This window comes from Malus domestica, chromosome 03 (assembly GCF_042453785.1).
Source record: "Malus domestica chromosome 03, GDT2T_hap1".
NCBI lineage: Eukaryota > Viridiplantae > Streptophyta > Magnoliopsida > Rosales > Rosaceae > Malus > Malus domestica.
This window is the reverse complement of record NC_091663.1, coordinates 28,442,529-28,585,459: the sequence shown is the minus strand read 5'-3', so window position 1 is coordinate 28,585,459 and position 142,931 is coordinate 28,442,529. Positions and strand designations below refer to the sequence as shown.

At 39.5% G+C, this 142,931-nt stretch overlaps 9 protein-coding genes, 1 long non-coding RNA gene and 1 other non-coding gene across 17 annotated transcripts; 7 read left to right on the top strand and 4 right to left on the bottom strand.

Annotated features, from left to right (window-relative positions):
- Nucleotides 1–61,933: 61,933 nt before the first annotated feature.
- On the bottom strand, nt 61,934–69,914 carry LOC103429317 (autophagy-related protein 18f-like). Of its 4 annotated transcripts, none has more exons than XM_008367471.4 (8): nt 68,862–69,914; nt 65,614–66,078; nt 65,096–65,527; nt 64,625–64,852; nt 63,699–64,517; nt 63,418–63,584; nt 62,882–63,250; nt 61,934–62,154 (listed from the first exon to the last, which is right to left on the bottom strand). In XM_008367471.4, exons 1-7 carry the CDS (start codon nt 69,138–69,140, stop codon nt 62,884–62,886), a joined length of 2,757 nt encoding a protein of 918 aa, XP_008365693.3. In that variant the 5' UTR covers nt 69,141–69,914; the 3' UTR covers nt 61,934–62,154; nt 62,882–62,883. The 4 variants fall into 4 exon arrangements, with proteins under 4 accessions (XP_008365693.3, XP_070675366.1, XP_070675367.1 ...); XM_070819265.1 differs by having other exon boundaries at nt 61,934–62,146; XM_070819266.1 differs by having other exon boundaries at nt 65,614–65,991; nt 68,862–69,780.
- Nucleotides 69,915–77,847: 7,933 nt separating this feature from the next.
- LOC103429309 (uncharacterized) lies at nt 77,848–90,169 on the top strand. Of its 2 annotated transcripts, XM_008367460.4 has the most exons (20): nt 77,848–78,264; nt 78,336–78,424; nt 78,753–78,859; nt 78,943–78,997; nt 79,666–79,754; nt 82,755–82,821; nt 82,910–82,972; nt 83,114–83,284; nt 83,409–83,502; nt 83,607–83,686; nt 83,804–83,879; nt 84,099–84,142; nt 84,545–84,612; nt 85,542–85,627; nt 85,741–85,898; nt 86,012–87,341; nt 87,491–87,777; nt 88,901–89,107; nt 89,188–89,344; nt 89,646–90,169. In XM_008367460.4, the coding sequence occupies exons 1-20, from the start codon at nt 78,153–78,155 to the stop codon at nt 89,945–89,947; spliced, it is 3,642 nt and encodes a 1,213-aa protein (XP_008365682.3). In that variant the 5' UTR covers nt 77,848–78,152; the 3' UTR covers nt 89,948–90,169. The 2 variants fall into 2 exon arrangements, with proteins under 2 accessions (XP_008365682.3, XP_070675365.1); XM_070819264.1 differs by lacking the exons at nt 82,755–82,821; nt 82,910–82,972; nt 83,114–83,284; ... (3 more) ...; nt 84,099–84,142; nt 84,545–84,612 and adding an exon at nt 84,801–84,821 and having other exon boundaries at nt 77,925–78,264.
- A 797-nt stretch (nt 90,170–90,966) lies between these two features.
- Nucleotides 90,967–95,602, bottom strand: LOC103429290 (polycomb group protein FIE1). The gene is made up of 14 exons (XM_008367443.4): nt 95,319–95,602; nt 94,715–94,780; nt 94,449–94,571; nt 94,144–94,224; nt 93,971–94,063; nt 93,738–93,813; nt 93,248–93,327; nt 92,844–92,915; nt 92,353–92,412; nt 91,855–91,951; nt 91,624–91,687; nt 91,464–91,523; nt 91,260–91,323; nt 90,967–91,194 (listed from the first exon to the last, which is right to left on the bottom strand). Exons 1-13 carry the CDS (start codon nt 95,496–95,498, stop codon nt 91,260–91,262), a joined length of 1,116 nt encoding a protein of 371 aa, XP_008365665.1. The 5' UTR covers nt 95,499–95,602; the 3' UTR covers nt 90,967–91,194.
- Nucleotides 95,603–96,610: 1,008 nt separating this feature from the next.
- Nucleotides 96,611–113,465, top strand: LOC103419018 (pentatricopeptide repeat-containing protein At4g04790, mitochondrial). Of its 2 annotated transcripts, none has more exons than XM_029100189.2 (16): nt 96,611–96,925; nt 97,247–97,291; nt 97,746–98,372; nt 99,068–99,247; nt 99,435–99,499; nt 100,101–100,208; nt 100,398–100,511; nt 101,154–101,249; nt 101,424–101,522; nt 101,716–101,835; nt 102,745–102,849; nt 104,055–104,219; nt 104,292–104,419; nt 104,586–104,664; nt 112,779–112,996; nt 113,124–113,465. In XM_029100189.2, the coding sequence occupies exons 1-16, from the start codon at nt 96,676–96,678 to the stop codon at nt 113,275–113,277; spliced, it is 2,553 nt and encodes an 850-aa protein (XP_028956022.2). In that variant the 5' UTR covers nt 96,611–96,675; the 3' UTR covers nt 113,278–113,465. The 2 variants fall into 2 exon arrangements, with proteins under 2 accessions (XP_028956022.2, XP_028956021.2); XM_029100188.2 differs by having other exon boundaries at nt 97,244–97,291.
- Nucleotides 106,007–106,568, top strand: LOC139194111 (uncharacterized). The gene is made up of 3 exons (XR_011578830.1): nt 106,007–106,146; nt 106,278–106,341; nt 106,438–106,568. It is a non-coding gene; the product is annotated as an uncharacterized lncRNA (long non-coding RNA).
- Nucleotides 113,466–113,940: 475 nt separating the features above from the next.
- LOC103429616 (protein CHLORORESPIRATORY REDUCTION 41, chloroplastic) lies at nt 113,941–114,945 on the bottom strand. Its single transcript, XM_008367755.4, has one exon. It carries the CDS (start codon nt 114,684–114,686, stop codon nt 114,030–114,032), a length of 657 nt encoding a protein of 218 aa, XP_008365977.1. The 5' UTR covers nt 114,687–114,945; the 3' UTR covers nt 113,941–114,029.
- Nucleotides 114,946–116,261: 1,316 nt separating this feature from the next.
- On the top strand, nt 116,262–117,158 carry LOC139194784 (uncharacterized). Its single transcript, XM_070819699.1, has one exon. The coding sequence runs from the start codon at nt 116,262–116,264 to the stop codon at nt 117,156–117,158; it is 897 nt and encodes a 298-aa protein (XP_070675800.1).
- Nucleotides 117,159–122,025: 4,867 nt separating this feature from the next.
- LOC103427304 (polyubiquitin) lies at nt 122,026–124,701 on the top strand. 2 transcript variants are annotated; one of them, XM_029100190.2, is made up of 2 exons: nt 122,026–122,163; nt 123,411–124,701. In XM_029100190.2, the coding sequence occupies exon 2, from the start codon at nt 123,411–123,413 to the stop codon at nt 124,554–124,556; it is 1,146 nt and encodes a 381-aa protein (XP_028956023.1). In that variant the 5' UTR covers nt 122,026–122,163; the 3' UTR covers nt 124,557–124,701. The 2 variants fall into 2 exon arrangements, with proteins under 2 accessions (XP_028956023.1, XP_070675364.1); XM_070819263.1 differs by having other exon boundaries at nt 122,086–122,370; nt 122,664–124,701.
- On the top strand, nt 122,469–122,594 carry LOC114824260 (small nucleolar RNA SNORD14). Its single transcript, XR_003772399.1, has one exon. It is a non-coding gene; the product is annotated as a small nucleolar RNA SNORD14 (small nucleolar RNA).
- A 2,628-nt stretch (nt 124,702–127,329) lies between the features above and the next one.
- LOC103427303 (putative multidrug resistance protein) lies at nt 127,330–132,176 on the top strand. Its single transcript, XM_017330098.3, has 7 exons — nt 127,330–127,690; nt 127,794–127,848; nt 128,009–128,196; nt 128,313–128,770; nt 128,850–129,390; nt 129,594–131,542; nt 131,640–132,176. The coding sequence occupies exons 1-7, from the start codon at nt 127,514–127,516 to the stop codon at nt 132,013–132,015; spliced, it is 3,744 nt and encodes a 1,247-aa protein (XP_017185587.1). The 5' UTR covers nt 127,330–127,513; the 3' UTR covers nt 132,016–132,176.
- A 2,434-nt stretch (nt 132,177–134,610) lies between these two features.
- Nucleotides 134,611–135,255, bottom strand: LOC103419016 (protein NDR1-like). The gene has a single exon (XM_029100641.2). It carries the CDS (start codon nt 135,253–135,255, stop codon nt 134,611–134,613), a length of 645 nt encoding a protein of 214 aa, XP_028956474.2.
- Between the last annotated feature and the right edge of the window lie 7,676 nt (nt 135,256–142,931).

Below are 142,931 nucleotides of genomic sequence, written 5' to 3'. Positions count from 1 at the left end.
AATGGTTGAGTGTGGACTCGACTCGAGTGGTAGTCTAAAGAACTCTGTTGATGCACAAAATCTGGAGGATCTTGGACCAACGTAAATCTGGCCGTAAATCACACAAACACTCAAGAACACAAAGATGTAGCGTGGTTCAGCCCAATGTTTGGGCTACGTCCACACTGATGCTGATTCCATTTACTGTATGAATGTATGGATTACAATAGATCGGCAAGGGAGCTCTCTGTAGATGCAGCCCTTACCATTTTGCTCTCTGTTTGGTTGAGAGGGTATTACCCTCTATTGTTGTGAGGGTTCTGAGATGTGAGACTCTCTGTCTGTGAGGCTTCCCCTTAGTGAATGTGAGGCCCCCCTTTTATAGAATAAGGGTTTCCTCCATTCTTACATAAATCATAGGCTTAGGGATGAGGCCTAAAGACGAGGCCCAATATATGGTACCAACATGAACTCTAATAGACGGGAACTCAAACTTTTTCCCATTCTAATATTCACATCAACTTGTTACAACAATAACCTCAGATATATTCAAACACCAGTGGTAATTATTGACTCGATGAGATGTTAATTGGTGGTTGAATGACTGATGGTTCTGGCCAAAACTTTGTATATGAGTGGTTCTCCTGAATAGTCTGTTTGCTTGGAAACAATACGAAGGAAATGACACGAAGTATCGTAGGGTAAGCACGAACCCAAATTTGACTAGGATGTTTTTTAGGACCAGGAGGTGAAACAGGGGTTTTGGTTGAAATCAATGTCAATCAAGATGTCAGTCAAACAAAGTCTAGGATGAAGAAATTTTGCCAAACGGTCGAAGTGTAGTCCTTTTAGATTGGTAGATGATATGAAAAATGTGTTGATCAACAAATACCGAAACGTCATCACAGTCTCCATGTGTACAAGATGGTTTGTACCGAAAATCTATAGTGACATTCACCCATTTTCGTTCGCATCCCCAGTGGGTCCTCGACAACCCAATAAGGAAAACCATAGGAATTTATTCCCATCTTTGAACAGGAATAGAAAGAAATTGAGATAAGCCTGGTGGCTTCCATTTCACCACTTTCATTTCAAACTCAGCCATTTATGTGTGAAACACACTACAACCTCTTTGGTCAAAAAAGGATGTAAAATTTCTTATTGTAGGGAAAACGTCACCAGATTTTACAACAAGAAAGATAATTACCAACTCTAGGTTAAAGATAGAATGGTTCACATCATGCGGTTCAAATCGTCAAGAGGCACATGCGTGACTGGATCTTGTCCCATCAGCGTGCATCCAGACATTTAATAGTACACCACCGTAGAAATTCGAAAAGTGTAAAATCTGCGATCAAATGTGACAATACCCCATTGTTAGGAACTTCATTCACCATCAGCATAATAACACCATTGATTGGTTTCTTAGCAAAAAAGAAATAAGGCTAAGCACAAGGAATAGTTAAGAACTGCTGATAGGGTTTGACGAGGTCAAAGGCATTTCGCATTTCACAACACCATGTGAGGATTTTCAATTTCCAACGGTCGTAACCTCTTTTGGAAATTGATAAGAATAACATCCATTACCACAGAATCTATTGAGAAGAGGGTTATTGATAGAACAATCGCCAAGAATTGTTCTAAGGATCCGCATGAATTTCCTTAGCGAGAGCGAGTCCGAGGACATGGATCTGATCCTACCAAACTACCACTTACTAAACTTCGTAACAACTAGCATTTACTCTCTTTCTCTAACACAAACTTCAAATGTTTCAAATAATTTTCATAAAGATATGACCATGCCTGCCTTTCTTAGGGAACACATGTCGCAGAGTAACATCACTGTTTTAGATTCCCAAACACGAACCACTTAGATTTTTCCGTTTCCTCACACTCCTGTGTAAATACAACTCTGCCCGCAATTCCTAAGGAACGCACGTTGCAGAATGGCATCACCATCTCAGATTTTCAGCTGGTCTTAACCAGACTTCCTCTAACTAAGATTTCTAATTCACGTCACTTCAATTGTAAAAACTGACTCTGCTCGCAATTCCTAAGGAACACATGTTGCAGAGTAACGATCTGATGTTGAAAGTCGTCCAATAATCCATCACGTCACCGATGAGGCACAATCCCGACACAAAATTTCTTCTTTTTCAATAGGATATGACTATTCACGCAAAATGAGACTTGCACAACTATGCCGAATGACAACAAATCCGAAAGTCGTGACATCCAAATGATGTCATGACTGACACACTACTAAAGTACGATATGATCCTAAGTATGCTCTGAACAAACCACGCTCTGATACCAGGGTAGGCACCTGCTGGCTGACACCAGAAGGTGACGAAGCCATACTAACATACATGAGAACTATGAAGGAATACGAATATAAATAAAACTCATAAAATTTCAATATAATGAATATGCAATTGAGGAACGTGTTCAAAGCATATAACTAATATGAGACACTAAAAATGAAATAAAATATTGAATGAACAAAAGGATGGGTCCTACACCGAGATGACTCGAAGATGCCGATGCGGGAGTGCCTTGACGTCGGGATTGTACGCCTCGAATCTAAGTCCTGAGGGGGTGCAAAACAAAACATGAATGGACAAAGTTGATATATATAAGTAATACAAAAACAATTAATATTTAAAGTACTAACCCCCAGGTTTAGAAAACTCATATATCGTAATAAGTAATAGGTTTTTTCCGAAAACCCTAGCATGCCATAAAACCTTTCATAAAACATATATTGTATATAATGTGTTTAGTAGTAGTAGGACAAGGCATATACACACACACACACACACACACACATATTTCATTCGCCTGTAGGCATGACCATTTGCCTGTAGGCAGATCGTATGAGTAACCACTAAGTAAGTACATAAAAACATTAACTTAATATTTCTAATATATATATATATATATATATATATCTTAATCGGTGTTCAGTAACTAAAACGTCATATCGTAAAACCTATTCGTAGTATATAGTCATCAATCATATATACAACGAAGAACGTAAAATCGATAAAGCATGAATATCATAAAGCGTAAATCCAATTTACTCATAAACGTTTCATAAAACATAACCATTAAATCATGTTTTTCATGTATGCATTTCTAGTAGTAAATATGCATTTTAGAAGGGGTCCACTCACCTTACACCGTTGGCGAAGAGTCATGAAACTAGTGAATACGGGATGCCACAAATATTTGCACCTAAGCACATAATGGATCCAATTAATAAAATTGTACTAAAGCGATTGAATTTGAGAAAACGGAGCACGAATTTGGAATCAGGACGTTGAAATTAGTCTATGAGGGTTCCTGGTCGAAACCTAAAAAAGTTAACCCAAAGTCTACCTTGACCAGCCAACGGCTAAAGTCAACGGTCAGTCAACAAGTCTTGTCAAAGTGATGGGTCTGGGTCCTGGGTTTAGGCTTAGTGGGTTTAGGCTTGGGCAATTGGGCTGGGTAATTATGTCACTATTATAGGCTTGGGCTTAGCAGCCTAGCCCAAAGGGTCTGGGTTGGGCCGGTTGCAAGATTGGATCTTGGATTTAGGTTTCAAGGTAATCGGGTCGGGTCGACCCAGTTTCAGGCCAAGGTTTGGCCAGTTTTTGGGCGCAACTTTAAACGCTAATAACTTCTTCGATACTTAACCAAATCGAGTAATTCAAAAACCAAAGTTGTAGTACTCAATGAGATGAACAGAATGATACTTTTCATGATGTCTAACTCACCGTGAATTGGCCAGAATACACCTCGAAAGTAGCGGTGCTTGTCGAAAACTGGGTAAAGTTTAAACGTTCATAACTTCTTCAATACTCATCGAAATCAAGTGATTCAAAAACAAAAATTATACTTCTCAACAAGACAAAGAGGATGGTATCTTGCATGGCGGCTAGCTTTCCATGGTTTGGTCCAAAAATCCTTGAAAGTGGCAATGCTCGTCGGAAAACTGGGAAAAGCTACTCCGAGCTATTTTCTACGATTAACACATATGTACAACTTAAAAGAAGCTTCGATCTAACCCTAAAACACATCCCAAGAGTTTCTAGAAGCTTACCAACATTGGAAAATCACGAAACGCGTCGAGGAAGACAATGAACAATGACAACGTCACTGTGGGGTTCCTTGGCATTTGTATGGGATCTTTGAAGTTTCTCGGTCTAGGAGATGAGTTTGGGGTTGTGTGAAGTTCTGAGGGTGAGTCTGAGAGAAGAAAGGGAGAGCTTGCAGAGTGAGAGTGAGCTCGGGAAGAGAGGAGAGAAAGTTAGAGAGAATGAGAGAGTGAGATAGAAAGACAGAGAGGTCTTAGTGTTGTACACGGGAAAAATGAGAGGAAGAGAGGGTTTGGGCCGAGGAACAAAACCAAGGGTGGGCCCCCTTGGGCACACCATTTAAGACCCAAAAGCACATTTCAAAATACCTTGTCCAAACCCAAAGTGAAAATACCAAAATGCCCCTCTATTCCGTAAATTCCGGGTTGGGTTGTTACAACCTAGGCGGGTCTAGGAGGACTAGGCGGGTGTCTAGGCGGTATAGGCGCCCTTTCTTAATTTTCAAATGCCTAGACATTAATCGGGGTAATGGCCAGCCACCTAGTGCCTAGGCGACGCTAGGTGGAGATTTTTAGAACAGTGCTCATATGTCTTGTGTAGGTCGTTCAAGCTCAATTATTAAGTTAAATGAGTTGAGCTTAAACAAAACATAGGCTCATTTGAAGAAAAACCGAGCTCAAGCTTTGGTATGTTTGACTCACAACACTACTACAAAATTATCTATAACTGGCGGTTCAAAAACTAACAAAAAACGTATATTACTGTCAGATTTTAAGCAAAATCCGTCAGAAAATGAATGCAGTGGCAGATATAATAACCGACAGATTTGCTAGCGTCAGGAAATGAATTTTCTGACAGAAACTACTCCAAAACAGACAGGAAAGAAAAAGACTGCCAGGACTTCTGTCGGCTATAACCGACAGAACATTTATTATAAGAAAAAAAAAATTGTTGGATAAAAACGACAGAACATATATTAATAATAAAAAAATATATATTTCAGCATTTTCCATATCCCCTGCATTCACCATCCGAAACCTTGCCGGAGCTCAATTTCAAAAAATATTTCTGCATTTTCCATATCCCCGTCGCCCGTTCGCTCTCCAAGTGGTTATACCTTCCAAATTGACAAATCAAGGCCTTTGAGATGTGTCCTACCTTCTGTCCAGGGGATCTCTAGTTTAAGCGTTCTTTCTCTCGGATCTGTCATGGTTCCAAGTGTTCTGCACACATACCATACCATTATAATTACATGTAGCGAGAGATCAATTATGGAGACTAGTAATTTTACCCTTTCTGTCTTGGATCTGAGCCGTTTGAATGTTGTTCTTTATTTTCTTTGGGTTTCGTCGACGAACCCACATCCTCGCAAAGGAAGCAGATCATCATGAGTTAATGTTCCTCTTTTCCGAAAAAAAAATCAACAATTGTGCACCTATTAAACAAGGACAGGGACGAAGATTACCTTTGTGGGAAGATTTGAGCTTCAAATGTGCTACCATTTCCATGGCAGAGGCGTTGGTTTTGGGGTTCTTGCAAAGGAGAGTGTGTGTGGTTGTGTTGCTGGGAGAGAGAAAGTCTCGCACTTGTGTGTGGCTGAGCGGCATAGGGGTAAGGGTCTGAGAGAATAGAGAGAAGGCGAGCTATTTTTCATTTTGGAAAGAAATGGGTCTGAGAGAATAGAGAGAGAGAGAGAGTTGAGCCATATGTGAGAGGGGCCTTAGGGTTTCTAAACGAACACTCTGAAATGGAGCATATTTTAGTTATTATTTTAGAATCCTAAGGAGCTCCATACTCGGATGCATGACAAGTGTGCAAATCTAGAGCTTCCTTTATCTGCCCGAGCAGGGGTTTTGAAATGAAACGGTATGGAACTGTTTGGCTCTGGGCTCAAGGCAGGTGACAGAATCCTATGTCTCTAGGGTTGCGAACTCAAATCCTCCCCATTGCTTTTGTATGTTAGGTTGTCTATTTATTTTTTTATTTAATATATTTTTTTATTTTTTTATTTTTATTTTATTTATAAATATAATATTTTAAAATAATAAAATTTTCATTTATGTCGGTTATAACCGTCACCATTAACTTAAAAACCGCCAGAATATGTCAAAAATATTTAAAAAAAATATTAAAAAATTATGTCGGTTATAACCGACAATATTTTTTTATATCCGCCAGGAATTTATGTTGGATATAACCGACATGATTTTTCTAATATCCGCCACAAATTAAAAGATGTGTCAGATATAATTTATCCGACAGGATTTTTCTATTATCCGCCACCATCATCCGCCAGTTAAAGCTAATATTGTAATAGTGCAAAGCTCGTGACTAGTTCGTAAATGTTGGATATGCAATCATTTTAAAGTGTTTAACTTATTGTTTTGTTCACATACTACAATATTAATATCAACGGTTTTTTATTATGTTTATTCTATTACATGTCAATAAATTAAGTCGAACTAAACATAAGCTCGAGCTTGGAAATATTATCCGAGCTGAGCTTAAGCTTGCGGTTACGAGCCTTTTTCTTGCGCACGAAGAATATCATCTGGGCCGAGCTTGAGTACTTTAATATTCCGTTTCCCTCAACTAATTTACACCCCTAGTAACATTCCTCCTAACAAATGGTTCCATCCCTGATCCAAATATATTAACCGTGTCCGAAGATGCTTTCGTTGAAGCCCCAAGTCGGATCTGTCCATTTGTATTACTTTCGGCTAATCCCACATGCTTATCGCGTGCTGCTTATGAGTGTTTGTTTCCATTTTACTCGAACAAGTTGAAAGAAAGAAACTATAGCTAGCTGCTGCGTGCGGGCTCCTGCAAAACGAAAACATGCTTTTGGGTGTCCTTAGTGGTTACAGTAGTAGGTCAAAGAAAACAGTTCAGGTTTCAACTAAGTAGTAGAAGTAGTTTTGCTGATAAATGTGGACTTTAAGAGTGTATATATTGTTAGAATATAAGCCATTTGAGTTATGTAGAGAATGCCACTTGTCTTTGTATTAGTGGCTGTTGAGTTTTGTCTCTAGGGTGTTATGTTTTGTATGAGTATAAATAGCAGGATTGCATTGTATTGATTAAGTTAACAGTAATAGAAAAATCTGTTGCAAAAGATTGTCTTCTCTCTCTCTCTCTCTCTCTGGTATTCGTTATCTTTCTTCATACCTAAGTTTTCTACATTTCTTAGCAATGTTGTCATGGTATCTTCGCCGATACGGTTAACACCTTCGGTTGTCGATCCTTCTTGCTTCCGCTCTTGATTTATCTTTCTTGGATTGTTGCTGTGATTTGTCGATCGTCGTCGGTGTTCAGGTTGTGGATTTCGTGCATTGTGATAATATCTCAGCAATGGCATTGGCAACCAATCCGGTTCTTCATTCCAAAGCTAAACATATCGAAGTGGACTGTCACTTTGTTAGAGAACGGGTTCAACAGGGAGTTATTTCTCTGCAGTTTGTATCCTCTACTGATCAATATGCTGATATTCTTACCAAAGGCTTGTGTTCACCTTTGTTTCTTCATCATTGTTCCAATCTTATGCTTGGGGCTTCCCACTATAAGATTGAGGGGGAATGTTAGAATATAAGCCATTTGAGTTATGTAGAGAATGCCACTTGTCCTTGTATTAGTGGCTGTTGAGTTTTGTCTCTAGGGTGTTATGTTTTGTATGAGTATAAATAGCAGGATTGCATTGTATTGATTAAGTTAACAGTAATAGAAAAATCTGTTGCAAAAGATTGTCTTCTCTCTCTCTCTCTCTAGTATTCGTTATCTTTCTTCATACCTAAGTTTTCTACATTTCTTAGCAATGTTGTCATATATATATAGAGAGAGTTGAACTTGAATCTGTGGTTATTAAGTAAGCCCTTGAGAATTATTTTCATAGTAAAACTGCTATAAGTGTTCGAGGCGCCAAGCATAGGTGCTTGGCCTATGATAGCCGTAAGCTTCATCTTAGTTATAGATTTCGACAAGTCGGTTTGTTCTCCTAGAACCATATTTTCATGGATTCTTCATTGACATGCCAAATTGCACAACATGCATGTCGAAACGCATCGAAAATCTTCAAACAATGTTATGTGCCATTTTTAATAAAAATTTTACTTAATCTATGATTTTTAGAAGGTCCTCTAAGTTACGGAGTCGAAAAAATCTCGCCCCGGGTTTTTTAAGGATTTTCCAATTTCCCTACTTCAAAAAACATAATATAATACTTAACATGATCGAAAAATTCTATATTTTTTCTACAAATTGACCGTATTTATATCTACTTCCCTACAACAAAATCTCGTCCCAATTCCAAATATATATATTTTTCATGGCCCAATATGCCATGTACCCCATACCGCTCGTTATCGAACAAATACTTCTTGGTTTTTTTTTTTCACATTTTACGGCATTTATACAATTTTATTTGTTTTTACTTCCTCAATAAACAAAGCTTTTAAATTTTTTCTCTTATTCTCCTAATTAATTTATAGTATGACAACCAAAAGTACCTCTCTTCCTGTTCCCATCTGCATTTATCATTCATGCCTCCGCACATTCGTAGGCTTTTACCCCACAAGGAAGGCTGTGACAACATGTTAGTAAAATAAAGATAGAATAAATGGGGAAAAAGCAAAAGTCTAGCACAAAAATCCAGCACGAAAAAACAAAAAGTTAAACAAAAATACTTAACTTTGACTAAACCTTTTTAATAGTTACTAGCATTTGCCTACATACTTTGTGTGTATGAACACATTTTTTTAGAAAATGAGAAGGGGAGAGAGAGAGAGAGAGAGAGAGAATGTGAGGGGAGTTGGAGGTTTTTTTTTTTTTTAATATTGGAGGTTTTTTAATATGTGAGGTTTCAATAAAAAATAGTAAAATTTGAACCTTTGAAATTACATTATTGCTCATCATTTTTTGTGTGATAGAAGACTAATTTGTCTTTTCACCCTCTTTTGGTTGACAAAAAAGGTTTTATTAATTAGTAGAGATGAATATAAAAAACAAAAATCTAACGCATGTTTCACGTAAATTTCTCAAATATTTCTGAAATATATATCATGACTCTATATACTATCACAAGAAATGGTTTTGACGTACTAAAACTTATTAATCAATCTTGTTTTATCTACACCATTTGTTCCTTTTTATTATTCTTAGGTTATATAGAATTGTATAACTTTTAATATCCGGATATATATTTTTAACCTCTAAAAATAAGGAAAACTAATGAAAAGGACTTGAAAACTTTGAGTTTTAATAATAAGGACAAAATAAAGGGTAAAGTGAATAGTACCGGAATTGACTTTTTAGTGTAAAAATGTGGTTTTTCGTTAAAGTGAACAATACCGGATGCTTTTCGTTAAAGTTCCCAAAAAAATACCATCATCCAAATACCCGTAGAGAAAAGGAAGTTAAAAAAAAAACCTCCATAAAACCCAAACACTTTCTTTTTCAAATATCTTGAAAAAAAAATATGATTAGATGGACATGTTTATCCTGCTATTTAAATAAAAAGGTGCAAAGAAAAGTTATAAACAAACACATGTTTCAGCTGTCAACAAGTTTCTCACTTATTTCAACTGTCAGTCAACTTCAGTAAGATATTCTCAGTCAATTTTTATACCGTTTAAGAAAAGATGTATGTCCAACAAAAGAAGACTTGGTGTTTCTTTGTGATTGTAGCTGTGAACACGGAAAATTCCTGAAACGAAAGAGACAAGATCAACGTGCACAAAATAATATTTGTATTTGATGATTTTTGGGTTACAATCTCTCTTAAATTTGATCCTCTGATTCAATCTCCGTAAGGTGTTGATCTGTGGATGTTTTGTTGATCCAAGGGCCGTCGAGGCTTGATCTTGGATGAACTGTTGGAAGTTTCTTCAAGGGGCCGTGGGCTTGATCTTTGAAGGTGGATTTGAGCGGATCTTCAAAGGGGGTTTTGGGCTTGATCTTTGAAGAACAGTGATGAACGGATCTCCAAGGGCTTTTGGGCTTGATCTTGAAGAACGGTTGGACGTGTGGATTTGTTGATGTTGTTGATCCAAGGGGCCGTCGGGGCTTGATCTTGGAAGAATGATGAACGAAGAACGAAGAACACTTTCTTCAAGGGCCGTCGGGGCTTGATCTTGAAGGAGGATTTGATGAAGAACGAAAAGGGCTTTCTTGATCCTTTGGGATTTGCTTGAGAGCTTCGGAGTTTCAGAGCTTCAGAGCTTCAAGGTGTAATATGAAGAAAAAAAAAATTTGAATGAATTAGCCTTCTATTTATAGAATTTTCCAAGGCCTAATTTTGAATATAATATTCCAGATGAAATAAATCGTTTCTGCCAGGTGTTGATACGTGTCATGTTTGATGACTTTTCCAACTTATTTCGATTTTTTGTTTAGACACACGCTACGTGTAAAATTTATGTAATACATGAGCGTTGAAACTTTGATTTATCGATCAACATTTATTTACCGAAATTTCGATGTCTACAAATGCCCCCACTTCAAGGCGCGTCGTATACATGTGCTTGTCACGTGTAGGAGATGCGTTTTGAAGTCCCTTACTGTAGATGTCGATCTAAGGGCCATCGAGGCTTGATCTTGAATTGGGCTGGAGATTTCTTCAAAGGCCGTTGAGGCTTGATCTTGAATTGGTCTTGAGATTTCTTCAAGGGCCGTCGAGGCTTGATCTTGAAGGTTGAAATTGGACCACAAGGAGTTTCATGTGGTAGATGATCCTTGGTTTTGGTAGTGGATGAATCGGCACGTATTTTGTTGCGCTTGTTGACTTTCCACAGCTTTGATCTTGAACTGGGTTGGAGGATTTTCTGGATTCCTCCAATTGTTGATTTTCCACAGCTTATTCTTGAACTGGATTTGATTCAAATATGGTGGACGCTTGATCTGGAATCGGACTTGTGATTTCCTCAAGGGCCATCGAGGCTTGATCTTGAATTTGGCCAGAAACTTCTTCAAAGGCCATTGATTCTTGAAGGTTGACTCGAACACCTGGCAAGCAGGCACGAGGTGAAGGTGACGGCTTGTTGCTTTGTTCAATCTTTTTAATTCACACCTGAGTAGTTTGGTCAACGGTATGATCTTCAAGATTGATGGGTTCTTCTTCCAGTTGGTGACTTGATCTTTAAGGATTTGATCCAATGGTGGTGAAACGGCACATGCAGCCCACAACGCCTAGCAAGTCGACCCAAGAATTTGAGGGTCAAAACGAGTCCTCCACCCAGAGTGATTGCAAACCTGATGATATGAGATACTTTTGATTTTGAAGAAGTAGCGGATGAATTGGCACGTGCTTTGTTGTGCTTGTCTCCACATGCTTCAATGTATCATTTTCCCTTGTCTTATCTATTCTTCTGGCAGAATGTAGCATCTTCTCGAGTTCTTCAGCTCAGACTCCTTCTGCTGAGCTGACTATGCAGGCTGCATTCTTCTCTGCTTGTTTCTTCAGGCAGATGTGGCAGCTTCTTGAGTTCCTCAGCTCGGACTCCTTCTGCTGAGCTGACTGTGAAGACTGCATTCTTCTCTGCTTGTTTCCTCTGCACGTTGTCTCCACATGCTGCAAGGTATCATTTTCACTTGCCTTATCTGTTCTCCAGGCAAATGTGGCATCCGAGTTTGAGTGGAGGTTCCGGCATATTGTTTTCTTTATCCTTGTCTTTGTAGGTAAGAACAAGGACAAAGGAAAGGACAGGGAGAACGCATGATATGAGATACTCTTGCTTTCTACCCTGATGATATGAGATACTTTTGCTTTGGTGTCATTTGTTTGCAGAGGTACCCCAAGGAATAAGAAACACTGAGTGACTCGAGAGGCTTCGTTGGGAAGGCATTCTCGGAGATGAAGAAAGGTTCTGTATGTCTGCCTTGCTATGAAGGGTGAAGGTGGACAGTTATAGGAATTTCTTTAGTACCTGTAGAGGTACTATTCTTTTACTCGTGTCGGCAACCAATGCGTGATTGATCAGTATGGCTTCACGTGCTTTCTTCTTTATCAGAAATCTTCGACAAATTGTCCCTAATTTTCGTCAAGCTGAGTGTGCATGTGATAGGTGTTGACGAGGCTGAAAAGACTGGCGCCTATTCGATATCTGGGATCGGCGCTTCGACAAATTGCCCGTGATTTCCGCAAAGCTGAGTTTGCGCGTGACGGGTGCTGACGAGGCTGAAAAAGACTGGCGCCTCTTCGATATCTGGGATTGACGCTTTAACAAATTGCCCGTGATTTCCGCAAAGCTGAGTTTGCGTGTGACGGGTGCTAACGCGTCTGGAAAAGCAAGATGCTTCTCCGATTTCTGAGCTTGCCTCTTCGATTTTTGAATCGGCATTTTCGAACTCTGAGCTCACCTCTTCGATCTCTGAAATCCCGTCGAGTGCCGATTTTTTTTATAGAGGCACGCAGTTCGTTTCAAAGCACACTTGAATTTTCGCTTGTAGAAACTCCCTTCTTGCATTTCTAAGGTCTTGATTTGTCCGACCTCTTCTTTCTTCAACACCTTTGAAAATGTCTGGACCCTCCGACCGTCGTTTTGATTTAAACCTTGGTGAAGAGGTAGTCCCGTCTTCTCCAGATAACATATGGCGCCCATCCTTCATATCCCCTACTGGTCCTCTTACCGTTGGGGATTCGGTGATGAAGAATGATATGACCGCTGCGGTGGTGGCCCAGAACCTTGTCACTCCCAAAGATAACAGACTACTTTCCAGGCGGTCTGATGAGTTAGCTGTTAAGGAGTCTCTGGCTCTTAGTGTGCAGTGTGCGGGTTCTGTGTCCAACATGGCCCAACGCCTATTCGCTCGAACCCGTCAAGTTGAATCGTTGGCGGCTGAAGTGATGAGTCTCAAACAGGAGATTAGAGGGCTCAAGCATGAGAATAAACAGTTGCACAAGCTCGCACACAACTATGCCACAAACATGAAGAGGAAAATTGACCAGATGCAGGAATCTGATGGTCATATTTTACTTAATCATCGGAGGTTCGTGGGTTTGTTCCAACAACATTTGCCTTCGTCTTCTGGGGCTGTACCGCGTAGTGAAGCTCCGAATGATCAACCTCCGATACCTCCTCCTTCTGTGGCCCCGCCGACCGCTGAGGCTCCGCCTGAGCAACCTTTGTGAAGGCTCTCTCTCTCTCTCTCTCGTTTGTTTATTTTGATTTATGTATATGTACATATTTGTAATTTATTGGAAACATTAATAAATGAGCTTTATTTCACTTAGTGTCTATATGCTCTTTTTTTTTTTTTTTTTTTTTTTTTTCATACGAAAATCTCTTTGAATAAACTTTTCAATGTATCAACATCCTTTTAGAAGTAAACAAAGATGATCGATCACTAACAAAACTTTACGAATTAACCTTCCCTTCCACCATTCCATTTCAACAGGATGCTCTTGGACTTGCAAACATCAACCAAAACAAAAACAAAATTCTTGGGTTTTTTCTTGATTTCTTCTCCTTAATTTTACGTTATCCAATTGGCCACAGTTTCCTATTTACTTTCTTCTCCTTGGGATTTGAATCCTTACATCCTATCCGATCGGACATCATCCTCTCGTCCTCTCATCCTTTCTCCCTAGCTTTACATATTGATCACATCCACCATGATCTTGCCACGTGGAATGATCTGAAAGCTTAATAAGAATCTCCACCAATAACCTCTACAGTTTCAGATCAATCAGGCTACAGCAACAGAACCCGTCCGTACATTTTTGTTGGGGGTGGAGTTCTTGTTGGGCTCCGACTTTCTTCTCCTGGACGTAACCTTCCAGCTCTTCTCCTTGTTCTCATCCAACTTTATCTCTTCTTGCCTACAATCTTTACTGCAAAATGGTGTGTTACCCCAGTCCTCATGTTGGCGATTTATTCAATCTCAAACATACAGCTAAAGCTGTATGTCCTTTTTCTCTCCCCAAATATGCTGCTTGCAGTGTCAGGCAAATATGGGCGTTAAAGCTTTTCCCCGCTTTAACAAAAGATTTTTTTTTCTTTTGCAGCTGCATGTGAGTATCATCATTCACGGGAAACATGGGCGTTAAAGCTTTTCCCAGCTTTAACAAAACACGGCAAACATGGGCGTTAAAGTTTTTCCCAGCTTTAACAAAAGTTTTTTTTCTTTTGTTGCTGCATGTGTGTATAAGTAAGCCTTCCTGTAAGGCTTTTAGGCAGGTATTCGATCCTTGCTGCTTCATATTTGTGCAGGTTTGCTTGCTTCTCTGAACACCACAACTACGCAACCATTTCACGGCCAATTGCGCAGCCACTGCATGCTCACTACCTTTTACTGTTACTGCCAAGCCATTGCACAGCCACCATCCTTGCTGCACTGCCTTTGTCATCCTTGCTGGTTGCCGCACCGCCTTACGTCCTTGTTGCACCGTTTGCTGCACACCATCGCACTGCCTGCCATCCTTGCATTTGTAGCCGCCGAGTACAGCAGGTCGTCAGGCAGCTGGAGGACCGACGATGAAATGATGCCGACGTACGAGGGGTAGCCAGTGGAGCATGGTAAGGACAACTTTTGCTGCGGAAAGTTTCAACCTGGCGAAGAGTGGTGCAGCTTCTTCAACTTATGTAGTTCTTTTTATCTCAGTGACAAACTTTTTTTCTTCTAACTGCAATGCTCTGATTTCCTTTTCCATTCCTCTAGTAGCAGGGGTCATTTCTTGCTTGTTCTCCCAAAGAGCCTCTTTGGCAGTGGGTTTCTTACTAAAGCTGTTCCTGGCGCAAAGGCTGTAGGAATCAGAGCACCCGGACTCGAGCAATATTCATATCAAGCCATGTTAGTAACTCATGGATCTCTTCCGCATTTCTCTTGTTGCTGGTTTGTGATGCAGCAAGAACATCATTCGTGCACCTAGTGACCTCTCGCCTTAAGAAGGATATCTCATCATCCCGTTCTTGCAACTGTGATTGAAGCTTTTCCACCTCAGCAAGGAGGCTTGCAGATAGATGATGTAGCTCATCAAACTTACTGACAGTGACGGAAAGCCTTTTCATAACCTTCCCGCAGGAAGCTTCAAGGTTCTCCAAATCTAGATTCTTTTGTTCCACAACCTTTTCCAGTTCCTTAATCCTGGAAGTGTGACCTTGCATCTGCATGCATATATATATATATATATATATATATATATTTTTTTTTTTTTTTTTTTTTATTTGTTTGTCCCGTGACCTTGCATCTGCATGCATATATGTACTTTCCTAGGCTTGTCCCATCGTATGCATATATATTTTATTTGTTTGTCCCGTGACCTTGCATCTGCATGCATATATATATGGCAGGTAATTGGTACTTTCCATGGCTTGTCCCATCGTCTGCATATATATATATATATAAAATACATTTGTTGGTTTGTCCCACACTCTGCATGCATGCGTGTGTGCATGTTTACGTACATATGTATATATATATATATATATATACATGTGGAGGGTAATTGTCCCACCGCTGTATTTATATATATATATATATATGGAAGTTGATTGTCCCATCGTGCACATATATAAAACATAATATAATGTGCGCATCCTTACTGATGGATTTCTTTGTTGTAATGCTAGGAATCTTTAATTTTGGGGAAGGCAGAGCATGATGCTGGAACTTTCACGAAGCTTTCAGAGACGTGGTATTTGGAGTGAGCAGGATGTGAGCATATCTGTGCTTTCTACCGCCTAGGGTTTGTGCAAGAGACTGCAACGGGGTTTCGCTGTGTAGTGCCTTTTGATCACAGTTTTTTCCTCGGTGGTGCGCTGCCGTGCGGTGCTGTGCGAGAGACTGCAGCGAGTTTATGCTGTGTAATGTCTTTTGGTCATAACTTTCCTTGGTGGTGACGTCGATGTGCCTCTTGCTGCCACTTGGAAGGACCGTCTTGTGGCTACCCCCTTTGCCGTGCTGCTACTGATTTATTTTGTTTTTTCGAGGTCATGGTATTTTTTAAGTGCTTTAAGGGCAGCACCCTTACCATTCTTGCGCAGGCAGGTGACTCGCAAGACCGGGGAACGACGTTGAAGCTTTGCGAGCCACTGACTGGTCTTAAAGCGCTTGCTCTTCCCGCGAAAGATAACTCCATGCATATTAAGTCGTGGTCTTCCGAAGTATCTTGGGATGTGGTAGATTCTATCCAGACAGATACAAAGAAGAAGGCGCGCATCTCGAAGATTCTTATCTTGAATCTGTCGCACCATGCTGGTGACAATCATTCGGCCTCATTTAAGCTTCTTGGTGATCACATCCGCATCGGAGCTATGGCCTGGAATGGTACCCTGTCTACTGCTTGAGAGGCCGTTTTTGATGAGTTTTATTGGGAATGGCTCGAAGATGTCTTAAGCCGATCTAAGGATGTGCTTACTAAGGTGGGCCTTTACCACGCTGTGTACGCATCTTTATTTAGTTATGATTGCCATCCTCCCGTTATTCGTGCGTTCTTAGAGCGTTGGTGTTCAGCGACCAACACACTTCACACAGCGCAAGGGGAAATGTCAATTTCACTTTGGGATCTTCACAGGATAGGAGGCTTGCCGATCCAAGGCAAGTTTTACGACGAGGTCGTTCCCAGTGCGGATGAGATTTCTCTTTGCAATAGCCGAGGATTGCCCGCAAGTTGCCGCTATTTGTTTTGGGCGTATCACAGGCTTTTCCAGGATGCTCAAGGTAGATCAGGAGTGAGGATTTCCTCATGGATCCGATTCTGGTATTTGGAGGCCATGAGGTATAAGAAGCCTTTGAAGAAAGTTGGTCGTAACAAGACCACTAGGCCAAAGGGAGACTCAGACCCGTCTGGTGTTATTGGCTCAACCAGGCGTCGCTCTTCTGATGAGTTGAGAGCATTTGAGGATCTTGGCATAGCATCAGAGCATGTGGATGAGTCTTACCTGGCTGCTTTCTTAGCTTGTTGGCTTTGTAAGTTTGTTTTCCCAGCAGGCGATGTCAACTTAGTTCGTCCTGGAGTTTTCAAAGTTGCTAGCAAGATGGCTGCGGGTGAGTCTTTTAGCCTTGTTATCCCGGTATTAGCCAACATTTACAATGGCTTGAGCATTGTTTCAGACTCGGCAAGCACTGAAGATCGTGCTGCGGTGCTTCCTTACCACTATGTGTATGGTTGGTTGGGTGAATATTTTGGCACTCATTTTTCTTTGTCAACTCTAGATAAGTCAAGGCCTTCTTCATCGACCGGAGCCAAGCTAGGGCCTTTGATGACGAAGTATTCTGGTGTGCTCTCCGCGAAGAGCTTTGATGATTTGCAAGCGCGAGCACTATTTAAAAGTTGTGCAGTTTTGAAGATGGACCCCTTAGCGAGGGTTGGCTCGGTGCGGCGAGGCATCGTAGACAATTCGCATCTCCGCTCCTCAGACTTGTCTTATCTTATAAGTCTTCGCTCGGGGTTTGTTTCTCTGCGGCAAGAAGACCGATGCATTGTTCAATCATATAGTCCCCACCATTTCAGCAGGCAATTTGGTTTTGTCCAAAACGTGCCAGGCAGGTTGAAGGAAAAGAGCCCATCGGCATCCTTGCAAGCCGTGTACATGCATTAGGAGTCTTGTACCCGTTCATGCACAAATGCTGTTATCACGCTGCCGACCAATGATGAGTTCAAGAGTAATCCAGTGACCCGTGTTTACGCACGTTGGTGGTCAAAGACACATTATACGAACTTGGGGATGACAAATGGTACCAATTCTTCTCTCTTAGGCGATGGTATGTCGAGAGAGGGTTGTCCTGTGGTTTCTATGCGACTGGTACCCCTTGATTGCGCGAGTGAAGCTCCCTTACCAGATAGACCTGTAACTTTAGCTCATCAACGCCCACACTCGTCTCCTCGACATCTGGATGCTTCTGAAGAGGCGGGAGATGAAGTTGACTCGCACGAAGACGGATTTATTCTACAGCAACCTCAACAAGTTTCAAACAAGCGACCACTTGAGGATGCTCAGGTCGACAGTGATGTCAATTTTCGCCATAGGAGGAAGGAAGTGTTTAGATCTCCTCAATTTGATGACCGTGCGCCATTTGAGATAGATGTATGTACTTTCCCTTTTTTTTTTTTTTTTTTTTTTTTTTTTTTTTTTTTGATTCCTTCTGCTTTCATTGTTTTGGCTTTCGTTTCTAACGCATTCCTTTGTCTCCTTTAGGTTGGGCCTTCTTGTCATCCTGATTTGGCAACTGTAGATATCTATTCCTACACCGAGATGCTATTTGTAGGTGACCTACCTACAGACAGGGAGATCGGGGATCCGCCTGGTACAGAGCTTGTTCCGAATCTGCCGAACTTCCCGAGTTTGCCATGTGTAGGTGAAGGTATGCCAGAACCTGTCATGCGCCCAACACCTTTGCCAGCTAGCTCTGAGATCTCTTTGAGAGGGCCGAACCTTAGCGGTACTGAGCGACTTATCCATCGCATCAGTCTTGGTGCGGCAATGGAGATCAAGGGTTATATCGAGGAGAGGATTTCTAAGTGTCCGCTGGAAGACCTTATGTTGCTCAATGAGGATTTGTCGAGGTTTGTTTCCGTGATCGACAACCTTAACGTTGATTCCTTATCTTTGAAGATCAAGATTGCCGAACTTATGGCCGCCTCGACTGAGTATTCTTCCTTGCGTGCTATTTCCTTGGAGAAGTTGAGTCCAAATGTTAGAGCTCATCAGCTAGCAGCGATAAACTCGTCACTAGCTCAAGTCCGGTCTTTTCAGCAAGCTATTTCAGGAGATTATCAAGTCACGAAGATTGCTTTAACTTCTGTCCAGGGGCGTCTAGATGCATTGACGCGAGAGCGGGAGTAGTTGGTAATTGAAGCATCGCAACTTGAAAGTGTTCTTGCGGAGCAGGGAACTGCACTTTCTCAGTACCAAGAGGAGATTTCACGCCTAGAACGAGAGGAAGGCATGACTATGGAGTTACCCATCTTGTCCCCCGCCGAGGTAGAGACTCTGAAGACTTTGGAAGGCTCGCTTGAAGATCGCCTTCGTAGTTTTAGGGACATAGTTTTCAAGTAGTATCTTCTTGTAATAAGGCCTTGGAGCCAACTCCTTCTTTCAAAGAAATAAAGCATTTATGTTCTTGAATTTGCTCTTCAATCTTCAAAGTGTTATTTGTTATTATTATTATTTCCTTTAGATGGTGTGACTGTACTTGAAGTTTTGACACTTCGAGTTGCCTACGTACCCTTTGTCGAGGAGGGATAAAGTCATAACATAGTTCAAAATACATTTTTTTTTTTTTGGTGCCGTACGCAGTTTATGCTCTTGCGGGCCAGGAGCTTTAGTTCATGCAGTTTAGGCTCATGCGAATAAAGAGCGGGAATTTGCTGCCTTTCAGGGGTACTAGCGCTTCAAGAATCTGCCATTGATAGGGCCGATCTTCAAGCCGTCTTCCGCCATGATTAAGTAGGCGCCATTGGTGTAGACTTCTTGTACTACGTATGGTCCATCCCATTTTGACGTGAACTTGCTCCTTGTGATGATAGGCCTATGCAATGAAAGGACGAGATCTCCTATTTGAAAAGACCGAGGGAGAACTTTCTTGTTGAAGGCTTTAGAAAGTCGCGCTTGATAACACTCCAAGTGTTGCTGGGCTTCGAGTCTTTTCTCATCCAGCGCTTCCAGTTCTTGAAGACGCAACTTTGCATTCTCTTCGTCAGTCAAGCCTTCTTGTATAGCCATCCTTAGCAAGGGGATTTGACTTTCGAGCGGTAGAACAGCTTCCACGCCATATACAAGAGAATAAGGTGTGGCTTGGGTAGGTGTTCTATATGTTGTCCTGTATGCCCACAGTGTTTCGCCTATTCTTTCATGCCAGTCTTTCTTTGTTCTACCGATTACCTTCTTCAGGAGGTTGCACAATGTCTTGTTGAATGCTTCTGCAAGACCGTTGGCCGGAGCATGATACATGGAGGATTTGTGTTGCTTGAACTTGTATTTCTCGCAGAGCTCGTCCATGAGTCGGTTTGATAACTACTTTCCGTTGTCGGTGACAATGTAGCGAGGCACACAATATCGGTAGATGATATGTCCCTTGATGAAACGGACGACAGTTTCCTTCTTGACTTCCTTCAGGGGTATGGCCTCAGCCCATTTAGAGAAGTAATCTGTTGCAGCCAGGATGTAAGCCTCTCCTGTAGATGACTTTGGCGCAATTGGTCCTACGACATCCAATCCCCATGCATCGAATGGCCATGAAGTAGCTGTGGGGTGTAATGGTTCAGGCGGTTGATGTATGAAGTTGGCGTGAAATTGGCAGGCTTGGCACCTTTTGGCGTATTCTAGGCAGTCATTTACCATGCTTGGCCAATAATAACCCATTCTTTTGAGCTGGAAATGAAGCTTTGGTCCGGACTGGTGCGCTCCACATATTCCTGAGTGTGCTTCTTCCATGGCTTGATTGGCTTCTTCCTCGCCTAGGCATCTCAGAAGTACTCCTTCAAAAGATCGCCAGTAGAGTGTCCCTTTGTAATAGAGGAAGCAATGTGCTCGTCGACGTACTTCAAAGCGGTGTTTTGGATCATCTGGAAGTATTCTATGCTCCAAGTAGTTGATCAGAGGCTATCTCCATTCTTCAACGTTGACCGGAAGTATTGAAATAACGTTTGTATCACTTAGTACTATTTCAGTGACAAGCGGGATTACCCATCTTTGGCAGACTGGCACGTTTGTAGCTTCGTTCTCTCCTAATGTCATGCTCGAGGCTAGGTTGGCGAGAGCGTCTGCCATTTGATTCTCTTTTCTTGGCACGTGTTCTAGTGTTACGGCCTCAAACCTTTGTAGCAATTGCGTTGCCAGCCGGAAGTATGGGACGAGGTCATCTTTCCTCACCTCATATTCAGTCAGGAGTTGATTGATTATGAGCTTGGAGTCGCCGTATATCTCAAGGGCTGCGATTTCCATGTTGATTGCCATTTGGAGCCCGAGGATCAGTGCTTGGTACTCAGCGACGTTGTTGGAGCATAATTCGCTTAGCTGGAATGAATAAGGTAGTATTTGCCTTTGTGGCGACATGAATACTACTCTTGCCCCTCTCCGTTTGCTCGTGCAGATCCGTCGAAGAACATCGTCCATGTCGGGAATATGTCGATGCAGAACACCTCTTCGTCAGGCAAGTCGTCTGAGATTTTCCAATCGGCTGGGATTGGATGGTCGGCAAGGAAGTCTGCTAGCGCTTGTCCTTTGACGGCTTTAGCTGGGACGTAGATGATCTCGTATTGATTGAGAAGTAATGCCCATTTAGCTAGTCGCCCTGTCAAAACTGGCTTAGACATGACGTATTTGACCGGGTCAGCTTTAGCAACCAAGTGGATGGTGTAAGCATGCATGTAATGTCTGAGCTTCTGGATGGCAAACATCAAGGCTAGGCACATTTTTTCTATTAGGGAGTAGTTCAACTCAGCGCCGGTAAGCGTTCGACTGAGGTAGTAGAGCGCTCCTTCTTTCTGGGACTCGTTTTCCTGTGCCAAGAGTGCTCCAACTGAACTTTCATGAGCAGCAATGTACAATATGAGCGGTTTCCCTGGTACAGGTGCCCCCAGGACAGGTAGACTCGATAAATACTTCTTTATGCTTTCGAAAGCATTGTTGCATGCTTTGTCCCATACGAACGGAACATCTTTCTTCATGAGTCGACTGAACGGTTGACAACGCCCTGCAAGGTTGAAGATGAAGCGTCTGATGAAGGCTAGCCGTCTTTGTAGACTTTTCAACTCGTGCAGGTTTCTTGGCTCGGGCATGCTTTGAATGGCCTTGATCTTTGATTGGTCCACTTCAATGCCACGATGCTTGACAATAAAGCCAAGGAACTTTCCAGATGTGACGCCAAATGCACACTTTAACGGGTTCATCTTGAGGTTGTATTTCCGCAACCTTTCGAACACTACTCGTAAATTCTTCAAGTGATTTGATCTTTTCTTTGTCTTGACCACCACATCGTCTACATAGCATTCTACGTTCTTGTGTAGCATGTCATTGAAGATTTTCTGCATTGCGCGTTGATATGTAGCTCCAGCATTCTTCAGACCAAAGGGCATCACCTTGTAGCAGTAGATACCTTTTGAAGTGCGGAAGGCTGTTAGTTCCTCGTCTTCAAGAGCCATACGAATTTGATTGTATCCAGAAGAGCCGTCCATGAATGATAGTGCCTCATGGCCAGTGGTTGCGTCCACCATGATTTCAATGATTGGCAAGGGGAAGTCATCCTTTGGGCAAGCATTATTGAGGTCTCGGAAGTCCATGCAAACACGTATTTGTCCAGATTTCTTAAGGACTATGACGATGTTGGAGATCCACTTGGGGTATTGCACCTCTCGAATGAAGCCTGCTTCGATCAACTTGTCAATCTCGGCCTCGATTTGTGGGATGAGCTCGGATCGATAGCGTCTTTGAGTTTGCTTTATTGGTCGTGTTCCAGGCTTGACTGCAAGATGATGCACAGCAATGATAGGGTCGAGGCCGGGCATTTCCTTGTAGGTCCAAGCAAAGACGTCCTTGTACTCTAATAGCAGCTGGTAATACTTCTCTATCTCGTCTGCACTTAGTAATGCACTCACGAAGATAGGCTTCGGTTCCTCACTTGTGCCTAAGTTGAGTTCTTTAAGGTCGTTAACTGTGGTTTGCCCCCCATCTTTGAGTTGTGACGGTGCTGCAATGACATCTTCCTCGAGGATTTCATCTTCTTCACCTTCTTGGATTGTGATGTGGAAGACGTCTTGGGCTTCTTCTTCGGTGTTAACCTCTCGAGCTAGTTGGCATGAAGATTGTCCAGTGTGAATGATGGTGCGCCTTTTCACTTTCAGTGATCCAACTGTGTTAACCTCCAAAATTGCTTGGCGCTTCATTCTTGAAGGAATGGAACTTCGAACGTCATCCTTTTCTGCCAGGCGATCGATCTCTTCTACTTCTGGTGTCGTCTTTCTCCTTTTAGAAGGCTCTTTGGCTTCTCCAAGTCTTTCCATAACTGACTGTCGTGGAGGAGAGCTAGTCGTATTGCTTTGCTTTTTAGGTTTCGATAACCTTTTGAAAACAGAGCCTCGAGATACTGACGTGTTGAGCCTTTTGAAGATGGAAGTTTTGTTTTGACCGCCAATGAGTTTAGGTGCCGAAACTCTGGGCTTTGAACAATTCATTCTATCGAATACTGATGTCCGAGGGGTAGGTTAAGGCTCCTCTTTATCTTGTATAATGCTTACGCTGATGTGTTGAGCGCTAGCATTTTTTGCCTTGCTGGAGATCTTCACCGGTGCATTTGGTGTGAAGCCAAGTCCAGCTTTGTTGTTGCTAACCCCGTAACCATGCTTCTCCAACTTCTTCTGAGTTTTAGTGAGATCACGTTCGTTGTCTTTGACGGTGTTCAAATCATTCTTTCCCAAATTTGCAGAGGAGGTGAAGTTGTACCCAGCTTTCGACATAAGTTTGTAGGCGTTTGGATCAAAACCTTCTTCGGTCATTTTGGTTGGGAGAAAGCTTGGTTCCACCCCCTTTGGCAGGCCTTTTATGAAGCCTTGTGATGGTTTTGCAACCTTAGTGTCGCCTAGCTGTGTCAGAGGCAAAACTGCATTCGTTTTGAGCAACTTTACATTATCCATGTGCCGCTGTGCATCGGCTTTGCTCGCTGCAGTTTCAAACGGGGATTGACCATTCTTTCTTCTCGACGTCGGGATGTATCGGAAGACGGGTATGCTTAGTCCATTTGAGGTCGTCCTACTTCCTCTGGTTGTTGCAGGTTTAGAAAGCTCATCATCGTTTTTGCTTGAAGATGGCATAGCTTCTTCTTCTTGCTTTTTGGGCATAGCTTGCCACTCCTGTTTTTTAGGTGCTGCTCTGCTCATGGATTTAATCTCTTTTGGAAGAGTTTCGGGCACCATGTCTTCATTCATGTAGAACTTGGCGTCTACGAAATGTGATTCGGCTTCGGTGAATGGCTTGGTGTCGCCATAGATCACCTTCACTCGTTCTTGGTAAAATTTTAAACATTGGTGAAGGGTGGACGGTACTACTCCGTTCGCATGGATCCAAGACCTTCCTAAGAGCAAACCGTAGGAAGTTCTTGCATCAATCACGTGGAACATCACGCTTGACTTGAGTTCACCAATGGTCATCTCCACTCGGATCATGCCCATCGCTCTTTGTCCTCCTTGGTTAAAACCTTGGATTAGTAGACAGCTTAAGGATAGTTCATCCACCTTGATGCCGATTGCAGTCATTGTTGACTTTGGCATGATATTTATGGCTGACCCACCGTCCACAAGCATGCGGCTGACTTTGTGTTCCCTTACGTACCCAGAGACGAAGAGAGGTCGGTTGTGAGGCTTGGATCTTAGCAACAAGTCTTCGTCGGCGAAGTGGATTGTGACCTCGGCGGCATAGCATGTGGCACACTCGTGTGGCCGAGGCCTCAAGCCTTCGTTCTTGCTTTCTTGCACTTCGTGGTCGTCTGGACTCGCTAAACCCGTCGCCAATGCCCTTCGTATCTTCTTTGGCAATTGTAGCGCTTCCTCGATGCTAAAGTGTATTGGCAGACCTTTTTCAGGTGTCAGAGTATTTTCTCCCTCAGCGGCGACAATTTTGCCCTTTGAGGGTTATTCCATTTCTACTTCGACCATGTGACATGCGATGATAGTGCAATGTTGGAAGAAGTCCTCCGGGAAGTACTCGTGCAAGGAGACGGGAATGCGTGGCTTTTGCTCCTCAGGTTCCCCAACATATATTGGTTTAGCAGCTCTTATGTTTCTTTTAGGCTCCCTATTGCCGCGACGGCGGTGTTTTCTCCCTTGTTCCCCTTTTGGCTTTATAGCTTGCGATTTCGGTTTCCTCGTCCTCTTATAGGTCACCAATGTCCATCCTTTGTCATCGTCAGTAGGTGCATCCTGGTTGCTTGCCCCCAGTGATGGTGATGCAGAATGTGCAGTGTGGTTTGAGTATTACCGAGCATGGTCAGGCATTTCTTGAAGAAGCACGGGATCAAAGGATCCGAACACGACCGTAGTGGTGTGCGTCGCAGCTGTGTCTTCTAGGTCGAGCTCAATCCGTCCTTGTTGTGCCAACTTCATGATGAGTTCTTTTAGGATGAAACACTTGCCCACATGATGACCCACGATACGATGGTACTTGCAGTACTTAGGATCATTGATGCGATTCATTTCTTCAGGGCGTTTGCATTCGGGTAACTCAATCACCTTCTTCTCCAGCAGGTCGTCCAACATTGCGTCCATGTCGAAGTCCGGAAAAGGGTATACCTTCTGCTCCAATTCCCTCAAGGTGTTTTTGTACCTATCTTGGGCGTGGGAATGCTCACTTTTTTTTATCTCCCTTGCTTTATTGAAAGAGATTTTGACGGGCGCGGACGAGGTCTTGATAGGGGTGGTATTGGTGGTAAAAGCTTCCTTGGCGGGCTTTTTCCCATGATTGTCTGCTCTTGAAGTAAACACCTTATCCCTTTTGAAATCGGTGATTGGCTCCTTCTTTCCATGGTAGGCGATGCTCAACTCCATGTCGTGGGCACGGGTGGCTAATTCTTCAAAAGTTCGTGGTTTGATACCTTGAAGGATGTATTGTAAACCCCATTGCATGCCCTGGATGCACATCTCGATTGAAGAAATCTCGGAGAGTCTGTCCTTATAGTCGAGGCTTAGATTACGCTATCGGTTGATGTAGTCCATGACTGGTTCTTCTTTCCATTGCTTCGTGCTCGTCAGCTCTAGCATGCTCACAGTGCGGCGGGTACTGTAGAAGCGATTGAGGAATTCCCTTTCCAACTGTTCCCAACTGTTGATGGACTCGGGCTCCAGGTCCGTGTACCACTCAAAGGCGTTTCCTTTTAACGAGCGCACAAACTGCTTAGCGAGGTAATCTCCCTCCGTCCATGCATTGTTGCAGGTTTCGACGAAATGTGCGACATGTTGCTTCGGGTTTCCCTTTCCGTCAAATTGCATAAATTTCGACGGTTGATAGCCCTTCGGCATCCTTAAGGCGTCGATCTTCCTGGAGTAAGGCTTTGAGTACAACGTGGAGGCATGGGAGCTCCCTTCGTACTGTGCCTTGATGGTGTTAGTGATCATCTCCTGCAGCTGCTGGATAGAGAGAGATCCCATGAGCGCCGCTGCTTGGTCTGGTTTCGGCTTCCCATCGATTTTCTTCACCGGGGGTTCTTCGTCTCCGCCAGCTCCTCCCTTTAGTGAATCATCCTCTGGGTCAGGTTTCTCGCTGTCCTGCGCCTCCAGTCAGTTGACTAATGCTGCAATTTGCAAGTCTTTTTCTTCCACAGTTCGAGTTAGTCTTGCGATTGCTTCATTCATTTAAGCAAGCTGTTCCTCGATTGAAGTTGCTCCAGTGGTCATGACTTGCATGGCTGAACTGCCGCTTGAATCGTCATCGGAGAGCATGGATTCGGAGTATTCCCTTGGTCTTTCCCCCCTTGGTGCCCTTAGTGAGGCTAAGGCGATCACAGGCTCGCGCCTTGGGTACTCTTGTTCCTTTGGCAGAGTTGATGCAGAGGTGAAAGAGGTGGCAGAAGTAGCTTTTGCTTTGCTTCGAGTCGTGATGCCCAAAGTGACACCCCTTGCGACGAGGGCACCTTTTTTCTTTACGCCGGTTATGGGAACAGCTTGAGCCTTCCTTGATGTCATTGATTTTGGAAGTGTGCTTATATTTCTTGAACGGAGGAAGAGATGAGAGGTAGAGACTGTCCCACTGGGCGTGCCAATTTGTGAACACGGAAAATTCCTGAAACGAAAGAGACAAGAACAACGTGCACAAAATAATATTTGTATTTGATGATTTTTGGGTTACAATCTCTCTTAAATTTGATCCTCTGATTCAATCTCCGTAAGGTGTTGATCTGTGGATGTTTCGTTGATCCAAGGGCCGTCGAGGCTTGATCTTGGATGAACTGTTGGAAGTTTCTTCAAGGGGCCGTGGGCTTGATCTTTGAAGGTGGATTTGAGCGGATCTTCAAAGGGGGTTTTGGGCTTGATCTTTGAAGAACAGTGATGAACGGATCTCCAAGGGCTTTTGGGCTTGATCTTGAAGAACGGTTGGACGTGTGGATTTGTTGATGTTGTTGATCCAAGGGGCCGTCGGGGCTTGATCTTGGAAGAATGATGAACGAAGAACGAAGAACACTTTCTTCAAGGGCCGTCGGGGCTTGATCTTGAAGGAGGATTTGATGAAGAACGAAAAGGGCTTTCTTGATCCTTTGGGATTTGCTTGAGAGCTTCGGAGTTTCAGAGCTTCAGAGCTTCAAGGTGTAATATGAAAAAAAAAAAAATTTGAATGAATTAGCCTTCTATTTATAGAATTTTCCAAGGCCTAATTCTGAATATAATATTCCAGATGAAATAAGTCGTTTCTGCCAGGTGTTGATACGTGTCCTGTTTGATGACTTTTCCAACTTATTTCGATTTTTTGTTTAGACACACGCTACGTGTAAAATTTATGTAATACATGAGCGTTGAAACTTTGATTTATCGGTCAACATTTATTTACCGAAATTTCGATGTCTACAGTAGCTTCTATAGTTTCAAAATATGATGGCTCAGTCATCTCCAAGAAACCTGGAAAATTTTGGTGTGTAATTACTCAAATTTTCGATTTATATGCAATGCCAATCATTCTGTCACAATCTCGGAACATCATATCACATCTCCCACTCCATATAGTATGGACTGTCATTACATACTTTGCATTGTTCTTGTTTGAATATTAGGGAGCCGGGAAGGCCGACTAAATCGAAGACCTGCTTCACATTGTGATGTAAATAACTAAGGAAAGTTAATGAAGCCAAGTAGGAAATTTCATCACACTTTCCTCACTTTGAACTCTATGTTTGATGTCACTAATAACAAGTTCTTCTTGTTCTTGTTTCCTTCTCTTTCCCTTGCTTCTTATTCATACCTAGACTTTTTTCGTTTCTCTTTATGTTGTTTATTTAGGTTTCTGAGACTACAAGTTATGGCCAAAGTAACGCTGCCTATAAACCATGCTTAACAACGATTAATTTCTAATCTCAAACCAACTATCTGAGGTCCCATAACTCCAATAGGGTATCCACTCCCACCCGCTCTATTGTCCTTTCGTCCCTTTTGAACCCCCCAAAAAAACCTACTAATATTGTGAAACCATGGAAACCTTGGGTGCTATCTTGAAGTTAGTAGGTATGTAGGCAACTCCGTGTCGTCACTGTTTGCCACCCTGAGAAATTTCCAGAAAAAATATCCAAACTTTGAACGAGGAGCTGCAGAAGCTCTCTCGCTGATATAACAGAAGATATCGATGTATCAAGATTAGAAAGGAAGCACCCCCCTCAGCAAGTTATGGAGTGGAACGTGAGGTGGAGGGGATTGTACATGAAGCCTGGATCCCATTTATGTTCCCTTTGGCCCGTGGTATGCCTGACTCTAACATGCGCCGTAAATACCAACTTAGCAAAACTGCAGAAAAGAAGTGTGATGAGGTGATAAAACTTACCAGGGAGTCATGCAATCTTCCAATACCGGAAGATAGGAAGCCAAGTGATATAGTGGTGGAGCACATTTCGGCGCCTTCTCTTATTGGTCAGAAAGCACCAGAGATCCTAAAGCAGCTTATGGAACTTTTGGGTGTTAAAGAGATCACAAGGATTGCTGTTTATGGAAGGGGCGGTTCTGGGAAGATTACGCTAGTGAAAACCTTGAATTATTGGCCTGACTCTTCTCGCAGAGAGTTATTTAATGTCGTCATTTGGGTCCCTGTTCAAATGACCTGGATATGAAAAACGTTCAATCTCGAATTGCTGAGAGGTTGAATATAGCACTGAATGCAGAAGAGAGCACCGAGCGCAGGGCTTGCAAACTGCATCGAATATTGAAGTCAGGAAAAAGGTAAGGTTATCAGACGTCAGTAAAAACAACTTATTTCTTGTTCTTGTTTCCTTCTCTTTCCCTTGCTTCTCATTCGTCCCTCAATGATTTCGTTTTTCTTTATGTTGCTGGTTGTAGGTTTCTGAGACTAAAACATTATGGCCAAAGTAACGCTTCCTATAAAAACATGCTTAACAACGATTAATTTCAAATCTCAAAGCAACTATCTGAGCTCCCATAACTCGAATAGGGTATCCCCTCCCACCCGCTCTATTGTCCTGTCCCTTCTGAACCCACCCTCCCCCCCCCCAAAAAAAAAACCAAGTAATAATATTGTGAAACCATGGAAACCTTGGGCGCTTCCATTGTTGAAGTTAGTAGGTGTGAAGGCAACTCCGTGTTGTCACTGTTTGCCACCCTGAAAATTTTCCACAAAAACATCCTAACTTTGAAGGAAGAGCTGCAGAAGATCTCTCGCCGAAAGTATGATATAACAGAAAATATCGATGTATCAAGATTAGAAGGGAAGCACCCCCTTGCGAGGTTATAGAGTGGCTTGAAAGGGTTGAGAAGATCGAATGTGAGGTGGAGGGGATTGAACATGAAACCCAGCTACTTTTGGAGGCAGATCCCATTGATGATCCCTTTGGCCCGGGGTGTATACTTGACTCTAACATGCGCCGCAAGTACCACCTTACCAAAACTGCAGCAAAGAAGCGTGATGAGATGAAAAAAGTTACCAAGGAGTCATGCAATCTTCCAATACCTATAGAAGATAGGAAGCCGAGTGATATAGTGGTTGAGCATATTTCGGCGCCTTCTCTTGTTGGTCAGAAAGCACCAGAGATCCTAAAGCATCATATGGAACTTTTGGCTGTTAAAGAGATCACAAGGATTGCTGTTTATGGAAGGGGTTCTAGGAAGACTGCGCTGGTGAAAACGTTGAATGATCAGCTTGACACTTCTGGCAGAGTTATTTGATATGGTTATTTCGGTCCCTGTGTCAAATGACCTGGATATAAAAGAGGTTCAATCTCGATTTGCTGAGAAGTTGAAGGAGTACACCATACGGATTGGTCCAAGCAGCTGCGATTCAATCTATCTACCGACTCAGCATGATGAGAAAAGAGTCATCCTTCGAGGAGTTGGCCTATTGCAACGAGGCCTCGAGGGGCTATTGTGCACAGCAAGTTCCCTGGACCTGTTCACGTGCGGAGGTGTAAGTAGTTTATCTGATATAATTACTAACAAGAGTTTGTGTGGCCTGCCAAACTTGAAGTCGCTCACCATATCAAATTGTGACTGCATAACTACTTTGTTAGTCGGCGAAACAACTCTTCGGAGCACATTGCCAAATTTGGAGCACGGAACTCTGAGTCACCTGGATAACTTAGCAACCTTGTTGGACACGATAGTCCCCAGAGGATGCCTTGGAAATTTAAAGAACATCAAGGTGGTGGGATGTCGACTTCTAAAGAACCTCATATCTTTTGCTATACTTCGACTGGTTCCAAACCTCGAAGAAATCAAGGTGAGTGGGTGCAGGAGGATGAAGCAGGTTATCACGAAAGATTTCTTTGAAACGCTTCCAAAGTTGAAAACCATTGAAGTCAAGGATATGGAAAGCTTAAGGACTATCTGTTCAAGGGAAGCAGGACTGTCAGCTCTAGAGAGGATAGTGGTGAGCAACTGCCCCAGGGTGGTGAAGCTTCCCTTCGCAGCCCGTGATGCAGTGACTATTAAAGAGATCAGAGGAGATTTAAAGTGGTGGAGAAGTCTTAAATGGCAAGTTCATGCAGATAAGATTTGTCTTCAGCAACGATTTCAAGCATGCGCAGACACCGCAGTGCTGCCGATGGAGGATTAAATAGGTAAATATAATTGTGTCCTAGCATCATCTCTTGTAGTTTTTTCATTTTCAAGTTTACGTAGTTTCATCTACGAATCCAACAATCCATGCCTTTTTTTTTTTAATTGCAATGGTATTCATAACTCCGCCTATGTCTTACATGGCCGGTCCCAAGCCCGGATAAAGGAGGAGGGGGAGGGCGTCAGGTAGTCGACAGCCGGCACTCCATGATCACGTCGAATCCTTATGAAAATGAATCCAGAACAAAATCGCGCTAAAGCTAGGGCGTCACCCGTAAGTGGCGCGCTGTGTGGCCCGAGCACAGTGATAAGTGAGCAAGGGTCGCTGTATCTCCATCGGCACCCGGATGCAGTGTTAAATGAGCAAGGGGGCCATAGAAACTTCTTTTCGAACGACTCCACTCAAAGTTGTTTGGGAGCATATGCTCCTATCAACTTTACCCGGGACACACAAAAGAAGTACTTTGATCCTATTAGACGGGGGAGGGTGAAGAAGCTAGGACAGAAGGGTAGAGTTCAAGAGAGCAAAATGCGTTTAGGAACGTGGAATATAGGAACCTTAACGGGAAAATCTATGGAAGTAGTGGAAGTTATGGTGAGGAGAAGGATAAATATTATGTGCCTACAAGAAACTAAGTGGGTTGGTAGTAAGGCAAAGGATCTAGAAAACTCAGGGTTTAAACTTTGGTATTCGGGCACAAATAGAACGAGAAACGGTGTTGGCATCATCGTGGACAAGACCTTGGTACAAGATGTTGTAGATATCAAGAGGGTAGGAGATAGAATCATGGCAATCAAGATTGTAATAGGACAAGAACTTATCAATGTGATTAGTGCGTACGCACCTCAAGTAGGGTTGGATACGAGTTCGAAGGAGAAATTTTGGGAAGATCTTGGAGACTTGGTGCAAGGAATTGCTCAGACGGAGAAGTTATTTATAGGAGGAGATTTAAATGGACACGTGGGCAGGGAGACAGGCAACTATGGAGGTTTTCATGGTGGCCATGGTTTTGGGGAGAGAAACGAGGATGGGGAAGCTATCTTGGATTTTGCAATGGCATATGATCTCTTCTTAGCCAACACCTTCTTTAAGAAGAGAGAAGAACATGTGATCACCTACAAGAGTGGGTTGTCAAAAACACAAATAGATTTTCTTCTAATGAGGAAAGGGGATCGTATAACTTGTAAGGATTGCAAAGTTATACCAGGAGAGAGCGTGGCTAATCAACATCGCTTGTTGGTGATGGATGTACATATCAAAAGAGTAAGACAAAAGAACAAGACTTGGAAGTGCCCAAGAACTAGATGGTGGAATCTAAAAGAAGAAAAACAAGCCATTTTCAAAGAGAAGGTAATCACCCAATGTGTGTGGGATAGAGAGGGGGAAGCTAGCCAAATGTGGGATTCCATGGCTAGTTGTATCCGAAAAGTAGCAAAAGAGGTATTAGGAGAGTCCAAGGGCTTTGCCCCACACCAAAAGGAATCTTGGTGGTGGAATGAGGAGGTACAAACAAAGGTGAAGGCTAAGAAGGAATGTTGTAAAGCCTTATACAAGGAGAGGACCGATGAAAATGGTGAAAGGTATAGAAAAGCGAAGCAAGAGGCGAAGAAAGCTGTCAGAGAAGCTAAGTTAGCGGCCTACGACGATATGTATAAACGACTAGATACCAAAGAAGGAGAGTTGGATATCTATAAACTAGCTAGAGCAAGGGAAAAGAAGACAAGGGACCTAAACCAAGTGAGGTGCATCAAGGATGAGGATGGAAAGGTTCTTGCTACAGAGAACGCGGTTAAAGACAGATGGAGAGGTTATTTTCATAATCTTTTCAATGAAGGACATGAAAGGAGTGCTTCTTTAGGGGAGTTGAGTAACTCAGAATAGTGTAGAAACTACTCCTTTTATCGTCGAATCCGGAAGGAAGAAGTGGTTGTAGCTTTGAAGAAGATGAAGCATAGAAAAGCAATAGGCCCAGACGATATACCAATCGAAGTGTGGAAAGTTTTGGGAGAGACAGGTATAACATGGCTCACTGACCTTTTCAATAGGATTTTGAAAACGAAGAAGATGCCAAATGAGTGGCGAACGAGCACTTTGGTGCCTATCTACAAGAATAAGGGCGACGTACAAAATTGCATGAACTATAGGGGTATTAAGCTAATGAGTCATACAATGAAGCTCTGGGAGAGAGTCATTGAGCATAGATTGAGGCAAGAGACACGGGTTTCGGACAACCAATTCGGGTTCATGCCAGGGCGCTCAACCATGGAGGCAATCTATCTCTTACGAAGATTGATGGAAAGATATAGAGATGGGAAAAAGGATTTACACATGGTCTTTATAGATTTGGAAAAAGCGTATGATAGGGTCCCAAGAGACATTCTTTGGAGGATTTTAGAGAAGAAAGGAGTACGAGTAGCATATATCCAAGCTATAAAGGATATGTATGAAGGAGCAAAGACTGCCGTAAGAACTCATGAAGGACAAACCGAAAGCTTTCCCATAACTGTAGGATTACATCAAGGCTCATCCTTAAGTCCTTACCTTTTTGCGTTGGTAATGGATGAGTTAACAGGACATATTCAAGATGATATTCCTTGGTGTATGCTTTTCGCAGACGATATAGTGTTGATAGATGAAACTCAGGAAGGGGTAAATGCAAAGCTTAACCTTTGGAGAGAAGTGTTGGAATCTAAAGGTCTTCGCCTAAGCCGATCAAAGACAGAATATATGGAGTGCAAGTTCAGTGCAAATGGAGGCCAAAACGAGTTAGGGGTGAGGATCGGAGATCAAGAAATACCAAAGAGCGACCGTTTTCGTTACCTAGGATCTATCTTGCAAAAGAACGGAGAATTAGATGGAGATCTCAACCATAGAATACAAGCTGGATGGATGAAGTGGAAGAGTGCATCCGGCGTGTTGTGTGACCGCCGTATGCCACTGAAGCTCAAGGGAAAATTTTATAGGACGGCAATAAGGCCGGCGATGCTGTATGGCACAGAATGTTGGGCGGTGAAACATCAACACGTACACAAAATGGGTGTAGCGGAGATGAGGATGCTTCGTTGGATGTGTGGGCACACGAGAAAGGATAAGATTAGGAATGAGGATATCCGGGGTAAAGTAGGAGTAGCCGAAATTGAAGGAAAGATGAGAGAAAATCGGTTACGGTGGTTTGGACATGTGCAAAGAAGGCCTACTGACGCTCCGATTAGAAGATGCGACTATGGGACAGAGGTTCAGGGCCGAAGGGGTAGAGGAAGACCTAGGAAAACTTTGGAAGAGACTCTAAGAAAAGACTTAGAGTACTTGGATCTAACGAAGGACATGACACAGGATCGAGCACAATGGCGTTCTAAGATTCATATAGCCGATCCCACTCAGTGACTTGGATTTTCCAAGTCTCCAACCGAGAAGTTTTCCTCACTCGGGAAATTAAGGGAACACTACCCCAACCTACATGCTCCACTCAGAAAGCTTCAACATACAAGCTTCAACAAAAGAAAATTCAAAGAACTTAGCGAAGAAGGCTTTGGTGTATTTAACACAATACGTTGAAATAAAGGAAAGCTTATTTATTGATATCCCCGATAAGCTACAAATATGTACATATACATGAGTCAAAATAAACACACAAGAGGGAGCCTTCACAAAGGTTGCTTAGGAGAAGTCTCAGCAGTCGGTAGAGCCCCAGAAAGAGAAGGCACCGGAGGGGGATCATTTGGAGCCTCAGTACTAGACAGAACCCTAGGAGGAGGAGGCATCAGAGGTTGATCATTTGGAGCTTCATTACGCGGTACAGCCCCAGAAGACGAAGGCAATAAATGCCTTTGGAACAAACCCACAAATCTCTGATGATCAAGTAAAACCTGACCATCAGTTTCCTTCATCTGGTCAAGCTTCCTCTTCATGTTTGTAGCATAGTCATGTGCGAGCCGGTGCAACTGTTTATTCTCATGCTTGAGCCCTCTAATCTCCTGTTTGAGACTCATCACTTCAGCCGCCAATGATTCAACTTGGCGGGTTCGAGCAAATAGGCGTTGGGCCATATTAGACACAGAACCTGCACACTGAACACTGAGAGCCAGCGAATCCTTAACAGCTAACTCATCAGACCGTTTGGAAAGTAGTCTGTTATCTTTGGGAGTGAGAAGGTTCCTGGCCACCACCGCAGCGGTCATATCATTCTTCATCACGGAATCCCCAACGGTAAGAGGACCAGTTGGGGAGACGAAGGATGGGCGCCATATGTTGTCTGGAGAAGACGGGGCTGCCTCTTCAACAAGGTTCAAGTCAAAACGACGGTCGGAGGGGCCAGACATTTTCAAAGGTGTTGAAGAGAGAAGAGGTCGGACAAATCAAGATATTAGAAGTGCAAGAATGAAGCTTCTACTGGTGGAGATTCAAGTGTGCTTTGGAACTTAATGCCAGCCTCTATAAAAATCTGCACTCGACGGAGCTTCAGAAATCAAAGAGGCGCCTGCTCAGAAATCGAAGAGGCGTTTGCTTTCTCAAAAGTTGGGCTGCTTAGAGATCACGAGGGTTGATCTCAGAAATCGAAGAGCCGTTTGCTTTCTCAAAAGTTGGGCTGCTCAAAGACCACGAAGGCCGATCTCAGAAATCGAATAGGCGCTCGCTTTCTCAAAAGCTGGGCTCCCTAGAGACCACGAGGGCCGATCTCAGAAATCGAAGAGGCACCTACTTTTCCAGCCTTGTCAGCACCTGTCACACGCACACTCAGCTTTGCGGAAATTATGGGCATTCTGTCAAAGACTTCTGGGGAAGTAGAAAACACATGAATCTTACTGTTCAATCACCCACTTCCCACACGCAACAATAGCTCATGGGTACCACAGATAACTTTGCCAAAGTTCTCTGCCAAAGTTGAGCACGTGAAGCTTGCAGCTCCCACTACATCGCTCTGACCAAGAAGGGTAAAAGAATAGCAAAGAAACAGCACTAACAAAGTTTAGACCCATAAATTTTGAAGGTCTAGCTACCATATTATTACCCACAAGGGTAAAGGAACAGTACCACTGCTGGATAATTGGAAAGTCCATGTATGTCAACCTCTGTGCTTCGTGGCAAGGTAGACTAGCAAACATGCCCAACCTTTACTCACATTCGAGAAAACACTCCCAATAAGATTGCTTGCTCCAAAATCAAAGAGGCACCGTCCTCCGAATCTAAAGAGCCAGACTCCTAACATGACTACTTTCTTAAAAATCGAAGAGCGGGTAAAGGAACAGTACCATTGCTGGATAATTGGAAAGTCCCTGTGTGTCAACCTCTGTGCTTCGTGGCAAGGTAGACTAGCAAACATGCCCAACCTTTACTCACATTCGAGAAAACACTCCCAACAAGATTGCTTGCTCCAAAATCGAAGAGGCACCACCCTCCGAATCTCGAGAGCCACTCTCCCAACATGATTACTTTCTCAAAAATCGAAGAGACACTGCTCCCCGAATCTCGAGAGCCAGACCCCCAGCATGATTGCTTTCTCAAAAATCGGTGAGGCACCGTTCTCCGAATCAATCGAAGAGGCGCTCGCTTTCTCAAAAGCTGGGCTGTTCAGAGACCACGAGGGCCGATCTCAGAAATCGAAGAGGCACCTACTTTTCTAGCCTTGTCAGCACCTGTCACACGCACACTCAGCTTTGCAGAAATTATGGGCATTTTGTCGAAGACTTCTGGTGAAGTAGAAAGCACACGAATCTTACTGTTCAATCACCCACTTCCCACACGCAACAATAACTCATGGGTACCACAGATCACTTTGCCAAAGTTCTCTGCCAAAGTTGAGCACGTGAAGCTTGCAGCTCCCACTACATCGCTCTGACCAAGAAAGGTAAAAGAATAGCAAAGAAACAGCACTAACAAAGTTTAGACACATAAATTTTGAAGGTCTAGCTACCATATTATTACCCACAAGGGTAAAGGAACAGTACCACTGCTGGATAATTGGAAAGTCCCTGTGTGTCAACCTCTGTTCTTCGTGGCAAGGTAGACTAGCAAACATGCCCAACCTTTACTCACATTCGAGAAAACAGTCCCAACAAGATTGCTTGCTCCAAAATCGAAGAGGCACCGTCTTCCGAATCTCGAGAGCCAGACTCCCAACATGACTACTTTCTCAAAATCGAAGAGAGGGTAAAGGAACAGTACCATTGCTGGATAATTGGAAAGTCCCTGTGTGTCAACCTTTGTGCTTCGTGGCAAGGTAGACTAGCAAACATGTCCAACCTTTACTCACATTCGAGACAACATTCCCAACAAGATTGCTTGCTCCAAAATCGAAGAGGCACCACCTTCCGAATCTCGAGAGCCAGACTCCCAACATGATTACTTCCTCAAAAATCGAAGAGACACTGCTCTCCGAATCTCGAGAGTCAGACCCCCATGATTGCTTTCTCAAAAATCGAAGAGGCATCGTTCTCCGAATCTCGAGAGCCAGATACCACAGACCACTTTTTCAAAGTGCTCTGACAGAGTTAAAACATGTGAAACTGGCAGCTCCCACTACCGTGCTATGACCAAGCAGGGTAAAGGAATAGCATTACTACTTGTTGTTAGGGAGACTCCTATATATGTCGACCTCCATCCCCAACGGACAGGCAGACCTGCAAAAATGCTCAACCCTTCATCATATCTGAGAGGGCACTCCCAACAAAGCCTTTCGAAATATTCAGCTTTCTTTCCCCCCGATAATACCTCTGCAAACAAGCTATACTAGAGCAAGAATATCTCATATCATCAGGGTTAAAAGCAAGAGTATCCCATATCATGCTTTTTCCCTGTTTTTTCTTTTGGCCTTGTTTTTACCTGCAAGACAAGGAGAAAGAGAGCAATCAGTCAGTACTTGGAATCAAGCTTCCAGCCAGGAACTGACTGCCTGGAACCCCTTACCTGATTACTTACCTGGCATTGCTCTCGAGTACTCATCTTCATCATCTTATGTTTCCAGGGAAGATTCCGCATCTGCTTGAGGAACAGATAGGGCAAGTGCGAAGGATACAAGGAAGCATGTGGAGACAAGCGTAACAGCACACGTGCCGATACATCCATTACTCTGTCAAAAGCAAAAGTATCCCATATCAGCAGGGTGGAACGTACTCTAGATTTGATGGACTTGTTTTGACCCTCAAATTCTTCAGTCGGCCTTATACTCTGGAGGAAACCAGAAAACCCTCCAGCTCAGTTCAAGAATAAGCCTGTGGAAAGTTACTTCTTCAAAAGCAAAAGTATCTCATATCATCTCTTCTCATTTTTCTTCTCTTTATCCTTCATGCTGCTGCAAGATGGGGAGAAGGTGAACAATCAGTCGGAGCTCTGATTGCTTACCTTGTCTGTCACCTCTTTCAGCAGACCCCCTAGCTCGGCGACTTGGGGGACTCCTACTACATGGTTTGTATCGCGCTTGACCAAGCCTGAAACTACAAGTAAGCTTCAAGTGAAATTGATACATTACCTTGTGCATCTCCACCAGTTAAAGATACCACCCCTGGATGGAGGAAGAGTACTTCCAGAGAAGATGCCACATCTACCTATGAGACAGATAAGGCAAGTCAAGACGACACCACACTCCGATACTTAGAAGTTTCGTGATTACGAGATCATTATCCCACAATATTTCCTAATGTCATTTGTACTAAATCATTCACTCGTACTCACTAAAGGAGAGCTTGAACCTATGTACTTGTGTAAACCCTTCACAATTAATGAGAACTCTTCTATTCCGTGGGCGTAGCCAATCTGGGTGAACCACGTACATCTTGTGTTTTCTTTCCTATCTCTATCCATTTATATACTTATCCACACTAATGACCGGAGCAATCTAGCGAAGATCACAAAAAGCGACCGTTTTCGTTACCTAGGATCTATCTTGCAAGAGAACGGAGAATTAGATAGAGATCTCAACCATAGAATACGAGCTGGATGGAAAGAGTGCATCCGGCGTGTTGTGTGACCGTCGTAGGCCACTGAAGCTCAAGGGAAAATTTTATAGGACGGCAATAAGGCCAGCGATGTTGTATGGCAGAGAATGTTGGGTGGTGAAGCATCAACACGTACACAAAATGGGTGTAGCGGAGATGAGGATGCTTCGTGGGATGTGTGGGCACACGAGAAAGGATAAGATTGGGAATGAGGATATCCGAGGTAAAGTAGGAGTAGCCGAAATTGTAGGAAAGATCAGAGAAAATCGGCTCTGGTGATTTGGACATGTGCAAAGAAGGCCGACTGACGCTCCGGTTCGAAGATGTGACTACGGGACAGAGGTTCAGGGCCGAAGGGGTAGAGGAAGACCTAGGAAAACTTTGGAAGAGACTCTAAGAAAAGACTTAGAGTACTTGGATCTAACGGAGGGCATGACACAAAACCGAGCGCAATGGCGTTCTAGGATTCATATAGCCGACCCCACTTAGTGGGAAAAGGCTTTGTTGTTGTTGTTGTTGTTGCAATGGTATTCATGTGCACAAATTGCTATATAGTAAATGTATTTTCTGTCGGATTCTTAACGTAATTTGGAAATTTGCTTGTTTGTAGGCACGAAGATGTGAGATACATACAAAGGTGGTGAGCAAGTCCAAGAATAAGTTCCAGAAACAGTTCATGGGTTTCATCTCCTTGTTTGTAGCAGTAGTCTGTTAGCTGTTTGTAATGTAATGCATAGATAATAACTCCATTGTTTGTTGGTGCATTTTACTTTTTAAGACACCAACAACTTTGTTCTGGTAGAGTTTTCCTTGTCCATAGTTGTACTTTTTGAGATGATATGTTACATTTTTGTTTTGTTGAAAAGACAACACTTTTAGTTACTCTAATATAAGAAAATCGGAATTTGAACTTGGCTGCAAAAAGAGCAGACACACTATTTTACCAATTAGCCTAACTCACATATGATATCAACTAGTTCTTTTGATTGTACTATAGTTTTGACAATTCAAACTTAATTTGTAGCCTTGTTCTTATCTCGGACAGATAAATTAAGAAATTTTAGGTGGTGTTTGATTGAACAGACTAGACCGAACATGAATTTAATTAAAAGCCAGATTAATTAGCATCACACCTTTACTAGTAGGGCTTATTTTAGGCCATTTAAAGCGTGATACTTAAATAAGGGAAAAGACAAGCCTATTCAAACTAGTCTCCACAATTATTTGAAGACTTTGAAGGTTATTATCAATAAGATAATAGAAGAAGTTGGTTTAGCTAGCTAATTAGTTGGTCTGAAAGACAAATGTGGTACGTTTGATAACTAGTTTTTTATTTTCCCTTTTTGTGCTTAAGATATGAGTATACGAGGAAAATGAGAATGGAGAAGGGTTATGAAAGAAAGGGAGGTAAGAAACAAAGAAGAAATAAGGATAACTTTTACGAAGTAAAAAATTAAAATAGTTTTGGTTGACGGAAAATTTAGAGAGTGAGGGTAGGAGGGGAACGGGAAAAGAGAGAAAAATGGAGCTAGGTGGTTTGTAATTGCTTGCATTTTTTTGTAGCAAGCCTTTATTTATAAGGAAAACTAATAAAAAATCCTCAAAAATTTTAATTTTAATCAAAATGACAAAATAGTGTTGTAAGTGAATAGTATTAAAAATGATTTTTCAGTTTAAAAATAACATTAAAAGTAAACCGTACCATAAGTGTTTCATTAAGACTCCTTACAAGATACAAGTTATGAAGGGATTTGATCCCTGATATTATAGATATTCTACTTCTTGATTTACGCAACCACACTATTAAATAATGGACTTGGATTGTCTGCCCTCCCATTTCAGTATCCTCCCCGTGCCCTTTTGTTTTGTGTGGTCACGGTTAAGCCACGTCAACATTTTATATTGTTTTTTTATAAAAATAATAAAACAAAAAGAAATAGTAATATAAAATGTTGACGTGGCTTAACCGTGACCACACAAACAAGAGGGCATGAGGAGGACACTGAAATGGGAGGGCAGACAATCCAAGTCCTTAAATAATATCAACTACAACAGTTTTTTGGTTTTAGATTTCTTTTCTATCTGTTCTCTTATATATATATTTTTTTTCATATCTTTGACCATTCTTCCTCCACTTTTTATACCGCCCGTTTCTCCTCTGTATTTCCCTTTTTCTTAAATACACACCAAAAAAAAAACAAAAATTTAGGTTGCCTAATAAAGAAAACTAATCCGAAAGTGAATATAACTTAATATATTAAACTCATGAATGTCGTACTAATATATTGAACTCACACTAATATAGTAGTAGTATTATAGATATTAAATTCAGGTTGCCTAATTTCTATATATAGTCATCATACTCACTCAAACTATTATTGAAAATCTTAGTATCTTTCTCATTATATAAAACATCACATAACGAGAGAGATATTGATAGGAGGACGTTTGGTTATGTGACAGCAGCATCATGAACTTCTTTTTCATGCTAAAGATAAGAAATTTCAACTTCAAGGTCCATGTTTGGTCAAAATAAGAAAAGAAAGGTCCATGGTGACTCATAATACTAATCTAGTTTCTGGGTCAAAGTTGCTTATTGAAGGTTGCTGAGGTTTTTGATGATAAAATTTAGTACTTAATAATTAATAATTAAGTTAAGACAATATCGATGATGTTTTAATGGTGGACTATATTGCACCAACAAAATTTATCACATATTACACGAAAAGGTAAGAAATTTGAACTTCAAGTGCATTTTTAGAGATTCCAGTTCACATGTGAATCCTTCTCCAATAATTGAACTTGAGATCCAAGACAAAAAAAATTATCATGTATGCATGAACAAGTGGCGTACAGTAAAGCCCTCTGTCCAAAAACGATAAAACAGATTGCATGAATAGTAAAACTTCAAATGGAACCTTTGTAATAGAGTTTGTTTCCATTTCACTCGAGCAAGTTGAAAGAAAGAAACTGTAGCTAGCTGCTGCCTGCTGGCTCCTGCAAAACGAAATATGCTTTTGGTTGTCCTTAAATAAAAAGACGTAGTGTATCACCCGTATTCCGGTCACAATAAAAAATTTCTCGTAGTAGTAGGTCAAAGAAAAAACGGGTGGGCAACTTCTTTGAAAATAATTCAGGTTTCAACTAAGCGGTTGAATTAGTTTTGCTGATAAGGTATGGACTAGAAACACTTAAAAACTCCATTTTGAAGACGAAACTTAATCTGGGATCAATTGTTCTACAATGCATTTTTGCTCACCACCATGTTAATAGCTGTTAGATGAGTATTATTTAATCTATTTGCTACACGAGTTTTGAAATTTAAACTGATCTAATGACAATTCATCTATTCATGCATTGCGCTATATATGATATTTAAGTTGCTCTTGTTGTCGCGCACGGGGGGAGGGGGGTTGGTGTGTGTGGACATCTATCCAAGAAAAAGATGTATATGTATGTCTTTAGTTTTTTTGGTAGCTCCTTGGTGCAGATGTATGTCCTTAGACTAGTGTTTCTTCGTGCTTTGTAGCTTCTATAGTTTTAACTATTAAGGAATCTCCTACATCAAAGGAGATCAGTTCGTCAACAACACAATCTGCTCCATCAACCGCACAATCAGCTCTTCCGTATGAAAGTCAACTATGATATATGCTATGCTGTCTTTCCTATTCTATTTGATTAGGATTGATTCAATCATTCAAGTATGATTGTATTTACCATATAAGGATTGTATTCAAAGTGTATATAACCACAGACCTGTACCTATAAACAAATCAATGAAATATACCAATTCTATATGGTATCACGAGCCCAAAAACTCCAACGAGCAATTTTTTTTTTATCCCTCTCTTCCCCTGTCTTCATCCATGGCCACTGACTCCTCTACAACCAACCCTCTACCAGAGCTCAACTCCACTACTCCCACCCAGGGCCGGTCTAGAGATTTTTGAGGCCCGGGGCGACGCTAAAAAATATGCCTTAACTTCACATAAGAAAATTATTTATTTTCACATAAAAGACATCGATAAAATTATACTTAGAAAAACATTTTGAACTCAATAATTTTGAAACACATAAAGACTAATTTATTTTGTATCAAAAGAAGGAAACCAAAAAACTCCTGGCTTACAAGTAGATAAATGAGTTTTGTTTTCCATTTGAACTTTTAAAGTGTTTTTGTATAAATCGTGAGATGTTTTTTCTTATTTACTAACCTTGTCAATATGGGACTAAAAAAATAATAATGTTTTCAAGTCTTTAATTGATATGTATAAGTAATGAATGGGCACTAAATTAAACCTTATGATGACACGTCATTGATTTGTAAATTTGCTCAAAAAATTTGGTCTACGCATTACTGTTTGTTGAATATTAGACTTGAATTTGAACGAATATTTAAAAATAGCAACCCATATAGCTACTAGCTAGTAACTAAAAATAAATTAACAACCAAACAAAAATTTGTTAAAATTGAAAAGAATAAACACGCACATAGCATTTCAAACTTAGGACCTCTCGTTAATTTTAAACAACAAAAATCATTGCTTTTAATTAAACTTCTTGAGTATTTAACCAAATTTTATAAATTTATACTCTTATGAAAAAAAAATTGTAAAAATTGGAAAGTAAATAAGCACACGTGGTGTCTTGAACCCAAGACCTTCTCATTAATTTCAAATTACAAAACCACCACTTCTAGTTAAATTCCTTTGTCATTAAACCAACTTTTTTAAATTTATACTCTTATAAAAACATATATAAATATACCACCTGAATAATTTTGGTGCCCCCAATTTTTTTGGGCCCTGGACGGTCGCCCTGCCTACACTGGGCATGGGCCGGCCCTGCTCCCACCTTGATCACAATCAACGCTACAGCCCAACTACCTGTGAAACTCACACCCACCAATTACCTATCCTGGCATGCTCAGTTCAACGCCCTCCTTTACGGCTACGACCTCATGGGTTATGTGGATGGTTTTAATCTCTGCCCATCAACTACTCAAACCGTGCTTCGCACCTTTTGGATTCAGCAAGATCAACTCCTCCTTCATGCGATTCTTGCTTCCGTCTCACCGCAGGTCATCTCCCTTATTGCCTCTGCCAAGACATCCAATGAGGCTTGGGACAAGCTTCTCCATCTCTTTGCTAGCAAAACCCGTGCCCGCGTTCTTGGTCTCAAATAACGCCTTACTCTCCTGCGCCGTGAGAACAAGCCTGTCTCTGAGTATCTACAAGAAGTCCGTGTTATTGCAGATGAGCTCGCCATCATTGATGTCCCCCTCTCTAATGACGATCTCCTCCTCTACATTCTTAATGGTGTTGGCTCTGACTTCAAGGAAATTGCTGCGGTAGTTCGTTCTCGCGACACCTCAATCTCTTTTGAAAACCTGCATGACAAACTGGTTGAACATGAAGCTGCTCTCAAGCGTGATGATACCATTGTTGTAGCCCCAGTGATCACTGCCAATGTCACTCAGACATCTCGCTCCCACACCTCAAACCGTGGCTACCGCTCTCACAACTCCAACTCCAACCGTGGGTCCTTTGCCTCTCGCAATCCTTCTCGTGGTTCCTTCGGGCACCCCCACACATCTTCCATTGACACCAATTCTCGTAGTTCCTACAAGCCTACCCAACAATCTTTCACCAACAATGGTCGCCGCTCTACCAACATGAACAACACAGGTTATCGTGGTTTCTGTCAATAGTGTGGCACTCAAGGTCATAGTGCCAAATGCTGCCCTCAACTCCAATCTGGACCTCACAGTCCACTAGTGGCCAATCCTACCACCCATGGCCGGTCCACCTCGTTTCCAACATGGTTGCTTGATTCCGGTGCCTCTCACCATGTTACCTCCAATGTCAACACTCTCTCTAGTGCCTCTATATATGATGGTCCTGATGAAATAATTATTGGTAATGGTTCAGGTTTGGGTATCACTCATGTCGGTTCAACCACTTTACCCTCTTCATCCTCCTAATCTTTCAGCTTATCAAACGTTATATGTGTTCCTTCTATGAAAAAAGACATTATTTCTATCTCTAAATTTAATAAACAAAATCATACCTCTATTGAACTTTTTCCTGATTTCTTTCATGTCAAGGATCTGAGCACGGGGGCGGTTCTTCTTCGAGGCCCAAATAAGGATGATGTGTACGAGTGGTCTCCCAAATCTTTTTGTCAACCGCAAGCTATGGTGGGTGTGGTGGTCTCTCCCAACCTCTGGCATCGTCGTCTTGGTCACCCCAACCACCAAACTCTCCAACAAGTCCTTCGTATGTCTTCCATTAATGTGTCTTCCAAGTTGTTCGAGTCTGTTTGTCATTCATGTCTTTGTAATAAAAGCCATCGGCTCCCGTTTGGTACTTCGTCTCTCACCAGTCATGGTCCATTAAACCTCCTTTATAGTGATGTTTGGGGCCCTGCTCCGTACTTTTCTATTGATGGTTTTTCCTACTATGTTATCTTTGTTGACCATTTTACAAAATACATATGGCTCTACCCTCTCAAAAAGAAATCTGATGTGTTTTCCACTTTTGTCACCTTCAAAGCACTTGTCGAAAATTACTTCAAAAGAAAAATCACTAGATTATAACTGATGGTGGGGGTGAATTCATCAAACTCCAACATTTTCTCTCATCTAATGGCATCACCCATCTTCTTACACCACCTCACACTCCTCAACACAATGGAGTCGCCGAACGACGACATCGTCATATTGTTGAAACTGGTCTCACCCTTCTTCATCAAGCTTCTTTACCTCTCACCTATTGGTTTTATGCCTTTAAAACAGCTGCCTATCTTATCAACCGCATGCCTACTCCGCTTCTTCATAATCTCTCCCCATTCACTCAACTATTTGATGAACAACCCAATTACTCCCGTCTTCGTACATTTGGGTGCTTGTGTTTTCCTTGGTTACGTCCTTACAATTCCAATAAATTACTCCCTCGTTCCCGCCCATGTCTCTTCCTTGGTTACTCATTTAATCAAAGTGCTTTTCAGTGTCTTGATCTTTCCTCCAACAAACTTTTTATCTCTCGGCATGTTCAATTCGATGAGTCCACTTTTCCTCTTGCCAACCTCTCTTCCTCCATTCCCCATGTCACTATTGATAACTCTCACACTTGGGTCTCCTCTCTTTCTCCAGTTACTCATGTTCCTGTACACTTACCCACCAAGCCTGTTGAGTCGGTTGTTTCTTCTTCGCTGCCACCACATGTCACATCATCATCATCAGAATCTGCCCCTGTCTCAGAACCGTCACCATCCGCTGCCCCGGCCCCTATTGCTGTTGCTACCACTCTTCTCTTACCGTCACCCAACCACCATGCATTGGCCCCTACCTCTACCGCACCTCTTTTCACCCTACCACATTCTCCAGCCCAAACTGTTCACGTCCAGCCACCTCCTCCCCTTAACCTCGTTCGTACATACACTAGAAACCCTCATAGGACTGTTGTCACCTTTCCACCCTCTGACCCACACCCCCCTAACCCCCCCGTACCTCATATGCTCCCCGATCATTCCATGATCACCCGTGCCAAAGCAGGTATCCACAAACCCAATCCTCGGTATGCTATGACTGCTACTAAACATCCCATTCTCTCCTCAGTTGAACCGACATGTGTTTCCCAGACCGTTAAGGATCCCCTTTGGCGGTAAGCAATGTCCAATGAGTTCAATGCGTTAATTCGCAATGGTACATGGGAGCTCGTTCCTTCCCTCCCCTCTCAAAATCTTATTGGTTGTAAGTGGGTGTTTCGTATCAAACGGCATCCTGATGGCACTATTGACATGTACAAGGCACGCTTAGTTGCCAAGGGTTTTCACCAACGCCCTGGTGTTGATTTTTCAGATACTTTCAGTCCGGTGGTCAAACCTACTACCATACGCATTGTTTTGCATCTTGCCGTGACTCATGGGTGGCCAATTCGTCAGTTGGACATTAACAATGCTTTCCTTCATGGCACAATCCGTGAAAATGTCTATATGGTCCAACCGCCTGGTTTTGTTGACTCTAATCATCCATCTCATGTGTGTAAATTGAGGAAAGCCCTCTATGGCCTCAAACAGGCTCCTCGGGCATGGTACAAGGAATTACACTCATTTCTGCTCTCCCATGGCTTTGTCAATGCCATCTCTAATGCCTCACTCTTTCTCTTGAAAAATGGGACTGCTGTAATTTATTTTTTGGTTTAAGTTGATGATCTTCTTATTACAGGCAACGATTCCTCACTTGTAGCAAAGTTCATCCAACTATTGGCAACTCGGTTCTCCGTCAAGGACCTGGGCTCATTACATTACTTTCTTGGTGTTGAGGTCCTTCCCATAGCCACTGGCATATTCCTCTCTCAGCACAAGTACATTCATGATCTTCTCGTCAATGCCAAGATGGATGGTGCAAAGGCTGTCAGTACGCCTCTCTCCACCACTCACTCACTCATGCTCCATGAAGGCTCCTCTCTAACGGATGCCACTCCCTACCGTCGTCTTGTTGGTGGTCTTCAATACCTAAGCCTTACACGCCCTGACATCTCCTTCGCAGTCAATAAGCTCTCTCAATTCATGCATTCTCCTTCCGAGACTCACTGGCAGGCACTCAAGCGTCTTCTTCGCTACTTGAAGGGTACCATTTCCTTTGGCCTTCATCTTTGTCGTCGCCCCTCTCATCGTCTCTATGCCTTTTCCGATGCTGACTGGGCTGGTGATCGTGATGATCGCAAGTCTACGACTAGCTATGTTGTCTATCTCGGTGGAAATCTCATCTCTTGGAGCTCCCGTAAGCAGCGGTCTGTCTCTCGCTCCTCCACCGAAGCCGAATATCGGGCCATTGCTGCCACCACTGCTGAACTCACATGGATTCAGTCCTTACTGCGTGAACTTGGCATTCCTCTCCCCACAACACCCGTTGTTTCTTGTGATAACATTGGAGCCATGTTCTATTGTGCTAATCATGTCCTACATTCCCGTATGAAACATATCGATATTGATTTTCAGTTTGTACAGGATCGTGTCACTCGTGGTCTTCTTCAAGTGTCTCATGTCTCCACTACTGATCAGCTTGCTGACGCTCTCACCAAATCCTTGCCACGTCCTCGTTTCCATCTCCTTCGTTCCAAGATCGGTGTCTCCGATGGTGCCACCGTCTTGAGGGGCGTGTTAAGGAATCTCCTACATCAAAGGAGATCAGTTCGTCAACAACACAATCTGCTCCATCAACCGCACAATCGGCTCCTCCGTATGAAAGTCAACTATGATATATGCTATGCTGTCTTTCCTATTCTATTTGATTAGGATTGATTCAGTCATTCAAGTATGATTGTATTTACCATATTAGGATTGTATTCAAAGTATATATAATCACAGACCTGTACCTATAAACAAATCAATGAAATATACCAATTCTATATTAACATCCAGAAATACGATGGCAGTGTCATTTCCAAGAAACCTGGAAAATTTTGGTGTATAGTTACTCAATTTTTTATTTATATGCACTGCCGATGGTTCTGTCATAATCTCGGATTATCATATCACATCTCCCACTCCGTATATAGTATGGACTGTCATTACATACTTGGCATTGTTCTTGTTTGGATATCAGGGAGCCGGGAAGGCCGAGTAAAACGAAGACCTGCTTGGCTGCTTCACAATGTGATGTAAATAACTAAGGAATTAAAGTTAATGAAGCCAAGTAGAAAATTTAATCACATTTTCCTCATTTAGAACTTTGTATCAGATGTCACTAAAAACAAGTTTTTCTTGTTCTTGTTTCCTTCTCTTTCCCTTGCTTCCTATTGGTCCCTCGATGATTTTCGCTCCTCATCATGTTGCTCCCTATAAAACTATATTGTTAACAACGATTAATTTGTAATCTCAAACCAACTATCTGAGCTCCCATAACTCCAATAGGGTATCCACTCCCTCCCCCTCGAACCCCAAACATAAAAAAAAAGGTACTAGTATTGTGAAACCATGGAAACCTTGGGTGATTCCATCGTTGAAGTTAGTAGGTGTGTAGGCAACTCCGTGTTGTCACTGTTTTCCACCCTGAAAAATTTCCAGAAAAACATCCAAACTTTGAAGGAGGAGCTGCAGAAGCTCTCTCGCAGAAAGTATGATATAACAGAAGAGATCGATGTATCAAGATTAGAAGGGAAACACCCCCCTTGCCAAGTTATAGAGTGGCTTGAAAGGGTTGAGAAGATTGAACGTGAGGTGGAGGGGATTGAACATGAAGCCCGGCTACTTTTGGAGGCAGATCCCATTGATTCTCCCTTTGGCCCGGGTTGTATGCTTGACTCTAATATGCGGCGCAAGTACCAACTTAGCAAAACTGCAGCAAAGAAGCGTCATGAGGTGAAAAAAGTCACCGAGGAGTTATGCAGTCTTCCAATATCTGCGGAATATAGGAAGCCAACTGATATAGTGGTTGAGCATATCCCGGCGCCTTCTCTTATTGGTCCAAGCAGCTGCTATTCAGTCTGTCTACCGACTCAGCATGATGAGAAAAGAATCATCCTTCGAGGGGTTGACCTCTTGCATCGAGAGCTCGAGGGGCTATTGAGCACAGCAAGTGCCCTGGACCTGTTCACATGCGGAGGTATAAGTAGTTTATCTGATATAATTACTAACAAGAGTTTGTGTGGCCTGCCAAACTTGAAGTCGCTCACCATATCAAATTGCGACTGCATAACTACATTGTTAGTCAGCGAAACAACTCTTCAGAGCACATTGCCAAATTTGGAGCACTTAACTCTGAGTCACCTGGATAACTTAGCAACCTTGTTGGACACGATAGTCCCCAGAGGATGCCTAAAAAATTTAAAGACCATCCAGGTGGTGGGATGTCGACTTCTAAAGAACCTCTTATCTTTTGCTATACTTCGACTGGTTCCAAACCTCGAAGAAATCAAGGTGAGTGACTGCAGAACGATGAAGCAGGTTATCACGAAAACTTTCCCTGAAATGCTTCCAAAGTTGAAAACCATAGAAGTCAGGAATATGGAAAACTTAAGGACTATCTGTTCAAGGGAAGCAGAACTGTCAGCTCTAGAGAGGATAGTGGTGAGCAACTGCCCCAGGGTGGTGAAGCTTCCCTTCGCAGCCCGTGATGCAGTGACTATTAAAGAGATTACAGGAGATTTAAACGGTTGGAGAACTCTTAAATGGAAAGATCGTGCAGACAAAATCAGTCTTCAGCAACGATTCCAAGCGTGCGCAGACACCGGGGTGCAGCCGCTGGAGGATTAAATAGGTAGAGATAATTATCTCATAGCATCATCATCTCTTGTAGTTTTTTTCATTTTCGAGTTTACGTAGTTTTCATCTACGAATCCAACAATCCATGCCATTTTTTTAATAGCAATGATATTCACGTGCACAAATTGCTATGTATAGTAAATGTATTTTCTGTCGGATTCTTAGCTTCGTTGGAAATTTATTGCTTGTTTGTAGGCATGAAGATGTGAGGATACATACAAAGGTGGTGAGCAAGTCCAAGAATAAGTTCCAGAAACACTTCATGGGTTTCATCTCTTTGTTTTTAGCAGTTGTCTGTTAGCTGCTTGTAATGTAATGCATAGATAATAAATAAAGTGTGTGTGTGCTTTTTTCAGAGGATAAATTATGTTACGTTTCTGTTTTGTTGACAAGATAATATTTTTAATTAATTACTCTAGTACATGAGAATCGAGAATTTGAATTTGGCTGCAAGAAAGGGACAGACTCATTATTCTACCAACTGGCATAATTCAAGTATTCTATCAAATAATTCTTTTGATTGTACTACAGCTTTAACAATTCAAAATTTGTAGCATTGTTCTTATCTCAAGCAGATAAATTAAGTAATTTTAGGTAGTGTTTGATTGACAGGACTAGAATGAACATAAAGTTAATTAAGAACTAGATAAATTAGCATAACACCTTCACTAGTAGGATTTAAAGCGTGATCCTTAAATAAGGGAAAGGCAAGCCTATTCAAACCAACCTCCAGAATTATTCCAAGTTAAGCATATTCCGTAAACAAACAACCCCTTAAGGACTTTGAAGGTTATATTGGTTTAGCTAATTACATGGAATTTGCTTGCCCTACAAGTAATACAAGTCATAAAGGGATTTGATACCCAAATATTATTAGAATTCTACTTCTAGATTTACGCAACCATTCCTAATAATATTAGCTACAACATTTTTTGGTTTTTAGTTTTCTTTTGGTATCTCTTTTCTTATACATATTTTCTACATATATCTTGGACCATGCTTCCTCTACTTTTAATACCACTCATATCTCTTATCTATTTTCCTTTTATCTTAAACACAAAAAATAAAAGAAAAATTAGTATCCGGTCCTTAGTTACTAATATTCTTTGATTGAAACCTTATTAGTTTTCAGATTTTAATCAAGGTTCTTAGTATTAATACAATAATGAATTTACATGTCAGTTACATAATTTTTAAAATAAAAAATTAATAATTGATTTAGGATTTTAATACTCACACCTTTATTAAACTCCTAAATAATTTTCAATTCAAAACATTTCCAAAAAAAAAATTAGAATAAGTTTGTACCCCTTAATTTTTTTATAAAAAGGTTTCCAATTTTTTAATCTTATATGTACCCATTCATGTAATTTTTAAATTTTTAATCTTAAAATATACCCATTCTTAAATATATCAATTTGTTGTAGTAAAATGTACCCTTTTTTTATATAAAATCTATTCAATTTTTTTTCTAATTCATTTTTAAACTTATATAGGTACATTCTTTTTCTTGATTTGAGAATGTATCCATGTCAAATTTAATCAAAGAAATTTACTAATATTATTAAGCCTAATATCTATTATTTTTTGTGTGGTTTTGAAGAATGTACCCATATTTTGGTACAATAATTTTTTTGTTAATTTTAATGAATGTACCCATGTTTATATACATACATACATTTATATATACACACACACTCAATATATTGGAGAGTATAATTTATATTTTAATAATTTTAATCCACAAATTATGGGTTTTTTATTTAAAATCTCATTAATACAAACAACTATAAATTTCAATTTTTAATTTAAAAAATATAGTAACCTACATAGAAATACATTATCACATTAATTTCAGGGACTTCGATCAAAAATTGAAAACCAACAAGATTTCAGTCAAAGAATATTGATAATTAGAGACCATATCCAAAGTGTCCCAAAAATAAAATAAAAACTAAAACCAGGTTGCCTAATAAAGAAAATTAAATCTTGAAGGTGAATATAACTTATTATTATATTAAATTTTTGAGTGTCATATCAATACATTGAACTCATACTAATATAGTAGTATTGTTTTAGGTATTAAACTCAAGTTGCTTGATTTCTATATATAGCTATCATATTCACTCATTGTTGAAAGCTTTAGTATCTTTCTTATTACATAACAGTTACATAACGAGAGAATGTTTTGGTTATGCGACAGCAGCATCATGAACTTCTTTTAGATTTTTCTTTGCTGGGATGCCAAAAATAAGAAACTTCAACTTCAAGGTCCATTTTTTGTCAAAATCAGCAAAGAAAGGTCCATGATGACTCGTATACTTATATAGGTCAAAGTTCCTTATTGAAGGTCACCGAAGTTTTTAGTGATAAAATTCAACACCTAATAAGTAATAGTTAAATTAGTATAATATTGATGATGCTAACACTCGACTATAATGAGCCTTGTTGATGCACAAAATCAACAAGGCTTTGGAACAATATAAACTGTCAAGTTTTGTGACCTTCGGTTACTTTAGTCACCTGGTGAGAATAATATGTAAAGAGATAGAGATAGGAAGCAAACACAAGATATACGTGGTTCATCCTAAGTTTGGCTACGTCCACTAGATAGAGGAGTTCTCATTAATAGTGAAGAGTTTACACAATACATAAGTTCAAGAATAATCATCATTAGTGGGTTCTAATGATGAATTTAAGTACAATAATGACATTAGGGATTAATTGTAAGAGAATAGTCTTCTTTTATAGTTGAGGAGAGTCTCTGACTTTCGCCCGTGATTGATGTGGGACTTTAGGAGTTTTATTCTAACGTTGACACGTGTCGTGCTGTGATTGGCCTCTTGGTTGGAGAGAAACTCTTTTGCTTCGGCAGGGGTGCCTCAGCATGAACTTTTCAGTGGATCTTTGAAGGTATAAAGTTGACTGGTGCTTAATAATTTTGGGATTAGTCAAGTATAGTACAAAGAAGCCTAAGGCCTAGTTTGGCAGTTCGGACTGTACTGACTATTTCAGTCGAATAAGATAAAAAGTCACTAGATAATACTGACTAAATTATTCAGATGTTTAGTACAAATCAGACTAATAATCGTATTATTTATACTACCACTGTACAGAATAGGAACACTTCAAACTATTATTATTTTCTTCAAACTATTATTATTTTTGAAACTTTGATGATCAATGAAAAAGAAAAGAGAAAAATTGCTTCAAACCAAAATAATTTTAGTAACTTTTCACATAACAACCTATGTTAAATGGAAAGAAGGAAAAACTAAAGAAAAACTGAAGGAAAAAAAAACGAAGTAATCATACACCGACCAAATTTTGGGATAGGCATATCAGATAAGCATCTTTGATCCGGCATAATGAACCTTTCAATCCAACAAAACTCCACCTCTCAAATTCTCATACTACTCTTCCAAGAACCAGATTAAAAGCTCCAAAAATGGCAAAACCAAAGAAAACCCATATCAAATTAGATGAAGATTCACTTTAATTAGAACCCATAAAGGCAGAAAGCTCAAATACCATGAAGAAGCAGTGTTCTAAAAAACGGCCTAGGCGGCCGCCTAGGCGCTAGGCGCCTAGCAACCGAGGCGTTTTTGGGCAAATTGGGAGGAAAAATCGGGTTGGGCCTAGGCGGTGCCTAGGCGGTCTAGGCGGGTTGGGCGGCTAGGCGGGTTAGGCGGGCTAGGCGGTCCTAGGCGGCCCTTTTTGATTTCATGGTGGTATACTTATGGAAATGGTGTATCTAATTTGCAAATGATGGATTTATTACAAGTTCATCCAATACTTATGGAAATAGTGTACCTAATTTGCATTTTATCATTATTTTATTATCCATACAAGTATAGTTTTTTTTTAGGTGTCAATATGCACTTATTTACAAGATATACAAGAAATTTACCTAAATCCGCCTAGGCCGCCTAGGCGCTAGGCGCTAGCCCACCGCCCAACTAGCGCCTAGTGTTTTTTAGAACCTTGTGAAGAAGCAAGCTTTTTATCCAAAAATCAAAGCTTTGAAGGAGTCTGCAATTAAAAAGACTAAGGTCTTGGTGATGACGATGAAGAAAACCCAAAAGGCAGTGATAAGAATTTGTGAAATCAATCGACAAAGAGAGAATTTGAAGAAGGAATACTTTCAGTTGGAGAAAAAGATGGCCGCACAAGCAGATAGTGAGAGAAAGGGAAAGAACAATGAAATTTTGTTTTAGCGTTTTTGAGAACCCGACTAAATAATACAGAGGTTTTTGAGCGACGTATAAAATGGGGAGTGCATTTTTGCCCACCACCATAACCATTGAGTATGGTGTATATTCACCATCCTATTTATCATTGTTAGATAAATTTGAATTTTGAGACTTAGGGGGTGTATTCAATTAGGATCTTTAGAGAGTTTCAGGGAATTTAAATCTATAGAATTTGAGAGAGTTTGAGAGAAAAAAAAAATGAATTCCCAGAGATTTTGAGTGAATTAATTATAACTTTCAGAGAATTCACATGAATTGTGAGAGAATTCTTTACATGGGGTTAGAGAATTGCAGAGAATTTGATCAACAACTTCCTTCTCTTTACGAGCTAAAATTTTCATCCTACTAATACCAAATCGCAATACCAAGTTCACATGCAATGTTTTCAACTAGCTATCAAAGTGAAAGAGGAACCCGATCGATTAATGTCAAAATAAATTAACTATCAAAGTTTTTGAAAAAAGCCCAACAATTTTATATAAACATAACCACTCAAAGCAAAAAGATTTATCCAGCGTTCAACCATGTTGATATCCAAATGCAACAAGTCTATATAGACATACAACCTTGACCCAATTTGGCCCTACTCCACATTAACCGTCACCATGCCATGTAATTTCATACACACATTAAGCAACTCACGTCATGCGTATCTGTCCACATATTTGTAGCTATGCCAGCTCTCCATGCATTAGCAATCTGTCGATGTTGCTCTTAAGTTTGATTACCTAGTTCATCATCATTTTCTTCATCTTCAGATTCATCATCTTCTTGTTCGATTGGAAATTCATCAGAACGACACTTCTTGCGAAGAAAGTTGTGCAACCCTGCACAAGCTAACACTAACTCTGCTTGTGTTTTAATTGGAAATGGAGGTGCAGACTTAAAAATTGTGAATCTAGATTTAAATACACCAAATATCCTCTCCACTATGTTTCTTAAGGAAGCATGTCGAAGATTGAACAACTCATTCGCATTTATGGGGTCACGATCGTTACCAGCAAAATCTTGGAGATGATATTGAACACCTCGAAACGGAGCTAAAAATTGACAACGATTTGCAAATCCACAATCCACTAGAAAAAATTTACCTAAAATTAAAACACAGAGTTATTATTTATGGTACATCCTAGTGTAAATAAATGAATGAATACAAACCTTATGGCACTTTAAGTCTGTTCCTCCTTGATACAGCATCATGTAATAGTTTGGAGTCATGAGCTGAACCCTCCCATCCGCTAAGAATATATATAAATTCCAAATCAAAGTTACAAGCAGCTAATACATTTTTTGATATTTTACGATGACGATCATGATAGCTAGCTACTTCGGGTCCCAATACCATTGCTGGTATATGTGTTCCATCAATAGCTCCAACACAATCCTAAAATAATTATAAGAGTTAATACATAGCTAAAAATATGTTTATGAAACCAGTTTAATCAGGACATGGTTAAGATAAGTACTAATTACTAACCTTAAAATAAGGGTAAAATCTTATACTTTCTCTTATTTTAGTTGGCACCGTGGATCCAGGTTGGACCATCAAAGGTGCAATTATGTTCAAGGCCTTCAAAACGTTGTTGAAATTTTTGCTTGTTGTAAAATGTGACTGCCGAAATGTGTCCCGAGTTTGGCAATATCGAGAATTTTGACCAATAGTGAGTAGAAATGTAGCAACCATTTCTTCAATACAAATAAATCTTGTACCATTCAAATGCGTCTTTTCCGTAAGGACATCACATAGCTTTAAGAAAACATCCGGATACATCCTATATAGAACTCGAAATTCTTGAGGATCCTCATTCAATACCTTGTTAATATAATCGTATCCAGTTCTACTAATAGGTCGTCAAGCCAATGGACATTCAATATGATCATCATGTATAATAACCATTAACGCATTTAGCACTTGAACTATAGCTTGTACTGCCATCAATAGTAACTTAATGGCTTCATGATATTCTTCATCTTCTCTTTCCATTTCCTCTTCAGACATGTTTTCAAACATTATATAAAGAATCACCTAAAAAAGCAAAACTATATCCATTAGAACACAATAGAGAGAAAGGTAAAGAAACAAACTACTTCTCATGCAAATAACTCATTCCTCTGCAAGATATCAAAAGATAATTAGTGGGGAAATATCGAAGTACAATGCATGATTTTGCTTTCACAACACGAATTAAGCAACCAACTGTTCAACATTGTAGCTTTTAATGGTCGAGCATTCATTTAGTATATAGTCTCTCTTCATTTGTTAGCTAAGGAAATACAAAACTAGATAATCAAAGCCAATTCAAACTAGTACCACACCTTGCAATATCAAGTGCAAGTTTTACAGCTATGAAATATACTCTTCGTACTATTTCGAAATACAGAAAAATAAGAACTCAGGAAAGAACCGAAACTTATACAAACCATGGCATTAATATTCCATGTTAAGAAGACCAATGGAATGGGAAAATACCTTAGGCAAATAAACAAACTACTTCTTCTATCATTTAAACTAAAGTCAACGTATTATCAAACCAATTAGATACTCCAAGATCAAATTTGAAATAACCAAACCAAAGTCAACATGTTATCAAACAAAAGTAAATAGTCCAAGATGTAAACAAATCTAAAATAACCGCATTCACTCCATATTGTATTTTATCCATTATGAGCGTTCTTCTGGTGTCATTTTCAAGAACTCTTTTTTCATTCCCAATTTTTGAACCAACGCAACTACTTTGTAACGACTAGGAGCATCCAAATTTGGAGTCTCTTTGATAGCATCCCACACATTGTTGATTTTCTCCTCTTCTTTTTTCTCCATTTCTTTTTTTTTTCTCTATCTTTTTCTCTTTTCGCCATTATGCTATGAATTCCTTGAATTTCAGTGGCAATTGCAACAATCGAATCCATTCCAACAAAAACTTTTTCCATAAGAAAGATATGAGAGGTAGTCCCGTTTAATTTTGGTTCGGACTCAAGTCGAGATCTTTTCCTTGGAAGTAGCTTTTGTACGGGTGTAGCAGCGGGAGCCTCAAAATTTGCATCTAGGAAAGATGATGCATAGGATGGCGTTTGGAATAATGGATCAAGTTGCTCGACGTTCTCATCAAAGGGAGGAAATTTGTCTACTATGACTAGCCTACTTTCTTCAACTCTATATGTTGTGGCATCAGTTTATCACCCAATCCAATCGAGTTATTTCCTTTAGCTGTTCCATCACCAAAAACAATCATCAAATCTTCATAGTTTGTAAATGTCTCTTTGCGAATATCTTGACTCTTTGGGTGAGACTGGCAAAAATAACAACATAATAAAATTGTTAAATACAAAATGTATAAACATGAAAGATCATCATGTGTAAATAATATATTCTCTAAAAAAAAAAAAAAACTCACCCTAAGGAAACCTTCTCATACTTCATCACTAGCTGTGAACTTCTTTGTGACAGGGTCCCAACCAAATCCAGAACTGTGTCTAAAAAGCTGGCACATTGATTGAAATCGACCCTTCAATGTTTTCATACGGTTCTTAACATGATCTTCAGTTTTTTTACACCCAAGTTTTTCATTGAGCACGGGAACAATTTTGGCTTCTATGGTCTGCTTACTTATTATGCCATTAGCATCACGCCATCCATTGTTTACAGCCTCAACAAGTAGTTGTAACAACATGTTGTTCTCTTGCATGGACCGCTGATTATAGTTTCCTTTTGTCTTTTCTTGTTGTGAATCTCCCATTTATAATCTTACTAGATGATGCATTATAATAAAACAATGAGATATGACAATAAAAGCATAACATGATAATAGGGATTACAAGTACAAATGGCTATAAAAAGGATTGGGACAACAGATTGACATATTATTAACGCAACAAATATAATGACTATAAAAAGGCATAACATGACAATAATAGAATTAATAGGGATTACAAGCATAGTATAACAGCAGATTGATAAACAAATCGCTGATTAAAAAAAAACCCCACAGAACAGATAACAATGCCAACCAATTGGAAACAACAGGAGGCTTCGAAACAACCAGAGGCTTACAATATTCGAAACAATGGGAAGAAGTTGCAGAGGAAAAACGATTGTACCTTTGCAAAGAATTCAAAACGACGAGATGGAAACCGGAGAAGATGTTCTCTGGAGGAGAGCAGCACGCTCAAAATCTCTCAAAGTTTCTAGGGTTGAGGTGAGATTTGCCAAGCTCTTTGGTATTTATACATATCACCTTGAAATCCTCCAAAATCCACCAAATCACAAATCCGCTCAAATCCAATTCCTTTTTCAATACACCTAAACTTTTGGAGACTTTCAAAAAGTTATAATTGAATACACCTAAATTTATAGGGAATTGTAATAAGTCTTTAAGAATCTCAATTGAATACACCAAGATTTTTATAAAATCCTTTAAGTTCCTAATTGAATACCCCTGGAATTATTAATTCCCTGAAACTCTTTCAGAATCCTAATTGAGTACACCCCCCCCCCCTTATACTTATTCACTACATGAATCTCGAAATTCAAACTCATCTAACGGTAATTAATAGGGTGGTGAGCATACACCACATTCAATGGTGGTGAGCAAAAATACTTTCTAAAATGGGCGGCCCTGATAAATTAAGCGGTGGCTATTTAATATGTAGTAGCACTAAACACTTGATTCGTATTAAATAGTCATATCTGATGTTTAATATAGCATGCCAAGCGAGGTCCAAAAGTTTATCACATACTACAGAAAGGTAAAAAATTTGGCCTAATCGGATAAACGGTCCCTGTGGTGATAAGGTAATCGGAAAGTAGCCCCCGTGGTAAAAAAATTATGATTAAAACCCTCGTGGTGTAGTCCGTTAGCAATTTTACTCCAAAAATGATTTTTCGTTAAATATTCGTTACATACAAGGGTAAAAACGTATTTTGTTGTGTGCGCCTTCTTCTTCAATGTTCAATGTATGCTCTCTCTAATAGTGTGAAAATTTGGGGAATTTGAGTCACTGAGAAGGTGGCTAAGATGAATTTGAGCCCCGCCCACCCAATTGTTGTTCAAGACTGGAGGTTGCCCACCTTTGGTATATATTTATGTATCCAAGTGGGAACATAGCTCACTGAGACAGTCATCACTCGGACTAGGAGAGGAGCTGGGTAAATACCAAAAGTCCCTTTGGAGTTCTCTTTAAACCACTTCCGCCTTCCCCCAAAACTCCCCATTTTCCACCCACCACATCTCTCTCTCTCTCTCTCTCTCTCTCTCTCTCTCTCTCTCTCTCTCTCTCTATATATATATATATATATATATATATATATATATATATATATAATCCCAATTGTTGTTGTAAAAGATTAATGTGAGGTTTAGTTTAGTTTAATTTTTTTAGCATTATCAAATGAATTATTAGTGTTTCGAGATTGCATTGCGGTTTAATCCATGAATTTTTGGAATTTTGGGGTTGATTTGTTAGTCCCATTCATCTGTTATGTGCATTGGTTGTACTTGTTTTACAGAGAGAGTAGAGAGACGAGGAAGGAGACAAGGAAGAAGAAGGCACACGTCAATGTACATTTTTACCCTTGCATATAACAGACATTTAATAGAAAAATCACTTTTGGACTAAATTTGCTAACAGACTACACCACAAAGGTTTAAATCCTAATTTTTTTACCACGGAAGCTACTTTCCGATTACCTTATCACCACGGGACCGTTTATCCGATTAGGCCAAAAAATTTCATCATCAAGTACATTTCTTGTCAAATCGAAAATAGAGCGTTCCACGATGACTCATAGTCCATAGAGATTCGAGTTCATATGTGAATCCTTAGCCAATAATCGAACTTGAGCGCATCCAAAACCATAAAAAATCTCATGTATGCATGAACAGTCAAACTTCAAATGGAACCTTTGTCCAAAAACAGAATGCTTGAATAGGCTAACTTCAAATAGACAACCGCAAGTCAAATTGAATACTGCGGTATGTTTCTTTCTTCATTCTAGTAAGTTTAGATGAAGATGGCGACTTTGGATACGTTTTTGTACGTATATAAATTTGGCTGAGATTTCTTGAATCCAAAGCATCAGTTTTCTCATGTGTACTGAACCTTATTAAGCTTCTGCCATGGAAATTGTGGTTGAAATTTTGGGTAGTTTAGTGGGAGAAACCGTCCGGCATTTATGCTGCTGTCTATGTTATGCCGCCAAAGACTCTGCAAAATTCCGAAACAACCTCGACGAGTTAGACTAGGAGATGAAACATCTTGTGGATCTTCGGAATGATTTCCGGCAGCGGTTGGTCGTATCAGCAGCTGAGAAAGATGGAAAAGCACCAGTAAAAGTAGAAGAAGAGTGGCTTAGAGAAGTGGAAGAGCTTGAGCGCAAAGTGAGTTTGTTGCAAACAGCAGGAGTGATTGTGATGAACAAGAAGAAGAAGAAGTTCTCAGGGAGATCGAAATCCTGGAGATTAAAGCTACGAGTTTCCCAGAAGCTAAAGATGGACAGAAAAAGTGAAGAATGTGTCAGAAAATATTAGTATTTTATCGTTATTTGATTGTTTGGGTATGCTTATTAGTTTAGAATATGAGCCTAACTCATCTAAATTAGGATTTCTAAGTTTTGTTCTCTATAAATATAGTTTATAGATTAGCATGAATAACAAGTTAGTCACAATGTAACATCTTGAGATTTTTTTAACCGTTTCGGCTTCTTGTTTGTTTAATAATATTCTTATTATTTTGTATTCTTGTTCGTTGGCACCTCTTAAGAGTTTTAGGTTGTATCGTGTGAAACAAAAATTCTTGCTTAATTAAGAAGCATCAACTTTCTAAATTCGCAGCTAAGCAGATTTACACAAACATGTTACTTTGTACAAATCCGATACGTAAACACGTAGGAAGTATTTCGTGGATTCTTTCCATCGCCGGAAAACAAAACAAACTGAGCGGCAAGCATCGAGGTAAAGGAAGGAGTCAAGGACCGAGATTATATACCGTATTACGGTTGCAGAAGAGGACTCGAGAGCGCTTGTTTCGTTGAAAGGTAAGGATACCGTGATTGACCAATTGGTTACAAGGATAGTATGATTGACTGAATTCTTGTTGCTTGGTTGAGGCTAGTAGGGAAGAGGGTTGTTTTGCTTGCGAGTCAAGAGAGGCATGCCACAAAGCCTCCAGACGCACCGATGACTGGCCTAGGGAGGCAACCTTTGCAGTGCAGTCCGTTGCTTGCCTGTAGCACTCGAAAATAATACTGCCTCGGTCACAAGTTCATATCAACACAAGTTGGTTTTATTTCGTTTTCTAAAACACAGTTCCTAATCCTAAATGCCAACAGCAACACAACAACCGCAACCTAACAACCAGAGTACGGCAGAATAACGCGTTGTCACAATTTCTCTTGTTAGGGCGCTGCGTCGGGCACTCGACGCCACAACGATTTTCTAAAAGAAATCTTGGAAGCTAACAAAGGTTGTTCACTTCCTAAGCCTACTTCAAAGCTTTTATTTTTAAGTTACTGGCTTCCTATCAAGGACTCAGACAACTTTGCAAAACCCTAAAGGATTCGGAGTTGGTCCTGGTCTCTTTGACAACCTAACAAGCCCTAGCTGGCTAGACCGATGCGTCCGCGTCAAGGGAGTACCTAAATTACCAAGTTGGACCCTGCAAACCACAAGTAAAACATGCAAGAATAATAGCAGTAGGAATGTGTAAAATCTAGCAGAAACAAAAAAAGGAGATTGAAATGAACGTAGCAACATAATGCTGTTATTTACATATTATGACGGATTATTGGAAATATATATATACGGTCATTTATTTACAACGTCAATATAAGATGAAACCCAACATGGTATCCACAATTCCGCATCGGTAAAAAGCCCCTATTGCTCATGCTTCTCTACAGACCACCCCCCTTGTATAAACAGTGTTAATCTCCCAGTACAAGTAAAGAATATCTGCACAACTAAACACAAAAACGAAAACAAAGAGGGAATTAGAAAACCGCACAGAGAAAGCGTACTGATGGAATAACATGGTCCAAATTTTGACAACACTAGAAAGAGCAAGGGAAAGATTTGGAAATCATTATTTGGGCAGATGCATTACTGGAAGGCACCACCCTAGAATTAAGAAAACTACTCTGCATATAATCTGCTCGTCTCAAACAATTAATTTTAGAAAGTAGGCAAGTGAACTGCTCGCTTTAAGTACCAAGTTGGTACCAAGAGTTCATGGATATGACATATAATGATGGATAACTTTAAGAAAAGACATGGAGTACTTAGAGCTAACAGAAGGCTTGGCGCAAAACCAAGCGCATTGGCATTCTAGGATTCATACAACCAGCCCCACTTAGTGGGATAATGCTTTGTTGTTATTGTTGTTGTTGGTAGGAGAATTTGTAACAGGCATTGAGAATATATATGTAAAGCATTTTTTAAGGAGATTTAAAATTTAAGAAAAAAAAAACAAACTGAATACCAAGTGGGAGGGGATGAATGTCATGCCTAGAGCATCATGCTTGTACCAGGTCGTTAACCTCAAACTACAATGTTTCATTTTGAACTATATAATCATTCTCACTTCATTCCAATTAAGACAATCCAGAAGATATAAATCATAAACCTGAACTTCAATAAACTTACTAATAATATTTAACAGAGAAATCTACAACAGGAAGACGAACATACCTCTAATCAAACTCATCACCTTCGATTCCAAACAGATTCCCCACTCCCAGGCCGTCTATGTCATTATTTACAGATTTAAGTTGGGCCTCCAATTTTAAGCTGCTCTCTCTATTATTTACAGTCTCAAGCTGAGTCTCTGTCTTTGGGCTGTCATTGTTATTTACAAAGCCCATGCTTTCGGTGGGCATCTGAGAACCACCCCGTCCAGTTACTCCAATCCCATTAGTAAGTTCTGCCACTCCAGCACCACTTTCAGTCATGGTGTCAAGAGAGCTTGAACTGTTTCTGCATGAACGCCCACCATTTTCAGATATACCAGACCTCTGACGCGAAAGTTGCCGGCTAAAATTGCTATCTACAGAAGCAACCCTGCATAAGAGAAGATGGTAATTGATATACAAGAACACAAGCACTCCATGCTGTCATGGGCAAACATACATAAAGATATGCAGAGAGCATGTGAATATAAGCAACAGTTGCATGACCAGGAACTGGTAAATAAGTGGGTGCATACAAGGCTTACAAGCTCAGCTCACCTTGTTTGTTGAAATATGGGAGTTTGAAGATATTCAAAAACTGGTACCAAGTCCTTTGATCTTGCTTCAATCATGCGAGTAGGAATCCTCTCGATCTCAATTTCCCCTCCTGAAGTGGTTTCATCATCCATTTTGACACCTTCCATGATCATTGACTGAAAGTATAGCTGGCAAATCATTTTACAAAAGCAAAGAGCATGTTAAACATCACAAACACATAATTTGTGTGAAAAACATGCATAACTGCAGTTTTGGATTTCTCCAATACTCAAAAGAAATACCTCAGGTTTTGCCCATACTGGACTCCGTGCTTCATGCATCTGCAGTTCGGCTTCTGAAATATACAACTGATGTTCTTCCTCAGAACTGATCTTTGCTTTTGGGAGAGTAATGCAAGCTTCTGGGTAAATGGTGTTTCCCTTCTTCTTCCCTTCGGGATATATCTTATTGTTGTCGAAATTTACATTCTCACCATATATGTCAGAAGTATCATCACGTTCCCTTCGGTTTTGCTTTTGACATACATTCCACTTCCGGATAGCTTCAACTACTAATCTTGTATCACCCTCCAGGCCTGACTCATAAGCACTGTTCAATCCAGCCACAGCTGTCAAATCTAGACCATTTGATATTCGCAATGCATATTGTATCATGGAACCAGAAGGGGAAAAAACCAAGAGATGGTACTTAGCCTTCGAAGAGTTGCGATCCACATAATAAGCTTTTCCTTTGCAATTGTGGAATGAAGAAGCAACTGCCCCAGAAAGGGAACTCATCTTGCCTGTTGCAGCGGCTGCAGCACCAGTTACAGTGCCTCTCCAACTATTATTTCCATTTCTTATTCTACCAACAACAGAGAGGGTAACCGGGGGACCAGCTGAGCAAAGGCTTTGCTGATTAGGCGTTTGCAAACCTGGCCAACGAACTGACGATCTAGTTGTAACCCCCAATCCTGTACTTTTGGTAGTAAAACCAGCATTGGCAGTTGGGAGATTTACTGATCCTCCCCAAGGATTTATTGCAAACAGATGGCTTGTCCCCCTAGAGGAACTAACCATGATCCAGTTGCTGTCATCACTAAAACTGATGTCCTGTATGATCTGGAAAACAGAAAAACGAAAAAGGAGGAAATTAATATAAAACATGTGATTGTTGCAACAAATGGTGTACCCAACAAGGAATCCCAAACCAAGAGAATAGCTTTTACTGCATTTGTTAATCCACGTTGCAGCCTGTAAAGATGTACATATGATGCACCACCATCAGTTGAAGGAGAGCTCCCAGGCATTATCTTAAAAACATTGATGTTATGCCCCTGAGTTGATGCAGTCACTAAAAGGGTGCCACTAGGATCAAAGCGTATCGCAGAAATAGGACTCGTGTGCGCCCTGAACTGCACAATAACAGCCTTACTGACAATATCTCTGACAATGACCTGACAAACCAAAGAACATGATAAGCACAGGTGACCCAAATAACGCATGAAACAATCAGAACAGTATCACTTACCCTTATAACAAACTTATTTGGTAAAAAACACAATAAATAAAGCATGTACATGCATTTACTCATGCAAAGCTAGAAAGGTAATTCACTCATTATATGATATTCTAAAAGAGAAAGTGAAAACTAAAACTACAGGTGAAAGCAGAATTGAGGTCAACAATATGTACCATACCATTCCAATATTATCAGTGTCTGTGGACTGGCCATTGACAGTACCGTTGACTTTCCACACAGGATTGGGTGATTGAAGAGAAGTATTACTATCAGGTATAAGCTCAGAGCAGTACCGGGACAGCTTCTTATAACCCATGTCTCCCAGGGTTACAATCCCAGCAGCTAGTTGCTTGCTTGACTCTTTTGCATAGTGAGCAACCAGGCTTCCATTTGAAGGAAAACCAGAAATACTTGCAGAAGGTTCCAGATGCTGTGGACTGACACGCCCAGAATTAGATACAGCAACAGGACTTCCACTATAAGCCAGCCATCTATTGCCTAATGCAAGAGGTCCACAACCAATACCTCCAGAACCAGGAAATCCCATAACTATCGGGTTGGTAAGAATGGTATATTCTCTCTCAAATGTCATGGCATCAAAACAGTGTATCTGCAATACGCAAGACTAGATACTCAAACACTGGTTAAGCAGAAGATAAGAAATAATGGAGAAACTTTACATAAACAGGTATATACCTGAGCTGCTAGAGAAATAGCAACAACTCGAGAACTGCATTTTAAAGAATAAACAACTGATCTGAACTTTAGAACATGAACATAAGATTGAGATTTCAGAGAATAAAACCGAACAACAGTAGGCACAAAACTGCTGTTCATTGTGTCATGGCTGTTTGCAGTAATACCATTGCGAGGAGTGGCAGTACCATCCTGTATGGTATTACCAACAGAAATGGACCCATCAGCACAAACTACCAGCAATGGACGGCTTTCTTCAAAATTGTCTTCTGATCTCTTTGAAGCTATAGGTTTAGGTAGCATTTGCATGAATGAGACAGGACCATCATATCTGGAAACCAGGTCGCGGACATTATCTGCTTCTTCAACATCCCAAACCTGAAATCCAGAACAGTAACCCAGAAGGAGAACTTGACGAGTGAGATTCCCCTCACCTTCTAAATTGTCAAAGCCAGCCCAGTTTACCTTTATTTATTCAAAAGAAAAATGAAAAGTCAAATCCAAGTCTACTACTTTTAAAAATCCAAAAGCAAAGAGAAAAACTTAAATCATTTGTACATCAACATTAGAAGTAAGTAATAGCATAATGTTCAATGAAACAAGCAGCTACAGGAAGAAGGTAAGAAAACCAAGTTTAAAACAAAAGGAGGAAATTTACAGAAAACAACGAGATAAAGAGTCATCAACCTGAATGTGCATAATTAACACCCACTCTTAGGCTTTACATAATTTTCTTTAAAATAACCTTTGGCGGAAAAAAGGTTGGGAGAGAGAGAGACCTTGATGGACTAACATCAAATTCAAGAATGAAAAATATGTATCAGAATATCCCTGCTGAATGGTAAGAATTCTCAACAAATACCATTTTACCACTTCTAACATCTAAACAAAAAGCTAAAATTTCCAATCAATTACAGACCCCCATTTAGGTATGTATTGTTCGTATATTTTAAATTAAACTTTCTAACTTGTTATATATATATATATATATATATATATATATATATATATATATTATAGAACCACGAAACTTCTTAACAATTGCAGCTCAATTGCTCCTTCAAAGTTCTAGTGCACGGGCATGTTTGAAGTGAAATAAGTAATTATTTGGGTGTTGAACCTGCAAAAAGGCACTGCAATTTGCATCAAATATTTTCATTATGCAACTGCTTTCTTGTTCCCAAAGTAGCATTGCACAAAAATAATGAGTAAAATCCTATTAGTATTATGTTTTCTAGACTCAATTCAGTATAAGTATAACGTCCAAAAACTCTTCCATCAGTGAATCATTATTTCACCTTGTAAGAAATATGTATGCCATCTTCATCATAATGTTTCCAAAAAGAAAATCATAAAATGTGTCCTCATCAGAAAGGCTTGATTTTTGTAAAACAAATCGTTTACTTGAACAAAATAAATAGAGGCTCTGTTTGGCTGCAATTATCCCCGTCTTAAAATGAAATTTTCCAATCAATGTTACTGTTAAAGGAATGATCAGTTCGGGATGAATTCCATTTCTACTGAAATAATTAGTCACTACATGAATTAAATTATGAAATCTAGTTTACAATAAAATTAAATTATCTATATAGTTGTCACAAGTTCAACTACACCAATCACTAAACGTCAGTGCTAGTTGCACAATATCTTTTAAAAATGACATGACAATTATAATGTCACACCATTTAAGTCGCAAAAACCCACAGTCCAATTCAACAGATTAGTTATGACTGTATTCTGTAAATGCCAACAGAAAACATGTCATCAAAGCCAGCTTCTTACCATGCCTGAAATACTTTCTAGCACTTTCTAGCAACTCCTTTATATAGTAATATTAAGGTCGAGCTAAAGTTGTTAACCGGAATGTATAGTTCCTGTAGCATCAAGGCATGCATGATACGGAAACGTCCCAATGCTACCAATCTAACAATAAATAAACAAATAAGCGCTTAACCAAATGTTTTCAATTGAATCTGGAAATCAGGGCGTGCACTTGTAACAGACATACTCAAAAAAGTTTCCTTTTTATCAATGAATAAACAAATAAGCGCTTAACCAAATGTTTTCAATTGAATCTGGAAATCAGGGCGTGCACTTGTAACAGACATACTCAAAAAAGTTTCCTTTATATCTGACATGATTCACACACATTTGTCACAACCAAGATGGAAAACATGATTTAATAGAAGTCACACAATCAAAGCTAAAATAGAACACCAAATATTTCCAAATTAAAATTTTTAATTGCAATGAAAAAAGCTTAAAAAAATAGAAAACTAATATCATTTAAAATCAAACACGTGGAATATATAGCACAAATCCGACAAAAGGTACGCTACGCACCACACCGGCCATGAGGCTTATGTATATCAAAATATTGATTCGAAAGATAACACGTGTAGAGCCTCAATTACGCAACTGACCGATCAAAACAACTATGCTATCCGACATTAAATAAGCAAAAAGTCACATTAGCCTGTTGCGAACACCCCATCTGAAGTTCTGAACTACCTATGACCCCAAACTGCCAGTATCCCGACACCAAAACAACAAAATTCTATTAAAAAAACTGCGTCAACAAGAATCAAATCTTGCAATAAATATACAAAATAATCCACTAGATTATCTAGTATCCCGACATGAAACCGACAAAATCCTTCAAAAAATATTGCATCAACAAGAATCAAATCTTACGATGCATGCATAATAACCTCGACCCCTACAATCACTCTTCCAACTAATCGCAACTTCTCCTTTCCACAACTAGTATAAACACTAATACCATCCTAATTCAATCAGCTTCCACATCAAGCTTTCTTAAACAATTTTCATCAACTTCGATTGGTTAGGTAAATAACCACCACTTCCATAAACAATTTTCATCATCTACAGACAGCTTTTGCATTCTCTTTCAGGTTCAAAGTTTCAGATGCAACATATTCAAATTATGTATTCACAGCAAACAATTTTGGAAACTTAAATACTGCACATATTAGTCTACATTCAATCTGCATTTCAAAGCTTGTATTCATAAAAGTAAACGATTTACACTGAATCCAGAATCCATACTTTATTCCAAAATTTTCATAACAGTAAGTTTAATCAATCTATTCGCTAAAGGTAGCAACATCTACACAACAGATAGTTGTACATACACAACAAATGAACTGAATTCTACACTTCAAAACTAATTTTCCAACAAAGTGCTAAAATTTCAAATAAAGAAACCAAGATTCTGCAACTCATACCTGATCATGGTTGGTATCATCATCCCTATCCACAATCGAGGAAGCCACCGAAGCCGCGGACCTCGCAACAGTTGAAGCACCGGACGAAACGATCCTCAAGTAGCTCGAAATGGCCCGAAAAGAGTTAGGAATGAAGCTGTTGGACCGAGCTGGGCGAGGCACACCACCCTGCTGCTGCTTCTGACCGCCATCATTCCTCATCCCCAGAACCAGAGAGATCAAACTAGTCAATACCCAAATCACGAAAACCGATGATTCTTCGAAAACTGCCTTAATCATAACCCCAGAGCTGTTTCCCTTTGATTATAAGGCAAGACCCAAATAAGAAACAGCCCCAAATTCACAAGCTTTAGGTCCCAAGTGTCTCCATCTCCTTCTTACACCAAAAAGCATCCGAATTTTCACAAAAACCCAAAATTTAAAACCCCCAAATCGAAATAAATAGGGAACACAGGGCCTTCGCCTCTGATTCCACGTCTTCTCCTCAATAAAAAACAAAGAAACTCGTAACTGCTTCCAAATACAAAGAAAGAACACCAAAGGGACTTTATCTTTAATGCCCAGAAGCTGAAATTCGAAAAAACACCGTGAACAAATGTACAATTTTGCTGAAGAATGAGGGGTTCTTTATACTCCTACAACGGAAAAAATAAAAAAATTTAGAGATTAAAAAATAATGGGATTTTCTTGAATTTTGAAAAAAAAAAAAGAATGGGTAGGAATTGAATGGAAATAATTTGTACAGAGGATTAAAGGAGGGATTTTTAGGGTTTTTGAAGGGGAAAACCACCGAGAAATCGCCAGAAAACCGGGGGAGATATGAGGAGAGAGAAAGAGATCGGATAATGGCAATGTTTTTTTTTTATGTGTTTTTTTTTTTTTTTTTTTTTTTACATTTTTTGGAATAAACTTAAAAATAAAAAAATAAGAGACTATTTGTTTACGACTCTATCTATATGCTATGAGCCACCTTTAAGGCATTATCAAAATTGGGTTTTTGCTTCGGCTTTGGGTATTTATTGGGTGAGAGTCTCACGTAGTTGAACCAAAAACAACTTTTAAACTGAATAGCTCAAGCATTTTGTATTCAAATATTAATAAAAATATTTTATTTTTAATTTTAGATGATAATAAAAAATTAGTTGAAAGTATTTGAAAATACTAAAATGTGGTATAAGGTGGAATAATGTGTTTATAGATTTTTTTTTTTTTTGTATTGTATTTTTAATTCAATTTTATGATTTTTTATAATTTTTTGTATTTTTCATTACGTTTTTAATTGTAGCACGCCACCTTGCATCACATGGCCTAGCGCTAGGCTAGTCGATTTTAGCCTAGGTGAGCGATGTCACATCCCGACCCGGACCCTCACCACATACCGGGCTCGACTCACCGTAGCACGATATTGTCCATTTTGGGACTTGATCACTCCCTCACTGTTTTGTTTCTGGGAACTCACACAAGAACTTCTCAGTGGGTCAACCATAATGGGAATGCTATCGCCCGAACTCGCTTAACTTCGGAGTTCCGATGGAACCCGAAGCCAGTGAGCTCCCAAAATGCCTCGTGCTAGGTAGAGATGAAAATATACATATAAGGCTTACAAAATCAATTTCCCTTTGCAATGTGGGATGTTACAATTGAAATGGGTTGGAAGAGTTTTAGTGGGTCAAACAATTTTCACCCTTCTCCCGACCCCGACATTAATTCAACAATGAAGACAAAGGTAACAATTACCAAAGTTAAATGATCACCTACTATTGAATTAAGATCGAATGATGGATAGCCACAATTTTCTTGAATCATAAGATCTAATAGAATGATAAGTTTAACAAACAGATAAAATTCAAAATCTCACGAATAATATTTTGTAATGCTTACTTATTATAAATAAGAGGAATTTAAAATTTGAGAACGAAAAAAAGGAATAAGTATGCGAACAACGAGCCTTCTAATCGGTTAAATCCTTAAGCTTTAGGCATAGCATTACACATTTAAATATCAAACTAGATTTTTTTTTTAATTCGATGTGATGGTAAATATTGTGATTGTGTCTTCCACATAAAGTAAGTTGTGGTGGTATTTTACTTTCATTATAAGCAAATCATTAAATTAATTTTGTAAACATATATAAAAAGACATACCAATTATTACAGATATACAAATACATTCTGGTTCCTTATTTATGTAAATAATATTGTTTGTTCAAAAAATATATATACAAAATATTTTATAAAAAATAAATAGAAAACCCTCCTAGAAAAAATAGGTACAAGTTGTTGACGTGATCCGACTGAGGAGACATTGATAAGTGGAGTAGTAAAGTGGGTTAAGCAAGACATTTAGGAGGGGAATCCGATGTTGTCTTCCTGCAGCTTGGTTTCCAAGTTTCCTTTTCTTGGACCTCCAGCATAAAATACCCCTTCAAATGCTCCCTACATAATATATATATATATACACACACACACATATGGGACCGATATGTGGTACTAGTTTTTTACACACATTTTTGTAAAGATCGTTTCGTTATGTATTTCAACGATCCAAACTGTCTATCTTTTATGTTTTTCCTCAAATATCGTGTCTATAAAAAATCACTCAAATCGGAAATCATATCTAAGAGTTTAGGGTTTACTAGTAGAATCATATTCGTCCATTTTCTTCACTATAAATTAATGTCTTAATGATTTTCGATTTGTCTAATTTTTTTGTAAGGATGGTCTATGAATAATGCTCTAAAAGATAGACGGTTAGATTTCTTTTTTTAATACATTTATATTTTTACATTAGGAGGAGGGGAGTTCGGCTAAGCCACACAATTGGCAACCTAATTTGGTATCGAATTCGTCATCCACGAGATTCGAACCTAAGACCTCTCACTTCTAAGCGAAGAGGAATACCACCAGACCGTAATACTGAGTAGTGATAGTTCAAATTCTTAAATACATTACAAAAACGTGTGTAAAAAATTATGCAAACAAGTGGTATCACAGATCCACCCTTGTACTTATAGGGTGGTGCTATATACACACTCATTCTTGTTATATAACACTTTGCATGAAGTTCATGTGACATATACCCAATTAGGATGATTCGTCGTAGACAATCCTCGCTGTAAGTTATTTTCTTCTTTTTTATAGAAAATACTAAAGCAAAGCAAATTTAAAAAACAAAAATAAATAAAAGTGTGTGAAAATCGCTACCAACCGTTTGGTTAGATAAATTTTTATCTTTGGCTAACGTGCTTGCACAAGTTACACATTCAATGAACTTTTGCCTGCCAATCAAACTCTGCAAGTTGCAAAAATCCAACAAGCCGTAAGTATTTGACTGCATTTTTCTAACTTGCAAGTTGCAATATCAAGAGAACCTTAACTTGGTTTTCCACCCAAGCCATCATATTAATCATGACCATATAGAGGAATGTTAAGAAGATTTTTTTATTAATTCTTGTAATAATATTATAAAAGATAAATTTTAAGGAGACTTTCAAAATGAGACTTTTCATGGATTTTTTGTTATCTCATATGTTAACGTTAATTTCCGTATCAATATTATAAAATATTATGTCAAAAACATAATATGTCAGAAAGTTCATAAAAAGTCTCACTTTTAAGTGAGTTTGCTTAACATTTCTCTAAAACATTGTACCAAAAAATGAGGTGGCAATGAGTCCCACTTTTGAAAACCATTTAAACATTTCTCTATATTTTCAAGAAATACAAAGGATGCCCTCTTAAAAGTACTCTCGATATACTCTCTGTCATCTCAAATTTTTAGCATAATATTTTATAATATTGACACGAAAATTAACGTTAAACTGTAAAATGACAGATAATAAATTATAAAAAAGTCTTCTTAACATTTGTCATAGGTATTACCGTATATCCATATATCCATGTGCATGATCCTCACGTCTGGAAAAGGCCATCGTGCCCTAATAAAACCTGCATGTGGTTGTGGAGGAGACTAGTGACTCAAAGACAAGATGATGACGTCATCTGCAATAAATAACGGAGCGGAGTAAACTAAATTTAGCATATCAATACACACAGCAAGGCAGTTTTGCTGATGCTGTATTCATTTCGGTTAACTTCCAGATAAGGATTTTGTCAGAGAGTGCAAAATTTTATAAAACATGGTAACGGTGACGTTTGATTGGCATCAAAATTAATTATTAACGAGTACCTGAGTTATTTATTTTTATACACAACATATTTAATATATTTATGAGTGTAATATTCATATATCTCATTTTACTTTTTACATATTTTTTAAATTTTCGGTTGTCGGATCAGATGAATTGAAGAATATCAACATACATAAATTATCAAGGTTGTGTGAGAAGTAAAATAAAATGTGTGGATAGCATATTCCTATATTTAATATGAAAAGTGTGATTTTCGTTAAGTTACGCACTGGTCAATGATTGTACATGAGTATTAGGTTTGTCATTCAAAACATGGCGTCAAGGATTCAGCTCCGGTAAACCTCGGACCCCAAGGCCGCAGAGATGGTCAGAATTCAATCTGAGAACACTTGGTTTTTTTTTTTTTTTTTTTAAAGGACATAACTAGTAGCAAATTACAGTAATTTATCACTTTCGAGTTCAAAGAGGTTATGAAAAATTTCATCATGTATGTGACCATAATCAAGTAGACCTTGCTTTAAGTTTCTGATCTCTCGAACGTGAAGGCTGAATTCTCCAAGCTCGGGATTTAACCTGAAAACTCTGATGAATAGGACCGTCTCGGTCACTTCACGACCAAACTGAGGGAGCCCGACCCATCTATATCAAAAGGTAATAATCATGGTCACTTAGTTGAACGTCATTAGGGGAGAATAGAAGAACAAAGCCGAAAGCATAATTAGAAAAAGGTTCATGAGATTATGGACAGCTTGTTGAGTGGCAAGTGGGACACAGGAAAGAGATTAATTGGCAACATATACTCACACATGTAAGATATAAATGTTGAGTAAGCATTGGGTTACAGATTTGGGAATCTTTACCAAGCACTTGTCTATCTCAGATGCTAACCTAAATAAAATTGTCGGGTCCTCATCAAGAGAGCAACTGATATAAAACGAGTTCACCGTCACATGACATCTTGATTCAATAATATATTCATGTGAAAGAAACGTGCACATGACAATGAATTATTGGACAAAAGATGAAATGTAACGGTGAACTCGTTTTATATAAGTTCTTTTCTCCCGTCAAAAATAGGAATGATAAGATGATTACTAATGAACTTGTTCTAACTGTTTTACCTTGGAAAATTAACATGTATATGTACATAGAGAGTTATACACAAGTTTCTTTAAAAATTGGCCTTGTCCCTTATTTATTTTGTATACAATGATATTTTACATCTAACGGGAGGGACTGGCAACTAGGTTAGAGCGTACAATGTCAATAAATCAGTTACTGACTAGGTATCGAACTAAACACAAATATAATACGTGTGACCGAAAGAATATGGGGCAAATTAGTAATTAGCCCAGCAAATACCAGTTCACTTGGCATTGTTGTCAAGCAAAATTGCGGAGATTATCCATCATCGAGTTACGTAAAGTAGCTTGCGAAGCAACGTAGTAAGCAAAGAACCAACTCATTCTTGGCAACCGAGAGAATTTGGGCTCTCTTCCTCTCCATCTGCTGCGCAAACAAGGCATATATTCAATTTCACATATTGTGATGGGTTCAATAAAAAATAGTGCCTGGTTTAGAATTCTAATTTTGAGGATTCTATCGTAAAATTAAATATTTATTTTTATACAAAAATAGTGCATTATTTTTTTATAAAGATTTTAGTTGGGTATTTCGTCAAGCATTTAGTGTATATGTCATCCTATCAAGTGCTATCGAGATATGTTGAATAACTTTTTCATAGAACACTTAGTGGATACAAAAAGGTTCCATATGGACCGTATGAGACATTTGAAAAGTCCCTAGAGATGCAGGACATTTACAAGCTTTTGTTCTCAACCTCTAAAGTATCCCGTACCAACCGCTCTCCCTAAGTAGATTTGTTGCTGAATATATACAAAATCTAAATTCTAGCTATATTTATTTCTACATTTAATATAGAAGCATTCCCTTCATACTTCTTCTTTAACACGTCTAAAACTCTTAAATCATAATGTATGCTACAACTGTATACGAAAACTCACATTTTCATTATGATGGGTAATACTAAAGATACTAAATCGTTATAGGTATCACCTATATATTAAATGAAATTGACATTGCTTCAATACGTAAAGTGAATGTCTCAATCTAATAGATAGTGTTCGTGGTCAAGAACTATTTTATCCAGTCAATACAAGTCCTTTACGAACTTTCATATAAATATTTGTATCTAGGTCCTCATATAGATAAGTTTTGACCATGTCCATGAGCTACTATTCAGTCTTTTGAAAACTATCAGATTGACAAGGTAGCAGACTTGTGACGTCCATTTTGGGGGAATAAGTCTCCTCATAGTCAATTTCAGGGCGTTGAGAGAAACCTTATGCTATAAGGCGTGCTTTGTAACGCACTATTTCATTATTCTCATTACGCTTTCTTACGAACACCCACTTGTAGCCAACAAGCTTCACACTAGATAGAGTTGGAACTACAGGTCAAAACACTTAACCCTCTGCTAAGGAATCAAATTCAACTTGAATTTCTTCCTTCCATTTTGGCTAATCAGTTCTACATGACATTCATCAACGGAATGAATTTGACTTCATCGCTAATCAAAATTTTAATATCTACTGCAATGTGCAAATGCAAATGCATCATCGATGATAACCTCATTCTAGTTCCAAACCACATCCAAGCTAGTATAGTGGATGAAATCTCTCAATTCTCGGGATAAGATTGTTTCTCTTCCAATACTCTACCATAATTTAGAAGAATTTCATGCGATGGATCAAATAAGACATCGATAGGATCCAAACTAGTTTGACTAGTATGTGTTGTTTGCTTCCTCTTCTGGGGATACAATCCTTCGAACTAACGGGTCTCCCACGCTTCAAGGTGGGGCATGTGAGTGGCTAACCGCCAATGTACCTACTGCCCAACATGACCATGTGATTGGCTAACTGCCCGTGTGGTATTAAGAGATAGTTTGACTTGTGGTATCAAGAGAGATGTGTTGTCATTGTTCTAAAGATGTAGATGCCTCCCTACGTGTAGATTATAATGGCTATATACAACTTCACGATACAACCTTTGAATCTCACAGAGTGTCTGATCCATACGCACGATTACAGTAAACGAGGTGCCAATTAGTGATGAATTGCTTATTAATGATAAAGATGAGTAGGAAAATAATAAGGAATATAGATGAGTACTACAGTAGGGAGAGAAAGAAAATAATTGAACATCTATTTTATGTTTGAGGAGTTTCCTATTTATAAAACTCTCTACACCCTTTTGTAAATGGTGATTCTAGCCTTTTAGGTAGACCAAAATTTTAAACCAAATTTGCAAACTAAATCACGTTTTACTAATAAGAAATAAACACGTTAATCAACACTTAAGTAATAATCCGACCATCAACAACCACATCATTTGGTTCACAAAATTTAGTTTAAAAATTTAGCTTCTATAGCATTACCCTTTTGTAAAAGACATGATTATCTCCATTAGACATGACTCTTTATATTTATTATTTTAAATGATAATAAATATAGTTTTGAATCTTTAATAAAATAAACTAAATGAGAAGAGATCATCTCCTGATCTCTTCCACCAAGGCCACCGGATCAAATGATTCAAGCTTTTCAATTTTCATCCAACGACCAAAAATTATTTTAGTTTTTAAGGGGTCAAAACAGGTGGACCGTTGGATAAAATTTGAAAGGCCCAGATCACTTGATCCGGTGACTTTGGTGGAAGAGATTCAGAGAGTATCTATTCTCAAACTAAATAACCAACATACACGTCCTTGCTCCACGTTAACTTGACCTCTGTCAGGCACGTCTATCCTTGCATACACGTTTGCAGCTGATATATGTGATCGAGACCAGTGAAAGCCTCTGGCATGCTTTAGACAACACTGTAAAAATCTAGAATCCTCTGCACTTCAATTTCATACTGGGTGGTTTAGTTTCCTTTGGGATCCTATCTTTCTCGCAGAGACACTTTGTGTTGATAACGTGTTGTGAAACTAATTTTAAAAGTGTGAGAGAGGGGACGATAAAAATAGAAAATTGCTCATGTGTATGAGAATGTGTCTTTATCCCTAATCTTGTATCTTTATTTATATTAATAGTGATGAGCTTTTCTTGCCATAGAAATAAGAATTTGATCTCTTTGGTCAACTCTCTTAATGGGTGGATAACTAGATTAGGACTGCATCAACAATTAAAAAGAAATCCTATCAAACTACAATTCATTTTGGTTAACTATCTTTAGCATAAACAATCCAATACATCTAATAAACCCACCAAACATCGTACGAGTCATTAGCAACAATTCTAGATCATTCTTCAGGATCGGATCTACCAAAACTGTTTTAAAAAATTATAAGTTGTTGAATTGTTTGATTATTAATGTCAACATTTTGGCTTTTAAGTGATAGATATAGTTTATTTACTTATACAAAAATTTCTACTCTACAACATATTTGTACACTTTTTAATAAAGATAGAATCCACATGTGTTACTGGATCTTACTTTTATTAGAGAGATGATATAAATGATGTACAAATATGTGGTAAGCGTAAATCTTCAATATTATTTGACGTTTTCATACGATACCCGTGTTTCCCTTCTACTCGTAATTCCATAAACAAATTAATTAGGTCTGTTAGATTAATTATATACGATGTATTATCGACAATTTCCACAATTCATTAAACAAATTCAAACAACTTTATTTTTGTAAAGATGACGTTCAAAGTGGTATCCAAAAATGTAAAATGCCGAAATCTATCGCAATCATTGCAAAATGAAAAGGATCATATCATCCTAGCGCATATATATATATATATATTTGTTTTTTTTTTATACAACAATATTTTTAGCTAAGTCATACTAATAATATAGCCTAATTTAGAATTAAATTTGGCACATTCGAACTTAACATTTCATTTCTCATTTTCTCATTAGTGAAGAAGAATACAATCGCCAAATGCATGCTGCACCCGCCAGCCAGAACCCCCGATCCAAACCCGATTACGGTTTTCCACATTTCGCATCGGCGCAGATCCGCGGAGTTGCGGCGGAAAGCTTCCATTGACGATTTGTTTGAATTCTCGAGGGCGTTGTAGAAGTTCTGCAAGTTTGCTTCAGGTATGGAGTCGATATTGGCTCGGGCGCTGGAGTACACTCTCAAATATTGGTTGAAATCTTTCTCCAGAGACCAGTTCAAGTTGCAGGGACGGACGGTCCAGCTTTCTAATTTAGGTAAATTTCAGGGATTTGTTTGCTCAATTCGTTGTAGTAGGGTTTCATTGATTTGTTTTTGAATTTGACAGATATCAATGGCGATGCTTTGCATTCGAGCATGGGATTGCCGCCGGCACTGAACGTAGCCACGGCCAAAGTTGGAAAGTTGGAGATAGTGGTTGGTGACTGTTAATTCTGATTGTTGTGTATTCGGTATAATTCAATTGGTTTCAATTGTTATAGTGTCTGGCTGAGAATTGGAAATCGGAAGTTAATGGATTGGAAAAGGAAATGAGAAGTTAAAATGTGTTGGCTTTTTGTGTATACTCTCTTAATTGTTACAAAACTCTCGAATTTAGTTGAGTATATCGTTGTACAAGATGTGATGCTCTGGTGAGAGCTTAGGGTTGATGTATATTCCAGATGGTTTCCTTTATATGCATTATTTCTCAATTCATTTTCGGATATGAGTTAAGTAAATGACTCTTCTTTGTGTGGTTTGATAGCTCCCATCTGTCAGTAATGTGCAAATAGAGCCGATTGTCGTGCAAATTGATAGGCTTGATTTGGTTCTGGAGGAGAAGTCAGATTTGGATGAGAGGAGTCCAAGGAGGTGCTTGATTATACATTTCAAGATTGAAACAAGTTTTATAGTGCAGTCATGGTTTTACTGAGCAAATAAATTCTTGTGTGCAGTTCCCCATCATCCTCTAGCTCAGCAATGGGCAGCGGTTATGGATTTGCTGATAAGGTGAGGTTCAGTCAGTGCAGTTATGTGTTCTCTATACAGAATGTAAATAATCTTGTCATTCTTTAAGACTGATGAAACTTCAAAACTCAGGAAGAATAAAAATAATTAGCTATCACTTGTAAAAGGAGAGATTGTTGCCAAATGGCATTGAATTCTTGACACATTTCATGTTTGTTGCCGAATGGCGATTATAGCTTGTTAACAAGATGAAATTTGTCAAATAAAGCTCCAGTCTTTTTTAGTGTATCTGGCTAATTATCACCGAAGTATGGCAACTGAGATTATGTGTTTTGTTAGGTTCCGACCTTTCATTCATTCAACTCCTCCCTTGCTCTCATGCTTTTTGTAATTCACTTTTCATTCCAACATTTCGTCTATTTTCTATTCTTGTTTTGTTCTGTGAAGTGGAATTTCTGGTCCTCTGCTCTTGTATTGTTGCACAATTTTAATTGTTCAATAAATTTTGTTTCTTCTAAAAAAAAGGTCAACACATACTGACTTTTTCAATGGTATCATTAGTAGCTCAAATCAGTTGAAAATCCAGGCCTGTAAAGTTTTCTTGCAAGCTTCCTTACTGATGAGTGTCTTCTTTGGGTTTTTTGAGCATGCATAGAGATTTGAACATTTATTCTGGAAGTTACGTTATCGATCTTTTTTAAAATGATCAGATTGCAGATGGAATGACTTTGGAGATTCTCACAGTTAATCTTCTACTTGAGACTCGTGGGGGTGGTCGAAGCCATGAAGGCGCTAGTTGGTAATTTCTCAGTCCCAGTTCTCTAGTTATATATTTCGGAAACGAATATGGCCAGAAATGCTCTTATCCTCAATGAACTGGCCTTTTAAGGACACTTGATAACTTTTGTAGATTTTTAACCTTAGATTGAAGTTAATATAGATGTATCAGGTGGAAATTCTTCAATATGTGATATCATATTTACCATGTGCAGTCGTGATGTTCTTAGTTATGGATCCCTTTTGTGGGAATTGGGTTTATGATCAAGAACTTTTGGCCCCAAACAAGGAATTGAGTTTATACAAATCAACAAGTAGATATTTTATCTCTTAAAATGGCATATGTATCTGTGCTAACTTATTATATAGGCCAGTAATATTTGGTAAAAATGATAATTTTTGTATATAGGAGGACATATTGAAGATTTAAATGTTTAAGTTCTGGGTCTGTAAGAGGAGGAAGTATAAAAAAAGGTCGTACCCAGTGCACAAGGCTCCCGCTTTACGCAGGGTCTGGGAGAGGTGAATGTCGGCTAGCCTTACCCCCATTTATGGAGAGGCTGCTCTCAAGTCTCGAACCCGAGACCTACCGCTTATGGGTCTGTAAGAGGAGGAAGTATACTTCAGGAAAATAACAGAAAGGTAGTAGATGTTGATGGCCAAAAGTAGCAAGCCGAAGGTTTTTTGCTTGCTGGAGGTTTTGGGTGGCAATATCTTAAGTATTCAGGACGATAGTTTAGGATCTTTAGTTCAAAAACTGCAGGACTGACAAGTTCAGGTTTTTTGGCAAAAACACTATAGGGACAGGCTCTAGGATTTCTTTGACATTTAAATAGGCTTATTTTTTGTAAAGCCCTTTATAACTCGACTTCAATCCCACTTTCCCACCTGAAACTAAAATATCACCACTTTGCAACCTGGACTCAATATCTGCTTCACTTTGGTCAGTTTCCGTTTATTCTGTCAAAATTAAGTTAAATGCGCTGATGGAAGGGTAATTTAGTAATTAAAGCACAGGTGGCACTTAATAGTCATTTTCTAAGGTAACATGACGATGAGTAGGACCGTTGAAGTCAAAATGTAGTCATTGTTGTTGGAAATGTCAGCTCAAGGGGGAGCAAGCAATAGGCACGAGGTTGCAGGTGTTTTGGGGTAGGTTTAGTGGAGCAAAGCGCCACTGTGAAGAATGCATCACTTGCTCTGCGACTTTCTTCATCTCTCTCTCTCTTTTAATTTAAAATTTAGGTTCTTTTTTTGGTTTTGAGTTGAAACTTTCAGTTACAGAGTTCGCTTGCTTTCACTTTTAACTTTTAGTTGGGCATGAAGGACCCTACCCATTACAACCAAGATGCAAGAATTCAAATTGGCAAAATGAATGCAAGAATTTGAAAACAGAGCTACAGATGTACGATGTAGCGTCTCACCCTACATATCTTCAAAATAAAGAAATTTCATCAGTTGGGTTTGATTTGAGGTAGAAAAATAGTGAGAAATGAAAGAAAATCAAAGCAGATATTGGGATTTGGGGCTGCTCTACGAATTTTGGAAGTGATGTGTGAAGTTTTCAGTTTTTGACTGATGGATTTGGCGCTCCAGTTTGCAGGTTCTTTTGAGAAAGAAGGGAGGAGACTTGATGTCTCTTCTTCCAATTGTATGTGTGTTTGGACCCATTTTTTACAATATCGGCCCGAGCAATCAAGGCCGTCGGATGAGCAGGGTTTTAGGCCGTTGAACGACAAAGTGGTTGAAATAAATTATGATTGAGATAATGTTGGGATTTTAATCATAATTTATTAAACCTAGTTTTTATCTAAAACCCCAATTTATTCGTAGGATGGTGGGGCATTAGAATCCTAATGCATTACTGATTATTGGCGAATGGTTATGGATTGGTATGGATTTTTGCGCATGCATAAAGATAAGGATGCCAATTTGGATTTAATCAGCCGCATGATTGGCGTTGGTCAGCCATACATGCATATTATTGGCATATTTCAAGGCGGGAAGCTTATTGGCATAAAGGGATATGATCCTTGGCTAAAGGATATAAGACGAATGTACAACCAGATGCAATTCCACAAGACAGAGTCCAATTAGGACTCTCCAAGAGTATCAAGCGAACGGGTGTAACTTTCACTATAAGTAGGGAGGGTTGCGCACCATTCGATCCCTGCAAATCAACACAAAAATTGCCCTGTGCAAACTCTCACAACTTGAGATCTTTTTCTTTTCCTTTTTCGCTGACACATCTTCCGTTGGCATCAACAGCACTGTGGAAGCAACCGGTGATATCTTAAGTCGGCATAGATAGCTCTGTCACCGTAGAGTCGGTCGGTCTCGCAGTATCTTCCGTTGGCATCAACAGCACTGCGGCGAGAACGGTCGATTGCCTATCCAAGTCTCGGTCGAGAAGGGTTTTCGAATCCTTGTTGGTCGAGGTCATCTCATTAGCCTTCTCGGCGAGGTGAGGTGTTACAGTTATTACATTCGGCACATTGCAAGCCGAATTCGGTTCGTGAACTTTGTAAGAAATAGCAGCCTTGTCTTCAGGCTCGAGAACCCAAGAGGCCGAGACGTGTTCCTTTCTCGGCCGCAATCGCAAGACGCAGAAGTCAGTAGCGCGACCCAACGCAGCATCATCAAATTTACTCCTCGGCCGAGCCTCGGCCGACGAGTTGGCACGCCCCGCAATCACCGAAGGACGTAGTTAGCTTAGAATATATTCGGCCTGCGCGCCACGTAGGCTTTGTAATTTCTAGGGTCAACAATGTGACATAAGCAAAATATCTTCCACATCAGCACATTTGGCAACCATTTAACGGAAGAAACAGAATTGCTCCAAAGTGGAGCGAATATTGAGTTCCAGATTTCAAAGTGGTGATAGTTTAGTTCCAGGGGGGAAATTTTGGGATTGAGGTCGAGTTACAAGGGGCTTTGCAAAAAATAAGCCTTTGAAATATGAAGTTGTATAGGTTAGTGCATATTCTCATTCTTCTCTCATTTTTTTTTATTTGTACCACAGGGCATCACCTCTGGGCTCTATAACTATACGGAACCTTTTTCTGTATACTACCAATGAAAATTGGCAGGTAATGTGTTAGTTGCTCTGCTCATACATTCATTTCTTGACCAGTTCTCTAATTTTACCAGCTTATTTGAACAAATGTCCTGTTACAGGTTGTAAGTCTTAAGGAATCACGGGAATTCTCCAGTGACAAAAAGTTCATATATTTGTTCAAAGTAATGTACTAATCTTTGTGCATCAGATCACTCTTGTGTTCCATATTGTTCTGCGTCCAGCAGTGTTAGACTTCTCAGTTTTGAATTAGTATTAAATGATGATGATGATGATGATGATGATGATATATTCTTTCTTACCAGAAACTTGAGTGGGAATCTTTGTCTATTGATCTCCTTCCCCACCCTGATATGTTCATGGATGCTAATATAGCACGTACTGAAGATGGAAGAAACCAGAGAGATGACGATGGTGCAAAGCGAGTTTTCTTTGGTGGGGAGCGCTTTATAGAAGGAATTTCAGGACAAGCTTATGTAATGTAGATATAAACTTATTAGTTAATTACTGATGAATTTGTTTTTACTCCATATATCAGCGTGAATCTAGAGAGCTTCAAGTGTTTTCTGGGCTTTATGTCAGTGTATCTGTTTTGACCAGATCACAGTGCAAAGGACTGAATTAAACAGTCCACTTGGACTTGAGGTTCAGTTACATATCACAGAGGCCATTTGTCCTGCTATAAGTGAACCAGGTAACAAGTGAATTATATTTGATCACCTGTTTCAGTGGTTCTAAAATTATAATAAGACAATGTATACGTATAGCTTGGTGCTAATATGTAATCATGTGGTGCAGGACTACGTGCTCTCCTTCGCTTTATGACAGGATTGTATGTATGTCTGAATAGAGGAGATGTTGATTCAAATACTCAGCAGGTTTGCTGTTGGCTTTACTTCATTCTCAATCCATTATCTGCTAACATTTTATGATTCTCTTGTTATTCTCTGTCTCTAATCTCTATCTATCTACATCTCTCATGGATTTTTTTGCAGCGATCCACACAAGCAGCAGGACGTTCTATTGTCTCAATTGTTGTGGACCACATTTTTCTTTGCATTAAAGATGCTGGTTTGTGATTTTCTTTTACAAATGTTATAGGGACTTAATACTTGTGTACATTGAAAAAACATGTGTTTTATACAACCCGTACCGACAAAGAAAAATGGGCCAGGGAACCCAATTTGTTAGTATCTGCAAGGTTGCCTGGTACATTTATTCAGATTATTTCTTTTGTTATTTTTGTTTTTTAAATTGAAGCATTCTCAGAAATGTTGGATTTACTTGCAGAGTTCAAGCTTGAACTTTTGATGCAATCACTCTTCTTCTCACGGGTATGTTCTATGACTCTTACATATATGATTAAACTTTTCCTTACCATCATCTCAGTCATTGATTGAACTCTTACATATTGGACTCTTGGGTTTACATATTACTGAAATAAGATTCAGTTTACAGAGTGCTTATACTTCAAGGAGGGTCCTGTAGGAAAATATATTATACTTAACAAATTTGTCACAATCAAAATTAAAAATATTTGGCATTTGAATTCTGTGCAATTCTTATTTAAAGCTCTTATTAAGCACTAAAATACATTAATACTTGGGAGTCTTTAGATTTCATTGTTGGGAGTACAAATTGTAGGTTTTATGCATGCGGTGTGGTGTTTGTGAAGTTCCATGTCTGTTTAACTCAATTAGGAGTCCAGGATCTTATATGGGGATCCACTTTTGCAGGCCAGTGTTTCAGATGGAGAAATTGACAACAACTTGTCGAGGGTTATGATTGGTGGACTGTTTTTAAGGTAAATATTGTTAATTTAGGACTAGCATTTGCCTACACACTTTGTGTGTATGAACCCATTTTTTTAGAAAATGAGAAGGAGAGAGAGAGAGAGAGAGAGAGAGAGAGAGAGAGAGAGAGAGAGAGAACGTGGGGGGAGTGGGAGGTTTTTTTTTCCCTTTTTTTAATTTTTATTTTTAAATATTGGAGGTATTTTAACATCACCTGTAGGTGAGGCTTCAATAAAAAACAGTAAAATTTGGATCTATGAAATTACATTATTGCCCATCATTTTTTTTGTGTGATAGAAGACTAATTTGTTTGTTCACCCTCTTTTGGTTGACAAAGAGGGTTTTATTAATTAGTAGAGATGTTGCAAGAGATTTGGTGGTAGTATGTTTTCCCATCATTTTCCTGGAGCTTAGTTGGGCTTTGACTAGGTTCTACTAACTACTAAGTATAGCTTTTGGGTGTTGTTTCTGCTTTGTGCATTTCTTTTCGTGTCTTTTAGGTAGGAGTTCACATATCTCTTAACAATTAACAAGGATTATATGTTAACTGTAGGAATTGTTTGTTCATACCTGCATTGTATCTGAAGTGATTTTGTGACTAGTCCTATTGCATTTCTACTTTTGTTGAAGGCACAATGAATTATGGATGTAGTTTAACAGAAAAGTATGATTTTGTACATTAGCTCTATGTGGGAAACGTTTAAATTTGAGAAATGGCTTCCCCTTTCAATTTGATATATGTTCAGTCCTATGGCTAAGCTATAATTTATGTCGGTGGCTGGAATGGAGGAATGCCTTTTCACGACCTCCCTGCACTCTGGTTGTACATTAGCTCTTTGTGGGAAACGTTTAAATTTGAGAAATGGCTTCCCCTTTCAATTTGATATATGTTCAGTCCTATGGCTAAGTTATAATTTATATGTCGGTGGCTGGAATGTAGGGATACCTTTTCACGACCTCCCTGCACTTTGGTTCAACCATCAATGCATGCAGTTTCTGAAAAACCTCTCCATGTTCCTGACTTTGGTATTAAATTTGTTTATGTACACTAGAATTTAAACCAGTGGCCGTGTGCTGGGTGTTGGGTATCTGTAGTTTGAAATTATTCTCTTATCAGTTTTGTATTATTGTTTGGACAGGTAAGAACTTTTGCCCTCCCATATATCCTTTGGGAGATCAGGAGTGGCAGCTAATTAAAGGTGTCCCTTTTTTGTGCCTTCACTCTCTTCAGATCAAGCCATCCCCAATCCCTCCATCTTTTGCTTCACAAACAGTAATTAATTGTCAACCCCTAATGGTATGTGTTGACATCTTTTATTTGTTTCATCTTTTATATGTTTTTCTTAGTGAATCTTCAAGTATCATTTCTCAATTTTTTTTTTCCCGTTTGTTTTTTGGTTTAAATTCTAGATTGATCTCCAAGAAGGATCCTGTTTGAGGATCGCTTCCTTCCTGGCTGATGGAATTGTAGTCAATCCTGGTGCTGTTTTACCAGATTTCTCAGTCAATTCGTTGACTTTCACCCTGAAGGAATTAGATGTGACTGTTCCTTTGGACAGAGATAAATTGTGTGACCGTGCTAACAAGGACAGTATCTACCAGAGTACCTTTTCTGGAGCAAGGCTTCATATCGAGAACTTGTTATTTTCGGAGTCACCATCACTAAAACTAAGGTTACTGAATCTGGAGAAGGATCCTGCTTGTTTTTGTCTTTGGGAAGATCAACCAATTGATGCCAGCCAGAAGAAATGGAGTGCTAGAGCATCGCACATCAGTTTGTCACTAGAAAAATGCACCAAGTCTGCTGGCCTTCAGGGTTCTCTTGATGGGAATTCAGGCATGTGGAGATGTGTTGAGCTGAAAGATGCTTGTGTTGAAGTAGCTATGGTAACTGCTGATGGGAGCCCATTAACAAATGTTCCTCCCCCCCGTGGTATTGTCAGGGTGGGGGTAGCTTGTCAAAACTATCTCTCCAACACATCTGTTGAACAGTTATTTTTTGTTTTGGATCTTTATTCGTACTTTGGCAGAGTTAGTGAAAAGATTGTTCTCATTGGAAAAAATACTGGAAAAAAGAATAAGGATCATTCTATTGACTTAAAGCTGATTGACAAGGTTCCCAATGATACAGCGGTAAGCTTGGCAGTAAAAAATCTTCAGATTAAATTTCTGGAATCATCTTCCGTGAATATTGAAGGAATGCCTCTGGTTCAGTTTATTGGGGATGATCTCTTTATAAAAGTTACTCACAGAACTCTCGGTGGTGCAGTTGCTGTTTCATCCACTATACATTGGGATAGTGTTGAGGTGGACTGTGTAGACACTGAGGGAAACTTGGCACATGAGAATGGCTCAGTTTTAACTTCTGTTGAAAATGGTCTTTCAACTAGTGGAAATGGGTACCCTCAGCTAAGACCTGTATTTTGGATACATAACCAAATAAAACATCAATCAAATGGAAAAGCTTTTGTAAATCCATTTCTGGACGTAAGCATGGTACACGTAATTCCTTTAAATGAACGAGATGCAGAGTGTCATAGTCTGAATGTGTCGGCGTGTATCTCTGGCATACGCCTAAGTGGGGGAATGAACTATGCTGAATCCCTGCTGCATCGCTTTGGAATACTTGGCCCTGATGGTGGTCCAGGAAAGGGGCTCTCTAAGGAGTTAGAAAAATTACAAGCTGGACCACTGTCAAAACTTTTCAAACCGTTGCATCTCATTGTTGATGTGAAAGAGGGTACGTGAACATGATTTTGGTAATTTTGTCTGTTTAGGTACACACACAAAATCGTTTTATCCTCTTCTTTTTTCCCTTGTCAATTTATTATCAGTGCTGAGTTTATTCATTGTTACACAAATGGATGTATATATTCCATTTTCTTCCAGATGGAAGTCCAGGAGATGGGAGAGAAAGTGGGGTCTTGCACTTGGGAAAGCCAGATGATGTAGACGTGTCCGTAGAGTTCAAAAATTGGTTATTTGCTCTTGAAGGTGAACGGGAGATTGCAGAAAGATGGTGGTTCGACAATCATGAGGATGTGCAAAGAGAAGAGAGGTGTTGGCACACAACGTTCCATAATCTGCATGTAAAAGCGAAAAGTGGTCCAAAGCATATGCTGAATGGTAATGGAAAGTCATACAGGACCCAAAAATATCCTGTGGAATTGGTTACAGTAAGGATTTCTCACTCTTTCCATTGTGGCTTTTTCTCTTTTTAAGGTTGCCTGCTAAAGGCATCTTGGATGAATTATACATGCATATTGATTATTAAGGGTGACTTTTTTCCGAAAGGGTCAGCTTACATGAATAAGCCAGCATCATTGAAGCGTTTTATCATTTTATTTTTGGGTCTTTTCTTGGGGAAAAAAAAAAGTAAATTATGGTCTTCCTGGGCGATATCTTAGGTATTTTAATTTTTTTATTAACTTGCATGCATTGCTGAGATTATGTCCCTGTTATGGTGTTGGTTCACCATGTTAAGTGCATCTGCGGTCATAACAGTAACACTCATGAAAGTAAATGAGCATATGGTTTGCTACCACTTACCTTGGATCATGGAATGATACAGCTGCTGAAAATTGCTTCACTAGGAAGAGAGTGATGAGGCAGGGTTGTTAGATTAGAATGTTTGCCCTTCTTTTTGTTATTGTAAATTCGTAATTTGGTGGTGGTCCTACAAGATTTCTCACCCGCACTTTGTACTTGATTTTTGAACTAATCAATTTCTGTTTCATTTCAGAAAAATATATGTACCATTTTCTTAACTGGTTTGTCAAGCTTTCTGTTTGGTTAAGTAGTAGTGAAGTATGATAATTCTGGGCTTTACCTTAAGTGGGTCATTATAGTAGGGTGAGAAGTTGTCTTGCTCATGCGCTCAGAACTATCTCACGGTTGGGTGCAATTTGGAGATATGTAATTCTAAGCAACCTAACAGTTGGTAGTGCTTTATGTTAGAGTAGAACTGAGTCAATGTCATGCGGTTTGAGATTTAGGCAAAATGAGCAAAAGAACATTCATGCTAAGGTTTTGCTCTTTTTTTATTCTACTTTATTTTTTTTAGTTCTAATGAGCTGACAATTCTCTCTATATTCTTTGGTGGAACTTGGTTCGTTGCGCCTGTGCTGCGTTCAAGATCAATATTTTGACACTCTAGATATAGCTTGCTTTCATTAGAATATTATCGAATGCAAATATGTGCAACTGTTTGTGATTGATTTCAATTTCATCATTTATGCACCTGCATTTTAATCAAACAGATATCGAAATATTATCTCATGCATTTTAATATGGTTCCAGGTTGGTGTGGAAGGCTTGCAGATACTAAAGCCACATTCTCAGAAGTCTAACAATGTTGCTGTCTTACCTGCGAATGGGATCAAGGAAACTGCTGAGACATCTGCAGGTATAGATCTTGAATTTCGCATGGTGATACCAGAGGACCCGGTCGATCACAAAATGGTGGAATGGGCTGTGGAAAATGTGAAATTCTCTGTTAAGCAACCGGTAATGCGTTTTTTCAAGTTAACAACTGTATTTTATCTTCCAAAAAGTATTCTGCATTATGAACTTTGTTGTCTCCATAGATTGAGGCGGTTGTAACGAAGGATGAGTTGCAACATCTTACTTTTCTGTGCAAGTCGGAAGTTGAATCAATGGGTCGAATGACGGCTGGAATTTTGCGGTTACTCAAGCTGGAGGAGTCCATTGGTGAGGCTGCAATGGAACAACTAAGCAACCTTGGTACGCTACTAAACTGATTGTCATCCAACATATACATCTCCATTAATTCTAATCAGGGTTGAGTTGTTCTTCCCTTCCAAGTCCTGAGATTGCTACGCTAAAAAAATTCAATCAGTTGACATCTCTTGCCATGAGTTACTCGATTCATTTGTGGAATTAGTTACCTTTTTAAAAAAAAAAAAAAAAAAAAAAAAAAAATTTAGCCAACAAGTTTAATCTGGTGTATGTGATTATAGCCAATAAGTTTTAAAATATATTATTTTGGGCCATGTGTGAGTTTGGATATGAAAATGACTTGCAGGAACTGAGGGCATCGACAAGTTACTCTCACCAGCAAAGCTCAGCAGGGGCGGCAGCTTTTCCAGCACGGGGCTCTCTCAGTCAAATTTGATTATTGAAACCCCAAGTACAACCGCGACCTTGGAATCGACAGTGGCTTCACTTGAGGAGGCATTTACAGATTCACAGTCCAAGTGCACTGCTCTTCTTGCTGACCTAGGTAGTTCAGAGCCGTCTGCACAGCATCTTGCGACTGTAAAAGAACTCAATCAGAAACTTCAGAGTATGCAGAGTTTATTGACGCAGTTACGGTCTCACATATAATTGTCATTGTGTGCTATTCTTTTGTCCCCTCCCCTGTAATACCTTGGTACGAAAATGATCCCAATCATATAGCCTACCCATTCTTTATCTGTATATAAGGGGGCAAAAAGTTGCCTCAGAGATCAGAGATTATGCAGTACCGCGTTGCATCGCTTGTAGCAATGGCAATGGTCGATCGGCGAAACAATGATATTTCTACTCGGTTCATGTTTCACAAGCGTATATCAGATTCCTTAAGCCTAAGTGGGGGTGAAAATTTTGAACACGACTCAAATCCAGCATGAAATTGTGGTGGATTTGATTTGAAGTTGTTCCGGTGTATGTCTCTGTTGATAAAAGCGATACTGTTTTGCCACATTACGAGCACCTTGCAGACGTTTGCTTTGACATTTGGTACCTGTTGTTGGCCGAGGGCCTGAAATTCTCGAAAAGGGGAGAATAGCGATATCATGTTACCTTTTCCTTCCCATAGTGCTTGCAGAATCGCTTAAATCAACCGAGGCTTCACTTCTTCCTTAAGAGCAACTCCAGCCTTGCTGGTTGCTCGGGCGTCAGGCGAGGAGAAAGGGCCCTCGGGCCGGTGGGAGCAAATCCAGCGGGGAAGGGCCCGAGTGAGGGTGGGCTCCTCGGGCCGGTGGGAGCAAATCCAGCGGGGAAGGGCCCGAGTGAGGGTGGGAGGTCGAGCGAAGGGGGGGTGGGAAGTCGACGGGCCTGTGGCCCGAGGGTTTTGTATTTTTTTATTTTTTTTGTGTCAGAGAGAGAGAGAGATAGCTTTTGTAATTTTTTATTATTTAAACAAACATAAAAAACTATTATTTTTATTGCTTATTGCCAGGGGGGAGGGTTCCAAGGGTGGAGATGTAAATGGCAATTACTGTTCATTACTGGTAATTACTATTCATTTAAGGCAGTTACTGTTCAATAGGGTGGATTGAATAGTGGATTGCCAGGAAGGAGGGTCCATGGGTGGAGTTGCTCTAAGAGCACGAACCACGGGAGCCCCTAATGAGCACCGAGAGTGATGCACAACTGGTCTTATGATATAACATACATGATAACATAATTCTTCTGCAAATTTTGAAATAGACTTGTTATCAACCTGCCTGAGTTACATAACAACTACGCTAGAGCAAAGGTTCGCCAAAGTACGATTTTCTGTACTCCAAATTTCGATCACATATTACAAATCACTTAGTGTTTCTCTATCAGGAAGGCCGCCAAATACATTACCGCAATCAACCAAAGCTGGTCCAAATCAAACAGCGATAAGCATTTTTCTAAATTAGTACCAACAAACCGACTTGGATACGCTTTAAGAACTCTCCATAGCATCCCAACGCCAAATAGTTCCGTCCTCACAGCAGCTTAGAATGATGCTGCAATATAGAATGAGGCAAAGCGGGTACACTTCATCATTATCGAGGGGTATGGAAATTACAAGGTCATATAAAGAACAATGTCAAATAAAAGATAATATGTAATAAAAGCAATGAGAGATAAACTGTGCATGGATCACCTTCCATCAAAAGACGTAGCAGTTTGCCTAATCGGAGATTTTGATTGAGGATGTAACAACCTGAGAAACGGCGCAAGGTTATATCATTAGTGGTTTGCATTTCAAAGTTACAACTTTCTTCAGCATGTAGTTTTGGTAAAGAACAGAAAACCAAACGAACTTTGCAATAAGAACCGGAGGGCTGGACTGTAGTTCCCAAACAAAAATCTTTCCTTCTCTATTCCCTGCTAGACAGAAAACAATAGAGGCGGAAGAAGTCAACATATAGTTCTGCAACTCAGAACATCAAAGTTTACATGGGATGGTCCCTTCATTTTTGAAAGAATGAAGAACTATATCAACTGTTGTAACTACAACTGTTTAAGAAAATTCCTCATGCAGTTTGCGTTACCTATAGCGGCTGCATTGTAGTGGAAATCACAGGAAAACTTGATGAACCAAATATCACACTCCGGAACTGGGTATTTTTGAAGGATGTCAACGGTACCCTAACCAGAAAGCATCCAAATAACAATTTAGGCCACCAGAAAGTATAATTACGGGAATTCTACACAATCAACCAAACTCAGCAAAGATTTGTGGAATAGGTAGTAAAGAAGAAGAAATAGGGTTTGCTTGATAACTGTTTTGTTTTTAATTAGAAAAATAAAGGGGAAAAGGAAGAGATGAAGGAAACTGAGTAGCCAGATGATAGTGGTGAAAGAAGCAGAGAAGATAATTAGAATGCTTTATAGCATAAAACTAAAAGAAAAACTATTTCGAATTGTATTTAGCTTTTAGTATTAGTTTTATATATTCCACTCATTTCTCCTCACCTCCTCTCCATCTCTTTAATTAAAAGAAAAAAAAACAGAAAATAAAAATGTTGCCAATTGACCAGGTTTCTAACCTCCCCAGGAGACTGTTCCTTCATTTTCGGTTCCCACAGCACAATTTCATTGTCAACACTCTGGAAATTCACAGAATAATCTATTAATGCAATCATTAATAGAGAATATATGGAATTAAGCTACCACAGGCATCTAAAAGCAATTCAAGCTACCCATATTTGAAATCTATTTGTTATATCTGGATAAAGTTTATCACACCATGCAAGTTATTCTAAATTGTTATTAAACTTCATCTTGCTTTCAGGCGATCAAACAAGCTATCAATAAGTTGATGCCAAACAAATAGAAATCAACTTTGCAGGAACTGATATGTCTTCCCCGTTAACTCATTTGAACCAGCTGATTGTGCTGATTAAAGTTTTGCCAGTTAGTAAAGGAAACATACGATTCACATATTAAGATTTTACATCCTACAAATATTTTCCGTCCCCAAATAACCATCAGATTTATACTGAAAAAAATGAAAATAGTGGATGAAATTGTGATTCACCTTTGAGAGGAGAAAATCACCAAGCCACCTATTACAGTCAACATAGTTTGTATGAATGGAGGCTATGAATACCTGAAAGGTTCAAGTTAACCTCAGATAAAAGGATAATGAAAACTCTATTATTATTTTTTTTTGAGAAGAAACTATAACATTTTAATAAAATAGAATAGTGGAATTACACAGAAGTGGATAAGAAATCCACCAAGAACAAAACAAGAAAATCTCTCAAGAGGATCTGATTACAAGTAGCAAAACCTCAACCAAAATCACTTTACGGCTGCTAACATATCCCACAGTATGTGAGAAAGAGAGTAATTCTTAAAATCATTTGATACTGAAGCCCAGAGGGCTGCCCAATATCTTACTCTTCCCCTTAGATCTGCTAAAAAAAATGAGGTACTCACTGGAAATTGCACATATTTTGTTGGAAATTTTGACGGAAGATCTGTCCATGTGAAAGATTTCTCCACATATGTCCAGAACTCTACAACAAAGCAATGTATAAGAAAACAGATTAGAAATAATATTGATTTACCCAGTTGACGCCTGTCCAAACATTAAATCAAGCACTCTGACCCTCAGATGTGGAATTACTTTAACATCCCACTGTTGCATAATCATGCATAAACATAGCTAATTTGCAATAAAAAAGAATTTTAAAATAACCCATTACTTTCTTCAATACTAGTAAAACATAGAAGGCTGCTTCTATTTTCTATGATAATATATATTTTGCCTTTTTTAGAAACATAAGTATTACGTACTCACACTATACTGTGAATGGGTAAATTTGTGACCATTGTGATCCATCATCCATGCCATATGGTTACACAACAATGGTTACCATATCAAATTGTGTAAATTCTCATATGAAGCAAAGCCGTTCAGTCCTACCTTTCATTGACCAAATCTTAACGGTGTTGTCCATGCCACAACTCGCAATGCGATATATGTCAGAAGGATGAAAGTCCTATAATAATAAGAACAAGGTGATAGAATTAGTCCCTTGAGTCATTTTCTTTGATCAAAATCTTAACAACAAGAAAAAAAAAACGAAACAAAAGATTTATGATTAAAAGATCCCATGGAAAGGTGGCAGGATATAACTCCTCGTCAGATATGTTTACCACACTCAGGACTTCATTGCGGTGACCCCCTGCTCCTGCGAATATCAAAATACATATTCCAGTCTGAACATTCCATAGCCGAACTGACTCATCCTGGAAAGTTCTAAGATTAATAATAAAGTAAACAACAAAAATATCTTAAAAAGAAAAAAGGAGCAGGTTACTGTGTTCACTTTGCTTGCTGACACCACAAGTGATGACTTCAATGGCTGAGTCCTGATTTCATTTATTGAGTCCCCATGGCCAACAAAACTCTGCACATAGATGAGTATGTTAGGGGCAAAAAGAATTTAAAGCAAGAAAATCCTGTATTTTCATTGCTGCTCAAAGCACTTTTGAAATATTTCAAATATTTCAGCGGAAATAGATGTATGATTGCATCCCGATTGCATGCTATAGCATAGTAAAGAGCACCCAGGCTATTACTACTGCACCACTATAAAGTACAGGATCTTACAACCAGTACTAAATTTAGTACCTTGTCTATCTTCTCGCTGCCACAATCAATGATGCGCATTATACCATTAATTCCTCCAGCCACAAGCAATGGGGATCCATCAATATTGCATGCCCAGCTCACAGTGTAAAAAGACTCATCCTTCTGATCTATACAAAGCACATGACAATCACATATCCGCAAAAAGTTCTAAACAATAGCAAATGAATGCTAAACCGTTTGATAAAATGACCGAGAAAAGAACACTAATTTTGATCAATGACGGAATGATGGCTGTCTTCACTTACATCTTCATCAATGTAAGACTGCAACACAGCAATCACACCCCCTTCTAGGCATTGGTATACAGTCACCTGAAAAAGAAGAAAACAACACTTACAACAAATACAACAAATAGCAGAAAGAGAACCTTGCATTGTCTCTCAGATAAATATTTTACGCAAATGAACACGGGGAACAAATTCACGTTGTTTATTTGAAAACGAAGGAACTATACACTACCAGGTCAGAGCAGCCATAATTCACCACTAAAGCTGCATTGTAATCCAATGTTGTAAATGTTAAAGGTGATGCTTTTTTTTTTGTTTTCACTCGGATTCTCGGAACACTAACCTTAAAGATCATTTCATTCTATTCCAATGTATATCTTTATTCCATGAGAAAATCATGTATCAAAAAATTGATAGGCAAAGCCGATATCGAAAACTTCGATAAACCCTAAATCTCTAGCAATCCACTCAATGTAACAAAACCCAGTAAACTAAATCATAAGAAACCCCAAAAATTTACTAAATTTTCAGCCAAAACAGTATAGAACCCATGTTTGGTTGGCGAGAAAACGCACGAAAATCCAACTAGCAGTCCCGGAATTACAAAGGAAGAGAAACGAACCCGATTGCCGCCGACTGTGGCGAAGACGTTGAAGTAGCGAGAGTCAATGAAGTTGAAAACGATGGCGTATAGGGGGCGCTTGCCCTCTTGGAGCCTGTTGGTGACTCTGTACTCTTTCTTCTTCGAGGGTGCGAGGGAACCCACCACCGGTTCCGACCCTAAAGCGAACTTCGCCGCCATGCCTGCGGCGCAGGATACCAACAGACCTACCCTCTTGCCAAACAACGGAAATTTCTGTTTAAACAAGACAGAGGGCTGGTTTAATATTGCTGTGATTTAAAAAAGGAACTTTAACGAAAAACACATGTTACTGTTTATTTTAACGAAAAATTACATTTTTATACTAAAAAGTCAATCATGTTACTATTCACTTTACCCTTTATTTTGTCCTTATCATTAAAACTTAAAGTTTTCAAGCCATTTTCATTAGCTTTCCTTTAAAAAAAAGCTCATGTGAGATTAAGCGTGCAAATAAACAGTTGTGTTGTGAGAATAAGCGGCTATGAAATAAATCAGCAGAGTGTTTTGTAAACTTTTTTTGTTAAAGTGCTTTTGGAAAAGAAAACAATCTGATAGTGGGTCTTTTCATGAAAGTAGCACTGTAGCTCTGTGTGCTTTGAAAAAAAACCAGTTTTCCAAAGCTGCAAATAGCAGCTTCAGCTTTTTCCTTTGATTTCAGCTTATTCTCACAACAACTTTCAAAATAAACCATTTTTTTTTCAGTTTACCAAACACCTAAAACCCTCATAGTTTTTTTTCATGGGTACTTTTTTTTATGCACCTAATTCCCAATCCACCCAGAGACTACTTGGTGCAATAATTTTAGCTTAATTATTCACCAAAAAAGTTAATAGACAAATCTAATTTTTATTATATTAATATATAAATTGTTGAGTTTTCACATATAGTTCTGAGTTTGAAATTCTTGTCTTCCCTAAATTATTTAAATAGTTTCGAATCTGTGTAATCTAATATTCCATTGAATAAGATGTTGATCCCACTAAACGTCCCAAAATCAAAATTCTCCCTACTACCTTAATAGTAATAAAATTAGAAACAAACAATAAATTGCTGCTGAGTATTATAATATAGTTATACTTCTCATCATTTGTGGATGAGATTGTCTTAAATTCGATACTAGCCAAATACAAATTTAAATCATATTAAAAATAAATCATTGTAAAATTAAGTCTACATTCTCAGCTTCACATAGACAATAATAATGAATAAAATTTTTTTTCAAAATTTAATTAAATCTTTAAGAAAACAAAGGGGGACCTATGTAATTAAAAACCCAGTATGCAGCGAGGGAGTGAGAGAGAGAGAGAGAGAGAGAGGGAAATTAATCAGAAGTCAGATGCCAGCCTCCTCTAACGCCAAGAGCCTAAGCTCTATTTTCCGCGGCGCCATCAAATCCAAACCCCCCGCCATACCTCTACCCTCCCCCGCCGAGGACGCCACCCTCAAGCACTTCGTCTCCACCCTCGACCCCTCCCCTCCCTCCAACCCCATTTCTCAGCGCTTCACCGCCTCCAAAAAGCCACCCTCCGACCTCAACGCTCCTTCTGCGCTCGCCGCCTTGAATTTGGACTCGCCCTCCGCTCCCGGTACGGCATTACCTCTTTGTTTGGTTGGTTAGAAAGTGTGGGAAAAAAGTGATGAAATGGGAAATGGAATTCTGGGTTTTTTGTGTTGTTTTGGTTTATGGGTAGTGAAGAGCTCGCCAAAAAGAAAGATAAATGATTTTGTTCATTTGGTTGAGATGGATAAAGGGCTTTCCTTTCTTTGTCTAATTGTTTTTTTCAAAGAATAAATTAGGTTACTTTTCCTTTGTTTTCTTACTATTCAATTAGAGTGGATGTAGTATAATTTAAGAAATGTAGTATTGGTTGATGTTTTGTTTGAGCTTTTGTGTTTGACTGCAGAAGATTCGCCGAAAGAACTGCCTCGGGATATCTTTTCGATATTAGACGGTATGTGCTTGTTAATTTTGTTGTGAAAATCCTAATACATTTATACACTAGGTTGGTGAGTTTATTGTTTTGCAGTATAGTTCTTTTTTTTCTCTTCAGTGAGAAACCGTCATAAGTCAGCACTTTAATTCACGTATAGATACAATGCTTTATTGCATTTAAGTAATGAGTCAGAGGGAAATTTTCTGCTGAGTGAAATTTCAGAAGAATTTCGTGGTGAACTTACAACTTTGATGGTAAGAGGGAAATTCAAATTTGTCAGATTCATTCTTTTGATTGGTTAGCATTTAATGATTCCCTTTAGGCTCTGTTACCTTCTTGTAATAACTAATCTCTATTCTGTAATAGCATGACTGTTTTTAGCCATATACTATGTGTCATTGTTATTTTATTTTTTCCCTAAGGTTTTCTTGTTGACGGATTGTTATAGCCATGTGATCTGTTCCTTTTTCAGGCAGTACTTCTGCAAATTCTCTTGATATCCAGGGAACAGAAGGTGAGAAATTTAAGGAAGATACATTGCTCTTACCATTTTATCCTGAGGTATCTCATGGTGCAATATCATTACGTCGCAAAGAAGTCACTCGTGAAAGGAAGCAAAAGTGGACTTTCGGTAGCGGTCAGGTTAATCGTTTTGGTCGGTTAGTTGACATGTGTGCCAACAAGCTAGGGACACACACCACTCTTCAGGTTTTTGGTAAATTGGGACGAGAAACTGGTGTGAAAGAATATAATTCATTGATTAAAATTTGCATAGAGAGGGCTAGGAGTAGTACGGATGAAGATGTTGGAGTAGAACAGTTTCACATGGCTTATCGAATTTTTAAAGCAATGAAGGAACAGGGTTTTCCTCTGGAGGAAGAAACGTATGGCCAATTACTTGCATATCTAACTGACATGGGTATGATAAAGGAATTTCAATATTTCTGTGGAGTTATCAAAGCTGGAAACCCTAGTTCAGTTGGCAGATTAGGATACTATGAGATGCTGTTATGGATCAGTGTCGATGATGAGGAAAAAATTAAAGAGCTCTCTAATTACATTGTAAGTGATGATGCAGGAAAGGAGTCCAATTTACAAGGTAATCGTTACATTGGTAGTGATGATTAGTTATTCTAATTGTCTGGACATCTTAAGTTTTTCTGAAACAATATATATATTGCTGGGTTATGTTTTGTTACAATTCTCTTTGACATCACTTGCAAGCTAGGATGATTTATTGTTAATCAATATGCATAATTGTACCAAAAAGAAATTGTGGAATGGAGATCTCACCTTGTCACTCCTTTTTTTGTAACATATTGGGCAAAATACCTTGTTGAAACTGTATAGATGTTTATGCGTTTGAGAACTAATGGTGCTTGGGCACTTGGAAATATATCTCTTTTGTAAATTTTGGTCTACTGACTCTTTGACAGGTTTTTGAATAATGGGTGTTTTACTGACTAAAGAGAACGGAAAATGAAAATAAAATACAAAAGAATGTCTTAAAAACCTTTAATTGATGTGAATGACACCATCAGTTTGGACTTAGACACCAACTGATTGTAAAAATTCTATATGCCACTGACAGTTTCAAATTCAGTGTGGATTAAATAAAAGTCTATGGAGAAATTTAACTTATGGAATATGTCCAGCATGGATATGCATATCCCAATGACGATATTATGAAATCAGATGCTGGTATTTTCGGCGCATCATGGCTTTTTTGCGACCATGAAACTGCTCTTGAGATTTGCATCAATGAAAGTCTTACTGTTTTAACTCATGTTGCAGAGAATTATCTTTTGGCACTTTGTGAAAGGGACCGGACAACAGAGATTTTGCAGCTTTTGGAAAGGATGGACATAACCAAAATCTCATCTCTGCCTTTTGTGGATAGTATCTTTAGATGTTTAGGAAGGCAACTACTGGATTCCTTCGCGGAGAAGTTTCTTCTGGAATTTAAAGCCTGTGGTATGTTCATGATATTTTAAAGCCACTGGTATTTGCATTCCTATTTAAAATCTCTTGTGCTGGAAAAACAGTTGGCAACTTATTATAATTTGGAGAATAAATATTAGAGTGAGTGTTCCATTGGTTCCACAGTATCTATGCAATGAAATCCTTATATACACGTGATTTCTTTTTGCTAAAATTGCAGACTCTGCTGCAGAGAAGATTACAAGCTTCATCTACAGTTATGTTGTTGGCATTCCAAATTTAGCGGTGAGGAACTTCTCATGAATGCTACTGGTAATTTCTCAAGTCGACAATTATAAGAGGCAATTCTGCTTCTCACGCAGTTTGCTTCTATGTAAAAGCTGTTCACATGTTTTTAATAAAAAAATACATAAATATTTTGTTATTTGCATTAGTTTTTGGGTTGTAGTGTAGCAATACTTCCAAAGTCAAGGGATGTCACTAGAAGTTTTATTACTTGAAGTTTGTTGGGGTGTAAGCCTTTTGGGATTCAAATTATTATGAGAATTCCAATTGTAACTTAAAATACATAATATTAAATCTCGGGTACAACCAATCCCACAAGAGAATGATCTAGCAGTGATACTTGAGCAAACTGAGGGGATGGAGGTTTAGATCTGCTGCTGATGGACATGATATGATTGGTGTTATGGGTTTGGCGTTTGCTTAAGAGGGGGACTCAGATTGGGTTTCGGTTTGTGAATTTTCTTTGTATTGGGCAGGGAATCAGATTTCATTTTTTATTACTTGAAGTTTCCATGATCCATTAATTACAGAAAAACTTTATTTTTTTACTCAATATTTCTTTTGAGAGTGTTGTGTTTACACTAATTATCAATTGTTGAAGGTTGAGGATGTCATTTCAGAATTCAATAAATGGCACAAGAAATTGGAGGTGACACCTTCCTCTGCATCATATGAGAAGCTTATCATGTACTGTTGTGATTCACTTAAGGTATGTCTGATCTGCTGGCTTAAGAGATGTAGCAATTGAGTTTCATTATTGATCCTTCCATATATTCTTATATGTTGGAAAATGAATATCTTGCTTTCTACTTTACACCATAAAGCTATCTTTTCTATTTCTTTTGCCAGCTTAGAGATTGCTTTAACATTGATTATTTGTCCCTTTATATCTATATAGGTGCATGTTGCTCTTGAACTGGTTAATGAGATGTGTGAACTGGGGTTGACCTTTTCAATTGAGGCAGTACACCCCATTTTACGTGCTAGTGACGAGAGCTGTGATTTTAATCTGGTATGATGCACTATGCTGTACATATTTTTCAACCCTTGAATTGTATGACTTTTGTTATTTTTCTTACCTTTCAATGTGAAGAGACTTGCTATAAATCGCAGGTGGGTGCTGTCTATATTATGGCGTGCCCAAATGCTAGAAATTTTAATGGTTAGAAGAACCTTAGTGAAAAGCAGAAGAATATATAGGATTGATGTAGTTACAGAAAATGTGGGTTAGAAATACAGGTCTCACTGCGTCATTGGGGTGGGGTACATGGTCAGAAAATTTACCAATCGAAATGGCTGGAAAGGACCATTGATCTCTGCATGCAATGTGCATACGGGTCAAATTACACAGAAATTAGACGGAATTCTCAATTTGAACCAAGATTGGTATGATTTAAAAAGAGTTGGAACCACAATAGTTACATTGAAATATGATCCATGATAATGACTCTGTAAAGTTGACCAATTAATAATGACCTAAGTGTTGACTCTTTTGATACCATGAATAATTTGGTGGTTTGCGATGTTTTCTTGTATTTCCAGGTTGAATAATCTCTTTTTCATTTTTGCGCATGCTACTGAGTTTCACATTCAGTTATTTTCAAGGGGTAACTTGTATGATTTTCTGATATTTGTCTGCTTGCCACATGTCCAGGTACGCAAAATCTATTCATTGATTTGCCAGTACAAATTAGAGCCAAACTGTGAAACTTTCAGGTGTATGATAAGTTTGTGCGTGAAAATGAAGGATGTAAGTTTTATATGGTTTCCCTTTGTGTTACTGTGCACACTTGCATGTCTAAGTTTTCATTTACTGTTGCTTTTTGCCTAATATTTATATTTTTACATTCCAATAACATGGAAGTTGAACCACTATTATCAATGATACCCCAATTTCAGTTATTGTATCTCTTTACCTTTGCAGTATGAAGGTGCTTATAGCATGCTGAGAGACGTGGAGGAAATGAATTTGGCACCCACTACTAGCATGTACAATGCTATAATGGGCGGATTTTTCCGAGAGGTAACGTTCTTTTTCATGTGCTTTTCTTTCTTTCTTCCAGCTGTATAAAACTAAGCCCGCTTTTTCAAACAATTACTATGCTATTCAACATGAATTAATTTTTTTTAAGCTTCAGTAACAATTTGTTCTATTTTTAGTTTTCAATGAATTTGTGGCTGAAAGTTGAAACTTTGTTTCCCTGAGTACCTTGCAGAAGAACATTTATGGTGGGTTGAGGGTTCTCCAACAAATGAAAGCAGCAAATGTCAAACCAGATTCCCAGACATTCAGCTATCTAATTACCAACTGTAACTCTGAGAAGGATATTAACAAGGTAACCTGGAGTGATAACTCGTTCATTTCACCGGAAAGCTTGTACAGGAATAGGAATTGCTCTCGTTCTCCTGATTGTCCCAGAATGGAGTTTATACTAATCTTTTCGGTTGTCTATCATTCATCCCTTAACTGCACTCTACAAAAAAAAAAAAAAAAAAAAAAAAAAAATTGTCATCTGAACATGAACCATATAGCCATAGATTTCAAACTTGTTTTCCATCATATCCTTTTTATGTTTTGTTAGTTCAGCACTGCAATATAGTTTGAGGAACCCCATAGTAGTGGTATGATGCTCCAGTGCAGGTTTAATGTCAGTCTGTACCTGTAAATGTGTAGCAAAGGACAAGGTAGTGTCCATTGGCCATATCCACAACAAGGGCTGAGCAAATTTTAAGGAACTGAAAATGGGGGGACGTTGTCGAGTTGGTGTTGGATCCTTTGGATCTCGTGTGGGTGTATCTAATTGGGGCTGGGCATTTAGGTTTCTGAGGACAAAAAAGCTGGCCCAACTTGAGAGTGACCGACAGGAATATCAAAATTATTCTTGGACACATTTTTCTTCTGAATCTCAGACAAACAGGGGGAAAAGTGTTGAATTGTTTTTCTTTTTCAATTGAGACTCCTAGATTGATAAAATGGTATCTGCTTGAAATTACATTCCAAGGAATTAAAACACCATCCTACCCGTTGTTCTATTCTACCTCTTTAAGGGAATTGGTTCCAGTCAACTAAGGTTATTTCTTTCTAGTTTTATTTCTTTTACTACCAAGCCAAACATCACATCTTGATGGAATGGCATTCCCCATTCCTGATTTGAGTGCCAGCCAAACAACCGACGCCTGATTCAATTTGCTTATAATTTATGAGTGTGAGTTTAAAGGTTGCTGATCTGAATATCTACTTGTAGTATTATGAAGAAATGAAGCAGTCTGGAATTCAATTTACCAAGCAAATTTTCATGGCACTAATACATGCATACGCAGCTTGTGGGCAGTTTGAAAACGCCAAACAGGTACATATTCATTTCGCAATTTCTTACCTTATGAACCAAGAATAGAGAAGACTATACAATCTGTGATTATCTGTGTATATTGGGGCAATAGGTGCATATCACTGAAGAACTTATGTTACAGTTTATTATTGAATGTGACTTCGTTACATCAGTTTTCTTTTATTTGTCTGCTTGTCTTCTACCATCAATAGTCTATCATATCGACACAATGCTTATTTAGTGATGCAATTACTATTTAAAGCAGCGACCAAGTCCATTTTTTATTCCTTGGGAAAATATAAATAACCATAAACATTTGGAGTCTGCAGCCAGTCCTAAACGTTTTGAATTTTTTTTTTTAGGCGTTATTTGTTATTGCCTGATTAAAACAAACAGAATGGCCTGCCTCCTAGACTTTAATTATTTTCAGCAACACTAAAAAATGGAAATTCTTTTAAAGAGTGGGGGAAACTGAAGGGTGTTTTTATTGATTTATTTTATATTTAAATTTTAATCAATGTTCTAAAATCGTAGTTTTGATACTCGCCATGGCTTTTTTTTTGGGCGGGGTTATAGAAAAAGACGTCTGCCCAGCCAGACTAGGCGGCATAAGGTTGGTGCAAGGTTTTAAAACCTTCTTGGCCACTTAGACTCATCAGATTTTCTTTGTCCTTTTGTTTTCTTATATTATTAAATGTTAAAATAATTTTGAATTTTTTTTTTCAAAACATTACAAGGCCCAATGGATAAAAAGGGTCATGAAGAATGACAATGGATATTTGTTTTACAAAGTATTATATTGTGTGTGTGTGTGTGTGTAAGGTTATAATAATTTTAAGTACTGTGAGGCTATCGATTAGGCTAGGCAATTTATGCAATGACTTGTCTTTGCCTTTACCTTTTAGAACATTGATTAACCATATAGTTCCTATTAATACTGTAAATCTCATTTATATTTGCTTCCTATTAGTGCCTCATTTATTTCCCTGCCATATTGTATTGCAATCATGCACGATATTTGCCAGGTATTCTAGCTTTTAGCATGCTCCTGCCCATGAACTGTTTATATGTTCCATTATACCAGAGTAGAATCTACAAGTCTATACCAGAAGTTCTAGGTTTCTTTGTCATAATAATTTTTTAACACATTACAGCTTTTCAAGGTATTTGCTTGGCTGAGATATGAATGGTTTCTGGTGATCTCATTGATACTCGTTCCATGGTAGGTACTCTTGGATAATGGGATTCCAGTAAAGAACTTGAATGAAATTAAAAGCGTGCTTATCCACACCCTCGCATCACGTGGGCAATTGTGTGATGCATTTAATATATATGAAGAAATGAAGCAAGCTGGATGCAGTGTAGAGCCGAAAGCTGTTATAAGTCTTATTGTGAGTTCCTAAATTAGTGCTCGAGTTCTTTGTCTTGTCAAAACATCTAACATTTTCTTGTTTATCTTTTAGGAGCACTCTCAATCTGATGAAGAATTCAGCAAATTATTCTCTCTACTTGATGAATTAGATGATCCAGACCACTGGCTTGAGGGTTGCATGAGAACTATCTTACATTGTGTTCGGAACAAGCATTTAAGGTCTGTTCATACTTAATATCACAGCTATGTTGAGAATATAAAACCCCACGTTAGTTATTCTAGCCTCGCATTCAATTTGGTTTGTTGGTTGCTCCAGCTGTAATAGTTTTCGTTCATTTGATTTGTTGACAACTCCTAGCTGCTTATTTCCATCTCTTTTATTTAGATCTGCCGTCAATTTGATCAAGCAGTTCAGGGATAAAATCTGTACTGACGAATTGGCTCTAGACGTAATTTTTGATCAGGTTTGTTCTCATTCTCATATCTTATGTGTGAATCTAATTCTGGTAGCAGCAATTCATTGTAATTATGTTAATTTATCTCTTCCTCTAGGGCAGTCAAACTTTTACAGATCGTTCGGTGTAACACTTTAAGAATCTATTTCCTTTCTACAATAAAGCCTTTTCCCACTAAGTGGGGTCGGCTATATGAATCCTAGAACGCCATTGCGCTCGGTTTTGTGTCATGTCCTCCGTTAGATCCAAGTACTCAAGTCTTTTCTTAGGGTCTCTTCCAAAGTTTTCTTAGGTCTTCCTCTACCCCTTCGGCCCTAAACCTCTGTCGCGTAGTCACATTTTCGAACCGGAGCGTCAGTAGGCCTTCTTTGCACATGTCCAAACCACCGGAACCGATTTTCTCTCATATTTCCTTCAATTTTGGCTACTCCTACTTTACCTCGGATATCCTCATTCCCAATCTTATCCTTTCTCGTGTGCTCATACATCCCATGAAGCATCCTCATCTCCGCTACACCCATTTTGTGTACGTGTTGATGCTTCACCGCCCAACATTCTGTGCCATACAACATCGCTGGCCTTATTGCCGTCCTATAAAATTTTCCCTTGAGCTTCAGTGGCCTACGACGGTCACACAACACGCCGGATGCACTCTTACACTTCATCCATCCAGCTTGTATTCTATGGTTGAGATCTCCATCTAATTCTCCGTTCTCTTGCAAGATAGATCCTAGGTAGCGAAAACGGTCACTTTTTGTGATCTTCGCTAGATTGCTCCGGTAATTAGTGTGGATAAGTATATAAATGGATAGAGATAGGAAAGCAATCACACGATGTACGTGGTTCACCCAGATTGGCTACGTCCACGGAATAGCGGAGTTCTCATTAATTGTGAAGGGTTTACACAAGTACATAGGTTCAAGCTCTCATTTAGTGAGTACAAGTGAATGATTTAGTACAAATGACATTAGGAAATATTGTGGGAGAATGATCTCGTAACCACGAAACTTCTAAGTACTAGAGTGTGGTATCGTCTTGACTTTCCTTATCTGTCTCATAGGTAGATGTGGCATCTTCTCTGGAAGTACTCTTCCTCCATCCAGGGGTGGTATCTGTAACTGGTGGAGATGCACAAAGTAATGTATCAATGTCACTTGAAGCTTACTTGTAGTTTCAGGCTTGGTCAAGCGCGATACAAACCATGTAGTAGGAGTCTCCCAAGTCGCCGAGCTAGGGGATCTGCTGAAAGGGGTGACAGACAAGGTAAGCAATCAGAGCTCCGGCTGATTGTTCACATTCTCCCTATCTTACAGGCAGCATGAAGGATAAAGAGAAGAAAATTGAGAAGAGATGATATGTGATACTTTTGCTTTTGAAGAAGTAACTTTCCACAGGCTTATTCTTGAACTGGGCTGGAGGGTTTTCTGGTTTCCTCCAAAGATAAGGCCGACTGAAGAATTTGAGGGTCAAAACAAGTCCATCAAATCTAGAGTACGTTCGACCCTGCTGATATGGGATACTTTTGCTTTTGACAGAGTAATGGATGTATCGGCACGTGTGCTGTTACGCTTGTCTCCACATGCTTCCTTGTATCCTTCTCACTTGCCCTATCTGTTCCTCAGGTAGATGCGGGATCTTCCCTGGAAGCATAAGATGTTGAAGATGAGTACTCGAGAGCAATGCCAGGTAAGTAATCAGGTAAGGGGTTCCAGGCAGTCAGTTCCTGGCTGGAAGCTTGATTCCAAGTGCTGACTGATTGCTCTCTTTCTCCTTGTCTTGCAGGTAAGAACAAGGCCAAAGGAAAAGACAGGGAAAAAGCATGATATGGGATACTCTTGCTTTTAACCCTGATGATATGAGATATTCTTGCTCTAGTATAGCTTGTTTACAGAGGTATTATCGGGGGGAAAGAAAGCTGAATATTTCGAAAGGCTTCGTTGGGAGTGGCCTCTCAGATAAGAGGAAGGGTTGAGCATTTTTGCAGGTCTGCATGTCCGTTGGGGATGGAGGTCGACATATATAGGAGTCTCCCTAACATCAAGTAATAATGCTATTCCTTTACCCTGCTTGGTCATAGCACGGTAGTGGGAGCTGCCAGCTTCATAAGTTTTAACTCTGTCAGAGCACTTTGAAAAAGTGGTCTGTGGTATCTGGAAAGCTGATGTTGCGTGTGAAGATTACAGACAAGCTTTATCCAAGGAGATCCAGCTCTTGAAGTTGGGAAAGTGGTGCCTCTTCGGTTTTCGAACAAGCAATCCTGTCGGGGATCTGGCTCTCGAGATTTGGAGAACGATGCCTCTTCGATTTTTGAGAAAGCAATCCTACTGGGGGTCTGGCTCTCGAGATTCGGAGAGCGGTGTCTTCGATTTTTGAGAAAGTAATCATGTTGGGAGTCTGGCTCTCGAGATTCAGAGGGCGGTGCCTCTTCGATTTTGGAGCAAGCAATCTTGTTGGGAGTGTTTTCTCGAATGTGAGTAAAGGTTGGGCATGTTTGCTAGTCTACCTTGCCACGAAACACAGAGGTTGACACACAGGGACTTTCCAATTATCCTGCAGTGGTACTGTTCCTTTACCCTCTCTTCGATTTTTGAGAAAGTAATCATGTTAGGAGTCTGGCTCTCGAGATTCGGAGGGCGGTGCCTCTTCGATTTTGGAGCAAGCAATCTTGTTGGGAGTGTTTTCTCGAATGTGAGTAAAGGTTGGGCATGTTTGCTAGTCTACCTTGCCACGAAGCACAGAGGTTGACACACAGGAACTTTCCAATTATCCAGCCGTGGTACTGTTCCTTTACCTTCTCTTCGATTTTTGAGAAAGTAATCATGTTGGGAGTCTGGCTCTCGAGATTCGGAGGGCGGTGCCTCTTCGATTTTGGAGCAAGCAATCTTGTTGGGAGTGTTTTCTCGAATGTGAGTAAAGGTTGGGCATGTTTGCTAGTCTACCTTGCCACGAAGCACAAGGGTTGAAACACCGGGACTTTCCAATTATCCAGCAGTGGTACTGTTCCTTTACCCTTGTGGGTAATAATATGGTAGCTAGACCTTCAAAATTTATGTGTCTAAACTTTGTTAGTGTTGTTTCTTTGCTAATCTTTTACCCTTCTTGGTCAGAGCGATGTAGTGGGAGCTGCAAGCTTCACGTGTCTCAACTTTGTCAGAGAACTTTGGCAGAGTTATATGTGGTACCCATGAGCTACTGTTGCGTGTGGGAAGTGGGTGATTGAACAGTACGATTCATGTGCTTTCTACTTCGCCAGAAATCTTCGACAGAATGCCCATAATTTCCGCAAAGCTGAGTGTGCGTGTGACAGGTGCTGACAGGGCTGGAAAAGTAGGTGCCTCTTCGATTTCTGAGATCGGCCCTCGTGGTCTCTGAGCAGCCCAGCTTTTGAGAAAGCAAGCCTCTTCGATTTCTGAGATCGGCCTTCGTGGTCTTTGAGCAGCCCAGCTTTTGAGAAAGCACACGCCTCTTCGATTTCTGAGATCGACCCTCGTGGTCTCTGAGCAGCCCAGCTTTTGAGAAAGCAAACGCCTCTTCGATTTCTGAGCAGGCACCTCTTCGATTTCTGAAGCTTCATCGAGTGCAGATTTTTATAGGGGCTGACATTAAGTTCCAAAGCACACTTGAATATCCACCAGTAGAAGCTCCATTCTTGCACTTCTAAGATCTTGATTTGTCCGACCTCTTCTCTCTTCAACACCTTTGAAAATGTCTGGCCCCTCCGACCGTCGTTTTGACTTGAACCTTGTTGAAGAGGCAGCCCCGCCTTCTCCAGACAATATATGGCGCCCATCCTTCGTCTCCCCTACTGGTCCTCTTACCGTTGGGGATTCCGTGATGAAGAATGATATGACCGCTGCGGTAGTGGCCAGGAACCTTCTCTCTCCCAAAGATAACAGACTACTTTCCAAACGGTCTGATGAGTTGGCTGTTAAGGATTCTCTGGCTCTTAGTGTTCTGTGTCTAATATGGCACAACGCCTATTTGCTCGAACCCGCCAAGTTGAATCATTGGCGGCTGAAGTGATGAGTCTCAAACAGGAGATTAGAGGGCTCAAGCATGAGAATAAACAGTTGCACCGGCTCGCACATGACTATGCTACAAACATGAAGAGGAAGCTTGACCAGATGAAGGAATCTGATGGTCAGGTTTTACTTGATCATCAAAGATTTGTGGGTTTGTTCCAAAGGCATTTATTGCCTTCGTCTTCTGGGGCTGTACCGCGTAATGAAGCTCCAAATGATCAACCTCTGATGCCTCCTCCTTCTAGGGTTCTGTCCAGTATTGAGGCTCCGAATGATCCCCCTCCGGTGCCTTCTCTTTCTGGGGCTCTACCGACTGCTGAGACTTCTCCTAAGCAACATTTGTGAAGGCTCCCTCTTGTTTGTTTATTTTGACTCAAGTATATGTACATATTTGTAACTTATCGGGGATATCAATAAATAAGCTTTCCTTCATTTCAACGTATTGTGTTAAATACACCAAAGCCTTATTCGCTAAGTTCTTTGAATTTTCTTTTGTTGAAGCTTGTATATTGAAGCTTTGTGAGTGGAGCATGTAGGTTGAGGTAATGTTCCCTTAATTTCCCGAGTGAGGAAAACTTCTCGGTTGGAGACTTGGAAAATCCAAGTCACTGAGTGGGATCGGCTATATGAATCTTAGAACGCCATTGTGTTCTGTCCTGTGTCATGTCCTCCGTTAGATCCAAGTACTCTAAGTCTTTTCTTAGGGTCTCTTCCAAAGTTTTCCTAGGTCTTCCTCTACCCCTTCGGCCCTGAACCTCTGTCCCATAGTCGCATCTTCTAATCGGAGCGTCAGTAGGCCTTCTTTGCACATATCCAAACCACCGTAACCGATTTTCTCTCATCTTTCCTTCAATTTCGGCTACTCCTACTTTACCCCGGATATCCTCATTTCTAATCTTATCCTTTCTCGTGTGCCCACACATCCAACGAAGCATCCTCATCTCCGCTACACCCATTTTGTGTACGTGTTGATGCTTCACCGCCCAACATTCTGTGCCATACAGCATCGCCGGCCTTATTGCCGTCCTATAAAATTTTCCCTTGAGCTTCAGTGGCATACGGCGGTCACACAACACGCCGGATGCACTCTTCCAATTCATCCATCCAGCTTGTATTCTATGGTGGAGATCTCCATCTAATTCTCCGTTCTTTTGCAAGATAGATCCTAGGTAACGAAAACGGTCGCTCTTTGGTATTTCTTGATCTCCGATCCTCACCCCTAACTCGTTTTGGTCTCCATTTGCACTGAACTTGCACTCCATATATTCTGTCTTTGATCGGCTTAGGCGAAGACCTTTAGATTCCAACACTTCTCTCCAAAGGTTAAGCTTTGCATTTACCCCTTCCTGAGTTTCATCTATCAACACTATATCGTCTGCGAAAAGCATACACCAAGGAATATCATCTTGAATATGTCCTGTTAACTCATCCATTACCAACGCAAAAAGGTAAGGACTTAAGGATGAGCCTTGATGTAATCCTACAGTTATGGGGAAGCTTTCGGTTTGTCCTTCATGAGTTCTTACGGCAGTCTTTGCTCCTTCATACATATCCTGTATAGCTTGGATATATGCTACTCGTACTCTTTTCTTCTCTAAAATCCTCCAAAGAATGTCTCTTGGGACCCTATCATACGCTTTTTCCAAATCTATAAAGACCATGTGTAAATCCTTTTTCCCATCTCTATATCTTTCCATCAATCTTCGTAAGAGATAGATTGCCTCCATGGTTGAGCGCCCTGGTATGAACCCGAATTGGTTGTCCGAAACCCGTGTCTCTTTCCTCAATCTATGCTCAATGACTCTCTCCCAGAGCTTCATTGTATGACTCATTAGCTTAATACCCCTATAGTTTATGCAATTTTGTACATCGCCCTTATACTTGTAGTTAGGCACCAAAGTGCTCGTTCGCCACTCATTTGACATCTTCTTCGTTTTCAAAATCCTATTGAAAAGGTCAGTGAGCCATGTTATACCTGTCTCTCCCAAAACTTTCCACACTTCGATTGGTATATCGTCTGGGCCTACTGCTTTTCTATGCTTCATCTTCTTCAAAGCTACAACCACTTCTTCCTTCCGGATTCTACGATAAAAAGAGTAGTTTCGACACTCTTCTGAGTTACTCAACTCCCCTAAAGAAGCACTCATTTCATGTCCTTCATTGAAAAGATTATGAAAATAACCTTTCCATCTGTCTTTAACCGCGTTCTCTGTAGCAAGAACCTTTCCATCCTCATCCTTGATGCATCTCACTTGGTTTAGGTCCCTTGTCTTCTTTTCCCTTGCTCTAGCTAGTTTATAGATATCCAACTCTCCTTCTTTGGTATCTAGTCGCTTATACATATCGTCATAAGCCGCTAACTTAGCTTCTCTCACAGCTTTCTTCGCTTCTTGCTTCGCTTTTCTATACCTTTCACCATTTTCATCGGTCCTATCCTTGTATAAGGCTTTACAACATTCCTTCTTAGCCTTCACCTTTGTTTGTACCTCCTCATTCCACCACCAAGATTCCTTTTGGTGTGGGGCAAAGCCCTTGGACTCTCCTAATACCTCTTTTGCTACTTTTCGGATACAACTAGCCATGGAATCCCACATTTGGTTAGCTTCCCCCTCTCTATCCCACACACACTGGGTGATTACTTTCTCTTTGAAAATGGCTTGTTTTTCTTCTTTTAGATTCCACCATCTAGTCCTTGGGCACTTCCAAGTCTTGTTCTTTTTTCTCACTCGTTTGATATGTACATCCATCACCAACAAGCGATGTTGATTAGCCACGCTCTCTCCTGGTATAACTTTGCAATCCTTACAAGTTATACGATCCCCTTTCCTCATTAGAAGAAAATCTATTTGTGTTTTTGACACTCTTGTAGGTGATCACATGTTCTTCTCTCTTCTTAAAGAAGGTGTTGGCTAAGAAGAGATCATATGCCATTGCAAAATCTAAGATAGCTTCCCCATCCTCGTTTCTCTCCCCAAAACCATGGCCACCATGAAAACCTCCATAGTTGCCTGTCTCCCTGCCCACGTGTCCATTTAAATCTCCTCCTATAAATAACTTCTCCGTCTGAGCAATTCCTTGCACCAAGTCTCCAAGGTCTTCTCAAAATTTCTCCTTCGAACTCGTATCCAACCCTACTTGAGGTGCGTACGCATTAATCACATTGATAAGTTCTTGTCCTATTACAATCTTGATTGCCATGATTCTATCTCCTACCCTCTTGACATCTACAACATCTTGTGTCAAGGTCTTGTCCACGATGATGCCAACACCGTTTCTCGTTCTATTTGTGCCCGAATACCATAGTTTAAACCCTGAGTTTTCTAGATCATTTGCCTTACGCCCAACCCACTTAGTTTCTTGTAGGCACATAATATTTATCCTTCTTCTCACCATAACTTCTACTACTTCCATAGATTTTCCCGTCAAAGTTCCTATATTCCACGTTCCTAAACGCATTTTGCTCTCTTAAACTCTATCATTCTGTCCTAACTTCTTCACCCTTCCCCGTCTAATAGGATCAAAGTACTTCTTTTGTGTGTCCCGTGTAAAGTTGATAGGAGCATATGCTCCCAAACAACTTTGAGTGGAGTCGTTCGAAAAGAAGTTTCTATAGCCCCCTTGCTCATTTAACACTGCATCCGGGTGCCGATGGAGATACAGCGACCCTTGCTCATTTATCACTGTGCTCGGGCCACACAGCGCGCCACTTACGGGTGACGCCCTAGCTTTAGCGCGATTTCGTTCTGGATTCATTTTCATAAGGATTCGACGTGATCATGGAGTGCCGGCTGTCGACTACCTGACGCCCTCCCCCTCTTCCTTTATCCGGGCTTGGGACCGGCAATGTAAGATAAACTTACACGGCGGAGTTAATCTATTTCCTTTCTGAACTTATAATATATTTCCTTCCTTTCTTTTATCTAGGTTCCTTTATGTTTTCTAGGTAACTTTGCTGACGTTTTTGGCATTTTCTTTTTGTTTACAGAATGTAATATATCTATTCAAATGTCTGTTCTCTGATAGTCTTGGACATGATAACCTTGCAGTGTGTTGTTTAAACTGACGATACCTACTTAGTGTGTTTCTGTCCCAAATTTGTAGGTATTTTCCTTAATTTCAGAATTAGAACCTACATATTTGCAGTTGGGATTGGACTTGCTTCATGCTATGAAGAATGAGCTTGGCATCACACCTTCACGAAAATGTCTTGATTTTCTTCTCCACGCTTGTGGTAATGCCAAAGATCTGAAAAATGCCCGACGAATTTGGAAAGAATACGAAGCTACTGGCCTGCCTTACAACGCTTTAAGTTTTTTAAGGTGAATAATCCTGCTGCTTGGGAATTTTCATTTTTTTTTTCTGTTTTGTCTCTTGCTCAAACACCTTGCTTCCTTGTATTGGAAATGATTTTGTAACAACTGGGTTTCAATCTCGGAATGCTTGCAGGATGTATCAAGCCCTTTTGGCTGGAGGGGACCGCAACGCTGCGAGAAATTTACATGCTAAAATGCCTAAAGATGATCCCCATGTTCGCTATATCATCCAAGCATGTAAAACCGCATACCCAAAACCGAAGAGTGGGAAGAAAAAGAAGAAATAAGATGAATGCATCCTTGACAAATGTAACCACTTTTGCCTCTGGTCGAAGGGCCCAAGGTGAGATAAAAAGTTCCACTGGGGACGCTACCAGCGGGGAGTAAACACATTGAGCCGTGTACTGGAATAATTTTCACGCGTGTAACTAGTATATATTCACTCAATGTTATTCAATTTACATTGGTTCCTCAAGACTTCTGGCTTTACGCGGTTCATTCTGGCTTTACGCTGTTCTTGCATTTTCTTTGTTTGATTTGCTGCACAGATCTTAAGTGACACCACCGGGGTTCAAATCCCGGCTGAATCGTGGAACTGAAGATTTAGCCATCAGGGTATTTCAACAGGCCAGTTCTCATGCATTGCCTTCTTTAAAGAGTGGCTAAAGGGTGTTTCAACGCCATTTTCAGACCTCCTGTTTTACAATCCTTACGATCTTATCTGTCATAATGTATGTGTTTCTACAACATTAGCGACACTTACGGACGGCAAAAGCTTGGTTGCAACCGGGTGTATCATCTTCTTTCTCTATCTCTCCTCATGTGTCACACAAAAGAGACCTAAGGAGATGTACACCCGGTTGCAATAGGTTTGTTCTACCACGTTACATGAACATTCCCTTACAAGTTTTTCTCCATTCTTCGCGATATATCGAGTTACGGATCTCTAATTCGGGGACAAAAAAATTTCATTTGCTCAATTTATACCAAATGTACAATCCAGAAATATTTAAAAAAAAAAAAAAAAAAAAAAAAAAATTCAGAACGACAAAGCAACAAGTATAGCTTGCCTGCACCTTGCCTTAGCCTGCTCAAGCCTCTCATTCAAAGTCTCTTCCTTGACAGCAGCTTTTACCATAACCATGTCCATCTCTATCAACCTCAAAACCCTAAACAGCTCGGTCACCATTCTGTCCTCCACTTTGCCTTCGTCTCTCAACACTTGCGCTTCCTCTCTCGCTCTCTCAGCCACGATCTCCGCCACTTTTAGCAACAGTTCAGTGGAGCCAAATTCTTTTCCCATCAGGTCCTCTAACTTCTCCAAGAAGTCAGCTATTACGTACCCTATCGGCTTCTCTAGCTTTATCTCTTTGGTTCTCTTCCAACCAATCTCAAAGTTGGGGGGTTCCGGCTTTGCGAGGCCGGTTTCTGACCTGCTCCTGTCTCGGGTGATGTCGGATTTTCTTCGCTTTTCGATGGGGAATGTCTCGGCGCTGGTGGTGGTTTCGGAGTCTGGACTTGGGAAGTCAGGTTGAGTAGGGTTTGGAGTGGCGCATGTGGTGGTGGACAAGTGTTTCCTGGGTGGTCTATGGAGGGAAAGGTGGGAGGGAGCTGCGGTGGTTTGGGTTGGGAGGTGGTTTGGTGGTGGGTGAGGAGGATTATGAGTTGAGAGGAATTGTGGGAAGATGGAAGCCATGCCTAATGCTTATGCTTTCAGTTGGCAAGTGGAAGGAAACCAAACTAAGAGCTTGGAAGGGGATAAGGCCGTTTGTCACTGGTAAGGCAATCAATCACGTGCCACTTCATTATATATTGGCACTCCAAAAATTTTATTTTGTACTTCATGTTGTAAATGATGGGTATGTTTGCCCACATGTGTATAGTAATGTGTATAGTAAAGTATCACATGTGTACTATATACTCATAAGCTAAATAGTAATGTTTTGTAATTTTCCATTGAAGTAGCTCTATAAATAGAGCAATTCAATTGTGCAAAGATTAGTGAATGAGAAGAAGAAAGAAAAGAGAAATATATCTAATAGCAATAATATACATTACTTCCTCTGGAACAGCTTGTGTCGATATATTACTCTGCAACTGCTTCGTTCCTTCACCGAGTAAAGGTTATCTCTCTATAAATTTTGCCTATTTATAACACGTTATCAGCACGACTCTCTAATCTTTTTCTCATTTCCTTTCACCGAAAGAAAAAAAAAAAAAGTTTCCTCTAAGGTTTTTTCTGTTCTTCTTCTTCCTCTCCCTCAATTGCTGGGTATACCCTCGCGAAGAACTGTTTGCACCATGTTTACTTCTAGTTCTCCAACTAACTGTCACTTATATCTTTGATTTCTTGTTTGGTGTAGATATTGACTACTAACCCACTGATTATTTATGCAATCCAAGATTGTGCGGTTCTATCGCCTATCTTGGACTGCAGATCTAATTTTACTGCAAATTTTAAGTGGAGCGGTATAATCGCCCGCTCTATCCTGCATATTTAAATTTTCCCGTTATTTAATTTTATCGCAATTTTAGGTGGTGTGAAATAATCACCCACCCTGCTTTACATCTTTAATTTTATCGCAATTTTAGGTGGTGTGAAATAATCACCCACTCTGCTTTACATATTTAATTTTATCGCAATTTTAGGTGGTGTGAAATAATCACCCATCCTGCTTTGCATATTTAATTTTATTGCAATTTTAGGTGGTGCGGTATAATCGTCCACCCTGCTTTGCATATTTAATTTTATCGCAATTTTAGGTGGTGCGGTATAATCGTCCACCCTGCTTTGCATATTTAAATTTTATCGCAATTTTAGGTGGTGCGGTATAATCGTCCACCTTGCTCTACATATTTAAATTTTCCTGCTGTTTAAAGTAGTGCGGGATAATCACCCATCCTATACTTATTTCGATGAGAATGGTGCGGTACAATTGCCCTTCTCATTAATTGTGTAAATCTCGAGCCTGAAGTTTCGAGTACTTATCATTTTGGCCTGAAGATCAAAAAAAAAAAAATTTGTAAGAACCAGAAGTTCTAACAATATATTTCTCCAGTACACATATTACTGCAAGTTCTTACACACCTCATTTTTCTTTCAGAAAAGAAAATGGCAAACTTGGCAAAGCTTGATTTTGCTGCCCTGGACATTACTGGAAAGAATTACCTTACATGGGTACTGGATACCAAGATCCATCTGGAAGCAGCAAATCTTGGAGATACCATCAAGGAAGAAAGCAGTTCATCCTCTCAAGATCGAGCAAAGGCCATGATTTTTATTCGTCGCCATCTTGATGAGGCACTAAAGAGCGAGTACTTAACGGTTGAAGATCCGTTAGCCCTTTGGAATGCCTTGAGAAGCAGATACAATCACCAGACAACGGTGATTCTTCCAAAAGCTCGCTATGACTGGACTCACCTAAGGATCCAGGATTTCAAATCAGTGGCTGAGTACAATTCGGCGTTGTTCAGAATTACCTCTCAGATGAAACTCTGTGGGGATACTATCACTGAGGAGATGTTATTGGAAAAGACTTTCAGCACATTCCACGCCTCTAACATGGTACTGCAACAACAGTATAGAGCGCGAGGCTTCACTGAATACAACCAGCTGATATCTGTGCTCTTGGTGGCTGAACAGAACAATGAGCTTCTCATGAAAAACCATAATTCCCGACCTACTGGATCAGCACCGTTCCCAGAAGTGAATGTTGCGTCCCTTGAAAGAAATACCATATCCTCCCGTGGCAATAATTACAAACGAGGACGTGGTCACAAGCAAGGTCGGTGGAAAGGAAAAAGCAAGAACCATGGTGTCCAGTTTCACAACCAGGTTCCAAGGTATAATCCAGGCCCGAGCTTTAAAAATACCAATCGCCAGAAAGGAAAAGCTCATGTGAACACTCCTAGAAATCATGAAGGAGGTTGCCATAGGTGTGGTGGCAACGGACATTGGGCGCGTACTTGTCGCACCCCAAAGCATCTGGTGGAACTATATCAAGCCTCCTTCAAGGAGAAGGGTGTCGAGATCAATTTCCTTGACCAGGCTAAACCAATGGAAACCCCTGATCCAGTGACCAATTTATCAGGACAGTTAAACACAACCCACCTGGATGCTACAGACTTTATTAATGAAAGAGGGAATGAAGTTTATGGGTCCGATTGAATTATTTATGTTTAATGTACTCATGTTATTTGTACCTGTGGTTTAATGCTCGCATTTTCAATTCAATAAAAGTAGTATTCCAGTATGAATAAACTGCTTTTTCTTTACTCAGAGATCATGGATAAAAATTATGGTTATTCTCAAAACAAGATCAATGGCGGAGACTTTTGTCTTGCAGATAGCGCAACCACGCATTCAATACTTCGAGACCGAAAGTATTTCTCGAATTTGGTACTTGCAAAAGTAAAGGTAACAACAATATCAGGACCATCAGATGTAATTGAAGGCTCAGGAAAAGCCCAGATTATGTTACCAAATGGAACAATATTGTCTATAAAGAATGCATTATATGCTACTCGGTCCATTCGAAATTTGTTGAGTTTTAAAGACATACGTTTAAATGGATACCACCTTGAAACGAAAAGTGTAGAAAATGTGGAATATTTATGCATTACCTCCAACGATACCCAGAAGCGTATATTGGAGAAGTTGCATGGTTTATCGAGTGGATTGTATTGTACATACATAAAGACAGTTGAGGCATATACTGTCATGAACCAGAAGTTCATTGATTCAAAGGTTTACATGCTTTGGCATGACCGTCTAGGTCATCCAGGATCCACCATGATGCGTAGAATCATTACCAACTCTAATGGACATCCATTACTGAGCAGACACATTAATGTCCCGAATGATAATCCTTGCAAGGCTTGTTCCCAAGGGAAGTTGGTAATTAGACCATCACAACTAAAGGTTGATGATGAATCCCCATCATTTTTGCAAAGAATTCAAGGGGATATTTGTGGACCTATTCAACCACCTTGTGGACCATTTCGATATTTTATGGTTTTGGTTGATGCATCTACCCGATGGTCACATGTTTGCCTATTGTCTACTCGAAATGTAGCTTTTGCGAGACTTCTTGCTCAGATAATTAAGTTGCGAGCACAGTTCCCAGATCATCCCATTAAGTCCATTCGACTTGATAACGCTGGTGAATTTACGTCTCAAACCTTTGATGATTACTGTATGGCACTGGGCATTAATGTTGAACACCCTGTTCCTCATGTCCATACTCAAAATGGTTTAGCAGAGGCATTTATCAAGCGGCTTCAATTAATAGCCCGCACTCTGCTCATGAAAACGAAATTGCCAGTTTCTACATGGGGACATGCCATATTACATGCTGCATCATTGGTTAGATTGAGACCCATAGCCAACCACCAATACTCATCAATACAACTCGTGTTTGGACATCAGCCAAATATTTCACATTTACGAGTTTTTGGTTGTGCTGCTTATGTGCCTATTGCACCACCACAACGAACTAAAATGGGACCTCAGCGCATATTGGGAATTTATGTGGGTTTTGATTCACCATCTATCATTAGATATTTGGAACCTTTGACTGGTGATGTGTTTACAGCTCGTTTTGCTGATTGTCATTTTGATGAGACAATTTTCCCGTCGTTAGGGGGAGAAAAGACCGTTCCAGAAGAACGACAAGAGCTAACATGGGTTGTTCCCACCTTATCTCATTTTGATCCAAGAAGCACTCAATGTGAAAACGAAGTGAAAAGAATCGTTCATCTTCAAGGTATTGCTAATCAAATGCCAGATGCATTTAATGATGCTTCGAAAGTGACACAGTCATATATACCGGCTGCAAACGCACCTGCAAGAATTGATGTCTCTGTTGGACAAAATAAAGTGGCAGCGAATGATTCATCCAGTGCACGCCTGAAGCGTGGTAGACCCCCAGGTTCAAAAGATTCAGCTCCTCGAAAGAGAAAGATGAGGGCCCAATTGAACCCAAATGATATCATTCAAGAAAAGGAATTGAATGATAAATCCACAATTCGTGACTCTGTACTTCCAGAAAAAGAAAATGTCCTTGATGAGACACATGTCCCTGAAGAGACAGAAGTACATGAAAGCAAAGAAATATCCATAAATTATGCATGTACTAATGAATTGTGGGATCGAAATGAAATAATCATCGATGACATGTTTGCATTTGCAATAGCCACTGAAATCATATTAAGTGATGATATTGAGCCCCGCTCTGTTAATGAATGCAAACAGAGACAAGATTGGCCTAAGTGGAAAGATGCAATCCAGGCAGAATTAAAATCCTTGGAAAGACGAAGTGTTTTTGGACCAGTAGTCCAAACCCCGCCTGGTGTGAACCCCGTAGGTTATAAATGGGTATTCACAAGGAAACGCAACGAGAAAAACGAGATTGCAAGATATAAAGCACGACTCGTTGCACAAGGTTTTTCACAAAGACCTGGAGTTGATTATGAAGAGACATACTCTCCTGTAATGGATGCAATTACGTTTCGTTACTTAATAAGTTTGGTGATTTCAGAAAAACTTGACATGCGACTTATGGATGTCATCACCGCGTATCTATATGGAGAATTAGATACTGACATATATATGAAAGTCCCAGAAGGACTTAAGTTGCCTGAAGCAACTAACAAACCACGGGGTATGTTCTCAATCAAATTAAGGCGATCACTATATGGGCTGAAACAATCTGGGCGAATGTGGTATAATCGTCTCAGTGAGTATTTGATTAAAGAAGGATATGCCAACAATGTCATCTGCCCTTGTGTGTTTATTAAGAAATCAAATACTGGATTTGCTATAGTGGCAGTATATGTCGATGATATGAACCTAGTTGGAACCCCCGAAGAGCTCAACAAAACTGCTGAATATCTGAAAAACGAATTTGAAATGAAAGACCTTGGGAAAACCAAATATTGTCTAGGCCTGCAGATCGAGCATTGTGTTAGTGGAATTTTGGTCCATCAATCAGCTTACATTGAAAAAATACTGAAGCGATTTGGCATGGACAAGGCTTATCCACTTAGCACCCCAATGGTCGTTCGTTCTTTGGACATTAAGAAAGATCCATTTCGTCCAAAAGAAGATGATGAACTGGTCCTTGGTCCAGAAGTACCATATTTGAGCGCAATAGGTGCTTTATTGTATTTAGCACAATGTACTAGACCAGATATAGCTTTTTCAGTTAACTTGTTAGCCAGGTACAGCTCTGCTCCAACAATTCGTCATTGGAAGGGAGTCAAAGATGTTCTACGATACCTTCGTGGGACAACAGATATGGGTCTCTTCTACTCAGACAAGCCCACAAATGAACAAATCCTTGTTGGATACGCAGATGCTGGTTTTCTCTCCGATCCGCATAAAGCCCGCTCACAAAATGGATATGTGTTCACTAATGGAGATACTGCAATTTCATGGCGATCAACAAAGCAAACGCTAGTTGCAACATCTTCCAATCATTCGGAAATAATTGCTTTACATGAAGCAAGTCGTGAATGTTCTTGGTTAAGATCAATGATCCATCACATCCGGAATTCATGTGGTCTACCTTCAAAGACAAACACTCCAACTGTCATCCATGAAGATAATGCAGCCTGTGTCGCCCAAATGAAGGAAGGATTTATCAAAGGTGATAAGACTAAACACATATCTCCAAGATTTTTCAGCGCACATGAGCTTCAGAAGGCTAAAGTTCTTGAAGTCAGACAAATCCGTTCCAATGAAAATTTAGCAGACTTGTTCACCAAATCTCTACCAAAGTGCACATTTCAGAAGTTGGTACAGGGAATCGGATTACGTCGGCTTACAGATTTGAAAAATGCGGAATCAGGGGGAGATACAATTCAGGGGGAGCATCCATGATACATGCATGTTGTACTCTTTTTCCTTCGCTTAGGATTTTTCCCACTGGGTTTTTCCTATCAAGGTTTTAACGAGGCAACCTAAGCATGCTCAACACCATCCGGGTAAAGTTGTACTCTTTTTCCTTCGCTATGGTTTTTTCCCACAGGGTTTTTCCAAGCAAGGTTTTAATGAGGCAACTGATGTTGATATGTGGGCATCCAAGGGGGAGTGTTGTAAATGATGGGTATGTTTGCCCACATGTGTATAGTAATGTGTATAGTAAAGTATCACATGTGTACTATATACTCATAAGCTAAATAGTAATGTTTTGTAATTTTCCATTGAAGTAGCTCTATAAATAGAGCAATTCAATTGTGCAAAGATTAGTGAATGAGAAGAAGAAAGAAAAGAGAAATATATCTAATAGCAATAATATACATTACTTCCTCTGGAACAGCTTGTGTCGATATATTACTCTGCAACTGCTTCGTTCCTTCACCGAGTAAAGGTTATCTCTCTATAAATTTTGCCTATTTATAACACTTCAAACTTTCTTTAACTAAAAAGAAAAATACATTGGCGAATAACGTAGAATAAAATTTTTTGAGTGCTAATAACAATTATATATATATATATATATATATATTTTTTTTTTTTTGTTTAATTTCTCTGGTAATTTTTGAAAATGAAATTTGAGATCTTCACATCTTTCTCCTTTTGTACATCTCTCGTTCTTTCTTTGTATCATTTCAATTCAAAGATAAGAAGCACATATGAGGTTAGCCAACTTGGTTAAAGCGCCATGTTTCGGTACCTAAGTTTGAATTTCTCATTTTTTTTTTGAACAAACGATATTATTTACATTAGAGAGGAGGTGGTGGACTTAGCCTCATAATGGGCTAATAATAATGTGGTTCAAATTTGAGAAGAATCGAACCTAAGACCTCTTATTTATAAATGATGAGGAATACCATTAGATCGTAATACTAAGCTGCAACTATTTGGCTAAATTAAAGAAAAAGAAATTAAATTCTCAAATGCAAAATCCATGTATAAAAAAAAATTCAGAAAAAAGTATATTATTTTTGGTTAATTCATTAAACCTGGCGTCCAAGATTTTTTTTCCCAACACGTGGCGGAAATTCATTGGATGGGTCCTCAAAGGATTCCCTGATAAAGTCGGTAATCGCTCCTATAAAAACACGGCTGCCTGCCTCGCAAATCCTCCATTGTTCAGAATTCGTGGAACAGTCAGAGACACGCCAATTCCTTCAACCTCTTCAAACTTCTCTCTCGCTTTGCCTCCAAGGTTCGTATTCTTGCGATTCTTTTTTTTTTTCCTGTGATTTTTTATTCGCGGATGAAAAATTTAATTTATTGTTGGTATTAATCGAGATCTGATTGAAATTGCTTAAGACTCCGTATATCTGAAGAATTTTTTTCTATTTGATTTTGTATGTTTTTTATTGACTAATGCGGCCGATTCAGATTACTGATCGTTGTTGGATGGAATTAGGTTAATTTTGTCAAACATTCGTTCGGGTTTTGTTGATTTTGATCATGCTGTTGTGAATTTGTGATTTTTTTTAATTAAATTGTGTTTGGCATATATATTATCGATGATGACGAAATCTAAGGCTTGTTTCTCAAGAACATTCGCAGTGGCCGCCTAAGAGCTTTCGCCTTTCGCCGGGCTTGAGAGCTAGTGCTGCTTTTATCCTTCCTTGGATGTCTGAGATTATGTAAAAGTTTAAAGTGAATCCGTTGCGGGTCTATTACTACCGGGGTTTTGTGTTGATTTAGATATAGAAATATATCAGATGGAATTTTTGGTTTTTGTTTGTGTTTTTTAATTGCTTTTGTTCCTATTTGTTTTTGCCCAGTTGTTTATTGCTGGATGAAATTGTTAGTATGCTAATAATCAAATTTGAAATAAAACTCTTCAGAATATTCAACGTTTATGAAACAATTTTTGTTGAGAAGATAATGCTGATGTGATTCGAGAATCATACTCCTAAAGCATTTCCTAGTATTTTCTGGGTATTGATTCTGCTGATTTGATATGAGGTACTAATACTATGAATTTTTATTAATCGAATTGTGTTAATCATAGATTCATATGTTATATCTATGATGACAACTTCTAGGGCTTGTTTCTCTAGAACATTTGCTGTGGCCGCCTAAGAACTTTCGCCTTTACCCAGGCTTAAGAGCCTACTGCAGCTTTATTCTTCCTCGGATGTTTGAGATTTGTTTAAATTTAAGGCTACTTTGTTCTGATCTGTTAGCATGGGGATTGTGTTGATTTGGATCTTAAAATTATCATATGGAATTTTTGGTTTGCTTCTACAATTTATTGTTGTTTTAGCGATTCTAGTTTTTATGCTTGCGTATTGGGTATTAATCAAATTTGAAAGGAACTATCTAGAATCTTCAACATCTGTATGAAATAATTTTTGTTGATTAAATATTTGTGTGATTACATCAATTATATTTGGATATCCAGTTTTGCTTCAAGAATGAAAACTGATTGATAGGGATGTTTTGTGTGAACAGATGCAGATCTTCGTGAAAACCCTCACAGGCAAGACCATCACCCTCGAGGTTGAAAGCTCTGACACTATTGATAATGTCAAAGCCAAGATCCAAGACAAGGAGGGCATTCCCCCAGACCAGCAAAGGCTGATCTTTGCTGGCAAGCAGCTTGAGGATGGCCGCACCCTCGCCGACTACAACATACAGAAGGAGTCCACCCTCCACCTGGTGCTTCGTCTCCGTGGTGGCATGCAAATATTTGTCAAGACCCTCACCGGAAAGACCATCACTTTGGAGGTTGAGAGCTCCGACACGATTGATAATGTCAAGGCCAAGATCCAAGACAAAGAGGGTATCCCACCAGACCAGCAGAGGCTGATCTTTGCTGGCAAGCAGCTTGAGGACGGCCGCACCCTCGCTGATTATAACATCCAGAAGGAATCGACTCTCCACTTGGTTCTCCGTCTCCGTGGTGGTATGCAAATATTTGTCAAGACCCTCACCGGAAAGACCATCACTTTGGAGGTTGAAAGCTCGGATACCATTGATAATGTCAAGGCAAAGATCCAGGATAAGGAGGGCATTCCCCCAGACCAGCAGAGGCTGATCTTCGCTGGCAAGCAGCTTGAAGATGGTCGCACACTTGCTGATTATAACATTCAAAAGGAATCGACTCTCCACTTGGTGCTCCGATTGCGTGGTGGTATGCAAATCTTTGTGAAGACCTTGACTGGAAAAACCATTACCCTAGAAGTTGAAAGTTCTGATACAATTGATAATGTGAAGGCCAAAATCCAGGACAAGGAGGGCATTCCCCCAGACCAACAAAGGTTGATCTTTGCAGGCAAGCAGCTTGAGGACGGAAGGACACTTGCCGACTACAACATTCAAAAGGAGTCCACTCTGCACTTGGTGCTTCGTCTGCGTGGTGGGATGCAGATCTTTGTGAAGACATTGACTGGGAAGACAATAACATTGGAAGTAGAGAGTTCTGATACCATCGATAATGTGAAAGCAAAGATCCAGGACAAGGAGGGCATTCCTCCGGACCAGCAGAGGCTTATCTTTGCCGGTAAGCAGCTGGAGGACGGGAGGACCCTTGCGGATTACAACATCCAAAAGGAGTCTACCCTTCACCTTGTCCTTCGCCTCCGTGGTGGTTTCTGAATTCTGAATAATGCTTGTGATCTCATCCTGCACTGAACATTGAACAGTTTCCTTTTTGGTTTTGGATTTTCGTATTCGTAAGTTGGCCAATGGATGAGTCACCCTAAAACTATGTAGTTAATGAATAAATGTACTTTCATGTGCATATGCTTGGTTTCTGGTTGCAACATGCAGAAGATGCTTTGTAATATTCTTTCAAGTAGTTCGCTGCTTGTCTTTACCATTGTGCACTTCGTTAAAACGATTTGTGGGCAAAGCTTACACGTCTCTGTATCATTGACATTGACACTGAATGCTACGGTGGTGGAGTGCGATAATGAGACATTATTAAATGCTACGGTGGAGTGCGAATATCGACAACATTCTAGCTCAAATCCGATTGGAAGAAACAGAGAGAAAATGAGATCTCCACAAGCACAAGTCCAAGAAGACCAATTAATTTGAGTTTTTGGGAGTAGGTATGAGGCATCCCTAGCTCCGATTTAGGCCAATGATAGGTTGTTTCGAAGAGAATAGGAGTTGAACAGAAGACATTGCATTGATATTTTAAACGTCGTTTGCTAGTCAGAATTTCGCGAATTTTCAAATAATTCTGTACCTTTTTTATTTTAATTTATCTATGGAGCTAATGTTTGGGAGTATTTAAACAACTGTGATCCGACTTCATCATCTCCATTGTTGGTTTGCCCTCCATCCAGGACACATCGACAGACACGTATTTTATTTTAGCGAATTGTATCCGTTGGGGTGGGGAGAATACAATGTTGGTTTAAGGAAGACTGACCACATTGAGAGGAGAGCAATTTAAGTGGACATATCGGTTGAATAACACATTACTATTTAAATATAATTTCACATAATACCGTATTATTAGATCAAGACATTACAGTGTATTTAGTCCATCTAAGGATTTGTTACTATTTTTTTTTTTTATACAAAAAACCAATTTCACATTAAAGTTAGGCAATAAAAAAGTATTTGGTATAAATAAAATAGTATGTTTATTTTAAAAGCAATAGCCTTCTAACATCAGCTTTTAAAAGCAACATTCATGCTACTTTTAAAAGCTGCTTTAATAAAAATAAGAGTTGAGCCTTTAATGAATATTTTCAATTTCTGGAATACACTCATTAGTTTTTAAAATGACATTGTTTAAGCTTCTAAACTCATTTTTTTCCTTTTGAGAACAAAGTTACTGCTACCACCTACCAATACAAACACTAACTTAACACCACAATTGCAATTATCCCCACCAAAATTGGTAAGACCACCACAATTGTTATCACCAATACTGCCACCACTAATGTTGCCTTCATCGCCTCCACATTATTGCTATCACTGCCACCATCAACACCATAAACAGAGTCACCTCCATTGCCACCACAACCACAATCGCCCCTACCGCAGTCCCTACCACCATTATTACCTCTACACCTCAACCACCAGACTTGACTATTGGCCCCAACATCATACCACTACCTTTGCCGCTGTCATCACCACTGCCGCCACCATCACCATCACTGTCCTCACCACCGCTTCTCATTGCCACCATCCTCACTACCATGTCAATTAAGCCACACCAAAAACAGCTTTCAAAAAAAAAAAAAAACACAGCAATTCCAAATTAACCCTAGAATCTGTCTCCGGACTCTCATAACGACAAATGTAGCATAACGGGAAATGAATGGTCAGATACTATTTCCGGGCACGTGTCCCAAAAACAGATATTGAAGGCAGCATTCGGCGGTCCCGCCCTTGAGAACTACACCAGAGAAAACAATGAAAAAAATTGAGATCATGTTTTATATTTATGTTTTTGGACTGGACAATACTCGAGTATATGCCGAAAAACAAAAAATAATAGCAATAATTGGTAATCTCACAATTATTAAAAGAATCCAAAGTCGAATGGACTCGGCTTAATGTACGGACTTAATTTGGTTGAAAATTGCAGGCTTTGGTATCGAATGATTGAACAAAACAACAAACCATATTGTTGTTGTTAACCGAATTGAAATGCGTGACTTTTATGCCAATTTGTGACAATGCAAAAGGCAAAAAATGTTACCAAACCCTCAACATCGCCAACTCAGTCCTCATTTATTGTTAATTAGTTTGTTAATATATTAGATGCGATGTGATGGAGATATATGAATTGGCCAATTACACTTTTGCTCCTCGTTAGTTTAGAATGTTTTACTTTCGTTCTTGTGGTTTCGACTTTAGCAATTTTAGTCATGTAGTTTGCTTACTTTTACTGTTTTGATCTGTGACGGCTTTATCCCATTAAAATTGAAGATGGAAAATGTTGTTCCACCATATGCATGTGTTGTTCATGAATTTTCGACATTTTGGGTTGTTTTCCCAAGTTCTCATAACACCAGTCCAAGAAAACGATGAATTTTGAGCCCGTAAATTGGAGCTTTAGGGTTCTTGGGGTTTTTGGAATGTCGTTTTGGCTATGTTCTCACAAAGTCATGCACATCAAACGTCAAAAATGTTCAACCATGATACATGCACATCCTACCATTATAGGTTTCCTCCAGTTTTAAAAAAGAGTTTTTACCGATTGGGACCAAATTGCAAAAATAAGCAAATTAAGGAGCCAAAGTTGCAAAAATAAGTTAAGTACGCACTAAAGTTCGTCAAATTTAAAACTACAGGGACCAAAAGTGAAAATTTCCAATTTTAAGTACAGTAACTCTCAAATGGAATATTTCTTATCATGCAGAATAAAAGCATGAAGACAAAGTTAACAGTTGCCAAGATAACAGCAAGCCTTGGATCGTGAACTAATTGGAATTATGGCAGCAAACATTCATACAGGATGAGATTGCCGGCTTGTTTTTATTTTAATTTATAAATCTTGGTTCTTAATATTTGTGGTTAAATAGGTGATGAAGTTGTATAAAGTCTAGAGCCTTGAAAGTTCTAACATTTCAGATCCTCCGGCAAAAATGGGGCACAAAAACAGCATGTTTCGATACGCAGATGGCACCGATAAGTTGTTGATGTTCTTCGGGACGTTAGGCAGCATCGGTGACGGGTTGCAGAACCCTCTCATGATGTATGTTCTTAGTGAGGTTATTAATTCTTATGGGAAGGGTCAGGTCACAAATGCAGATGTAGATAAGGTAATTAAGCATGGTAAATTTTCTCAGCATTTCTTGCAGTACAAGGCATTTAACTGCGTTGAGTATTTGCAGCGCTTGCTAGTTTTGATTCTCCTTTTTCCAGTTTGCACTCAGGTTATTCTATGTTGCAATTGGAGTTGGATTAGCAGCATTTGTTGGTACGTAAATTCGAATGTTAATTAGTAATTACTAGTTTGCCGGGTTATCTGCAGTTTTTCCAACAATTTGTCCTGAGTTTTCTTGCTTGAAGGAAATAATGAAAGATTAAACATTAGAACATGAACCTAATCGCTTTCGTGGTAATTACTACTTCTGCAGAAGGGTTATGTTGGACACGAACAGCGGAGAGGCAGACTTCTAAAATGAGAATGGAATATATGAAATCTGTTCTTAGACAAGAAGTTTCCTTCTTTGACACCCAGACTGCTGGTTCTTCAACAACATTCCAAGTTATCACGATCATCTCCTCCGATGCCACTGCGGTCCAAGTTGCCTTGTGTGAGAAGGTAAGAGTTATTTTCATCATAAATCCAACATATTCTTGAGAGTTTATGCACCGAATTGAAGAACATGCGCATGAATTTGGCGATGAAGTACATGTTTGCTGCTTTCTTTAATGCAGATACCTGACTGCCTGACGTACATGTCAACTTTCTTCTTCTGCCATATATTCGCCTTTATGCTGTCATGGAGGCTGACGTTGGCGGCTATGCCGCTTTCAATCTTGTTCATAGCTCCGGGACTTGTATTCGGAAAGATCCTGATGGGGCTGGTAATGAAGGGAATTGCAGCTTATGGAGTTGCTGGGGGACTTGCTGAACAAGCAATTTCTTCAGTAAGAACCGTGTACTCATACGTTGGAGAGAACCAAACGCTGAATAGGTTCAGCACTGCACTTCAGACAGTTACTGAACTTGGAATAAAGGTAGGTTTGGTAAAGGGAGTGCTGATGGGAAGCATGGGAATGATCTATGTTGGTTGGGGTTTCCAAGCTTGGGTCGGGACTTATTTGGTTACTCAGAAAGGCGAAGATGGCGGTCATGTTTTTGTAGCCGGTTTCAATGTCCTCATGGGAGGCTTGTGAGTTAACTTGCCACTGCATTTCATTTCAATAGTTCACTTTCGATCTTGAACTTATAATCTAGGGTTGTTATTGCAGGAGTATTTTAAGTGCACTCCCAAACTTAACTGGCATCACCGAGGCATTAGCAGCTACAACTCGAATCCTTGAAATGATTGATCGAGTTCCTAGTATCGACACTGAAGACAGAAAAGGGAAGGCTTTGTCACATGTCAAAGGAGAAATAGAATTCCAAGACATTTACTTCAGTTACCCATCGAGACCTGATACCCCAGTCTTACAAGGCTTGAGTCTTAAGATTCCGGCTGGTAAGAGTGTAGGTCTAGTTGGGGGCAGTGGTTCGGGCAAGTCAACCACCATTGCATTGCTCGAAAGATTTTATGACCCCATTGAAGGAGAAATTCTGTTGGATGGACACAAAACTCGTAGACTTCAGGCGAAATGGTTGAGATCCCAGATCGGTCTAGTTAATCAGGAACCAGTTCTGTTCGCAACTTCCTTAAAAGAGAACATACTTTTCGGAAAGGAAGGGGCCTCAATGGATGAAGTAATAACTGCGGCCAAAGCTGCAAACGCACATGACTTCATCGTCAAGTTACCAGACGGATATGAAACTCAAGTATAACATCTTCCACGCGGAAATCTGCTTTTGATTTCCATGCCTAGTTTTCTTCTTATACTCAACGCTTGAACTAGATTTCTATAATGTTATGGTGATAAAAAAAAAAAAAAAAAAAAGCATGTAATTGATCTGAAATGAACTTCTCAGAAACTGATCACGTCACATGATTACTGCTTATAACATCATTTGTATTTTTCCAGGCTGGTCAATTCGGATTCCAACTGTCTGGTGGGCAAAAGCAGCGGATTGCCATAGCGAGAGCTCTGCTGAGGGATCCGAAAATTCTGCTTCTTGATGAGGCAACTAGCGCACTGGATGCGCAATCAGAAAGAGTAGTGCAGGAGGCAATTGATCAGGCATCAAAAGGGAGGACAACAATCATCATTGCCCATCGCCTGTCTACAATCCGAACAGCAGACTTGATTTTTGTTCTTCAAGCCGGGAAAGTAGTAGAATCAGGCTCACACAATCAACTAATGCAAAAGAAAGGGGAACAAGGAGGCGAATACTTCAAGATGGTACAAATGCAGCAGATGGCAGGCAAAAATGAGGATTATGAGGATTTCAGTTCTCCAATATATGAAAAGCCTCGCCGTAGGAGTGTTACGCCAAGCCCCATTAGTTTCAGATCAGTTACTCCTTCTCCAGCCTTCAACCCCACACCGATGTCTATGTCCATGGGAACACCCTACTCTTTCTCTCTCCAATATGATCCAGAAGATGAAAGTGACGATGAAGGCTTCAAGCGCCCGAATCATCCTCCTTCCCAATGGCGTCTGCTAAAAATGAATGCACCAGAATCTGGACAAGCCTTACTTGGATGCTTGGGTGCAATAGGATCCGGGGCAGTACAACCTATAAACGCCTATTGTGTAGGATCGCTTATATCAGTCTACTTCCTTCAGGACAAATCTGAAATTAAGAGACAATCCAGAGTCTTGTCCCTCGTTTTCTTAGGCATTGGCTTTTTCAACTTCTTCACCAATCTCCTCCAACACTACAATTTTGCAGTCATGGGAGAAAAGTTGACGACAAGGGTAAGAGAGAAAGTGCTTGAAAAGCTGCTAACTTTTGAGATCGGGTGGTTTGATCAAGATGAGAACACAAGTGCAGCTATTTGTGCAAGGTTAGCCACCGAAGCAAACATGGTTAAATCTCTTGTTGGGGACCGGATGTCATTGCTGGTCCAAGCAGTTTTCGGGGCTTGCTTTGCTTACACAGTAGGACTTGTGTTGACATGGAGGCTAGCCCTTGTGATGATAGCAGTGCAGCCACTAGTCATCGGGAGTTTTTACGCTAGAAGCATCCTAATGAAGAGCAGTGGTGAGAAAGCACGAAAAGCTCAAAAGCAAGGAAGCCAATTGGCGAGCGAAGCTGTCATCAACCACAGAACCATAACCGCTTTTTCTTCTCAAAAAAAGATTTTGGGGCTGTTTGGTGCTACCTTGAAAGGTCCAAAGAAGGATAGTATTAAACAGTCTTATGTTTCAGGTGCTGGTTTGTTTAGCTCCCAATTCTTCAACACTGCCGCTACAGCTTTAGCATACTGGTACGGTGGGAGGCTACTGGTGGACGGGCAGATAACTCCAAAGGAACTCTTCCAGGCATTTTTGATACTGCTATTCACTGCTTATATCATTGCAGATGCCGGAAGCATGACTTCTGATATATCTAAAGGAAACAGTGCCATTCAATCAGTTTTCGCAATGTTGGACAGGAAAAGTGAGATTGATCCGGATAACCAATGGGGACTTGAAATCAAGAGAAGGATCAAGGGTCGCGTCGAGTTCAGAAATGTTTTCTTTTCATATCCAACAAGACCTGAGCAGATGATCCTTAAGGGATTGAGCCTCAGAATCGATGCAGGCAAGACAGTGGCGCTGGTTGGGGGAAGTGGTTCTGGAAAATCCACCATTATCGGACTCATTGAGAGGTTTTACGACCCAATGAACGGAACAATATGCATAGATGAGCAGGATGTCAAGAACTATAACTTGAGACTGTTGAGGTCACACATTGCATTAGTCAGTCAGGAGCCTACTCTATTTGCTGGAACAGTCCGCGAAAATATAGCCTATGGAAAACAGAAAGCGAAAGAATCTGAGATAAAGAGGGCTGCAAGTCTTGCCAACGCTCATGAATTCATCAGGTAAGAGATTACATTTGACAATAATACACGAAAAAGATTATGTCGATTTGCAGTTTCATAATATGTTAAGATTTCTCACTTTTCATATATTTTGTAGTGGAATGGATAATGGTTATGATACATATTGTGGAGAAAGAGGAGTTCAGTTATCAGGTGGTCAGAAACAAAGGATTGCAATAGCCCGGGCGATACTGAAGAACCCGTCAATCCTCCTACTAGATGAAGCTACCAGCGCGCTTGACAGCGTGTCGGAAAAGGCAGTTCAAGAAGCGCTTGAAAAGATGATGGCTAGTAGAACATGCATCGTCATTGCTCACCGGCTATCTACGATACAGAAGGCCAACTCCATTGCCGTGATCCAGAACGGGAAGGTAGCGGAACAAGGCTCACATAACGAATTGCTTTCGTTGGGGCGCAACGGAGCGTACTACAATCTTATAAAACTACAAACTGGTAGCTCAGCTCCTAGGTGAACCAGATAAATGGTGACAAAGTATTTAAGGATGTTGCATTGTAATATGTAGATTGGCTTTGAATAGTTACCTCAATTTTTGTTATATTATACATAGGCTTGATATGAGAAACCCCATTACCATTTGTATCCGTATCATGAGAAGTTATTCTAACTCAAACATGACCCATGAATTTATCGTGTCCAAATACATGAACTCCAACACATTTGTAAATTTAAAGCGTCGTGCCTTTCTCTCTCATCAAGTATCAACTAATTAACAAAATATGAAAAAGGAGAAATTAGATTCTCATCCTTACTTTTGCTACTCTATTGATTAAAATCTTATTCATTTTCAATTTTTGATCAAGGTCCTTGGTATTAATAACATAATTAATTATTTTAATAATAAAATATTTTTTATTTCTAAATATATTCATTTAATGTTAAAAATGTTACAATTAGTATATTTATATTTATGACTAAATTTTTTATCATATATTTTTAGTTTTAGTTTGTACCCATTTTTAATTTGTAATTTTTTTTTAATTTTTACCAATTTTCTTTTCAATTTTAATTTGTACCCATATATTAATTTCTTTTTGTGCTCATATTTTTTAAAGTTTATTTGTATTTGTACCCATATATATTTTTTTATTTGTACTTTTTATTTTGGTAAATGTACCCATGCTAATTATATGTACCCATTCATGTAAAACTTTTTAATCTTAAAATGTACTCATTCTTAAATATACCAATTTGTTATATGTAAAATGTACCTTTTTTTTATATAAAATCTATTCAATTTTTTTTCTAATCCATTTTTAAACTTATATGGGTACATTCCTTTTTCTTTGATTTTAAAATGTATCCATGTCAAGTTTAATCGAAGAAATTTACTAATGTAATTAAGCCTAATATCTTTCTTTTTTTTTGTCATTTTGAAGAATGTACCCATGTTTTGATACAATAATTTTTTTTGGTTAATTTTGATGAATGTACCCATGTTTATATATATACACACACACACAATAGTATATTTATATTTTAATATTTTTAATCCCATAAATTATGGTTTTTTATTTAAAATCTCATCTATATAAACAACTAAAATTTTTAATTTTTAATTTAAAAAATATAGTAACGTACATAGAAATAAATTATCACATTAATTTCAGGGACCTCGATCAAAAATTAAAAATCAACAAGGTTTCAATCAAAGAATATTCATAGCTAAGGATCGCATCCAAAGTCTCCCTATGAAAAATAACAAAATAATATCAAGTTTTGTATAAATAAAAGTAAAAATCTTCTAAAACTACAACAACTTCAAGCATGACCAAATCTCCAACCATATCATGTGACTATCATGTTTTACCCATTTTTGCGAACTTATCAAAGAAAACACCGAGAATTTTTCAAGGCTCGACTTTTCTTCCTTGGCATCATTATTATTTTTTTTCCAACCCATTTATTTTCCCATCCACCCATGCCATGCGAGTATTTATCAAATATAGCCAAAAATTAACCTTTAATTTCAAAAATGTCACTTTTTATAAAATATTTCAAATATATCCAAAATTCCACTTAAATAGACACAAATACCCTCAAATTTAACAATCAAATAAATTAAAAGCTTTTTAGCCAAAATGATTCGTGACATTGACATAACTCATTAATCTGGTCCTTAACAATTAATGATAATCAATAGTAGTGTTTTTGAATTTGTTATCATGAACCATTTGTCTTTCTTTGAATATGTCCATCGTGATCATTTTAGTTTTTTCGTGAAAAATCTATCAATTACTCTGTTAGTGCGATGATGTGCCACCACGTGGGTTTCACAAATACAATCATATAACGACATGTGGATTAACTTTAAAAACTATTTTTTTATATTTAAAACTAAATAAGATATTAGTAAGAAAAAAGGCGTTGAAGGCATGATTGAAATTCTGCTACTCCCACTTGCGGTAAACGCAGCGGCGCTCAATGTCGGTGATGAGAGGGTCGAAGGGGATAGGGTTGTTGTGGTGGAGTGTAGAAGCGAAGGTGAAATTGAACCGAAACTTGAGGCGACAGTAGTTAAAAAGACTTTAATTTATTTAATTGTTAAATTTGAGGGTATTTGTGTCAATTTAAATGAAATTTTAGATATATTTGAAAGTTTTTATAAAAAGTGACATTTTTAAAATTAAGAGTTAATTTTTTACTATATTTGATAAATACTCCACCCATGCACCACTCATTAACTCCAGGATTTATAATAAATGGTATAGAAAGAAAAACAAACTCAATAGTGCAGTGGTAGATTTGGGATAGACCAATTGACCAGATCAGTGCATTTGGAAAAATAAACAACATTACGGTGTTATAAATCTTGATCACAAAAAATTGTGATTTGACTAATATTGCATTGTCTACAGTCTATCACAAAAAAAATGTTATAAATCTCGATCACAAAAAATTGTGATTTGACTAATATTGCATTGTCTACAGTCTATTACAAAAAATTGAATAGAAAATATTTTTGGTACAAAAAGTTGGGACTAATTTCTTCCTTCCTAGGTGAAAAAATAGCACTCAACGCAAATCAACAAAATAATAAATAAATAAATCACAAAAAATTGAGCAAAATCAAAACCCAGAAATTGGACAAAACCCCCACCTGCCCAGAAAAGAAACCAATCAGGTGATGATCTGGTGCGGCAGAGAGCTTGATATCCTTCTTGTTGACTTTCCCACCGGAGTCATTGACCAGCACGTCAGCACCAACATTCAGCCTGTGCCTCTTGGTCTTCCAAAACATGATCTTGAACCTCACAGCAGTGGCCAAATCCACCCTGAAACTCACACTCCCATTGGGGTGGACCCCACTGGACACCGCCGTCCAGTTAAGCCATTGCTGGGGGCCCACGACCACGTTCTTGGTGGCCGTTTTCTGGTGGCCTTGGTAGAACCGGGGCACAGCAGAAGTTGATACGGGCTTGGCGGTGGCGTTGGGCTGAAGCCGGAAGGTGAGGTTGACGGTGTCGTAGAAAATTCCCTTGTCATTGTTGGTGTTTTTGAGCCGGAGGGTGACGAAGAGGGTGGTGTTTTTGGTGTCGTTTAGGGTCCCGTTGAGGGCAGGAAGGTAAAATGAGCGGATGGTGCACTTGGGGTTGGAGGTGCGGAGGCTCAGCCACAGGAAGAGGGCTGTGAGGCCGAGGGAGAATATGAAGCTGAAGCAGCACCTGCAGCACCCTTCTGATTGACCCGCCATGTTTGCGGTTAGAGAGAGAAATGTGAAGAGGGGTTACAGAGAGAAACGATTGGAAAAAATATTATTGATACTCTTGGTCTTGGTCACTTTACTTGGTGTTTGTTTAATCTTTATTAAGTCTTTGGTCTTTATTTATAGTACAGATCCTGTTCTGATCTTAAAAAAACAGAGCTTAAGGATTAAATGATCCGGGTCGTTAAAATTAGATCAAACGGTTACAAGCAAGGAGTTTATTTAATATTATAATAATTACAGCCGTTAGATCAAATTTCAACAGTTCGGATCATTTGATCCTTAAGCTCCATTTTTTTAGATCCGAAAAAGATATGTACTTCTTTATTTAATCTTTATTAAAGTCTTTGGTACTATTTAATCTTTATTAAAGTCACTTGGTCCATATTTATATTCTTGTAACGGGGTATATACCCGGCAATACGTTGTATGTTGCTTCCTCGAGTGTATGTGCTTTTGTGCAAACATCACGAGACTAATGCGAATCATATCAGATATGTTTTTAAGACTTAAAACTTCTAAAGTGTTTTGAGTTAAAAAAAGTTAAATTCAAGTGTAGTATCAAACATTTACTCTAAGTCATCCAAAATTGAATTATCACTCAATAAGTCACTTAGTACTACGATCTAGTGATATTCCTTTTCATTTGTAAGTGAGAGGTTTTAGGTCCGATTCTTGTCAAAGACGAATTTGAATCACATTATTGCTAACCTATTATGAGGCCAAACCGATCTTCTCTTCCTTAATGTAGATAATATATTTTGTTAAAATTTTTATCACTCAATAAAATTCATATAAAATATCAAAAAAGTTGTTGGGTATTTTGAGTGATTTAAAAATAGGATTGAAGGAAGGTTCCAAGAAGTTTGGTAGAATAAGACTACTCCCTTTTAATAATTAAGTAAAATGCCCTTACATACAACTCCAAGGAAATTGCCAAGTTTTTACCTTCAACGACTCAAGAATTCAAGTCGATGTGCAACTTGATTGCTAAGAAAGTAGGGCATAATGTGCCTCTTGAAACCGTGTGATACACATTTGTTTCTTTCCATCTCAGTCGTCTATAGACTGATACAAAAACGTATACATTAGAATATCACAAATTCTATTGCATATCATAGGCTATTTAAAAAAAATGAACTTCAGATTAACTTAAAAAAATAGCATATTCTCTAAAAAAAAAAAAAAAAAAAAAAAAAAGAGTTTTTAGGATTTTTAAACTTAAAACTTATTCATTTATTTTCTCTCCTCCAGTTTCACTCCGAATCTATCTCTCTTTTCTTCTTTCTCTCTCCTTCTCTCTCTTCTAATCTGTTCTCTTTATTCTATCTCTCATTCCTTCTTTCTCTCTCCTCCTCTCAATCTCCCCTAATCCTCTTTCTTCTTTCTCTCTTTTTGATTTATTTGTCCATTTTATGTTTTAAAAATTAAAATTTTTAAATCTCATACCAAACAGTTTTTGAGTCCTAACAAAAATTCAAGTGATGTTTCTGAGAAATGTTTTGAGAAATGATCAATTTTTTTTAATAGGATGCCAAATAGGGCCTTACATTTTGCACCCTCCAAGTTCTTGTGCAATCGCAACCTCAACGTACGACACAAACTTTTATTGTAGTTGTAATCTCATGCATTTGTTAGTTAAACCATCAATTAGTTTGTTAACTGATGATGTGCCAATTGCGGATCCCATATTTTTGCTAATGCGCTTGTCAAAATTTTCCATGTGGACAAATGATGAGATCACCGATTCATGGCTTAGTACCGCCTTCTATAGTGGTCGATCGGGGCGAAACTTGGGTGGGTTATGCTCGGCGTGAAGAGAGGAGTTGAACCTAAGTGGTGGCATTGCCTTAAATCGCCGGAATCAGCCGAAAAATTGGTCGAAAAAATGCCCAGAAGACTGGGTCATGGACCGCGTCGACCTGAAGCTTATCTCTCTACAATACAGAAGGCCAACCCCATTGTCGTGATCCAGAATGGGAAGGTAGCGGAACAGGGTTCACATAACGAATTGATTTTGTTAGGGGTGCAATGGAGCGTACTACAATATGATAAAGCTACAAACTGGAAGCTCACCTCCAAGGTGAACCAGAGAAATGCTAACAAAGTATTTAAGCATGTTGCATTGTGATATGTAGATTGACTTTGAATAGTTACCTCAATTTTTGTTAAATATGAGAAGAAATGTGAAGGGAACTTTAACGAAAAGCTCCTGTTACAGTTTACTTTAATGAAAAATCACATTTTTACACTAGAAAGTCAATCCTGGTACTATTCATTTTGCCCTTTATTTTGTCCTTATCATTAAAACTCAAAGTTTTCAAGTCATTTTCATTAGTTTTCCTAAATTTGAATGTATGTTGTAGTTTTACATAACAGATCAGATAATATTATACACATAAGCTTGATATAAGAAATCCATTGCAATTTGTATTTGTGTTATGAGAAATTATTCTAAACTCAAACCCGACTCACTAACTTATCGTGTCAAAATAGATGAAGCCAAACTCATTTGCAAGTTTAAGTATCATGTCATGCTTTACCCATCTCTCTTTCTCTCCCCCTCTCTCTCTCGTCAAGTGTCAACTAATCAACAAAATTCTCACCCTCCTAATCTCTCTACCCTTCCAACCCCTCCTATTTGAACGATCACGGTTAAGCCACGTCAACATTTTATATTGATTTTTTTATAGAGATAATAAGACAAAAAGTAATGTGTGAGAGGAGGGGATGGAAGGGGATGAGAATAAGAGGGTAGAGAATCCTCCTCCTAAGGTATAACCCAATACCATTTTCCAAGTATATTGGCAGCATATTAAATTATTAACGTATCGGATATGATTTTGCAAGGTCTACTAACAAGCACATAAACTCATGGTCTAATACCAACCTAATCTTCATAGTTCCATTTTAAGTAGGGTAGTGCTACACTTATTGTGGATGCAAATTTCTGCCGTCTTCAGTCTTGACGAAAATGCACCTGCAAAACAATTAACACCTTTTATCAGAGACCTAAGCCTCACGCGCCCACGAGGTGGGGGGGGGGTTAGGTCAACGGATCAACGATGCCTAAGTTCGTTTCTCTAAGAGAGTAAAGTGTTTTGAGGCTTTTTAGGGTTGTCCAAAGCTCTAAGAAATTGGTAGAATATGGAGTATTTATAGGGTTAGGGCTGGCCATATAGGGTTAAATGGAGAAAATATTCTCTAAATATTCCCAAGATATTTAATAGGAGATAAAATCTTGAGATAATAGGGTAATAATCCTTAATTGGTTTAAATTAGGATTACTTACTTGATTGGAGTCAATCTTTAATTAGGAATGTATTAAAGATAGGATTTGGGTAATTAATCCTTATCTTTAATTCCTTGCCATGGGCAGGTGAGTTGTGGGTAGTGGTGTTCAACTGCTGAGTCCTTCAGGGATATGAGCTGCGCGTGGGAGAATCTGAGGAGTCTGCCCATTTATTAAGGGCAATCTTGTCCTTCTTGAATAAAAGTCCACATGTCGCCACTAGAATTTTTGGGATTATTTTTGGCTCCACAAATACCCCCACACCTACTGTGTTGCTCGCATGGAAAGGGCAGTAGGTGTAGAAATCCCAAGCTGCTTGGGCTTGTAGAGTTGTTTCCTAATTTGAACTTGATCTTTTTCCTTGATTGGGAGATAGACTTCTTCTAGGAAAATGAAAATAATTGCCCCCAAATACCTATTTAATTCTGCCTTAAGCATGGGATTAAATAAATTTGGAGAACAATCATTATTCCAACAAGAAAGAGAAACCGGAGGATATTTTTCTACCCCCTCCCCTAGCATTCTTCTTTTCTTGCCCTTGCGAATAGTTGTTTCTCGTTGTCCTTCTTCTTCTATGTGCTGCGCCAAGGTAAGAAAAATTTGAATTTTTTATTCTTGAATTTTTGGGAGCTTTGGGGCTTGAAAAATTGGCTGGATGGGTGTCCTAGTTGTTGGTGACACACGACATGGATGTCGTGGGCTGCTATGCATGAAAAGGTAGCTTAGTGATGCGGCATGGGGTAAGCTGGCGCGGGCCAGGTGGTCAGCAAGAGGGAGAAAGAGATCGGCATTGGCCGGATCTCTTTGGCTGACGCATTGGGCTCGGGCCCGTTGAAGGTTGGAGATGAGGAGAGGCCTGCTCGGGCTGGTCCTCTTGCTGATGCATGCGGCTTGGGCCGTAAGGCCTAGGCTTGCCTTTTGAGGCGCTTAGCGAGTGGAGGAGGAGAAAGGAAAGGGGCGCGGGCCTCCCTTCCTGCTGGGCTGCGTCCGCGCGGCTTCTGTTGGGCCATATATATATATATATATATATATATATATATATATGTATATGCACACATCTTTTTTTTTTTTTTTTTTTTTTTTTTTTTCGCACTGCCTTCTAAATATTTTTCCTTCGTCCCATTTTTTTTGCAGAGACTTTAAGATGTCTTCTTTTGATCGTAAAAATGACGAATATCCTTCACCTTTGTACCGTCAAGGTGGTTCTTCTAGTAAGGTGGGTTACTTCAAGGCTGCGCATGTTAAGATCAATTCCGACAAGCTGTTTCGGGATTTTCTTGAGGCGTACAAGCATGTGATTCCGTCTGGGGCATCAAGCGGGTGAAAGATGATAATGGCCATAAACTATGTGGAGAGAATGCCTCTGCTAGGAAAATAGCCATCAAATTCCACCTGTATTACTTTGTGTTGGGATTCACTTTTCCCATGTTGCGTCTTTTCCAGGAGGTGATCTGTTCCATAAAATGCCCGCTTGCTCACTGCTCTCCAAATGCAGTTCGTGTGATGATGGGATTTTCAAACTTGAGTAGGTTGTTTGATCTTGGCTTAACCATAAATGAGTTCTGGTATTTCTTTGAGATTGGCCACAATGAAGGTGTGAGGTAGCTAAGGTCTCACCATAGGCTGTTCGATGCTTCTAGCAAAGGTGATCATGACTTGGAGAGAGACACATTTGAGGTGAGCAGATAGTGGGAGTCTGACTCTTCTCCTAAGTTGCGTGTCTCGACTACCTTTATTAGTGGTAAGTGAACTACTTCATTCTTGTCCTACTTGAATTTTTGTTGAGCTACTCCATGATTTCAATTTATTGATCGTCTTTCTTACTTTGCGTAGATTCGGAGTTTGGCTCAACTTCAAGGACTTCGGCAGATATGAAGAAAATGCACGTTGCCTTGGGCATTCCTAATGAGTATAATGAGTGGTGCTGGCTGCTCAGCCCTCTTCGTTGGGAGAAATGTGGTCTGCCTTTGAAGGAAGAGATCAAACAGATAAAGGATGAGGCGTTGGCTCGCCAGATCGCTGCTGTAGAGCCTGCAGCCAACAAGGGTGGAAAGAAAAGATCTTCCTCACTTGCTCGTGAGCCTTCGGCCGAGAAGAAGCCAATGACTTCTTTTGTTGCTCGTGGGAGCTCATCTGCTGCCGAGAAGCTCGTCATTGATCTAATTTCTCCCAAGGTGGTGAGGAAGATTGTCGAGCCTGAGCCTATGAAACCTGCTGCTCCGAAGGTGACTACATCCATTACTGAGAGACTTGCCAAGCGGAAGGGTTCGGTGGTGTCTCCGATGTCCAGGTTTGTATCAAAACATCCATCGGGAGCTAAGTCTGAATCGGCTTTTAAGAGGCTCGCCGCTATGAAGAGTGGGAAGGTAATTCTGCTGCCATTGTGGTGCTTAGGCCCACTTCTCCTTCTGTTGTGACTGACTCGTCTGCTGAGAAGGGGAAATCTGCTCGCACGGGTAGTTGTGAGAGATCCACCGAGTCTGAAGCTGGAAAATTTCCTAAGGTTTGTGCACTGCTGAAGGCTAACCTGCTTGAGGATGCCAATGCATGCGCCAAGTTCGTTGACAGTGTTGGGAAAGTTGTCATCTGCTCAGACTCATTTGCGAAGCGTCCTGCTTACTCGATGAGTTCTTCCCTGATTGCTACACTGCATAAGACTTTGATCCTGGCAGCTGAGTCTATGCATGTTGATCAAAATGCTGTCAAGTGTGCTAAGGAGGTCGAAGTGACATTGATGGCTCAACTTCACTCGGTTGTTAAAAAGATCGAGAAGCTCGAATCTGAACTTGCTGTTTTGAAAGGATCTGATGTCTTTGCCCCTATTTCTTTGCAGTTGGAGATCGCTCATGAAGAGGCTACTCATTTGAATGCTAGGCTTAGTGCGACTCAGGCGATGTTGGAAGTTGCAGAGAAGGAAATCAATCGTGTTTCTCCGGTTGTCAATGACCTTGAGTGTGTCAATTTGGAGTTACGATCTGCTTGTTTTTCCAAGGATGAGGAGCTTATCTTCATGCATGTTGAAGTGTCTCGTCTCAAGGAGATTGCCAGTAAGCTTGAGTCCAAGGAAATGGATCTGCAAGGCGTGCTGTTTGCTAGCGAGAACTTTAAAAATGAACTGGATGAGTTGCAGGGTGTTCACACTGGGCTTATTGAGGAGAATATGTAGTTGAAGAATGAGAAAGCTGGTCACGAAGTGGCGCTTGCTTCTTGTCAGACCGATTTATACAAGCTTAGCTATGTAGACCATCTTCAGGGCAGGCCATTGGATTATGAATTTTCCAAGAATGACTTCAAGACTTTTTCCATTTTTCCAGTTTATTTGCCTGATTTCTCATTTGAGGCTACCTTTGGTGGAGCAACTGAAGGTCAGGCAGTCTAAGCAGGGGCGGTTGAAGATGAGCTGATAGAAGCTTTAGTTGCTGGGCATGGCACGACAGTTGAGGAACCAGTGGTTGCGCAAGCTGCTAAGGAGTAGTCTTTTGCTTAGACTTAGGAGTTTTTCTTATTTTCCTTTTTGTTCTGCTTTGCTTGAGCTGCGTTGGCCTTCGAGGTGGTTTATCAATTTGCTAGAAATTTAATAAACAACTTTCCTTGTTTTTCCTTCATCCTTCTATTTCGCCATGTCTTTTGTGAAACTTTACCGTAGGATGGGCGGCTAGGTGAGCTGCTTCAACGAAGCATTTGATCCCACGTCGTCACTTAGGTTTTAGTTTCAGCTTGTGGGCTTTATGAGCCTTGCTTGCTTGTGGCGTCTTGCAAAACTTTGCCTTAGGACGGGAAGTTGAGTGGTCTACTACGATGGAGTAGTTGACTCACGTGGTCACTTTAGGCTTTAGGTAGCTTCGTAAACTTTACCTGCAAGAGGAAAAAAACGCGATATTTTTAACTTATAGAACTGTTAGCCGAGCTCATGTTTCTCGGAGGAAGTAGATGAGGTCCACGCAACTACTGTAGTCATGGCACTCAACTTTAATGGCTTCTTGAGCCTTGGCCCTTCCGGGGCATGTTGCGAGATTTTTTATTTATAGAGTCGTCGGCCGGACTCGTACTTCTCGTAGGAAGCAAAGGAGGTCTGCGCAACTATTATAGTCGTGACACTCAATGTTAGTGGCTTCTTGATCCTTGGCCATCCCGGGGCATGTTGCGAGATTTTTTACTTATAGAGTCGTCGGTCGGACTCGTGCTTCTTGTAGGAAGCAGATGAGGTCCGCGCAGCTACTATAGTCATGACACTCGACTTTAGTGGCTTCTTGAGCCCTGACCCTCCTGGGGCATATTGCGAGATTTTTGACTTATAAAACAGTCGGTAGGACTCGTGTTTCTCGTAGAAAGTAGAGGAGGTCCGCGCAGCTACTATAGTCGTGATACTCGA

What these genes read in the sequence shown, in the direction of transcription:
- LOC103429317 (XM_008367471.4), bottom strand. Translation starts at nt 69,140, where the DNA reads ATGATTAAGGCAGTTTTCGAAGAATCATCGGTTTTCGTGATTTGGGTA. An exon ending in AACGTGGATTAACAAATGCA is followed by an intron (nt 64,518 to 64,624) that starts GTAAAAGCTATT and finishes TCTGTTTTCCAG; the next exon opens with ATCATACAGGACATCAGTTT. An exon ending in CCCATATTTCAACAAACAAG is followed by an intron (nt 63,251 to 63,417) that starts GTGAGCTGAGCT and finishes TCTCTTATGCAG; the next exon opens with GGTTGCTTCTGTAGATAGCA.
- LOC103429616 (XM_008367755.4), bottom strand. Translation starts at nt 114,686, where the DNA reads ATGGCTTCCATCTTCCCACAATTCCTCTCAACTCATAATCCTCCTCAC.
- LOC103419016 (XM_029100641.2), bottom strand. Translation starts at nt 135,255, where the DNA reads ATGGCGGGTCAATCAGAAGGGTGCTGCAGGTGCTGCTTCAGCTTCATA.
- LOC103427304 (XM_029100190.2), top strand. Translation starts at nt 123,411, where the DNA reads ATGCAGATCTTCGTGAAAACCCTCACAGGCAAGACCATCACCCTCGAG.
- LOC103429309 (XM_008367460.4), top strand. Translation starts at nt 78,153, where the DNA reads ATGGAGTCGATATTGGCTCGGGCGCTGGAGTACACTCTCAAATATTGG. An exon ending in GATGAGAGGAGTCCAAGGAG is followed by an intron (nt 78,860 to 78,942) that starts GTGCTTGATTAT and finishes TCTTGTGTGCAG; the next exon opens with TTCCCCATCATCCTCTAGCT. An exon ending in TCTCCATGTTCCTGACTTTG is followed by an intron (nt 85,628 to 85,740) that starts GTATTAAATTTG and finishes TTGTTTGGACAG; the next exon opens with GTAAGAACTTTTGCCCTCCC.
- LOC139194784 (XM_070819699.1), top strand. Translation starts at nt 116,262, where the DNA reads ATGATTTTTATTCGTCGCCATCTTGATGAGGCACTAAAGAGCGAGTAC.
- LOC103429290 (XM_008367443.4), bottom strand. Translation starts at nt 95,498, where the DNA reads ATGGCGGCGAAGTTCGCTTTAGGGTCGGAACCGGTGGTGGGTTCCCTC. An exon ending in GCAGCGAGAAGATAGACAAG is followed by an intron (nt 94,225 to 94,448) that starts GTACTAAATTTA and finishes ATCTATGTGCAG; the next exon opens with AGTTTTGTTGGCCATGGGGA. An exon ending in CCTCCGGTTCTTATTGCAAA is followed by an intron (nt 91,524 to 91,623) that starts GTTCGTTTGGTT and finishes GCCGTTTCTCAG; the next exon opens with GTTGTTACATCCTCAATCAA.
- LOC103419018 (XM_029100188.2), top strand. Translation starts at nt 96,676, where the DNA reads ATGCCAGCCTCCTCTAACGCCAAGAGCCTAAGCTCTATTTTCCGCGGC. An exon ending in TGGGCGGATTTTTCCGAGAG is followed by an intron (nt 101,523 to 101,715) that starts GTAACGTTCTTT and finishes AGTACCTTGCAG; the next exon opens with AAGAACATTTATGGTGGGTT. An exon ending in TAGACGTAATTTTTGATCAG is followed by an intron (nt 104,665 to 112,778) that starts GTTTGTTCTCAT and finishes CCAAATTTGTAG; the next exon opens with GTATTTTCCTTAATTTCAGA.
- LOC103427303 (XM_017330098.3), top strand. Translation starts at nt 127,514, where the DNA reads ATGGGGCACAAAAACAGCATGTTTCGATACGCAGATGGCACCGATAAG. An exon ending in AAGTTGCCTTGTGTGAGAAG is followed by an intron (nt 128,197 to 128,312) that starts GTAAGAGTTATT and finishes TCTTTAATGCAG; the next exon opens with ATACCTGACTGCCTGACGTA. An exon ending in CAGACGGATATGAAACTCAA is followed by an intron (nt 129,391 to 129,593) that starts GTATAACATCTT and finishes GTATTTTTCCAG; the next exon opens with GCTGGTCAATTCGGATTCCA.